Consider the following 140,147-nt stretch of genomic DNA (forward strand, 5'->3'; position numbering starts at 1 on the left):
TTGAAATGTCTTGAATTCCCTCAAGCAGAAAAAATCAGGTGAGTTTTCAGTTCTGGCAATCATTGAAGTTTTAATGCAATTATCCCAAGTTTTCACCTTTCTGTGCTACTCGCCGAGGGACCACACAATAATGCCTGCAAAACAGAAGACAACATTTGTCTCCTTTGTTCATCCTTAAGAAACTGCAGACTGAGTAACCTTTTTCACCTCTGGAGGGGAAAAGCATATTCTGTTTTATGATCTAATATTACGATGGTTACGAAAGGAGGCAGAAGCCGTGCCAATTTTTTTCCAGTCTTTCCCTAAAGGGGTTTCGAATGGGCCACTCCAGACTGACAAATCAAGTTATTTGTGCACAAAGAGGGTGCCACAACTTTCGGCCCGTAGTTAAAAATCAGTCCGTCAAACACATTATTTTGTCTGAATTCATCCTTTCACCCCAGATCATTCGGGCTCTGCATTCAGCAGGATTAGCAGAGCATGTATTCCCAAGAATTTAAATCCGTGCTTCTCAACCTTGGCAACTTGAAGAGGTGTGGACTTCAACTCCCAGAATTCCCCAGCCAACAAGGCTGGCTGCGGAATTCTGGGATTTGAGGTTCACCCATCTTCACGTTGGCAAGGTTGAGAAACACGGATTCCAAGGAGATTACCAAATAATTAGACAAATATGGTTGATCTGGTCAACCTAGAGTAGTTTGTCATCAATGTTTAGGATTGGAGTCAATCAGAATAGAGCTGGAAGGGGCCGTGGAGGTCTTCTAGTCCAACCCCCAGCTCATGAAGGAGACCGTGTACCATTTCAGACAAGTGGCTGTCCAGTCTCTTCTTAAAAACCGTCAGTGATGGAGCACCCACAACTTCTGGAGGCAAACAGTTCCACTGGTTAATTGTCCTCACTGTTAGGAAATTTCTCCTTAGTTCTAGGTTGCTTCTCTCCTTGATTAGTTTCCATCCATTCCATCCATTGTATCACGGCAGTTGTTAAGTTACATGGCTGTAAGTGAAGCTGGCTTCCATGGACTTTGCTAATCCGAAGGTCACAAAAGGGGATCACATGACACCAGGACACTGTGACCATCATAAATATGAGTCAGCTGCAAAGCATCTGAATTTTGATCATGTGACCCTGGGGATGCTGCAATGGTTGTAAGTGCGTAAAAAGGCCGTACGTCACTTTTTCCAGTGCCGTTGTAACTTTGAACGATCACTAAATGAATCATAAGTCGAGGACTACCTGCAGCCGGATTTAGCGTAATGTGCGAACCAGAAGACCAGGACTGCATTTGGAAGCTAAACGACGAATCCCAAAGTTGCCAATTCAAGAAAAGAAGATGCTGGCTGACCATTTCTGCCTTGCGGTTGTGAATAAAAATAATAATAAAAAAGAACTGTCTCCAAAGTCACCAGGAGTTGCACTCCTAGTAGGTTTTGAGTTGATCAAAAAAGGGGAAAAAAGAAAGAAAGAAAAGCTCCTATTGAAATGTAGAGCAAATTGGTTTTGTCTCATTCTTTCGCCTGGGCCGTTTCGAAGTATCTTCTGCTGCAACCGTACAGTTCCTAGCACCTTTGGATTTTACGAAGTGATTTAAAACAAAATTATACCGGCAGGGGGTGGGGAAAAAAAACCCCAAAAAAATAAAGGCAAAAAGAGGCCATGCAAAGCAGAAGCTTCCTGCAAGAGGAATTGCTCTTGCAATGTTTTCCGTAACCTTTCAGTTTAACTCAAGTGACAAAAAACATCAAAAATTCCAGAATGCCTTCAGATATCTCGGAGCAAAATGTTTTCTGCACACATGGCTGCCCCCAAAAGGCAAAGGCCAAGACTGCTGGGTGTTGGGGGGGGAGAAAAAAATTCTCATTAACCATTGGCTCGCCAGGTCGGGCAAAAGCTCTGGAATGAAATTTTAGAAGGTTTGGCCAGGAAAAAAAAAGTAGGGTGCTAATATTCCACCGGCACGAAATTAAAAGAAGCAGGAGGCTGTGATAGTTTGTGACGGTCAGAATACGACGGAGTTGGAAGGGACCCTGGAGATCTTCTAGCCCAACCCCATGTTCGATCAGGAGGCCCCACGCAGAGAGCCCGTTGACTTTGCTTGCCAGAAGGTCACAAAAGGGGATCACGTGACCCTCCCCTCCCCCGGAGGACGCTGCAACCATCATAAACGTGAGTCAGTTGCCAAGCGTCTGACTTTTGACCAGGTGGATGCTGCAACGGTCATGTGAAAAACGGTCCTAAGTCACATTTTCAGTGCTGCTGTAACTTTGAACGGTCACTAACTGAAGTAAGTTGAGGACCACCTACCGTTCCAGACAGACAGCTACCCAATCTCTTCTTCTCCAACGATGGAGCACCCACAGCTTCTGGAGGCAAGCCGTTCCACTGGTTAATTGTTCTCAGTCACAGGAAATTTCTCCTTAATTCCAGATTGGATCTCTCCTTGATTAGTTTCCATCCGTTACTTCATGTCATCCTACTTTGAAGAATAGATGTTCTTCTTTCCTGGACAATTAAGATGTTCTCTTTGGTGAGCATCTTAAAGGTTAACCCTCTTGCTTTATGGAAATGGTGGGGCTTGGTCCACCTCATGAGAAGCAATCCTCCAGATCTGGAGGACTTCAACTCCCAGCATTCTTTGAAGTGGCCACGAGTGGATTGCTGGGAAATAAAGTCCACACATCTGGAGAGCAACTAGAATTCCCCAACCGGTAGATTTATGTCTCTCAACCTTGGCAACTTTTAAGACATGTGGACTTCATCTCTCAGAATTTCCCCAGCCAGCCGGGATTTACAATACAATACAATAACAGAGTTGGAAGGGACCTTGGAGGTCATCTAGTCCAACCCCCTGCTCAGGCGGGAAATTTATAAGCTGATTTAGAAATGTGTCACCCACCTAGAGGAGACAAGTGAACACACAATTCCCACACAGACAGAAATGGCAGGACTGTTTGGCCCAAGGCGTGAACTCGGCCCATGATCTTGAAAGATTCCGTCTGTTGTTATCCTGTTTGTGAACTTTTTGGTTGCATGAGTTGGCCACAACCGGTTTGGAGAGTCACTAAATTCATACTGGTTTTCTGTACCAGCCTGCTACCGGCCCTGCAGAAAAGGCAGGGACAACCCCTCCACAAACGGCAAGAGGCTGGAATACGCCTGCCAAATTTATTGCAACAAAAACAAACAAGACACAACCAAGAAACAGAAGCTTAAAGAAACATGAACCATCCCAGCGGTTGCCTTCAGCAAACCAGCCCTCCCAGACATTCCCCTTATATAGAGTTCAGGGCGTGGCTTCTCTGTGCCTCCTTCCGAGGAGCCCCATTGCCTTCCTCTGTTTACTCCTGATTGACTGCCTCCTGCGTCGGGCGTCCTTGAACAGGGCCAGCTGTGGGTCATCTTCATCCACGCTGTCAGGCTCACACAGCTGGGTCTCCGTGGTGACCAAGTGGGAGGAGCCTGGCTGAGGGCTCTCATCAGCAAGATCTTCAACCCCCTCAGCAAGGTCTTCAACACCCCCCTCCTCCTCTGAGTCGTCCGACCCAACTGCCGAACCCACAGGCTGACCCTGAATCACAACAACTGGTTCTTCTTATGTTCTTCTGGGAGGTGGGGGGGGAAACCCAACGTGCCTCCAAACTTAAGCACTGCTGCATAATTATTCAGAAAAACACAGTTGCAGTGGCATCCACCGATTTTAATGTAAAGAGTGTTTTAAGATTAAAAATAAAACAGCATGGCATTAACACCTGGGTCTCATTAATATGTATGCCAACCTGCTTCCAAGATAAAGAAATTCAAGTAACCCTGAAAAGCATCACAGAGACACACAGGCTCGCCAGTTCACGCTGAGATTTTAATTTAACTTTAGACTGTAATTTGAGGTCCTGAAGTTCGGTGTCCCACCCACCCACCCCCAAAAAAAAATTCATGAAACCTTCACTTTGACTAATTTGAATAGCACTTTCTTAGAAGGGGGACATCCACTATGAAAGACATATTCAGGGCCTGGAATATAAAAGATGAAAGAAAGGCAACTGGAAAGATGCCAGTGAGAAGGATCTGTCATCGGTGCAACAGTGAGTGATGAGCCGAAGATCTGAGCACTTTCCTTGACTGAAGAAAATCAAGCATTGGCGTCAGAGAAGCAGTAGGAATTTAAAGTTGGCTCGTTGCAAATACTCACTGCTTTCCCCTTGCCACTACTTCCTACACTCAAAAACAGCAAACAAAGTGGTTTGCTCACCAAGAAAGCATGCCTTGGGATTCCATACCATACTTATATACCGCTTCACAGTGCTTTTGCAGCCCTCCCTAAGCGGTTTACAGAGTCAGCCTATTGCCCCCCCCCCTCCAACAGTCTGGGTCTTCATTTTATTGACCTCGGAAGGATGGTAGGCTGAGTCAACCTTGAGCCGGTCAGGATTGAACTGCTGGCAGTGGGCAGAGTCAGCCCGCAATATGGCATCCTAACCACTGCACCAGCACGGCTCTTGAATCTCAGTCCTGTTGTAAGAATAAATAACATGGCATACACAACATTTTGGAACAATTGGCTGACAGATGCCGCCACTGAACTCGCATAGAATGTTTGTTCTGCGTATTAATTAATTTCATTTTCCATGCCTTGGAGTAAAACGGGAGCGAATTAACTATTAACTATTTGCTATTTGCATTCTGCTTAATCAGAGGATGCCTCTGTCTCTCTCTCTCTCTCTTCAGCTTTCACTTCTGCCCTGCAACACTTTTTATGCTGCTTTGCTCACCTGTTGTTAGTCGAAACGACTCTGCTGCAGCCCAAATAGTGCGACTGACATTAAGGGGACCGGGTTATTTAAGCCTGATTGATAGGACATTATTTGAAGGCACGGCAATAAGTCATCATTTTTAAATGTTTTGGCCCATCTTCCTCCTTTGCTTATAGCCACTAAAGACAGGACCAAGGGGAATTTCCATGAATAGCACCACTGAATACTCAGATATCCCCATTAATGCAAAAAAAAAAAAAGCAACGGAAACTTGAAACAAACCGTCATCGGCCAACCATACCAACAAAGCATTTTTTTTAAAAAAAAATGCTATATTTTCCCCCAAGGATGGATTGCATTCCAGTGCGTTTCCCAGATTGTTAGCTTCGAAATTGCCCAGCTGTGGCGAGGCAGGCTCAGGCATCCCATTTTTATTTTGAAAGATGCAATTATAAAAGCCAACTCAGTCAAGCTGATGGGATGATGGCTTGCATTGTCTGGATTGTTCTAGGATCATCTCCCTCAAGGGGACTGTGGAAGAGATTGGGGTGAAGGTCGCAGATTGCAATTTGCACAAAGAGCTTTCCTCTCCATTTTGGGGGTTGTTGGGGGGTTTTTTTTAGTACCGGGGGGGCAGAAGAAGAGCAAATGCTGGTCTACCCATACGTTCTGACTGATCTGCAGTAGAGTTTTGACTCCCGACCAAATTTAGATGGATAAAATCCAAAGTTGGGAAAAGAACTCAGAGGATTTTTGTAGCTGAGACAAGTTCCCGAATGGAACATATGGATAAGTTTTCAACTTACATCCACTCTTTTAGTGTCCATATGAAGTTACATCAGCGCTGGGGGGGGGAAAACAAGGACTTACGAAGGATCCCCTTCACCGTCACAACTTCCCCACGATCAAACTTCCGCTGTGTATTTACAACAGTTGCAATCTTCCAGGCCTGCCATTTTGGGACCTTCCCAGCCAGCTTCTGACAAAGTCAATGGGAAAGCTGGCTTCGTTTAACGACCTCGTGATTCGCTTAACAACTGCAGCAATTCTCCACAGCCATTTGCACCACTCAGGTGACCCTGAGGACACAGACAAACCTCCAAGCAGCCTCAACAACTCTCTATAAGAAGGCAAATGACCAGCTGTCTGCAAGGAGTATAAATCCTTCCATTCCCCCACCATCCAGTCAGAGCCGAAGAAGCTTCTTGGATGAGAAGCGAAATGTCTTCAAAGGAAAAACAAGAAGGTCCAGTTGCCACCTGAAAAAGCACCTTTGGGACACCATGGCCTAGATGACTGAGAATCGCCATCGGCGTTCTTGGTGAAGGTTTTCCTGTTGAAATGCTGCAAGCCTGAAGATGCACACCTATCTCATTTACCCATTTTAAATCATTCACATTTTTGCCATCTAGATCTGCTTGTCCTCCTGTATTCAAAAAAAAATCATTAAATGGGTTAATTTAGTGAGCCAGTCACAGGCCTGACGTGAACACAGCTACAGAGGCATACAGGGACCCACACTCCCTTCTGCAAATACATGATAGCTATCAAATTCTTCTCTTTTTCTCCTCAAAGATAGCATTGAGAAATGTCCTGATCACACAATAATCCTCATTTTCTCATCGCCCTCAAAATTCTTTTATCTACCCTCCGTCTTCAAGAGCCAACCTCTTGGCAAATGCTTGCTAACAAGGGCTCTTTTGAAGTCTGCATTCAAAAGAAAAGAAAATCAAGAATATACTATTATAGACCAGAGCTGGTATCCGGCTCTTGTGCTTAATACTTTCACAATCAAGGCTATTTCTAGTAGTTACCCTAATATTACAGAACGTTCCATGTTCAGATTTTTGGACAATACCCTAAGCAACAAATTAGTTCACCTATTATATTCTTAAACTCCTTTTTTCAATCCTGTAATCCCTTAATTCGGGGTAGAGTCAGGGCAACTGAATGAATCTGAGCATTTACTGGTTGGATGCCCTTCCTGACACCTACATGGAGTTCACAGCATTTTTTTTCTTTGCACCTGAGAAACAACTGCCGCTACCTAGGATTGAACTCTCAACCTTCTGAATGGGAGGAGAGTGTCTTTACCACTAGGCCAACACACTGCTTCTATTACACTCTTAAACATAGTTTGCTAAATATGCTAGCCTGTTGAGCTCACACACTCGGCCAGGCCATAATTTGCAAACCCCTGTAATTAAGTTACCACAATAAATTTAGCTAATGACAAATAAACCACATTATGGTTTAGTGGGAGCGTACACCCTGGTCTCTCAGGTAGTTGTCTGGATCGATCTTAGGATGTTGACTGAGCCAAGCTAACCCACTGTAAATTATCCAATAAACTGAGATTAAATGAATTCTAGCACTGTCAAATGTGGTGCTCTACGTTTTTGGGGCTTCAGGAGTACCCCAGCCTCTTCTCGGCAATAAGTCATCATTGTGTGAACTCTGAACATCCCAGGCTTGTCCATCCCACGTTGGTAGGAGGCAAAACTTTAGCGTGATGAAAGCTTCAATGCTGTTTTCAGTTGCATCTCCTCAGCAGCTCCAAACGCAAATCTGTCTCTCCATTTCGGCATAAGGCTGAGCAGTTGGTTGAAAATGCGCCAGCGTTCTTCGTTCTTCTTCATTTCTGGCTTGCACTTAACTCTTCCACCTGTTGCCTTTTCGGCTTTTCGGCTGCGTTCTTTTCCCCAGAACATGGAGAATTGTTTTTTTAGGAACACTACTACAAGCCCAGAAGCACAAGAGTGATTGCTTACTGGATCTAATTTTGGTTGCATTCCCACGATACCTTTAACCAGGAGTTTTTTTAAAAAGAAAAAGAAAAAGAAAAAAAACCAAGTGATGCCTTCGCACAACACACTAAGTTGGATTTAACTTGTTTATTAGTGGCAGCTGTCTGAGTTGTGTAAAACTCAGCCCGTTTCACTCTGTCTGCAGAATGTGGTCAAACGCACTGTCTATTCAAAGATGGATAACGTTTCAATCACACCACGACAAGGCAGAACAAGAAGCAACGGATGGAAACTAACCAAGGAGAGAAGCAACCTAGAACTAAGGAGAAACTTCCTGACAGTGAGGACAATTAACCAGTGGAACAACCTGCCTCCAGAGGTGGTGAATGCTCCAACACTGGGGGCTTTTAAGAAGAGACTGGACAGCCATTTGTCTGGAATGGTGTAGGGCAGGGCTCTTCAAACTCGGCCCTTTTATGACTCATGGACTTCAACTCCCAGAATTCCTCAGCCAGCATGCCTGGCTGAGAAATTCTGGGAGTTGAAGTCCATGAGTCATAAAAGGGCCGAGTTTGAAGACCTCTGGTGTAGGGTCTCCTGCTTGAGCTCGTGGGGTGGATTAGAAGACCTCCAAAGTCCCTTCCAACTCTGTTCCTCTATGTTCTGGCCCCCACCTTTCCTTTGAAGAAGTGCCTGCCAGCCATCTTGACATGCCCAGCAAAATGTACATCCTCAGTGCCCCACGACTGCTGTTGGCGCTGATCTCACAGTGAGACATTGGGGCTCCCACATGCCGCCTCTCTGCCAGAGGTGCTCATTTGCATCAAGCTGGGAAGATTACAATCTGTCATTTCTTGTCAGTTTTTCCTTTAGCTCATGTTTAGGAAATGTCATTTTGTACCATCGACAAATGAGCCGGCTTGCAGCCTCTCACCAAGCGGAAGGTCCGTTTGCAGCCACTCCTCCTCTGAGTTGGGGGTTTCGTCGGCTGCTTCTTATTTCCCCAAAGATCTTGCATCGTATTTTATGCAGGACAAAAAAAGAGAAAGAGAGAAAGAGAGAGAGCACCTTTGGACTTTTCCTTCCTGTTGACAGCCAGTGCTGCTCATTACCAAAAGCATCCAGCCATCCTGCTTTGGGAGTCCTGCAAAAAAAAAAAAAGGGAAATAAATTGTAAAAAGACACCCAGCTCTGCCACTTCCACCTTGTGGTTCTATTCTTCCCCAAAGAGACTCCACAAAAAAACATGATTTTTTTTTCTACGTTTAAACCAACAGCCTGCGTGCCGACAGTCGGCAGGAATCAAGAGGCATTTTCCCCCCACCGCAAGAGGTGGAATTAACTGATGGGACCCATCATTGGGGCTGATCCGACAGAGGCAACTTGAAAGACACAATTTGGGACTCGGGGGGGGTGTTAATGGACTCCCCAGCTGGCCTTTCCTCTGCACAATCTGCCTTGCTTCAGCTCCACGGACAGGTGGTGAGCCAGCCCTTCTGTTGACCGGATCCTGCTTTAATGACCACGCCGTCATTTTCTCTCAATTTCTCTTCTCGCCTTCCGTTTCTTTATTTACTTGCCAAATTTATTGGCTGCCCATCTCGCAGTTCAGGTGACTCTGAGTGACTGTTAAAAGCTTCCATTACAGAGGGAAGGGAACTCCGAGAGCATCTAGCTCTACCCTGCGGGACCGAGGAGAGGTGCCTTCTCTGTCACAGAGCCTGCCCTACGAAACAGCTGGGGAATTCTGGGAGTTGAAGTCCGCAGCCATTTTGCTCTAGTGATTAAGGCACCAGAGTAGAGAGCAGGAGACGGTGAGTTCTAGTCCTGCCTTAAGCATGAAAACTGGCCGAGTGATTTTGGGCCAATTACCAGGAGACGGTGAGTTCTAGTCCTGCCTTAAGCATAAAAACTGGCTGAGTGATTTGGGGCCAATTACCAGGAGACGGTGAGTTCTAGTCCTGCCTCAAGCATGAAAACTGGCTGAGTGATTTTGGGCCAATTACCAGGAGACGGTGAGTTCTAGTCCTGCCTTAAGCATGAAAACTGGCTGAGTGATTTGGGGCCAATCACTCTCAATGTCACATTTCCCCACAGTTATTGCGGGAAAATAAAAGAAGGAAAAAGTGTGGGATATGTTTGCTCCTGAACTAAGGAGAAATTTCCTGACAAAACAATCAGTGGAACAACCTGCCTCCAGAGGTTGTGGGTGCTCCAACTCTGGAGGTCTTTAAGAAGAAATTGGACAATTACTTGTCTGAAATAGTATAGGATCTCCTGCCTGAGCAGAGGGTTGGACTACATGACCTCCAAGGTCCCTTCCAGCCCTTCTGTTATTCTGTTATATCACAAGTTCCCAGGAAAACAAACCCTACTCACCAATATCTAGATTCTTCATTCTTCTGCTCCCACCCCTGTTCCTTCTCCAGTTGGTTAACGCTGCCCAGGGAAAAATACATACATAAACATCTTCCTTGCAAGATTGACCACACACCTATGAAATGTTATTCATCGTGAATGTGTTCCCTGAACGCAAGGCTGCTTCTTCCTCCTTTGTCCCTAAATGAAGTTTTCAGAGCATCAGAGGCTGAGTTCTCCCTCAAATCTGCCTTCAGAGCAAGGCAGCAATTTCCCTCCACCTCTTAAGAAGCATGAAACAAATTCTTCTGCGCACGAAAAGCTAGTGACATCTTGTGGTGAGCTTCCTCCACCACGTTCACAAACTCACGGCACTCCTTCTAAGTAAATTTTTAATTTAGGCCGCATCCACAGGATATATTGGATGGCAGAGAAGCCAACCACATCTTTCATCATTCCAGACCTTATGAATCATTTGCACTTCCGTGCGTTGCCCAAAAGGAGAAAATTGGCCTAATTCCATGGTTCAGTCAGCCCTAGCTTTGCATGTTGCGCAAACGTTGCTTTTGAGTCATCTTCTACAGATACAGGATGCAGAATAATAAAGTTGAAAGGGACCCTGGAGGTCTTCTAGTCCAACCCCCTGCATGTTGCCCTTATCCCCCCGCCCAAGAACAGCCGTGGCCTACCAATTTACTCAACGGGACTCACAGTTCACCGTTTTTGGGGGACACCAGATCGGAGAAACCCCTTATGGTCCTCAAGCTTCAACCATCACCCCCGCCCGGACTCAGCCAGAAATGGCATGCCTTGGCTATCAAACATGTGGAGAAGTTCTTCCTGACACAGCAAAAATGCTGCGTCAACAAAGCGAGTACACCCGGGTCTGTGTATAGATGCACATCCAAACGCACGTACATATTTCTCATTAATTTTGCCCCACTGGCTCAGCTCCCTCAAGGTTTCTTCACAAAATGTCACATTGCTTAAGGAAAGAATAGCCCCCTCTCCCCCAGGGTTGCTTTTGACAACTCTTGCACAGTTAAGACTCTGAGTGGCAGAGAACTCTGTGTGTGTGTGTGTGTGTGTGTGTGTGTGTGTGTGTGTGTGTGTGTGTCTGTCTGTCTGTCTGTCTGTCTCTCTCTCTCTGTCTCTCTCTCGCTTTCTTTCTCTCTGTCTGTCTATATCACTGTCTGTCTCTGTGTGTGTGTGTGTGTGTGTGTGTGTGTGTCTGTCTCTCACTGTGTGTGTGTGTGTCCTTTCTCTGTGGGTCTGTCCTCTGTCTGTCTGTCTCTCCATCTCTCTCTCTCTCTCTCTCTCTCTCTCTCTCTGTGTGTGTGTGTGTGTGTGTGTGTGTGTGTGTGTGTGTAAAATTTGTCGCTTGATTTATTGTTCCTCTGGTTCTCTGTCAGGCCTGCAAATGACCCGATTAATCAAAAATATGCTTATTCGGTCTGACAATATTCTTTCATGGGCTGTCTCGGGAAGGAGATATTTTGTCAAGTCTCCCCCTAGAATAGATGGGTATCTGACACTGGCTTTTGGGGGGAGACCTGCAATGGGGCCACAGGAAGGGTACAGAAATGTTAGAATGGTAGGCAAGGCCACGCAATTAAGACCTGTTTCCTTTTTAGTGCCATGCAAGTAAAAAAGGGGGGCTATTTATTTATTTGTATCCCGCCTTCATTATTATTTTCCCAAATAACTCAAGTGGTGAACATATCCAACATATCTTCCTTCTCCTATTTTCTCCACAATAATCCAAGCTGGCTTTCATGGCTAAGGCAGACTAGAACTCACTGTCTCCTGGTGACTGGTCAAAAGTCACGCAGCTGGCTTTCAGGGCTAATGTGGGACTAGAACTCACCATCTCCTGGTGATTGGCCCAAAGTCACCTGACTGGGTTTCATGGCTATTGAGGGACTAGAATTCACAGTCTCCTAGTGACTGGCCCAAAATTACTCCGTTGGCTTTCATAGCTAAGGCAGGACTAGAACTCCCAGTCTCCCAGTTTCTATCCTGGTGCCTTAACCACTGGTCCAAACTCTTTTTTCTATGTCATAGCGATGGCCACCACCTATTTGACCTTCTCTTCAGATACCCCTGAGCTTAACCATTGTATATGTTTATATTTGTTCAGCTGTCTCAGGCCTAATTGAGCAATAGGGCCCTAATTACATGCACACCAAATTCATACACGCAAATGCAAGCCAAATTTCCAATTGCATTGTTTTCCGTTTACTTATTTCTTGCATTTATGTCCCATCTTTTCTGTTGAGAATTCAAGGCAGCCTTGTAAAGAGTGTGATTTGTAAGCCCTGATTGATGGCCTAATTGCAGTGGGCAGTAACAGCCATCTTGGCTAGTCAACGAAGCCCGGTTAAACAAGCCACAGCTTAAACAAAGATGTCAAGCTCCGCAATTCTATGTAACGGGAGAGGCAAACCCAACCAGTTTTCGACTATCTTTGATTCACTAGGTTTTCCAAAGATCAGATTTTTTAAAAAAAACAAAAAAACCCAAATGCTCTAATGCCAGACAATTGTTGCCAAACCAAGCAGAGATTTCACAACAGAACCAACTTTTCACTTTTTTTCCTAATAATACAAGTCACAGATTGATAACAACGCGCTTCAGTTTAGCCCTTCTGCAAACATTTTGCAGAACCGGGGGTGGGGGGGGGGGAGCTTGTCAATCTATAAGGCTAAAATTACCCCTTTTGGGCCGGGTGTAGAGAAGGAAGAAATAAATCAGAGCCGCTTAATTGCTGAATTTGACAACTTATTACGGAGGGAGGCGACACAAATTATAATGGATGCTAATAACCAACTGGCCCTGAGGATATTTGACACAGCAAGTAATTGAAAGACACAGCGTGCACATTGCATCCAAAATGACCATCAGTGAAATGGTTTTAATGCATTTAACAGAATAACAGAGTTGAAAGGGACCTTGGGGGTCTTCTAGTCCAACCCCCTGCTCAGGCATTTGTTTATTAGCATTTATATACCACATGCTAGCTACGTTGTTTTTTTATAAAATTCCTTTATTTCCATGCCATTTTTAGCAATCATGCCATTTTTAGCAATCTTTCTTCCAGGACTTATATTATTGGAGTTAAAATTTACATAAAATAACTGAGGAACACAGAGGACAGAATCAAATCTATGTTACAGGAGACAGAAGTTGCCCTTTTCATTGTGAAACAGCTGGGAAGAAAGCGTGGCCCAATCTATAAACCTTGTAACATTGTCACTTGCACAGGGAATCAAGTTTCGTGTTTTCCCAAAAACATGTGCAGGAAACTGCAGCTGAATGAACTCTGAAAGCTGCCCACTGGAAATTTTTGTGGGAGGGTGCAGCAATATAGACTTTGCATGTTCTTTAATAAATCTGCCCGTGAGACCAATTTTTTTTAAAAATAATAATAATAATAATAAGGGATGCGGTGGCTCAGTGGGTTAGGACGCTGAGCTTGTCGATCAGAAGGTCGGCAGTTTGGTGGGTCGAATCCCAAGTGCCGCGTAGCAGAGTGAGCGCCTGTTACTCGTCCCAGCTTCTGCCAACCTAGCAGTTCGAAAGCACATAAAAATGCGAGTAGAAAAACAGGGACCACTCCGGTGGGAAGGGAACAGCGTTCCGTGCGCCTTTGGCGTCTAGTCATGCCGGCCACATGACCACGGAGACGTCCTCGGACAAGCGCTGGCTCTTCGGCTTTGAAACAGAGATGAGCACCGGCCCCTAGAGTCGGAAATGACTAGCACGCGTGTGCGGGGGAACCTTTACCTTTACCTTTTAATAATAATAAAGGAACTGACACACAGAGAAGCTAAGCTACCCTTGGAGGCAAGTTGAACGCATCCACCTTCCAGATATTTTTTTGTGAAAACAGCTCTTTTTTTTCTCTTCACTGAGAAAGTTGCTTCAGAGTGTGAAGTCCATTCTTTTAAACTCAACTGTAAAAGAAAAAAAACACGAACAGTGCTAGGGGTATAGAAACAACTCTTCTATGTTAATTATTCCAGGACCTATTAAATTGCTTTTATGGAGACTATAAATTAAAACTTTCCCTTTCTAGGGTGCAATATTTAAATCTAGTTGGTTCACTAAGCTGCTAAACACCATCACTGCTCACTCGCTCGCTCTCAATTTCTTTCTCTCTCTTTCTCTCTCTTCACTCTCTCTTTCTTGTTTCTTTCTCTCTCCTCTCTGTCTCTCTGTCTGTCTGTCTCTCTGTCTCTGTCTCTGTCTCTGTCTCTGTCTCTGTCTCTGTCTCTCTCTCTCTCTCTCTCTCTCTCTCTCTCTCTCTCTCTCTCTCTCTCTCTCTCTCTTTCTCTGTGTCTCCCAGTTATCCATATTTTAAAGGATGTTTTAACAACAAACTGACTTCAACTTAACATGAGCTGTCAGCAAAGGGTTTAATTCATTGTTTTCCAGACTGGGAACCAGAGGAGTTGAGGTCTGCACATTTTAAAATTGCCAAGTTTGAAAAACACTGTTCCAGTGCTAAACTCAGGGAAATTGATTCTACTTAATTCTAATTACTAATCGAGGGGAAAAGATTCTGACAATATTGCTCCTATCAACCAGCAGAGGGAGTGAGGAATTCAGCTTTAGCAATTGTTTTCCTCCGAAAAACTACTAGACTGATCTTTGAATCCTCAAGTTCCATATCAAAACCTCCAAAGTGCTTCAGATCACATTAAATCTCTTTGCAAAGACTGGTCTAAAATGCACAATTTTTTTTCCCTAGGCAAGAGAAGAAAGCCTGTCTGATCTTAGTGGGCTTCCTCAGAATTTTTCTGAGATGCTGGAAAGAAACTTAAGCAAAAGCCTGAAATTTTGTGCCCTTTTTTTAAAAAAAACTGGCTCCCTAATGCAAAGCAGTAAGCCACTTTTGAACCACAAATAAGCCAACACACAAGAGCAGCCAAGCAATATTTGCTAGGTGTCTTGCAGTAACCTCACCTAGGTTGAGTCTGTGCTTCAGCAGCTACATTCACACAACTTGCTTACTTCAATAATGCATTTCACTGACTTCCTCGGATCCTGCAATAAAGGATTAGCGAACACACATTAGTCATGAAGATTACCCTATTCAGGTCATTAAAAGCATTAAAATGACCGCTAGGTAAGGTAAAGGTAAAGGTTCCCCCGCACATGCGTGCTAGTCATTTCTGACTCTAAGGGGCCGGTGCTCATCTCCGTTTCAAAGCCGAAGAGCCAGCGCTTGTCCGAGGACGTCTCCGTGGTCATGTGGCCGGCATGACTAGACGCCAAAGGCGCACGGAACGCTGTTACCTTCCCACCGTAGTGGTCCCTATTTTTCTACTTGCATTTTTACGTGCTTTCGAACTGCTAGGTTGGCAGAAGCTGGGACGAGTAACAGGCGCTCACTCTGTTACGCGGCACTCGGGATTCGACCCGTCAAACTGCCGACCTTCTGATCGACAAGCTCAGCATCCTAATCCACTGAGCCACCACGTCCCTAAAATGACCGCTAGAGGGCAGCAAAGAGAACTTTCTGAAACTTTGGGCAGCCGCCTAGTGGTCGTCCATATCTTTGCAGGCAACATTCAGATGCCTGCAGGCTGGCTGGGGAATTCTGCGAGTTGAAGTCCACCCTCTGAAAAATGTCCGGTTTGTAATACACTGGCAAATCTTTTCTCTAACCTGGTGTTATTATCTCTCTCTCTCTCTCTCTCTCTCTCTCTCTCTCTCTCTCTCTCTCTCTCTCTCTCTCTCTCTCTCTCTCTCTCTCTCTCTCTCTCTCTCTCCCTCTCTCTCTCTCTCTCTCTCTCTCTCACACACACACACACACACACACACACTAGCGCTGTCCTGCGAATGCAATGTGGTCAATGCTGCCCTAAGCCAGCGTTTCCCAACCTTAGGAACTTGAAGATGCGAGGACTTCAACTCCCAGAATTCCCCAGCCAGCATTCTGGGAGTTGAAGTCCACGCATCTTCAAGTTCCTAAGGTTGGGAAACGCTGCCCTAAGCAACACGCACAACCGAATGTGGTACAGTCCCAGCTGGAAAAAAAACGGAGTGAATTCATTCTGTCCACCATAACCCTGTTTTGGGGGAGGGGGGGAAACAGGAACAACACCCCCCCCCCAAAAAAAAATAATCTACTTAGTTGCAAAGGAAAACTCTTTACCTCGCTTCTCTCCCCGGAGAAAGGCTGGCAGCCCCCCTTCCGTCGAGGGGGAAGGTGGAGCTTACCACGGCGCAGGCAGGCGGTCGGAGCAACCTCCCCCCCACCCATCGCAGAGACCCGGGAGGGGTTTGTCCTCCCCCCCCCCTGCCCGACCGCCCCTGAGTTGCGAACGAGGACGCCGGCGGGGCTGATAAAACCCGGCGCGGGGCGCGGGGCGGCCAGTAGCCATGCAGAGCGCCGGTCCCGGCGGCCCCCCCGCCCTGCACCTGCTCACCACCTATTTCCTCGACAGCCTCCTTGGCGGGACCGGGGGTGGCGGTAAGTGGCAGGGTGGGGGCGCCCAGAGCCGCCCCCCCTCCGAACTTTCCACGCGAGGGTGGGACCCCCGCGTGCGGGCCGAGGGCGTCCGATGGAATGGCACCCTGGAGGGCGAGCAGGGAGCACGGGGGCGCGGGGGGGGTGCGGGGGGGGTCCCTAGCTTGAGACGGGTGGATGGACCCCGCCGGGGCTGCTTCCACGCGCGTGAAGCTGCTTCCGTGACTTCCACGCGCGTGGCTCCCGCTTCCACTTTTTCCACGCGCGTGGGTCGGTCCAAAAAAAAGCCAGCCGGGACGTCTTGTGCGGGGCAAGCCTCGGAGAAGGGGAGGGGGATTGGGTGCAGAAGGAAACCCCCGCATTGCTTCCTCTCCGCAGCCGGCCGGGACGCCGCCTTGAAGCCCCAGCCTGCCGGAGCCCTGCAGCAGGTCCCGCGCGGGGAAGAGGAAGAAGCGGAGCCGCCGCGGCCGCAGCAGCAGCAGCAGCAGAAGAAGAAGAAGAAGCCGCCGGGCAGCCGCGCGGGGCAAAAGCAGCAGCCGGGCGAGCGAGGGCTGCTTCCCGGGCCGGGAGTCCCATCCAGCGAGCCGCCGGAGCCGCAGAAGCGCAAGCAGCGCCGCTACCGCACCACCTTCAGCCACGTCCAGCTGCAGGGCCTGGAGAGCGCCTTCCGCAAGTCCCACTACCCCGACGTCTTCACCAGGTGGGGGGGGCTTTGAGGAGGACTGATGGGTCCTTGGTGGTCTGGGAGCTTGGTGGTTTTCTGGCAGACTTTTCATGACCAAATTAGGTAACATCATCAGGGGCAGGGGGAGGAGGAGGAGGAGGAGGAGGAGGAGGAGGAGGAGGAGGAGAAGAAGAAGAAGAAGAAGAAGAAGAAGAAGAAGAAGAAGAAGAAGAAGAAGAAGAAGAAGAAGAAGAGGAGGAGGAGGAGGAGGAGGAGGAGGAGGAGAAGAAGAAGAAGAAGAAGAAGAAGAAGAAGAAGAAGAAGAAGAAGAAGAAGAAGAAGAAGAAGAAGAAGAAGAAGAGGAGGAGGAGGAGATGAAGAGAGAAGAAGAAGAAGAAGAAGAAGAAGAAGAAGAAGAAGAAGAAGAAGAAGAAGAAGAAGAAGAAGAAGAAGAAGAAGAAGAAGAAGAAGAAGAAGAAGAAGAAGTTGGTTTTAACTCTGTCTCGGGGGTTTCGATTGGGCTTTTGATATAAGCTATGGTTAAACAAACCCGCTTGGTTATTATTCCAAGGGCATTGCCGGTTCATCTTCATAATGCTTAGCCAGCTTTGCGGAGGGGGGGGCAGCGGTGTTCTTTCACCTGTTGAATTCGGCACTGCAGCCTTTTGAGAAGTCTGAAAAACCCCAAATGCATCCTTGGGTGGGATTTGGTGAGTCGTACATTGTCTCAATTTTAAGATGCGTTTGACTTTGTGTTGCAGGGAAGAACTTGCGATGCAGTTAGAACTTACGGAAGCTCGAGTTCAGGTAAGTGACAGGTTCCAATTGGGTGTTTTCTTCTGGGTCCAGTGTGAACTAAGGCAATGTTACTTCTCCAGAGATCAAACCCCAAAACTTCGGCTGGAATCCAAGGAGAGTTATTTATTTATTGAACCCACTGCTATCCTGCCGCAGTTTCTTTGTCTTTTAAAGACTCTTGATGGCTTCCATAGAATAAATAATACAGTTGAAAACATCCATAGTGCAATTTTAAATAGGAACAATAATAATAAGCAACACCGTGCAAAAAAAAATACAGTAATAAGGTGGAGGATCCTAGATAGCCTCTGTTATCTGTTGTAATGTTACTCTGACATTTCAAAGGGGCTCTACTCCGAGGTTACGTCGCCCTTTCTAAATCTGTGATCTTCTGAAAGTGTGTAAGACTCACAACCAGGCTGAATAGAAAAGCTTAGCTTCATTTTTGGACACGTAGAGAGGGAGACGCGGAAACGGTAGATGTTTCCTTCCTTTCCTAGCTCTGCTTAGCTTGGCTGAAAATAGGAAAAGAAATAGGATTTCCATTTCATTCTCTCTTCCAAGCTTGGAAGAAGTAAGATACCCAGGATAAAGAAATTTCAGCTTTGAGTGAACTGCTGGCTCTTTAAAAGTCCTGGTTGAACTTGTTACCCAGACATACCCGTCATTGCCAAGCAGCGGTGACATCAAGCTAACCACATTTCATGTTTCATGCTTGCGCGGAACATGTGAAACCCATCGGTGGGGTGGAAAAGCTTTCCAAGGAGATAGCCATGGAAATGACAGCTGATGGAGTTGAGTTTGCATCCTTTCTGGGTCAATTCAGAGAGGCAGCTTCTGACACTCTGCCTTTCTCCCAAGGTCTGGTTTCAGAACCGAAGGGCGAAGTGGAGGAAACGGGAAAAAGCAGAGATTCCAGGAAACAGGGCTGGCATCTCCTGGACACCACCCCTGGGCTTGTACCTGGACATCCCACTGAGCCAAACACCCCTCGTGGACTCCACCTGGAGAGCGTTGCCCATTTCTGCCGTCGCCGTGCCTCCTATGGCCCCAGTATTCAGCCCAACAACTCTGACGCCCTTCAGCCTGGGTAGTTTTGCCTGGACGTCCCTTTTCCGAAATTCGATCTTAAGCCCTCAACTTGGAAGGTAACGGTTCCAGAAATGCACAGGTGACTTAACAAGGTGGCTGGATGCAGTGTGATTTTTCTCCTGGGTTGGCTAGCCCCGTTGATGTGAGTGGGCTTGGCTGCGTGCTTAACTTCAGGTGTTGATAATAGTGGCGAGACATAACCAAACCATCTGGACGCCAGCTAGAACAGGGGTCCCCAACCCTCGGTCCAGGGTACCGGGCCACAGCATGCCAGCAACCGGTCTGCACAAACAAGCAAAGCCCCGTCTGTGGGATGCAGGCAGCACACAAAACCACACACCCTCCCTCTGGTCCATGGAAAAATATCTCTCCCTGGTGCCCAAAAGGTCTTGGTGCTGTTTTTGACAAGCATTTATTTATTGGCAAACTGCTTTAGATTGTTTTATCTTGGGAACGTTGAAAAGTTGGGTTACACTTCTATTTTTTTAAAAAAATACCCATCCGTTACCCATTCCAACATTAAACCACATTAACTGTCTAATTTGGAGTTAACCCAGCTTTGCTGGCTGAGGAATTCTGGGAGTTGAAGTCCACAAGTCCTAAAGTTGCCAAGGTTGAGGACCCCTAGTCTAGTCCAGCCTCCAAGGTCCCTTCCAGCCTTTTCATTCCATGATTCAGAATATTATCGTTATGGAATATTAATAGATAATAATTATTACACTGGGAATTGTAACAGGTGCTAAGAAAGCTTTGGAGACATATATAATCCATATTAAAATCTAAGGAAGGCTGTGGAGTAGCTTCCAGAACAATACTGGTTATCGGAAAAAGTTGGAGAAGTAGACTTGAGACTGGTCTTGTGCTTTGGTGGCTTCTGTGTCCCCCCGAGAAATAAATCTTTCCCAAATTCCAGCTGTGGACCTCTTCTTTCTGTTCCTCCTCCTCATGAATACAGGTTTCTTAGTGCGTTAAATCCTTCGATGGCCACCACCTCAGTTCTAATGAAAGGTCCGGCCAACGCAGTGGTCACCACCTTCACCAATCCTCTCCTGGCTGAGACAAAACACTCAAATCCTGCAGACCTGAGGATGAAAGGCAAAGACTGTTCTCCACAGATGCCTCCTTTGAACCTGACACTGAATCACAGGAATACTGAGAAGGTTCTTTACTAATGGGTCTCCAACCAGGGGAGGTCTTCTGTTGGCCAAGATGCACCAAGGTCTCCCCTAACAGAGACACCCAGAAAGACCATGGCTTTACCCCTTGATCTAAGCTGTTGCCATCTACAATTCATCGCTTTTCGTGCCTGGGTGCCTTCTTGAAGAAAGACTTCTTCTTATTTCAAAGGGGGAACATTGGGGCAGGCGGGTGGATGGGCGGGTGGAGGGTGTTCATTAAGAATTAACCCTGCTGTGGAAAGTTGGAGCTTAAAACAAAACAAAATCTTGCAAACGGGATGGGCCTTGTTTGTTAAGATCTTTTGGAAAGTGGAACTTTGCTTCATTTTGGAAACCAGGAAAACCCGTGCTGAACCCATCGCGAACGGAACATGTGCTCCATCAGATTCCCATTTTGTAAGCGAGGAGCGTGGCCAATATTACTGTACCCAAGGAGAGTGCATGGCTGAAGCTGAGGAATTCTGTGAAGAGGGACCGAATTTCAACAAAGCGTGTTCATCCTAGTTGCGGTCATTTAAACCATTAGCTCAAATCATCTCAGAGTCATGTTGCCTAAATCCATTTGCTGCAGTCTTGATTTTTCTCAGTGTCAAACGCCCCCAATGATTTAGACTTGAAACAGACGTGTTGTGTTCTTCGGCATAACTAGGAAACGTCTTCAAGTTAGCAGAAAAATTGGCTTCGAGAAACGTTGCATCTGCAGCAACTGATACGCAAATGGCGTTTTAGACCTGCCTTTTTTTTAAAAAAAACACAAAACATACATTTCATGATTGTTACTTTGCCTAATACGCCCGGCATTAGGATTTCATAAGCCAGTATAGGAGTGCTAGGTTGAACTCAACACATGTCAGATGCAATGAGATGAATAAAAGGAGAAGATTTTTTTGCAAATTAATTTGGACAAATTAATTCAGTAGTGATGCCGGTCTGTACATCTTCTCTTTGAGATAAACTGCACAAGGGAGCGATCGTTAAAACAAACAAAGGAAATGTTTTGCAATATTGAAAGTTTGAATGTGCTTATTATTATTTAAAGTGATGTATATAGTAAGCTCTAATGACTCAGTTTATATTTAAAGTATCTAATTATGATAGGTAGAAATAGCTCAGAAAATTGTATTGGCCCATAATGGTATAGGTTCTCCTGCTTGAGCAGGGGGCTGGACTAGAAGACCTCCAAGGTCCCTTCCAGCTTTATTCTATTCTATTCTAGCAAGTAGCATTGCAAGGAGACAAGAACTGCCATTCAGATCAGGAGCAGAACTGACTCACTTATCCTTAGTAAAAGGAAATAAGAACTTTAAATAATTATCTGGCACCACAAATAGCAACTTTTGAGTACTAGCTGACACCAGACAATCACAATTGTTTTGGCTTACTACATTTTGTATTTACCCAACCACTGTGATCTGTAAACTGGATTATGACTTAACTTACTGTGCGAACTGGGCTGTTCTTTAATAAACCATGATAAAACAAACCAGCTCAGTGTGATTTGTGTGCCTGTTTGCGCAGCCAAACTGACTGGAGATAATTTCCTTTGGAACCAGTCCAGCCTCTCTCTTTTAATCCACAGTCCATTCTCAAACTTTTCTAGGTGTATCCACCAGGTTAAAAAAAAAAAGATGATCTGGCTTTGCTTTGTGAAGACCAGATTGTCGTGATAGATAAAGGCTGCTAGACACCAGGAAACTTGATTTATAGTTGTTTGTAGGGATGAAGCTAGCTGAGTGACCTTGGGCCAGTCACTCCCTCTCAGCCCTAGGAAAGAGGCAATGGCAAGCCCTTTCTGAAAATGCAGGGACCCGTCAGCATAATTGTCAGGAGTCAAAACTAACTCAAAGGGGTACATTATCAAATAATGTCAATCTTGCCATCATAACTTTCCTAACTTAAATGTAACCAAGTGCCCAAAACCCTTCTCACAACCAACGGCCAACTGCTGAAGATGTACTTTTCTGTTAAGCGTCTTAAGAAGTACATCAATGGAGAAAGTCAGTGGTGTGCAATCCAGAATCTTATTTAAAAAAAAAAAAGATCTTGCCTTAACACACACAAAACCTCCCATGAGTAGGTCAGGTTTCCTTTCTAAAAGGTATAGTTCTTGGAATTAATAAAATATAATGCTGCACTAAATAATGTCGTTCACGTAGAATCTTGCAAACGGGTGGTGTTTGAAGAAACGGCCATTGCAATCGCAAAAAAAAATCCATATAGACTTCACATAAAAAGCTTGGGAGAGCTAAGCCCTTTGCAAAATCAACTGATAACTCGAATGATCTTGAACAATTATAATTTAATTAAGGGGCGAGGTAATCCAGAGCATCCTGTTCTGCCAGCCTCTTGTAACATTGCAGTTGCATCTGTTTATTTTTATTTTTTTAAAAAAATAATTTTTTTGAGACTTGGGGAAAACTCAAAATTAAAGATACGTCTCATCAAGGCAATTCTGATATCGCAGATACCCTGCAAATAAAGCAGGTCAATGCACTAAGAAGAAGCAAAGTTGCTCTTTGGAAGCTCTAGCATCTTAGATTGAGTTAGGAACATCATCCTGGTAATAATACACTAATATTCCTCCTTACTGCACCCTTCATCATTCACAGTTTTCACATCTGTAGAGGCAAGATGAGGTTTTTAGCAACTACGAGTGGATTCTATTCTGAAACAAATAAATACCAGTAAATACCAAGTCCTGTGCCAACTGCCGCTCAATCCTTCCGTGTTTTTCTCCACAAAAGGCCTGTTCTGAGGACGGTTGATGGAAGAACTGTGTGGTGACAAGGGAGAAATCTGCAAATAGCAAGCCAGGTGGCTTGGAGGAAAGACAAAAGTCGCCCCCAGTCGGGTGTGCTGACTCACAAATCCGCATTCAGAAAGAAGTATTCATGAAGAAAATTAATTTAAGAAGTATGTGGTCCTGATTCCTTTCTAAGTCCTTTTAAAAAAAAAAAGATCAGAGACTTCCGCTTCTTCTCTTTTTTTATTCTGGCAATCTCTTAAGCAATTCACAGAGTAATTGGAAAAGGAGCATTAAGCTTTAGATACAGAGGGAGATAAAAGATTTTTCCCGCAAGAGTTTTCTCCCCAAGTCTTGTGAATGGCAAAGGCGCACCTGCCTCGGCTGTCCATGCAGCAAAGCCGGCAAGGATGTGGAAAAGGGGAAGAGAAGAGGTTGAGCACACACACACACACACACACACACACAGCTACAAAGCTCTGCAAAGCCCCTGAGCTGAGGGCTGAGTTCACGTGGCACGGTCACAACGGGGCGAAAGGCTCGTTCAACGCACAAATATTGCAAGTTGATTTGGAACAGAGCAACACTTTAAGTGACGGGGTCTCAGAAGTTGGAAGACTTTTGTTGGTAAGATTAATAAGTCATTGATCCGGTACAAAAAATGTGGTGTATTTTCCTTAGCACAAACTCCATACAAGGGAAGTGAATTCCAAATACGAACGAACTGCCTATCTACACCAGTGTTTCTCAACTATTCATCCATCCATCCATTTATCCATCTATCTATCTATCCATCCATTTATCTATCTACACCATTGTTTCCAAACTATTTGTCCATCCATCCATTTATCTACACCAGTGTTTCTCAACTATTCATCCATACACCCATCCATCCATCCATTTATTTACACCAGTGTTTCCCAATTATTCATCCATCCATCTACACCAATGTTTCTCAACTATTCATCCATACACCCATCCATCCATCCATCCATTTATTTACACCAGTGTTTCTCAACTATTCATCATCCATCCATCATCTATGTACATCAATGTTTTCAATTATCCATCCATCCATCTATCTATCCATCCACCCATATATCTATCTAAATCTGGGTTTCTCAACCTTCCAGCCATCACTCCATCCACCTACGCCAGCGTTTCTGGCTGGCTAGAAGGGACTGGGGCTTTGTTCTCTGTTTAGATACAAGCCCCTTCTAGCACTGATGATGTTACCTAGTTGGGTCATGAAACGCCTGCAAGAAAACAACCAAGCTCAGACAGCACCAAGGACCCCACAGTTTAGCCCTGAGCTACAAATCTTCTCTTCTATTGCTATTCAGCTTATCTCTTTGCAATCCAGTTTGCAAGATATTTCAAGGGAGAGGAAGAAATAGTTTTATCTGGTCCCTACTCCCATGCTAAGATATAGCCAAGAAACCAGTATAAAAGAAGGGAATAGAGCTAAGGGCGTATGAAATTGCAAGATTATATAGCAATGGATTAAACACTAAATTCTTAGGGGTGGAAAACATATAAAATGCCAGAAGACCCCTTAAATAAAAAGAAGAAACTGCTTTAAGCAAAGTGCTGGGACAAAACTACTTGCCGCGTTGATACAGATGGAGGAAGGTGAAGCCATCACATCTGTGCATAACTTTACAATCCTGGCAATCAACCGCCCAGATATGTTATTGTGAACTAAAGCAGAAGACTGTAAGACAGCTGGAATTACAGACTCGTCTGGCTCAACCAAAGGGCTACTGGTAAAATGAAGAAAAGGAATATATTGCATTTTGCAAGAGTCCAATTTCAGCCACAGACTTTTGACAAAAGTTGACTTTCACACCCAATTAACCCAAATAATTTCAGTTTTCTGGTTTCACAGAAGCTGATCCGGACAACCCCTTTATCTGCAGACTCATTTTAGAGCTGAGCAAAATCACAGGATTAATGTTGGGGGAGGGGGGAGAAGAAAAGGCAGCATTATTTTGACTTTGCAGAAGTCCGAATAAACTGACAAATAAACAACATATAGAAAAGGGAAACCCAGTAGGAATTGGAAGAACTGGGAATTGAAAGCTCACCCTGCTTAATTTCTCAACCGATGTATCAGTTACTAAAAGAAGGGTGTTTCTAGAGGGGAGGAAGGAAGGAAGGAAGGAAGGAAGGAAGGAAGGAAGGAAGGAAGGAAGGAAGGAAGGAAGGAAGGAAGGAAGGAAGGAAGAAAGATTAGGGGAGGGAGGGAGGGAGGGAAGGAGAGGTAAGAAGGAAGGAAGGAAGGAAGGAAGGAAGGAAGGAAGGAAGGAAGGAAGGAAGGAAGGAAGGAAGATTAGGGGAGGGAGGGAGGGAGGGAAGGAGAGGTAAGAAGGAAGGAAGGAAGGAAGGAAGGAAGGAAGGAAGGAAGGAAGGAAGGAAGGAAGGAAGGAAGGAAGGAAGGAAGGGCAGGCAAGTACAAGTTGATCTCCCAGATGAGCTAAACAAAGCCATCTGCAAGTCAGGCTGTAAATATTCATTCTTCAAAACAATCATTTTAATGCCGGAAGATCCTTCCCCAAACTGCAAATGTGCCAAAGATTGCTGGAACACAAACCATCAAACTCGAGCAAAGGGGAGGCTTTAAGTGGGGTGGAGGAGGAAAGAAACCGCAACAAGCTAAACAAATTTTAGAATAATTTCACAAACGATTTCCCTTGGGGGGAGGATAAGGGAACTCAAAAGACTACCGGTACCTTGGAAGTCACTTTCAACTCCCAGCCCCCTTATTAGACCAAAAATTAGCCTCCAATCATCCATGAAAAAGGCAAGCCATTATCCGTTAGGAGAGCTGTCAAACTGACGAGAGAACAAAACATATCCAGGACACTTAGTACATAATCAAGGTAAACTTTTCTCCCGGTTGCAGATCTAATGCATCTGTTCCTTTATCATCTTCCCCAGCTCCAACGGGCCCACCTTGTCACCTAGGCAGAGACGGGGGGGGGGCGGACTGGGGGGGAAACAAAACAAAACCCCAAATAGATTGCCGTGTTATCTTTCCGCTCCAACTCAGGTACGGGCCCGTTTAGTATTCCGTAATGGAGTTAGGAATAATTTACAGGGAGATAATTCTGTGGGGCCTGAAACGATCCGGCCTCCCATTGTGCAAGGAAATAGAAGGAGATGGCAAGGAAATGGGCCGTGATAATATTGCTCTTTAAGTAGAATCACAAAAATGGAAATTCAATAGGCAGGCCTCGCAAAATGCAAAGCTCCCCTGTTATCCAAACCTTTGATGTTTTCATAGCCGTTCACCGCACAAAAAAGATTACATTAGCTCTCCGAGCTTATTTGGAAGACAACAAAAGTTTAAAGGGTGTAGAGGGCTGGAGTAGGGGTTTTTTTTAAGAGAGAGAGAGATGGCATCTTGGCTAGAAAAATGAACTACTAAAGGATATTTTATGCTTAGCGATGACACATAACCCTGGATTTAAAAGCCATAATCATCGGTGTGGGGGACAGATCTTCGGGTCCAACGATACCAATGCATGACACCATCATTTCTTTTAGAAGAATTTGGTTGGCCTTTCCCCAGCTGAGTGTCGGATTTTTAATTCACAAAATTCCCGGACACAATTACCAAAACAGATACGTACTGTTTTTATTCAGTCTCATAGTTGCGGACCAAAATGGAGCAGTCTCCTTGATGGGCCTCATAAAACTTGTGGATGAGAGACAATAACAACGGCGGTTTGTATGCTGCCCAGACTCAGTTTTTCTGAGACGGATGGTGACATAAATCTGCTAAATAAAGACAATAAAAATGAAGAACGCTATTTGCAGTAAATGTAATATCCCAAAGGTGCTTTTTCAGGAGGCAACTGGTCTTCCTTGTTCTTCTTTGCAGATGTTTCTCTTCTCATCCAAGAAGCTTCTTCAGCTCTGACTGGATGGTGGGGAAAATCATTGTGGGAAGGAGTTTCATTCATGTCCAGTTTTGAGACTTCCAAAAGATATCGGAGATATATTAGATACATCTGGATTCTTAGTTTGAATATTTGGGGAGAACCTTGCAAAGTGCTCCTCAAATCCTCCCTGAGGGATTAAGCTCTTCTTGGCAAATGTATTTTTTTTTGTTTCCAAAAAAAAAGTGACTGGGGTCACAGAAAAAGCTAAGCAAAAAATGAAAGAAGCGATGATGCAACCCACAACTCCTATTGTGGTCAGGCTGAGTAAGTGCAGTAGCACCCAAGCATACTGTGTGTCTAGTAGCAACAGACACGCCAAGGCAAAAAATACACGTGAACATTTTGCCATCAGAATTTGGCCTCATTTGAACTGACCTGTCTTTTCAATCTGTCCTTGGACCTGCAGATTCTAAAAAAAAAAAACCTCTTCACTTTGGACACATTCGGGAGGAACTCCTCGTCTCTTCTTTGACACCCAAGCCCTCCTTCCACATCGTTAAACTTAGAACATGGAGTATCAAAGTTGGAAGGGACCTTGGAGGTCTTCTAGTCCAAACCCGACTGTGGCAGGAGATCTTATATCATGGTGGTCCAGTCTCTTCTTGAAAGCCTCCAGGGATGGAGCACCCACAACCTGGGGACACCAGAATTTCTGGAAGACTTCTTTTGAATGCCCTTCCATTACCACCCCGAGTTGCTGCGTACCACAGCAGAACTACTGTTTGAAGAATGCAAAGCGAACGCCCCCACTGGCCCCCGAAATGAGTCGCACGGTCTGTTTTAAACGCCAGCCTTTGTTTTTCCGTTGAAAAGATGAGGGACTTTCATCACAGTCATTTTAATGAAATGTAGTCCATCTCTCTCCCCCCCCACCCCCCACAAGAGACAAATTGCTAAAATTCAGGAGGGGGCGTGGGCCAGAGGATACAAAGAGCTGTTGAACCCAAATTGATAGGGCTTTGCTTTAAAGCCAGCTATTATTGATTCTAAACGGAATAAATCCGTCAATACTAATAGAGCTCAATTTAAATTACTTACAGCAAATGCAACTCTTCAGCTTTGTCCTTTCAGGCCTGTTTCGCAGGAACAAAGGCAAATAAGCATGGCTAGAAGAGCGGTAATTCAAGGATTGTGGCTTAAAATTTTGCTTTCATGCAGCATATTATGGAGCCCAAGTTCCACTTTCGCCCAAGCGAAGCCTTTCAATGCATTTCATTCCTAAATTGCACTGTGCATAAAAAGTTAATATGCTGAGAAAGGAGAGGCTAAAAATGATTTCAGGACAAGGATTTGTTGACAACCGTGTAGCGCGAACAATATATAAATAAGGACGAAATCAAATAGAGAGAAAGATGCATTGATGTTCTAAGTACTCATGCTAACTAAAGCTTTGTAGCATATTAAAGTCACTAATTTAATTGGCTGTGACTTAGGGACATTGCAGAATTCCAGAAATGCTTTGCTTGCATCTGGAATCATGGAATTGTAGAGTTGGAAGGAATCAAAAGGATTATCTACATGGCTTCTCAACCTTGACCATTTTAGGATGGGTGGACTTCAACTCCCAGGATTCCACCAACCAGTTATGACAACTGTGGAATTCTGGGAGCTGAAGTCACACATCTTAAGCTTGCCAAGCTGGAGAAACCTAATCTAGTCCAATCCTTTACAGCATGCAGAATATCCAGTTAAAACATCTGACGGGTGGTTTTCCAAGATCTCCTTATAAACGACCCCAAAATGGCAGACCCATGGTTTCCATAGATCAGAGGTCTTCAAACTTGGCCCTTTTATGACTTGTGGACTTCAACTCCCAGGATTCCTCAGCCAGCCACGCTGGCTGAGGAATTCTGAGAGCTGAAGTCCACAAGTCATAAAAGGGCCAAGTTTGAAGAACCGTCCCATTGACATTCAAAACCTGTACAACTGAGTTATATTTATGATGATTATACAGTGTCCTGGGTTCACTTAACAGCCATGTGACTAACTTAATAACTGCAGTGACTCACGTTAACAACTGTGGCAGGAAAGGTCGCAAAATGGGGCAAACCTCACTTAACAACGGTCTCACTTAGCAATCGAAATTTTGGTCTCCCCTGTGCTCGTTAACTTGAGCAGTAGCCGTAATACACGGAGTGGATTCTAGACTGTGAGCTTCCTAACTCTTAACCATGGCCTGATTTTTTTTAAAAAAAATTTGATTCCTGGTGCTTTCACAGAGACGTTCACCGAGATTTCTTGGTGTCAACGCAGAAGAGTGTTGTCATTGCATTCTTCCAGTTTCAACTTGCCAGGTTGACCCACCCCGCTGAGACAATTATACAACTTCATTAGCCTCTGCCTCCTCAAAGGAGTGAAAAATTATTCATTGCAAGGGGAAAGTCGCCACCGCAGGAAATCCGTCCGGATTAAAGAGGCTCAACCTGCGGAGGCTTCATTTCCCCAGGACCCGGGTTTCCCACAGCAGAAACAAATATTAAGCTGGCATAGATTACTTCCACTTCACTCCGTCCTTTTGAGGAAGTTTCATCATAAAGTTTCACGCCGTCATAAAATGGTTAAGTCTTTAAAATGTCACAAGACCTTTCCTCCCCCCTCCCCCCCAAAAATATTCCTCTCCAGTGGCCCATTCAGAAGTAACAAACTCCCGTCACAGGTTGGAACCCAATTTTGTTTGACCCTACTTCCATTCCAGCCACCCAGGTTACCTAAGCAATGACACCCAGAAGACCATTGGATCTAAGTTACTTTAACTAAAGGAGACAGACTGCGACTTACAACGATCTGTTTAGTGACCGTTCAGAGTGAAAAAAAGGGACTTAGGATCTGTTTTCATACAATCGTTGCGGTATCCCGATAAGTCACACAATCAAAATTCAGAAACTTGGCGACTCATATTTAGGAATGGTTGCAGTGTCCCGGGCTCCTGTGACCGCATTTTGCGACTTTCTGACAAAGTCAACGGGGAAAATCGGGGCATTGTGACCATTGCAGGGTCCTGGAGCCAATGGAGAAGCCAGATGCAGTTAACAACCGCATTACTAACTTAACAACTGCAGTGATTCACTTGTGGTGAGAAAGGTCATAAAATGGGGCAAAATACACTTAACAGCAACAGAAATTTGGGACTCAAATTCTGGCCGTTAAGCCGAGGATTACCTGTATCCTCTTCACATCATGTTTAGGAACTCTATGGAGGCCATCTAAATGTGATGAATGCTATACTTTTTATTCCAAGGAACCATGATGATGTACATCAGAACGGCCTGTTTATTAGGAATACGTCTCCCAACTTAAATAAACTACCTGGATGGATTTGTCAGTTCCCACCTCCTAGAAAACCATCCATTTAGGGGAAAGCAAACATCCAATGTTAAATGATTTTTTCTTTCGCCTCTTAGGCGAAGGTGAAGTCAAGTCAGACCAAAAAAAAAGGGGGGGAGAGGGAAGAGAGATGAAACAAACAGCATTAATATCCAATGAGTTGAAGAATATCTCAAATGGTCCTCCAAATTGCTTCAATCATATCCGCCGCATCTGTGTTGCTCCTAGCAACTGCCAAGTTGTACGTTATTTTGAATCGTTCAAGAGATGATCTTTGGGGATCAGCAGCCATCTTGACAAGGGGAGGAAAGGTGAGATGAAAGGGGAAAGAGGGGAAAATGGCTTCCGAAGGTTCTCTGTTTCTCTCGGGGGGGGGGGGGGGAAGGAGACTGATGTCCTAAAAATTAATTCTTGGGAAAACGATTAAGCAGTTGTCTTTAAGAGTGGTGGTGAAAGCGATTTAACGGGATTAAGGGCGATTTTTAAACTGTTCCCTATCGGATTATTGTAGAGAGAAGAGCTAAAATTCAAAAAAAAAAAATCTCTTGGATCCGTTTTAATAGATGCAGCCTTTGAGTTAGGAGCACGATTGAGCCCAAAATTTATGTCGCTGCGTGAAAACATTTGTTAAGTGAGTTTCGCTCCGTTTTATGAGTTTTCTTGCCACAGTTGCTAAGTTAATCTACTAAGTTAGTAACATGGTTGTTAAGCGAATCTGATCTCCCCATTGACTTTGCTCCTCAGAGAGTTGCAGAAGGGGATCCCTTGAACCCAGGACACGGCAACCGTCACAAAATGCGAACCAGTTGCCAAGTCTTTGAATGTTGATCACGTGACCACGGGGATGCAGCCATATAAATCGCATTTTTCAGGGCTGTTGTAACTTTGAACAGTCACTAAACGAACTGCTGTTAAGCCAAGGAGTAAGCTGTTCAAGTACTGGCAACTACCGATACTTCCTTCATTTGTAGACTTGAAGTAAATTTGCTATCCAACACTGGCAGGGTGATTCTTCAAACAAATGCAAAGTGACTTGATGCCTGGCTAGGCAAACACAATGTTTTCACTGCACTGTGATTACAGATGAGTCATTAAGTAAAATGATTAATCAAAAATCAATGTCGCTAAGCTCTATCAGAGACAATCCCCTTCTTCCGATATAACAGATGCACAGTTTATAGGCTAATGCATTTATTACTAACTCTTAGACAAGTTTCTGGCCATCTTAAGCATCACTGCCTGACGGAAATTTGTGTGCAATTAAGCTCAGGTGATGACCTGCTCATATATATATTTGGCACTTTGTATATCCGATGGCTTGTTCAGCAAATACAGAAACGAAATTGAGCTTCATATGAATTGCATTAATGGTAATCTGCAAGCAGATGGAGATCTCTCTGAATTTTAATACAGGCCCTTAGAACGTGTTCAGCTGGGTAATTACTTGTTTTATCAGTCTGCAAATACTTTTTATCAGTCAATAGATACATTTATTTTAAGGCAGCAGAATTGACTATTCTGCCTGCTGGCCTGTCTCTTGTTTTGGCAGCTCTACCCTGGTGACACCCAAGCGTGAAAATTGAAGAACGTGTAATAAACCACCACTTTCCTGATTCTGGCCTTTGCTTTCAATTCATCAGACAGAGATGCATTTAGCAAAAATTGAATAAGGGTACAAACTCCTATAAAGATTAAGGATACAAGACTAAAGACGAGTTTCTCCCAACTTAAAGGTATCAAGTCTTGGTGACCTGATTCCAAAGCTATCAAAAGGTCAGTTGGCACATAATGGGGAAAATCTCTACCTAGAACAGGGCTGTCAAACTCGCAACGTCACGTGACGTGTCGTGACATTATCACGCCTTTTCTGCCATTGCCGGCAATGAGGTGGGCACAGTATCACTATGATGCATCCAGCCTGCGGGCCGGCAGTTCGACACCCCTGACCTAGAACTTGAAGACCTCACAGGGAGGGACCATCCAGCACTGGCAGAGCCCATTTTACCTAAGGCAATTTCTAATTCTGCACAAAATAATTTACTTGCTTAACTGGCAAAAACGTCGTTAGGGATTCCGTAAAACAATTAGCTACTTTTTCCAGGCATCTTAAGAGCACCGCCCACGCAGAATCAAGTGATCGCATAATCGCTTCAAGGAAAGGCAAGACACAGATTGAACGCACAACGAAATAACAGAATTGGAAGGGACCTCGGAGGTCATCTAGTCCAACCCCCTGCTCAAGCAGGAGACCCGATAACATTCTGGAGAAATGGCTGTCCAATCTTTTCTTAAAACCTCCCGCCATGGAGCACCCACAGCCTCTGAAGGCAACACTGGTGGATTGTTCTCATTGTCAGGAAATTCCTCCTTAGTTCTAGATTGCTTCTCTCCTTGATTGGTTTCCATCCGTTGCTTCTCAACTGCCTTCTGGTGCTTTGGAAAATAAGTGGGACCCCCTAGGCCAGGGGTCGGCAACCTCGGCTCTTTTATGACTCGTGGACTTCAACTCCCAGAATTCCTGAGCCAGCTATGCTGGCTCAGGAATTCTGGGAGTTGAAGTCCACGAGTCATAAAAGAGCCGAGGTTGCCGACCCCTGCCCTAGGCTGACACATCAATAATGCTTTATGTTTAAGGTGTAAAAATATTGCTGGTTGAAAGAAGTTGTTTGGTGCTTTGGGGGCGGGTTTCAAAAGGCAGAAAAGTTTGAAAACGCTGCTGCTCCCTCTTGTGGGAGCGACCAAGAGCTTCAAGCAAAGTAATCCGAGAGTGATTTACCACCAGCGTAATTCTACGCAGCAACTCTTGATCGGCTGGCCCTTTTATGCTAACCAAGCAAGACACCATTTTCCCTACTGAAAAGGGTTGCTTAGTCCACGATGCCAAGGGAATAAGTGGCAAAAACAGCCATTTGTCTTTGAAGAACGTAGCGACACGCAAGAAGAGGCTTGGTACGGGTGGTCAAGGAGCTATGACCTACCACCTCTTTTAAGCCTGGGATCGGAAAGGCCAGATGTTACCGCTGCATCCTTGACGCAGTTCAGAGCAAGCCCTCGGGTTTGAGATGTACGTTGACTCATTAATTCAAAGCCTAACCCTTCCAAATCGTTAATACAATGGCTTCCGCCAGGTAAAAGACCACTTCCCTTAAAGAGAAGTAATTTCCCAGGCTTGTTCTTAGACACAGAACGGCTTTTCTGAATGTGAACCCGGGACTACTGTCCCCTAGGGCAGGGGTAGGCAACCTTGGCTCTTTTAGGACTCGGGGACTGCAACTCCCAGAATTCCTGAGCCAGCCATGCTGAGGAGAAATGGAGAGGTTTCCATGCTGAGCCACGCTGGCTCAGGAATTCTGGGAGTTGAAGTCCACCAGTCATAAAAGAGCCAAGGTTGCCTACCCCTGCCCCAGGGGATAAAGTTCCCAAACCCTACATTTTTGCAGCTACAAACACATCTGCCTTTAGTAGAACGTGCCCATCATGGCCGTGTTTTCCTGCACCACAGCCTCTGTTTTAGACTTCAAAGTCTGCAAGGTTCTACCTTACATCAGGGAGGTATATTGGGGTTGCCCTTGACTTACAGCTGTTCCATTTAGGGGCCGTTCGAAGCTGCAATGGAAAGTGACGACCGTTTTTCACACTTGGGACCTTTGCAGCATCCCCCACCCTCGTGGGATCAAATTTCAATGCTCAGCAACTGGTTCACACTTAATGACCGTTGCTGGGCCCCAAGGTCGCCTGATCCTCTTTCGCAGCCTTTGGGCAGGCAAAATCCAAGGGGGATTCCAGATTCACTTAACAACCGGGTTACTAACTGATGAACGGCAGTGACTCACTTGAACAACCGGGGTTAAGAAAAGCCGCAAAATGGGGCAAAACTCACTTAACAAATGTCTCACTTAGCAACGGAAATTTTGGGTTCACTTGCAGCCGTAAGTCGAGGGCCACATGTACATCCCTATTTTTGACAGCCTCTGGAATTCCTCTAGGATAAAATAATGAAAAGCAATTGGTGTCAACGCTGCTAACATCGGATGTTCTTGCTTTGACTATATGAAAATGCAGCCATTTCCCCCTTAACTTGTGTGTTACTTTTAGAGTTAGAATTACATGATGTGGGGGAGGAGGAGGAAGAATGTGTATGGGAATTAGTTAAGACATAACATCATCGTAGTAGAGTGTTTTTCAAGGTTGTTTGAAATAAAAGAGATGATAAGAAATGGCGGGTTGGAGAACTGGAGGGGAAGCCTGCACTTCAAACTAATTGGAGAATGTGAATCATGACTGTGAATTGGGGGAGGGAATTGTGCTTTGATACTGTCTGATCAGGGGAGGGGAATTCAGATTTTGGCTTTGACCGTGTACGTGCCGATGCTGTGCTACTCGAATAAAGATTCTTTAAGGTAAACGATGCCTCGAAGTTTTTTTGAAGAGTTTCATTTTTCGGAACCAGGACAATTTGCTTTCTTACACCTTCTGATGAGGAACGACACGCAAGCTATTGGAGAAAACCTAGAACAGATTTAACTTAAAGAGAACATGACCCCGATGTTCTACATCTCCCAAATATTAGATAAAATTCCCAATTAAAGCTCTCCAGATACGACATGGCACATGTTACGTTTGCATCAGTATATCTTGTCTTTAATGCCAACCCAGACTATTATGTTTATGTGACCATTTTTAAATACAATTCAGAGCTAAAGAAGGGGGGGAGAAACAAATCACGATGTCCAATATTTATACTTAGCAGTTAAATTCTTTGCAACATCAAGGACAAAAAAAGGAGTGGATTCTACAAACGCTACAGTAAGTAGATACAGAATGTACAATGAAAAATTGTATATACAAGTCCGTTTCAATATACATTGTGGCAGAAAAATTAGGAAACAGTTCAGATATAGATAGATAGATAGATAGATAGATAGATAGATAGATAGATAGATAGATAGATCTCCGTTTGAAGCGTCCTCGCCAAAGTTAAAAAGTCACTCTTTGCTTTGGTTATGAAGCTCACATTTCTTTTCATCCATATGACACACTATTATCTCTCAACCAGATTACAAAAAGCACATTTGAGGCCACATGCACTCTGCCTTTAAACATGCCCACATTTAAGTAAGAAGCTCGTGAGCTCGACCTGATTTAATCATGATCACTTTTGAATTGATTGGACAAGCTGCCGTATATATTACCTAAAATTTCCCACAAGACCTCAAGAGTGTACAGAAACATTTGATCCCAGAGGGAAGAAGAGCAACCTTCTCAATCTGATTCCCTCCAGCAGCTGCATCCTAAACCAACATACCAAATGAACGGAGAATGCCAGGCTAAACCATGATCTGATGGACCCACCGACAAAGTGTTGTTAACCTTCCAAAAGGATCGATGAGTTAACTATTGCTGAAGTGAACCAGAGGGATAAGGTGGGAATAAGTCAAGAAGAGATGGATCACAAACCTATTAGGGTTTTCTTTTAGAATTAAGACATTTGGCTAAAGTTCTATAAGATTCTCTACAGCTATGATACAGCAGCCTTGAAAAGGACTTTACAATCGTATATATACACAATTTGATGTAGATAATTTCTCTCTAGAAACTCTTTTATTTCAATGCCACGTAGAAAAATAAAACAAACAAAATGGAAAGGAATAAAGTCTTTACTCTAGATCAAGAAAATATCTCAGTGGTTAGAACTACCAAAGCATTCTCTAGGCAATCTTTTTTTTTTTTACACGAGCTTTTCTCCTTTGTTTAAAGTCAAATACTTGGCTTATTGGAACATCTGTAGTGGGTGAGGAAACGAACACACAGACACAAAATGTAAACAGATTTTCATAGTTACATTCAAGCTAACAGAACAATTTTTAAAAAAAATATCAGGTTTTCAGTGCTTCTTCTAAGCTTTGCAAGAGAAGCGGATTACTTGTTCTCTCAATTACTTAAGTTATTTTATTAAATATTTATGCAGCTTGTAAACAGCTTACAATAAATAGAACACAGGCAACAGGCTACAAAATAGCTTCTTTCTATATTCTAACATTGCTTTTAAATTTGAAAAAAAAGAAGCCATTAAAAAAACCTCAAAAACACGTGGTTTTAGACCACAGCTTAGTCAAAAGCATTTTGAATTTTTAAAACTATCTTAGCAGTTGCTAACCAGGAATCAACACAGGAGGCACTGTAAACAATCATTATTTTAACACACATACACACAGGTGAAAAAATAGCTGGGGGGGCAGGATTAAAGCAACTGGAAACTTTTGGGTAATTACAGAAATTAAGGACTAGAATTTGAAGAGGGATCACACTTCTTCAAAGTTTGTTGCAACACCGAGTATTGGGCTACATTTTAATCTGCCTTAGTACTCACAGAGTATGATTTGGCTACAGTACTTTAGAATAATTTTCCTGTTCTTGAGCAGAGTTGATGATCATAATAAATGTAACTATGTGCCAAAACTACAATCCAGGATTATAAATTGAAACAAAGAAGAATTTGGCTTGTAGAAATAATCTAGTGAACGTTAAACATCTATAAATATTAGACATCTATCAAGTACTGTGTACACTACCCTAATATGGATCAGCTAGGATGTTGAAATACAATTTAAATACTTCCCCTGTGTAAACTATGGGGGGAGGAAGGGGACTGAAAAGCTTCACATTCTGTTTTAGTCATCAAAGATTACTGCTTCATGCAAACCTTTATCTGAAAAGGGTGGAAAGAGTAAACTACAGGCAAGCTACAGTTTTGTTCTACTCACGTTCAGATTTTAAATCAGATGAAAGCACAAAATGCTTAGTATTAAAACAGAAAAAGGTGTTTCTGTCCAAAAGTAAGCAATGCACGGCTCGACTCTGAAGCTTCTGCATCTACAAAGTATTAGGAACAGAGAAGGAAATCTCATCTCAGTCCTTCTGCACAAATTATGGAAGCTTAAATTACTTGGAGGCAACACCATAGAATATTGCAATACTCTTTTCAAACACCTTGGCCTAAACCAGGGGTAGGCAACTTCGGCTCTTTTATGACTCATGGACTTCAACTCCCAGAATTCCTGAGTCAGCTGACTCAGGAATTCTGGGAGTTGAAGTCCATGAGTCATAAAAGAGCCGAGATTGCCTACCCCTGGCCTAAACAGTTTCTTCATCCCATGGCACTTCTTCAATATTAGCTATCAATATTAACTAAAGAGCAATGCAGCCCTCCGGCTGAATCTGTAACATCTGGTTTTTCAATATAAAAAAAAAATCTCTTTTATGTACAGGAGCGAGTTCGCTTGGGGTTCTTCAAGAAAAAAAAAGCAGGATGAGCTAATTATGCTTTGAAGAACTTTGGGGTGCTTTGATCTTCTTCATTCTTCCCCTAAACTTCCATATTGAGCAACAGAAAAAAAGCAAATTAATTTTAAGGCACGACACTATGGGGATTTGGAACAGAAGAAGAAATACATGCATGGGGGGGGGGGAAGAAACATGTGTTTGTCAGTAAGCATTTCTTATTTCTTGTCCACTGCTTGATACCAAACTCCAGACCACCTGTAAAATGCCTGCCTTACCAAGATCTACAAGTAAAGCATTATTATGATGGATCCAAAACATACTCTCTTGCTTTGTGGAAAATGGAGAGAAAAACACAGATTTAAAGCCACCAACTGGATCACCAGAACAGCCACACGGTTCTGAAAGCCCACATTAAGTGAAATTACAGTAGCAATTTCAGGAAACCTAAGGTATAAAGTTTAGGCTTTGATACAACTGCAGTGGCAAAGGAGAAAAAGTCCTGGCAAAGCATATTCTTGTTTTCACAGACTATATTCCTTTCCCTTAACTGTTAAGACTTACATAGCAGGAAGGCAGAAGAAAATCCTTTGAAATTTGAATCCAACGGTTTTCTTTCATAATTTGAATGGAATTAAAGACAGAAATGCAGTTTTCTTCTGGGTTTTTTTTTTAACCAGCGGGTTGCTCTGAAAACAAAATATTCCATCCTACGTATTTTTTAAAGAACATCTTCCTGATTTCCTACAATTTTGCAAAAAAAGAAAAGCCAAATAACCAAAACTAGTCAATCTCAGCTAAGTGATATAAGGAGGAGGAGGAGGAGGAGGAGGACAGATAATCCTGACTCAATCCACGTTTTGGTACAAGTGTATGTAAACAATAGCGCGAAGCTTAAGGCTTAGAAAGAACACTGATCATTACATTCCTCTCTCACATCAAAACATCCACGTCTCCCTCGTGGTCCTCCTCGGTCTCTTTTAGCGACAAGACCTCTTCGTTCAGGAACAAGCCGCTGAGCCTTTCCTTCCGCGCCTGGCGCTGCTCTTTCAGCTGCCTCTTCCGCAAAGCCTTTTGCTGAAGTTTCCGCTGCTTGGAGCGTTTCTGTCAAAACAAGGGGGGGGGGGAGCCAAACTCAGCTTTTCACTTTAAGGCAGATAATCTTTTGTGTGTGTGTGTGTGTGTGTGTGTGTGTGTGTGTGTGTGTGTGAACACACTGACATACATTACAAAAATGAAATTCTGATGCACCGGGGTGTGTGTGTGTGTGTGTGTGTGTGTGTGTGTGTGTAGGTCTTGGCGTATTCAGGTCTTTTCCCGTGTAAGATTGAGTGTGTCTTGGCGACGTTTCGACGAGATCCCACTCGTCATCTTCAGCCCGGTGTCTTCGGCTTCGTGCTTGTGCGAGCAAAGCGTGATCGGAGCTGCCGTCTCTTTATAAATATTGGTGGGGTTGTGTGTGGTGCTGGCTTTGTTGCTGTAAGCGGGTTGGTTGGCTGTGTTGTTATATCCTGATTGGATGATGGAGTTATTGTTTGCAGCTGAGTTGGTTGTTTTGTAACATCCTGTGTGGCTGAGGTGTTGGCTGTGTGCCTGTTAGTCTTTTGTGTTGTAACGACTTGGGTGATGGGCTGTGTAGTGACATCCTGAGCTCCAGTGTAGTGATATCCTGAGTTCTGGGTTGCAACATCCTGGGTGGTTGGTTGTGTTGTGACATCTCGAGTCTTAGTATTGTAACCTCCTGAGTTTTGTGATGTAACGTCCATCATCCAATCAGGATATAACAACACAGCCAAATAACCCGCTTACAGCAACAAAGCCAGCACCACACACAACCCCACCAATATTTATAGAGAGATGGAAGCTCCGATCATGCTTTGCTCGCACAAGCACGAAGCCGAAGACACCAGCCTGAAGATGACGAGTGGGACCTCGTCGAAATGTCGGCAAGACACACAGCAAGACCCGAATACGTCAAGACCTACATATATATATGTACACATACACATACATACACATATATACATATATATCACATATATACACATGTACAAATACGTATACAAATACATACACACACACACACACACACACACACACACACACACACACAGGTAGTCCTTGACTTACGACCACAACTGAGCCCAAAATTTCGGTTATTGAGACATTTGTTAAGTGAGTTTTGAACTGTTCTACGACCTTCCTTGCCACAGCTGTTAAGTGAATTAGTGCAGTTGATAAGCTAGTAACCAGCCTGTCAAGTGAATCTGCCTTCCCCACTGTCACATCTTTCACTGCCTTTGTAACTTTGAACGGTTACTAAATGAAGTGTTGTAAGTCGAGAACTACCTGTACGGACACACACATCCATCCATCCATACACACACATATACATGCTTTACTTTTGAATCCCGGATACGTTCTGCAGCACTCGTCGACAAATTATTCTCACTGTGTGCCCGACTGAGGTTGGCGCTGGAATTCGAACCCGAGTTCCCGATGCTCGAACTACTGCTGCTGGCCGAGCTGACCATGCTGGCGCTGCTGCTGCTGGCGCTGACGCCGCTCACACCGCTGGCGCTGCCCCCGCTGTAGCTGCTCCTCTTCCAAGTCTCCCTGGCAGACCGCTGCCGAGGGCCGTGCTCCCTGATGTAATTTCGGACCTAGAGGTGGGGAGAGGAAAGGGGCAGGGAAATGGCAGGGGGTTAGGAACTGGGACAGACTCCCCCCCCCAAAAAAAAAGACAGCACAGCCATGAATCCCATGCAGAGCTCTCTCCTGAGGCAGGGGTCTCCAACCTTGGCAACCTCACAGCTTTCCGGACTTCAACTCTCCAGATTCAGCCATGGCTGGCTGAGGAATTCTGGGATCTGAAGTCCACAAGTCGTGAAGTAGCCAAGCTTGGAGATGTGACTTTTGACAGAGATGAGTACAAAAAAAAGGCATAGAGCAACCTCAAGACAGACCAAGAGAAGAGGGGGAGGGGGCAGAGGGTTGGGTTCACGAGACACACACACACCCAGGCTACTTTCACATACCTGCTTCAGCTTTTCATCCGTGAGGCAGTTCAGTTCGATAATAAACTCATTGTCCGTGGGCGAAATCTGAGCCGTCGGATCAATAATTTTAATAATGTCGAGCTGCTCTCGAAGACCCATTTCCATGCTAACTTTCCGACTCAGATATTCAATATATTCCACCTGGAAACAAAACCCACAAATATGAACAGGACTAATGTTGCTGAAAGCAATCGCTTACAGAAGCCGGAAGAGCGCTTGGCAACTGGCATGCATTTACGATGGTTGCAGCGTCTCAAGAGCCATGAGAATGCTATTCCCTCTTGGCTTCCGACAAGCAAAGTCAATGGGAGAAGACAAATCCGTTTAATGACTGTCTGATTCAGTTAACAACGGCAGTGATTCGTCGAACAGCGGCAGCAAGAAAGGATATCATATCAGGTGTGGCTTTATAACTGCCCTGCTTTGTAACAAAAATTCTGGTTCCAAACTGTGCTCGTCAGTCAAGGACTTACCTGCGTTTCTTCAGATTTGGGTCTCATTTACTAACTAGCTACTTTTAATTAACTCTCACTGTTAGCGTAACTTACTATAAGAAACACTCTTCTTTATTATTTGATCTGGCTCCTTTGTATACCCCATGCTCCCAGGCCCAAGTCCAGGACCGTGTTTTGGAACAGACTCGCCGGTCCTCCAAACTGCCAAGGATTTACCTGCTCATCATTGGTCATCGCACTCCAGGGAAGTTCATCGAGATTCCGGTGTTTGTTCTTCTTTTTCGGAAGCAGGCAAGGGGAGCTGGGAATGCTGGGAATGATGTCAGACAGCACATCACTCCCACTTGCAATGTCACTGCCAGGCAGCTGGCAACAAAACAGAATCAGAACACCGCGCTTGATAACGCATACAAATTATTAGCATTTGCCACCTAAATTAAATCTACCCTCAAGCCTAAATAGAGCAGTGTGAAAGACATTCTGCTGTTTATTTTTTAACAGCTACGTCCAAGACGGTGGTGCTCAAGCTCAGCAACTTTAAAACAGGTGGACTTCAACTCCCAGGATTCCCCAGCCCGCACAGCTGGAAACTGAAGTCCACACACCTTAGAAGTGGCTGAGGTTGAGAAACCTGATCCCGCCATATATTTTTTTCCAAAGGACTTTCACAATCCTTCGTAACGAGACACACGGACATATGAAGAACAGTGACAGGAATCGGGTATGAGAAAAAGAAGACCTAGGAGAGACACGATAGCAGCCTTCCAATATCTGAGGGGCTGCCACAAAGAAGAGGAGGGGGGTGTTTCAAGCTATTTTCCAAAGGATCTGAAGGCAAGACAAGAAACAACGGACGGGAACTAAGGAACGCTGGTCTGACATTTTGAGGGCTGCTCTAAGAATTCCTGCAGGCTCTGAATGCACGGGCAGCAGAGTTTGTCCCCTTCACCCAACCGCTGCAAACTTTCTTTCTTTTTTTTTGTTACCTGCCATTCAAATTCACTATCTGACCAGTCCCAGTACGTGCTAATGGAGGAAGAGACGTCGCTGCAGACACTCCCCTCAGGGAACAGGTCGAAAGAGGTCAACTCCTGCTCATCCAAGAGAGAGAAATTGTCATCCTGGTCGCCGACGGAAACCGAAGAGAAGAGCTCCTCGCTACATTCGGAGCTGGCTACGCTTGTGCCACAAGACGTCAAATGCCACCTGAAAAAAGAGGAAAGCACCATAAACGTTGGGTTTTGCGGTTACAAAAATAACTGCCGAGGTAATGATTCAGAGGATTCCCAAAGATAAAAATCAGTAAAAAAAAAACCTACAATTTTTCTGCATTGGCCTTTCATGGACGTGTGAAGGGGCAGAAGGCTTTCCCTGACTATCTCTGACGCTAGGAAGCAACAATCCAGTTATACATACAAAACATGAAGGAGTCTGCAAATAGCCCCAAAGGCAAGAGAGAAGGGGGTCCCTGCAATGCCCAGAGTTGTCTGGGAGTTCTTTAGATGGATGGAAATCAATCCACCAATCAACCCATCAGTATCTCTTGGAATCCCACCATCCTTTCAAAGGAACCTCACAAGCCTTTTTAACAAGAGACAAGGACAAATGAACGGTTGCAGGAATTGGGTATGTCTACTTTAATGAAGAAAAGGACGAGGGGGGGGCGTAATAGCAGTCTTCCAATCTCTCAGGGGCTGCCCCGAAGAAGAGGGAGTCAAGCTACTCTCCAAAGCACCCGAAGGCCGGACAAGAAGGGATGAAAACTAACCAAGGAGAGAAGCAACCTAGAACTAAGGACAAACTTCCTGACAGTGAGAACAATTAACCAGTGGAACTGAAGTCGCCTCCAAAAGCAGTGAATGGTCCAACACTGGAAGTTTTTAAGAAGAGACTGGACAGCCATTTGTCTGAAATAGGGTAGTAGGGCTTCCTGCTTGAGCAGGGAGGTGGACTAGAAGACCTCCAAGATCCCTTCCAGCTCTGATTAACTGATTGATTGAAATTGGTATCGGGCAGGGCTCTTCAAACGGGGCCCTTGGATGACTGGCGGACTTCAACTCCCAGAATTCCTGCGCCAGCTGTGGCTGGCTGAGGAATTCTGGGAGTTGAAGTCCGCCAGTCATCCAAGGGCCCCGTTTTGAAGAGCCCTGATATCGGTTCTCCTGCTTGGGGGGGGGGGGGGGGGGGTTGGACTAGACCAGCGTTTCCCAACCTTAGGAACTTGAAGATGTGTGGACTTCAACTCCCAGAATTCTGGGAGTTGAAGTCCACGCATCTTCAAGTTCCTAAGGTTGGGAAACGCTGGACTAGACGACCTCCCAGGTCCCTTCCAACTGGCTTCTTCGCCCATCTGCCCAACCTTTCTCCCTGCAGAACGCCCAGCGCGCTCAGCCCTTCATCTCCCTGAGGCTCCCCGGGATGGAGGGAAGAGGCTCAGGGAGCCTTGGTGGAGCAGTGGGCTGACGCCTCCTTAAGTAACACCAGCTGCCTGCAATTAGCGCAGGTTCGAGTCCCACCAGGCTCAAGGTTGACTCAGCCTTCCATCCTTCCGAGGTAGGTAAAATGAGGACCCAGATTGTTGGGGGCAATTAAGCTGACTTTGTAATAATGCCGCTTGGGGGTGTGTGTGAAAGCCCTAATAAGCAGGCATATACATAGAATGAAGGCTACTGCTAAGCTTGTAAGCCACCCTGAGTCTTCGGAGAAGGGCGGGATATAAATGGAATTAAAATAAAATTAAAATAAATAAATAAAATAAATAAAAGACGCCCTCCTTCTGCGGGGCTCCTTCCTTCCTCCCTGGAAAGCTTTGAGCCGGACCTGGGAAGCGCTCAGCCGGGGAGCCACCCGGGCCCTCCAAGCTGCTCTTCCTCCTCCTCCTCCTCCTCCTCTTCCTCCCCGGGGCCCGAGGCTGCCTCCTCCCAACAACCCCGCCAGGTAGGCCGGCCGGAGGGCCCATCTCCCCCTCCCCCAGCCCGGGCCTCGCCTGTGGGCGTGCAGGCGGCGCAGCGGGTCGGTGCGGTGGCAGGAGGAGAGGTGGCAGCCGAAGTCGCTGACGTCCAGGCAGGCCGGGCCCTCGTCGCCCAGGCCGGGCGGGTGGCGGGGCAGCGGCGAGAGGATGGCGCCGGGCTCGTCGGGCGCCAGGAACTTCTGCGGCTCCTCGCCGGCCATGGCGAGCCGAGGGAAGGCCGAGCCGGGCCAGAGCGCCCTCAGCCGGCCGCCATGAGGAAGAGGCGCCTGCGGGCATGCGGGCTCCCTCACAGGCCGGCTGCCGGAAGTGGACGTGGCTGACTTCCGCTGGCCGGGCGGGCGAGGAGAGCGCGCGGGCGCAAGGAGCGCCTCTTTCCGCTCTGCAGCGGCCCCTGCAGGGCAAGGGCGGGAAGGCGCCTTGGGAGCCGCAAGGCCAGCGATGGGCTCTTTCCTCTGCCTAGGAGGTTTCTGTTTATTGCTCTCCAGCGCTGGACTGCAAGGCGATCAAACCGGTCACTCCTAGAGGAGATCCACCCTGACTGCTCTTTAGAAGGCCAGATCCTGAAATTGAAACTCAAAAACTTTGGCCACCTAATGAGAAGGAAGGACTCCCTGGAGAAGAGTCTAATGCTGGGAAAGGTTGAGGGCAAGAGAACAAGGGGACGACAGAGAATGAGGTGGCTGGATGGAGTCACTGAAGCAGTAGGCGTGAGCCTAAATGGACTCCAGAAGATGGTAGAGGACAGGAAAGCCTGGAGGAACATTGTCCATAGGGTCGCAATGGGTCGGACACGACTTCGCAACTAACAACAACAACAACAAGCGCTGATAGGGCAGCCACGGATAGGTAAAAAATCAGAACGGACACACACACCGCTTTTAGCGCTGATGAGGTTACCCAGTCGGGTCACGAAAGGTCTGCAAGAGAACAAGCCAGCTCAGAGAGCAGCCAGGAGACCACGATCTTCTTCTCCTTCTCTTACACTCCAGAAACCCTCCTGCCTTTGGTACCACTGATGAGGTTATCCAGTTGGGTCATAAAATGTCTGCATTTTTTTAAAAAAAATCAATAAAGGACAGTTTGATGATATAAAGAACTGCCCTTGACAATAAAAGGAGGTGCGGCCCCTGTAAAGAGAATCCGTCAGCTTCTTGGCGGATGCAAAAGCAGGCAGAAAGAGGCTGCCACCGCCGGAGAGGAAAGCTGCCCATCCAGATGCGGAGAACTACAACTCCCAGAAGCCCCGGCCAATCGCCAAGCCAGCCCTCCTCTCGGCGGAATGTGTTGGGGCAGTTACGCCTTTCCCTCGCTAGGGGGAGCCCGCGAGGAATGGAACGTTCCCCGGGAATGGGGAGGGGGTCACGTGAGCGATCCGCCTTGGTTCGCCTTTCATCGCTTTTGCAGCGTTTTGCAAAGAAAACAACAACAACAACCACCCTGCCTCGCCTGCTTTGCCCTTAATTTGCGGGACTCGGAGCTGCCATGACAGCGGCGGGGAAGGGGGTGTCGCCCCCTTACCTGGCCCCGGGGCTTGCCGGCGAAAGCAGCGTGAACAGGGCCAGTTTTCTGGGGCCTCGCATCCCCCCCCAGGTGGAAGCCATGGCGAAGAGTCTGCAAGAACTAGAAAAGGAGATTTTCCGGAAACTCCTAAAAGGTAAAAAAAAAAAAACCTTCCTTGGGGAAGGAACCAGCTGCAGTGATTCGCTTAGCAACTGTGAGAAAGGTGGTCAAATGAGAGAGAGTTCACTTAACAACAGCCATTTGGGACTCAATTGTGGCTGCACGTTGGGGACTTCCAGCAGACACTCGGTCAGGAAAGCAATTTTTGCAAATGCTTCTGTGGGGTTTGTTTGGAGACAGGCTCGAAATAAGATTTTGTTTTTCAGACTGAGGCTTGGAGGGGGAGGGTGTTAAACCAGTTTCTTGTGTTTAAATTTCGTGCCTTTGAGCATTTGTGTCTGCAGAGACATCATCAGGTCCCTGATGCCACTTCGGGGACAGCCTTCTGGGAATTGTTGGCGTCTTCATTTGCTTTCTCGATTTCAATAGCCACCGTCAGCGCCTTGGAAGGAAAGGAGTGCCAGGCCTCAGTAAAGATGGTTGCCGAAAGTGCCAACCTGTCCGATGAGCAGCTGGCGGTCCTCCTATCTGGCATGTACGCTCTGCTCCGCGAAGCTTTGAGGCTCCCTCCATCTTCTCTGAAACAAGAAGTGAGTATTCCTGTTTAAATCTGAATTGCGCCAATGCAAAAGAAGAGAACAGATGGGTAAATGCGGAGATTCCAGCCAATTTTATAATGCCTTACTTGGTAAAAACACCAAGGAAATTCTGCCGATGAATTAGCCCTGATGATGTTCCCTCGTTTGGTGAGGAAACGTCTGCAAGAAAACAACCAAATTCAAAGATCATCAGGGACCGTTGCCTCTTGTCCTACCTTCAGGTGCTTTGGAGACTAGCTTGACTCTCTCTTCTTTGTGGCAACCTCTGAGAAAAAAGTGATCAAGCTCTTCTCCAAAGCACCTGAAAGCAGGACAAGAAGCAACGGATGGAAACTAATCAAGGAGAGAAGCAACTTAGAACTAAGGAGGAATTTCCTAACAGTGAGAACAATTAACCAGTGGAACAACCCGCCTCCAGAAGTTGTGCGTGCTCCAACATTGGAGGTTTTTAAGAGGAGATTGGACAACCATTTGTCTGAAATGGTATAAGGTTTCCTGCCTGAGCAGAGGGTTGGACTAGAAGACCTCCAAGGTCCCTTCCAACTCTGTTAATTCTGTTCTGAACCTACAAATTCTACTCCCTTCTAGCACTAATGATGTTACCTTGTCGTGTAATAAAAAGTCTGCAAGAAAACCACCAAGCTCAGAGAGCCCCAAGGACCCCACAATTCAACCCTGAGCTACAAATAATCACTTCTTTCAAAGTTCGGATTGTTTTTTTTAACTGTGCAATTGCGATGCAATCAGTATGACTTTGCTTGCTTAAATATAGCCACATTCTGTTAGGGTAAAATTAGCATACCTTGATTTCCCTTGACTGATCACGGTATCATTTTTATCCCATTATGTTGTTCTTTTATTTTTAATACATTTTGTTTTCAACTCTGCTCCGGCACCGTAACAAACTCCTCTTACCATCTCTGCAGTGTGAAATCCTTAACATCAAGGTAGCATCGTTATAAAATAACCCAGGTTGTAGCATTGTTTTCTTATTCCCCAATTTCTCAGGCCTTTGGTCTCCCAGTTTTTTGCAGGAGATACAAATAGGGACTGTCTGATGCCCTTCTCCCTCTTTCCTTGGACAGGTATTTAAAGACGATTTGAAATTGCTCAGGTAGGTCTCCGTTTGTGGGCAGAGATCGTAGCAGAGCTGACAGCCATTTGGTCTAGCCTGGTTTCGTTTCGTAAGAGGCTTCGAGTGATCGTCTGCCAGACATCCTTTAAGATATGTGGACCTCAGCGACCAGAATTCCCCTAGCCGGCTATGCCTTCTGGCTCTTAACTGCTTTTCCAGATTTCCTGATCTCTTTTTAAAATAAAACCTCCTTTCGTCTCTGTGTCCCCTTTCTCCTTTTCTCTCCCACACCAAACTGCTGTGTGTGAACCACCGTTTCTTTTTTCTTTGACTAACCTGACCGTAAAAATTAGATGTTGCAAGGGATTTGGCCAATCCTGACAGTGATGTTTGTAAATTGTGGGGGTCTTTATTAAATCTTCCAGGACAGATAGAAAAACCATTTTCAGGATCCTGCCTTCCCTCCCTCCCCCCCCTTTCCTTCCTTTGTCCTTCCCTTCTTCCCTCCTTCTCCTCCATCCCTTCTTTCTTTCCTCCATTTTCCCTCCTTCCTTTCTTCCCTTCCCTCCTTTCATTCTCCTCCCTCCCTTCCTTCCTTTCTTCCTTCTCCCTCCTTTCCTTCCTTCCCTTTCTTCTCTCACTTTTCCTTCCTCTCCATCCTTTTTTCTTTCTTCCTCCCTTTTCCTCCTTCCCTCCCTCCCTCCCCCTCCCTCTCTTCCTTCTCCTCCCTCTTTCCCTTCCTTCCCCTCTCTCCCTCCCTCTTTTCATCTTCCAAAGATAAACGTCTGGTAATTTGAGAAGGAAAGAATTTCCTGGGGCCCATTTGCCTTTCTCTGAATCGGCCCTCCCCTCTTTTCCAGGATACCGGAGGAGTTCATAGCTGATTTTGCAACGGTGGTCTTTGGGAACAGGTTAGTCAGTTTTTCCCCATCTTTAAGGCTTGCCTTGTTTCCTGCAATAACACCTCTCGACGGAGAAGAACTTGCAATGAGCCAACTCAACTAGTTGTGCGTAAACATAACTTCCTAAACAAAACAACGATGCCCCTTCCTCTTGCCTGGAGAAAAAGCCAGTTTTTCCAACTGGTTGCCTTTTAAGAGTCCTTCGTGTCTGCCTGCTAGGCAATGTTGCCCCTTCCTCTTTCCGACAGACGCCCCCTACTTGAAGCTGCTCTCCAGAAACAGGGAAACGGGCTGCCCAGAATCGAAGGCTTCAAGTGGAGAGTTGATGTCGCCATTTCAACCAGGTAGAGAACCGCAGGTTGGGAATTCTAGCACGTCTCCTGGTGGGGAGGAGGCTTGGGTTTGCTTTCGCTTCTAGACCAGGCTTGCAGGCTTCCATCTCCCAGAATTCCCTCCGTTCTAGATGATGGGTGCTTGACAGAAGATCAGGAACGGCAGGTAGGTCGCTGCATGATTTACAGATGATCATCCAAGAAACTTTCTTTTTTTTTATTTTCTACATGAGATGCTTGGTACCCCTGGCCTACTATAATCCAGGTATTGAGTTTCCTATGCAGGTTGTCCCCATTTATGATTCCGATGGAGGACGTAAGCTATTCCATTCTGCTCCGTTTAGTTCTTCCTGCCGTTTTGTTGTTTGGCTGTGGGGTCCTTGGTGCTCTCTGAGCTTGGTTGTTTTCTTGTAGACGTTTCATTACCAAACTAGGCAACAGCATCAGTGCTGATGATGTTACCTAGTTTGGTAATGAAACGTCCGCAGGAAAACAACCAAGCTCAGAGAGCACCAAGGACCCCACAGTTCAGTCCTGTTAGGACTTCTCTCAGTGTGTGTTAATATATTAATTTCAGCTCTCTGGCCCGTGCTTTGCAGCCCTCCATCCTAATGCAGCTGAAGCTCTCTGATGGATCCGCTCATCGCTTTGAAGTAAGTCCTGCTAGCAAGATAGTTAAACTTGCTTTGGATGGTGTTCCTTTGAATTTTCCCGTAGATTTTTCAGCTCAAAACGCTCCCCAGAATCTGTATTTTACCCATGTGATTCTAACTTTATCTCAGAATCCGATTCATAGACTAATCTGTAGTTTTGGGGAAATGATTTTTTTTTTAAATGATGTGTAGTTTCACGAGGTATTTTTAAAAACGTTTTTAAACGTAGAAAAGTTCGACTTCGGAAAGAGAAAAGCTATTGTTTAATAAGAGAATTTTAGGGAACGTTTGTCGTTGTCGTTCTAATGTGTTTTATTTTTATTTTTTACCATGGACCCTTTAACTGGATATCTCTGTATTTGTGAAGTGCTTTGAGTTGTTAAAAGCTGGCCCTTTTATGACTTGTGGACTTCAACTCCCAGAATTCCTCAGCCAGTGCGCCACACTGGCTGAGGAATTCTGGGAGTTGAAGTCCACAAGTCATAAAAGGGCCAAGTTTGAAGACCCCTGTAAGTCAAAGACTACCTATATATTGCTCAATGAACGTGCGTTAGAAAGAGACCAATTCCACTTTTTTAAAGAATTGTATTTTCTTTCCCTTCGTTTTATATGTCAGGTCCCAGTGGCCAAATTCCAAGAATTAAGGTACAACATCGCTCTCATCTTAAAGGAGATGAATGACTTGGAGAAAAGAAGCATTTTGAAGATACAGGACTGAGCTTTTTTAAAAAAAAATGGTTTTCAACATAGGAAGAGTTGCACTCAGTGGCACAAAAAACACAAGGACACCTTTTTGTGATTATATGTGCTGTTATACAACCTTACAGAAGCTGACTGTACATATTTTTTTTCTTTTTTGGTTATTTTCTGGGTCAAAAACTGCTTGTTGGAAGCTTGTTTGCAAAACTTTTTTAAAAACTTTGAATTCTCCACATAAGTGTTAACAGCATAATTCCAATTTAGCTCCTTTTATGTATGTATGATTCACCCAAATGTTTTAAAAATAATTATCCTAATGGACAAAGAACCTTTTCAGATGCACCATGATTCATTTTCCTGGTGTATTTCGGGCCACGAAACAGGTTTTTGTCGTCTTGGAGGGGGAAAAAATAAAAAGATAATCCCAGCAAAATCCATGACGGAATTCAGTTCAGAAGCCCCCCACCCTGCAAAATTGCGAGGAGCCAGTTTGGTCTAGTGGTTAAGGCATCGGGCTAGAAACCCAGAAACCATGGGTTCAAATCCCGCCTTAAAGTAATTTGGGGCCAGTCGATCTCTCTTTCTGAGCCCAACCTACCTCACAGGGTTGTTATGAGGAAAATAGAAGGGAGGATTACAGATGGTAGCAATAAAGGAGAATATTTGTAGCCCAGGGTTGAAATGAGGGGTCCTTCCTAGTCACTGATGACGTTACCTAGTTTGGGTAATGAAAACATCTGCAAGAAAACAAGCTCAGAGCACCCCAAAGACTCCTTGCCTTTCGGCCACAATTGACCCCCAAATTTCTGTTGTTAAGGGAGACATTTGTTATGTGAGTTTTGACCCGTTTTACGAGCTTTCTTGCCACAGCTAGCAACCCAGAACTAAAAAGAAATTTCCTGACTTTGAGAACGATTAACGACAGTGGAACAACCTGCCACCAGAAGCTGTGGGTGCTCCAACACTGGAGGTTTTTGAGAAGAGACTGGACAGCCATTTGTCTGAAATGGTATAGGGTTTCCTACCCGAGCAGGGGGTTGGACTAGATGACCTCCCATGTCCCTTCCAATTCTATTAGTATTATTGCCTGTTAAGCGAATCCATGCAATTGATAAATTAGCAAACCGGTTGTTCAGTGAATCTGCCTTCCCGCATAGACTTTGCTTGTCAGAAGGCCGCAAAAGGGGATCACGTGATCTTAGGACAAAATTCAGGCGCTTGGGCAACTGACTTATATTTATGACGGTCACAGTGTCCCGGGGTCAAGTGATCCCCTTTTGCGACCTTCTGACAAGCAAATTTAATGGGGAAGTCAGATCCACTTAACAAGCAAGTTGTAACTTAACAACTGCTGTGATTCACTTAGTAACTGGCAAGAAAGGTCGTTAAGCAAGGCAGAATTAACTGTCTCGCTTAACAGCGAAAATGTGAGGCTCGGTGGTCCTAAGTTGAGGACTACTGTAATAGGGCACAGGCTGAATGTTTTCCCTACAGCCCGTGAATAAATGGCACCATCCTGCTAATCTAAAACCCTTCTGCCTTGAAGCTACTGATAGATTTAAACTCCTAGTAATCCTCTTTCCAAACCTTCAGATTATTGGTTATTGCCACATCCTGAGGCCCTGAGTTCCGCAGGATAGATGCTGCAGGACGCCAGGCAAGGCAGTCCAATTGAGGAGGCAACAGTGCAGAATTGATGCTTGTACAACGACGCATCGGGCAGACGTTCCCCTTAAAGACGCAGGCCCCTGAATCGCTTACATAAGGAAGGATAGCGGGTTGGAACAGAGCGACTGCACAGATTCCCTTAACAATTCTGGTGAGATGGTCGTAAAATGGGACAAAACTCACCAAACAAATGTTTTACTTAGCAACAGAAACCTTGGGCTCAGTCGCGGTAAATTGAGGACCCACCTGTATAGTGATGGGAAATGTTGCGCTACTCGCCTGTGTTTGCTACCTGCGTGTGCAAGGAAACAGGATCTGCAAGCCCCCCACCAAGGCTCAAAAGCGATCCAGAAGCTCATCCTGTGGTCCCCAATTCTTTTTTGCTTGGCCTAAGTCCTCTTAATGCAGCATTTCTCCCCACCTTGGCCATTTTAAGAGGTGTGGACTTCAACTCCCAGAATACCCCAGCCAACATTGCCACTGGAAGAATCCAATGTTGTGATGACCCACAACATCCCTGCCTTCAGCGTACGCACCCCAAAGCCTCCTTTGGCTATCACAACCATGACTCTTTGGAACAAAGTCCCAGAATTAGAACTAGAAGATGCCCCAGAGGTCATCTAGTCCAAAGCAAAGCAGATGTTCCAAGATTTTCATTATTTCCCTTCCTTCTCCCTTCTCAATTTCTAGCAGTTTGGGATTTATTTTTTTACATCATAAACTTCAGGACAGAGACGATCAATCTGTTCTTGGCACACCACTTATTAAATTATTTTTATTTGGCTAAAGAGCTCTTTGTTTGTTCCAAAGTATTTCCTTTCTTGCTATAGGCAGTGGACAGGGACCCACATCTGCGCAGAAATACACAGTGCCAAAGTGCATGTAGACAAAACAAGATTATTTAGCTACCGCTCTAATTGATTGACGAAGGGGGGGCGGGGACCGAAGAAGGGAATTGCAGCTCACGTAGCCTTTTTAAAAACCATATATTAGTTGTGAGAAAGGATGACAAGATCCTCCCAATTTTCGGCTGTCTTGACTCTGCTACAAGGGCTCAAAAATAAAACCTACTTTATTTACAGCGGTGTTTTCCAACTTAGCAGGAGATTGTGAGTTCAAGTCCTGCCGTATCCATGAAAGGCAGCTAGCTGGGTGACTTTGAGCCAGTCCCTCCCTCTCTCTTTCAGGCCAGCCCACCTCACAGGTTTGTTGTGGGGGAAATGAGAGGAGGCAGGTGTGTTGGATATGTTCACCACCTTGAGTTATTCGTAAGCCCAGCAAAAGGCGGGATTCAAATAAAGGTGGACTTCAACTCCCAGAATTCCCCAGACATGATGGCAGGAACAGGTGCTCCCTCTGCTGGCTGGGGAATTCTGGATGTCGAAGTCCCTGCATCTTCCAAGTTGCCAAATTGGAAACAAACAAAGAATTCTTCCAATTTTAACAGGCTATTTTTCCTGTTTTGTCATGTCAGCACCTGCCCGGCCAGCAAAACCAAGCTAGCACAGGTAATCCTCAACCGCCGCAATCAAACCCAAAATTTCTGTTGCTAAGTGAAACATTTGTTAAGCGAGCTCGGCCCCATTTTATGACTTTTTTCGCCACTGTTAAGGGAACCACAGCAGTCGTTAAAGTTAGCAAGGCGGTCGTTAAAGCAAATCCGGCTTCCCCGTCTTGACTTTCCTCGTCAGAAGGTCGCCAAAGAAGACCCGCGACCCCCCGGGACACTGCGATCGTCATAATTGTGAGACAGCGGCCAAGCTGCAACGGGAGCAAAGGTGGGGAAACGGGCGCAGGTCCATTTTTTCCCAGGGCCGTTGTAAGTTTGAACAGCCACTAAGCGAACAGTTGCAAGTCGAGGACCACCTCCCACCCCGAAACTCCAGCCAGGTCTGGGGTTTAAAAAAAAAAAAGAGAGATGAACGGGGCAGGGAGACCCCCAGGCCCGGGGGGGGGGCTCACCAAGACCCCACCCACACTCCAGATTGGGGGGGCAGGGAAGGGGTCCCCTCCCTTCCTCTTGCCCAGCACCATCAACACACACCCCCAGAAAAAAAATATATACTCCCAGCCGCCGCCCCGTTTGCAACAAAGCGCCTGTTACAAAACGCCAGCCGAGTGTCCGGTTTTGTAACCAGCTCGCCGGCGCCGTCCAATCAGCGGCGCCGTCCAGGCCGGGCGAGCCAATCAGCGAGCGGCCTGCTTTATATAACCCGGGTCCAGGCGGGGCGGGCGTCGAGGGGGGCGTGAGAGCGGCCGGAGGATCCGGCACGATGGGACGCGGCTCGGCTGCGACGGCGGGGACGACGACGGCGGCGGCGGCCCCGACACCACCCGTGGCGACGGCCGCGACCCTCCGCCGCAGGAGGAACCCCGACGGGCGCCGCCCGCAGCTCCGCACTCGCCGGGTCCAGCCGCCCCGCCAGAGCTGCCGGGCCGGGCGAGGCGGAGGCGGCGGCGCGGCGGAGCCGGCCCCTCCCGGCCCGTCCTCGGCGGCGATGCTGCAGCGCTTGCCGGCGCTGCGCGAGCTGGTGGAGCGGCTGAAGCGGCGGCTCGGGGCCGGGGCGGCGGGCTCGGGGCGCGGCCCGTGGGGCGGCCTGGGCTGCGGCCAGTGCGGGGGCTTCCTCTGCGAGCCCGTCTCGCTGCTGTGCGGCCACACCTTCTGCAAGGAGTGCGTGGAGCGGCGGCGGAACTCGGCGCGGCAGCTGCTGCTGCTGCCTCGGCGGCGGCGGCGGCGACGACGGGGCGGGGGAGAAGCCGGGGCGGCGTCCGGCGGCGTCTGCAGCCTCTGCCCGGGCGCCGAGAGCGCGCAGTCCCGGCTGCGGGTCAACGTCATCCTGAGCCACCTGTTGGCCAAGGGCTTCCCCGAGCAGGTGCAGGCGGCGCGGCTCCGCCACGAAGGGAACCTGCTTTGCAAGGAGGGGCAGCTCCGGGCGGCGCTGGAGAAGTACGACCGAGCCCTCCGCTTGGGTGAGGAGTCGCGCCGGACGGGACGGGGCGCGGGCAGAGGGGCGTTCATACGGGACGCTTGGGAGGGGAGGGTTTGGAGACTGGGGGGGACCAGCCGAGGGGGTTGGTAGGGGGGGTCTTCAATACACCCGGGTAAACTTGTCCCCTGTTCTTGAGGCGGAGCGCGCGGGGAGAAGGCCGTTCACACGTGCCGCGGGTCGCCCTCCAGGCGCCTGGGAGGGGAGGAGTGGGGACGTTTGGAGCGAGTGGGAAATGCTCTCCTATGTGGTTGAGTAGCCGAGGGGCTGTGTGTGGGTGGGTGGGTGGGGGAGCCTTCGGTACACGAGGGTCAACCTGTCCCCTGTTCTTTACTCGCCACGCGGGACGTGGAGAGAGGGGCTTTCACACGTGAAGCGTCTCGCCCTCGAGGCGCCTGGTAAGCGGCAGTGGAGGGGAGCGCGCTGACTCGAAAGCGGAGAGAGGGAGAGAGTTCGGAGCGGGTGGAAACGCGTTCCTAGGTGGGTGAATGAATGAGTGGGTGGGAGGAGGGGAAGCCTTCAATACACCCGGGTAAACTTCTTCCCCGTTCTTTACCCGGCGACTTTCCTCCTTCTTTGAAGACGGGGAGTTGGAGGGACCTTGGAGGTCTTCTAGTCCAACCCCGCTGTTCAGGCAAGAAACCCTACCTGTCATTTCAGACAAAGGGTTGTTCAATCTCCCATTAAAAACTTCCAGTGTTGGAGCATTCACAGCTTCTGGATGCAAGTTGTTTGGTCTCGCCTGGGGAGAAAAGGGGCTACGGCAATTTTTAAAGCTGCCCCTGGGTTGTTTGCCTTTTTTTTGCCCTTTGCCGGCAGGCAGAAATTCAACAGGTGAAGGGGGGGGGGCTTCCGACATCAACAGCTGTAGGTCTTTGAACCGTTTTTTTGTTTGGGGTTTTTACATCGTGGGATCCGCCTGCTTTGTTCGAGCAGTTTTTCGGAGCTGTGATAGGTTGCTGCTTCCTCTTTTGGTAACTTTTGTAAACTTTCATTTTTCTAAGAATCAGGGGAGGGAAATGTTCTTTAAGAAAACAGACAGGAAGGCAACGTTGTGTCTCTTGATTGGCGCCACTCTGACCCATAACTAAGGCATCCCTGCCCTAATTTCTGGAGAAAAAAAAAGGAAAAAAGTTGGCAAGCTTCCACGTAATTATTAAGCTACTCCAATCTTTCCTTTCTCCCCTTTCTTCCTTTTCTCCTCTTTCCTTGCCTTTCTTTTTTCCTTCCTTTCTTCCAGATTCAGTTTGGTGTGTGTTCTTTTGTGTGTCTTATCTTGCTCTGTGACTTGCTTTTCTTTTCTTTTTTTAAAATTGCCAGGACCTTATACTGCCTGCATTCTGTAGGGAAGTGGCTTTACCTTCCAACAACCGCTCTACTCCATATCAACTCTTGCCTGCATTGGCACCCATGATTGTGGCTTACTCTGTTAGCCCAACATTTTGAGTCTGCATGACTCGGGAAGTAACATAGTTAAGCTGGGTCACACGACAGGCCTGGTTGAAACAGAGTGAGTAGCTCGGTAAAAGCGTGAAGGTATTAACTTCTGGAGAAGTTTTCTCCTAACCTTAAGCGGGTAATTTCTGCTACTCCTAGCAAGCGTAAAGGCTAAAAGTTATTTATTGTGCATGGATGGCAGTGTTCGTTCCCAAGAAAACAGGCCAACAAACCCAACTAGTATCTACCCAGAAGTTTGATTAGCTATCAAGACCTCAGGGTCTTACTTGGTCCTTCCAGAAACCCACTTACCCAAATCCTTCCTCCTGTTTACCCAGCTTTGATCTATGGCTATTTATTGAGGTTAACAAGCATCCCTCAAATATCTCTTGACTTATATCTTCCTGGTACGTATTTCTGCCTTGGACCCAGTACTGCAAGGTATTAACCAAAAGGATGTTACTAACAGAATAACAGAGTTGGAAGGGACCTCGGAGGTCTTCTAGCAGTACAACCGGACGATTCTTTGCGTAAAGTAAACCATAGCTCAAATTAGCCAGTTGTTTCTAGGAAGCCTCTGTTCGAGGCTTAAGATTTGAACAAATGCAGTATTTTTTATTATTATTATTATTTTAATTCCATTTATATCCCGCCCTTCTCCGAAGACTCAGGGTGGCTTATAAGCTTAGCAGTAGCCTTCATTCTATGTATATGCCTGCTTATTAGGGCTTTCACACACACCCCAAGCGGCATTATTACAAAGTCAGCTTAATTGCCCCCAACAATCTGGGTCCTATATGCCATCCAAAACTTCCTTCAGTGCCAGAAAAACAGTTAACCGGATCACGGTCCACTTCGAATACCCGAATGCAGACAGGGCTATGCTTCCAAATGTGGGGAAAAGAGATGCCTTTCCAAGTTTTTGTTGAGATTTCCGGGGCTGGATTTTTGTAGGAAAGCCTCTTCTGAAGAACGGAGATTGTAGCTCGTTTCTCAGGCTTGCGCTGACCTTTGGAATGGAGCACCAGAGAAACGCCAGCCATTCTGAGCTCAAATGGAATGACCTTCTCTCTTCCTGATAAGCCGAGATTCCGGAGTAACGTAGGCGTGAGCAATGAATGCATCATTTGGTAGCGTCAGGCACCAGCAGGAGGAGGATGTTGCTAATTGCCCACATCTGTGAAATGGGTTTCTTTGCAGAGATGGGTGGCAATCCGCTCTCTTTTAATCAGAACCCAAAATAGGTCAGGAGAACAGTTGGTTGCATAAGCTAGCTTGGACCGAGTGTCCTCTTCTCCCCCCCCCCACCTTTAACAGTTGTATAACTAGGGATGGGGGAAGAAGAGAAAGCCGCGGTGAGACCTCAAAAATCATCAGCGGGTCACTCTGCCCCATGTCCTACAAGCTATTGTTGACTTATTCCCCCAAGGTCTTTGGCTGTTTCTTCTCAAATTGGGCAAATTTTCAGGAGCAGAGAATTCTTTAACCTGCCCCCACTCATGCTTTCGATTGCCTGCAATCTGGGTTTATTATTGGGGGGGGTCCTTGGTGTTCTCTGAGCTTGCTGGTGTTCTTACAGATGTTTTATTATACCAATCTCTTACCCCTCACCCCCCCCCCAAAGAAAACTACTCCAAACAGATTTGGGTAGACCCAAGCATCTACCCAAAAGAAAATAAACCAAGCTCAAAAAAAAAGCACCCAGGACTGCCCGATTTCAACCCTGCCCTGCAAATACTCTCCTTTCCTGAGTTTTATTATCTCTTGACGAATGGAATAAAATGAAGGCTTTTAAGTTGGGTGATGCCCGATTGTGGCGTTTCAATGCTGTTTCTGCCTCCAGGCATTTGGAAATTCTTCCTATAAACCATCACCGGGACCATTTCTCCTTGCAAAACGGCCACCCAGGCGTCCCATATAGACTTTAGCGAGTGAGCTATTTCATACAACCCAGAATTGTAGCTAGTGGGAACGTCCTCCTGCAGGGAAAAAAAAACGAAACCAAACCCAGGGACAAATCTTACAGTACCCTTAAAAGAGAGTGAGTGGAGCTGTCAAAAACTGCATTGCTGTCTTTTTAGTCCACCTTCTCCAGCCAGGAATTGACCCGCAATGGAAACCACAGGGGCAATTGACTTTGAGGTGGGGGAGGGTGTGTCTCAGCGCAGCTTTTAAAACTGCCCTTTCCATCCTGGGATTCCTCGCTTGTGACCAAAGCTTTCTGGCTTTGAGCATCCACCATCAACTCGGCTTTCCTGCGGCAATCTAAAATGGCTACCCTTGCAGAAACGGTCAGAAATGACCTTCGCCGCCGCTTGGGTTTTCAACCTCAGCCAGGACCCCCCTCCAGCCGAGTTGGGTTTTAGTGGTAGCAGGAAAGTTGTAAAAAAAAACTTCCTTGGGGAAGCCTGGTTTTTAAAACAGGGCACTTTCCAGGGGCACCAACCTGAATTCCCCTGGCACTTTGTAAGCGACCAAAAATTCAGGCAGTGTGAAAATTCGGACAGTGTCTTCTTCTTGGGGTTTTGCAGTGTGAAACTTCTCTTAGGTGTTACACACAAAGAGTTTTACGATGTTTTCTCTCCCTCTTTCTCTGGCGTAGCAGTTGCAATATTGCTTTCTTCTTCTGTCTTGTCTCTCTGTCTCTTCCCCCACCCCCCACCCCTGCGCCCTTTCTGGCTTCCGGAATTGTTATGGCGCTGTTTTACTTTGGCATTTCACACATTTATGCAACCCTCAAAGTGCTTATATAAGAGAAATGGGATGGCTGAGGACAGCAGTCCCTAAGAGAAACACAGGGTGGAGTGGAGAGAGAGAGAGAGAGAATAAAGCCAGCAAGCACTCCGCGGTTAATTTTAAACTTTTTTAAATCTTAAATCTGAAAAGGAAATATTCCCTAGAAGCAAACAAAACGTAGAAACAGCTCTGAGCCGGAGCAAATAAGAGCCGTAGGGTTATCAAGCTATTAAGTTGATGTTTCCTCTGTTTACAGCTCCTACTGATCATTTGCTGTATCGCAACCGGTCGCAAATCAATTCCACTTTGAAATGTTACGAGGAGGCCTTACGAGATGCCAAAATGGCCTGCGAGCTCCAGCCTTATTGGGTGAAAGTGAGTTTAAACTCCACAAAGTTATCTCGTATTGTTGTCTCTCAATATATCTCTCTTTCTCTCTCTCTTTCTTTTTCTCTTTCTCTCTTTCTCTAGTGCATGTAAACCCTACAAGCTCTGTTTGTTCTTTGGCAATTGCTTAAATGAAATGCCAGGATGTTTCAAAGGCTGGTAGGTGGTGAATGTCACCGCTGGAAACAAACAGTGGGTATACTTGGCTTCCAGCGGTGAATTTAACTGTAAAGTTAGGGGATAGTTGTATATGTATTTTTCCACCAGCTTATGTGATAGTCCTGCCTTGCAAAGCAAAAGACTGGAAATCTGCTAATTGCTGCAGTTGTAAACCAACTCTGGCTTCCCCCATTGACTGTCGGAAGCTGGCCCGAAAGTTTGCAAATGATATCCACATGATTCCGGGATGTTGCAACTGTCCTAAATGCTTGCTAGTTGCCATGCATCCTAATTTTGACCACCTGACTCTGGGGACGCTCAAACAGTCGTTCAGTGTAAGAATCGGCCATAAGTCACTTTTTTTTCAGGGCTGTTTGAATGGTCACTAAACAAATCGTCGTAAGGTGAGGACTACCTGTAATGCCGGCCTAATGAGCACACAACGCGGGGGGGAGGGGGCAAGGGGGCTGCAGCAGTGTGACCCGTTTGCTTGGGGAGCTGCAACAAGAGCCAGCAAACTTTTTAGCCTGATGCTTCGAATCAATTCTGCCTTTTACAAAATTGCTTTTCCAGCCGGCTGCCTTGAAGGCCTGATAAAGTAGAAGCAGCATACTGAAATAACAGAGAACGAAGCAATGCCGACGCCCAGCGGTATACAGAGGGCCCAAAGCTGAGCCCCAAATTTCTGTCGCTAAGTGAGATGGTTGTTAAACAGGTTTTGCCTCATTTTACGACCTTTCTCACCCTGGCAGTTAAGAGAATCCCTGCAGCTGTTCAGTTAGTAAACTGGTTGTGAAGGGAATCCGCCTTCCCTGTTGACTTCGCTCGTCAGAAGTTCTCGAAAGGGGATCACCTGACCCCCCCCCCAGGACGTTGCGACCGTCATAAACACGAGTCAGTTGCCAAGCGTCTGAATTTTGGGGATGCTGCAACGGTCGTAAGCGTGGGGGGGGGGAACCGTCCTAAGTTGCTTTTTTTTTCCCCCCAATGCTGTTGTAACTTTGAACGGTCACTAAGTGGGCTGTTGTAAGCCGAGGACTTTCGGGACCTCCTCGAAACGCTTTTCACGGCCAGCGATGCCCGTTTTGCTTTCGCCACCGATGGCCAAGGTGGGGGCGTCGCTCCCTTTGCTCCGTCTTTCAGGGCCACGTGCGAAAGGGACACGCTCTGAGTCTGCTGGGGAAGACGGACGAAGCTTTCCGCGAGTTTCTGTTGTGCCTCGTTTTGGAGGGCAAGAACGAGAAGGCCAAATCCGAGGCCCCGAAGGTAAGAGGCCGTGACGTCGTCTTTTTTAGCTCGCATGCAATCCAGCTTGATCTCCTGGTTAAAAAAAACAAGGAAGAAAAAAAGAAGCAGAAGGCCTCTCTATCAGTTTATGAAATTGCACTGGGGGGAGAAAAAAACCTGATTGGCACCTGCTTAATACTTTTTGTAAGGTTTTTGGAGACCGGGAACTGGTGTATAAACGGTCCTGCATAACGAGAACAGAATGATACGATACAGGTAGTCCTCGACGTCAGACTCGTTCGTTTAGAGACCGTTCAAAGTTAGGACAGCACTGGAAAAACCTGGCTTATTGCCGTTTTGCACTGGGAACGACCTTCGCAAGCATCCCCAGGGTCACATGATCAAAATTCTGACGCTTGGCAACTGGCATGTACTTTGAACAGTTGCAGAGTCCCGGAGATTCAGCTGATCCCCTTTTGCGACCCTCAAGCAAAGTCCACGGGGAAGCCAGATTCACTCAGCGGCCGTGTGACTAACTTCATCACTGCAGTGTTTCACTTAACGGTGGCAAGAAAGGTCATAAAATGGGGCAGAACTCACTTAACCCTGTCTCTCTCTGTGTCTCTCTCTTTCCCTGCCTCTCCCTTTCTCCTTCCCTCCCTCCCTCCCTCTCTCCCTCCCCCCCTTCTCTCACCACCTTGACTGACTTATAAAAATAACAAAGGTGAGAAACAAATCTGGACCTCTTTCCAACAATCTCCAGGTTTTGTAACGAGATTCCGCTGAAACTAAAGGTCCTTTTGAGGGGGCTGAAGGAAAAAGGGGGAGATATGTTATCAGCAAGAGAGCATTAGGTGTGCCAAGTGTGAAGCCGCAACTGCGCAAAGCCACAACAGCGCAGTGACTTGGAGACAGACAGTAACGCGTCTCCTTGGACTGATCAGATACGATGCCGCAGAATTCGGGTTTTGCTCTCTCGCCCTGAGATAACGGATAAGGATTGAAAATGAAGTTAGGCTTTTTTTAAAAAAAAAAAAAGGACAGGGAATTAGGGTGCGCTCTTCAGCTGCTGAGCATGGACAGGGATCTTCTTTGGTTTACAGGCTTTCCAGACCGTATAACTGGGAGACCCCAGACCCTATTTAAGGCATTGTGCCGAGCTATTGCGATGCCAGCCTCTTTGAGGTTCCTCTTCTTTTCCACTAAAAAAAAACCTAACCTATTTTGTACAGTAATGACAATTTGCTGGACTGGCAAAAAAAACAACACCCATTTTAGGAGCGCTTTTCTGAGGTCAGTGTTTTCCAGCTTCTGTGTTACGAAGAAGCTTGGAATTTGGATTTTATAAAAGCAGGAGGCAAAGAACCTATGATTTTCATACCTTTGTAATCATCTGTTACCTCTGCCTGTCAGGCACTGATGTATTGGAAGGCCAAAACATACAATCACGCTTGATACCAGAGCATTAAATTTGGGGCTGGTTTGGTGTGTCGGTTGGCCAAGAAAACATTTGGTTTGGAGGTCCCGTCCTGACCTTGAAAACAACCCCTGGCATTGAGTCACAAGCTGTGGCTTGGCTTAACCTACGCTGCAGGATGCTGTGAGATCAAAGCACGCTGACCTCACAAACACTGGCCTGCATGTGCAAATAGATGGTATTTTAAAAAGAGTCAACGTCTGATCAGATTGCAGCTAGTCCTTGTTAACGACTGCTTGCTTAGTGGCCGTTCTAAATTGCACCAGTCCCCCGTAAGGGAACTTGTAACCTGGTTTTGAAGTTCCAGCACCAGTGCTTTTAACAGAGTCAACATCTAATTAAATTACAGATAGTCCTCAATGCACCACCGCTTGCTTAGGGACCATTCTAAATTAACGACAGATCCCCGAAATTGGACTTGCAACCTGGTTTTGAAGTTCTAATATTGGTGCAACACACACACACACACGCCCCATGTGGTCACATGACTGCATTTTGGTGCTTGGCAACCAGCCAGCATTTATGGCTGTTTGCAGCACCCCACAGTTACATGACCGTGGTTTAGGACGGCTTCGCCAGAAACTAGTGTTTAGCTCTGATTTCCGGCAAAAAAACAAAACAACGAAACAAAACAGTCCACAGCGAACTATGAGTTTGCTTAATGACCGCTGCAAAATTGGCCAAAGGAAAACAGCTCCCTTTGTCCAACACTGAAACGCAGCTAGTTTTGGTTCAGTAAACTCAGATAAACTCAGGTTGGCCAGGTGGGACGAGAGGCCATCGTGGTCTCTGCTGGTGGCACCTGGAGCACAGAGGTTGCCCAGAGAAAGTCTCAAAAGAGACCACGGATGACGCCTTGTCTTCGGTGCAGGTGAATAAGGACCAGGAAAAGCACTGCGAAGACCCGAACATAACCACCTGTGACAACTCAGGAAACCCCCTCCCCAGCCAGGAAGGAAGCCTAGAGGAGACCGGAGAAATGGTCTCACCCACGGAGACCGACGCTGGGAAGAAGAGACCCCAGAAGCAAAAGCGCCAGGCTGAAGTGGCTGCGGGTTCGGATCTGCCTGCCAAAATGGCCAAAATGGGTAAGCTGTGTTAACAAGCAACCACACTCGGCAGTGGTCAGATCCACCAGGTAAAACCAGACTCTGGAAACTCTCACCGTCATCCAGAGCCTGCTTGTTGTTTTCCAAAAAGCAGCTGGACTTTTCTTGGGTTCTTGTTTTTGTTTTTCCTGGAAAAGTTTTCGCTTCTCATCCAGGGTGATGAACAGAAGTTTAATGAATTTAATGTTAAATTTGCGAGATTACAGCTGTTGCCCTGAAGTACCAAATGTGTGGTTAGAATGGCTGCATGTCTGCAGTTTGGATGCCTCAAGAGAAAAGGAAATTTGCACAATTTTGTTTCCTAATGATCAGACCGTGGTGTCCCTCTCTCTCTCTCTCTCTGTGTGTGTGTGTGTGTGTGTGTGTGTGTGTCTGTCTGTCTCCTTTGCTTCTTTCTGGTAGATCAAAGTGATGAGCAAGAATCCAGTTCTGAAAATTGCATTGCCTTTGATTATGTGGATCCAGCTGATATGGAATGTTCCCTGTGCATGAGGTATTTGATGGGGGGGAGGGTGTTCCCCACCCCCCTATGGACAGCCCAGCTCAGAAGCAGTAGTCCAATTCTAAGAGATACTACACCCAAGAGTTGTAGTTGCATAGTCTGTTTTGTGCAATGAATAACAGGGTTGGAGGGAACCTTGGAGGTCTTCTAGTCCATGGAAGCCACTGTGACATCTTCCGATTTCTTCTCTCCCAGGCTCTTCTATGAACCTGTCACCACCCCCTGTGGGCACACCTTTTGCCTAAGATGCCTTGAGCGATGCCTGGATCATAACCCTGAGTGCCCCTTGTGCAAAGAAGACCTCTTGGAGGTAAATTAACAGGGCTTAGGCCTTAGGGTGACAAGCGTTAGCCTGGCCAAATGAAGAAAGATGGAACCACAAAAAAAGGGGGGGGTCTTCTCAGTGGTGGCTCCCGCTTTATCGGCCCTCCCGAGGAACGGTTGACCCCCGTTGTTTTTCTGAAAGGTTTCTTTTCTCGCCCAGTGCCTGGCCATGAAGAAACTTTGCAAGACGGTGTTGATGGAGGAATTAATCGCCAAGTATCTTCCGGCAGAACTTGCCGAAAGAAAAAAGCTTTATGAGGAAGAGATGGCTGAATTTTCCAAGTAGGTCACCCCCGTCTTCCACATCCTGTAATCATTCGAGAAATTATTTTGCAGCCCAGCTTGAGTTGACATCGTTTTGACTGCAGGACTAGGTTAAAAATAGTTTGGGTAATAAAAGGTGTTTTGAATTATTCCTACTTTCGATAGTCCGCTTTGCGCTAGGGAGTTGCCTGTTGAGGGTATGTTCTGATATCTGAAGTTCTTAAAATGGTGTTTCTATTAGTGACTTTCAGAAGTGTGAACTTCAGCTGCCAAAACTGATTCAAGTTATTTTCCAAGGAATAGGTTGGGTGTTGTTGTTTACATAGAGTAGGGTCCATGGACCCCTTGAGACTCGATGGGCAAAATTTAGAGAATCTGTAATTTCGGGTGGAAAAAAACAGTACAACTTTACTTTCACCATTTTATGTTATGCATTTAGTTCGGGGTTGTTGTTGTTTTTTTGTGTGTTTTTTTTTTTGAAAAGAGGTTTGGGGACTTCACCAGATTCTCCACGATAACAAAAATTTAATTTAATTTTAATTTTATATTGTATTGTTTTTAAATTTTGCCTTGTAAACCGCCCTGAGTCCTTTGGGAGTAGGGCGGTATATAAACCAAATAAATAAATAAATAAATAAATAAATAAATAAATAAATAAATAAATAATCTAGAGCAGTATTTCCCAACCTTGGCAGTTTTAAGATGTCAGGAATTCAATTCCCAGCTGGCTGGGGAATTCTGGGAGTTGAAATCCAGACATCTTAAAATTGCCAAGGTTGGGATACACTGAGCTAGAAGGAAACATATTACTTATGCAAACCCTACTTATGCAAGAGTTTTACAAAACTACAAATGCACAAGTATTTTATCATTTACGAGTTACCTTCTGGTTGTTTTTTTTAAAAAAAAATAAGTGTACTTGTTTAATATAAAATTTGTCACTGCAGTTTGAATAAGAACGTCCCCATATTTGTCTGCACGATGGCCTACCCCACCGTTCCTTGCCCTCTGCATATTTTTGAGCCCTGTTACCGACTGATGGTTCGGAGATGTATGGAGACGGGCACCCGTCAGTTTGGCATGTGCATTAGAGACACCGTCAAAGGGTAAGTAGCATACGATGAACATCAGAAGTCACACCGCGTGTTTCATGTTTAAGGGCCAGTTGCAGGCAGCCAGAGCCACTTAGGAATAACAAAAATCAGCAAGTTTGTCTGCAAACTGTGTCACAAAAATCTCCCTAGAGGACTTGCCTTCCTCGCTTGACTCCTCCTTCCAACCTAGCTTTCCCGACATCAAGCTTCAAAGAGAAGGAAATTGCATCCATACTTCCTGTAAACTAAGTGATACAGCCTTCAAAGTAAATTCAAATAGGGGGAAGGACTGGAAAACTACGGGCGAAATTACTGATGCCCCTCTCAAAAAAAAATTATTGGCATTTCTGGCAGATTTTATTGATTTATAACCCGCCTTTATTATTTTTACAAATAACTCAAGGTGGCAAACATATCCAACAGGATTTCCTCCTGCTATTTCTCTCTACGGCAGGGGTGTCAAAAGTCAATTTCATTGAGGGCCACATCAGCATTGCGGTTGCCCTCAAGGGGCTGGGTGGGCGTGGCCTACTGGGTGGGCGTGGCCAGCTCTACATCGTTGGCATCAAGGGTGCCTATGGGGGCCTGGGCAGGAGTGGGACAGATCTGAGGGTCTCTGGCAGAAGGAGGGTCTCTGGGCCAGGGCCAAGGCAGTGGGGGCCGTTCCCTCACTGTTTTTCCAGGATGGCTTTGGGGGCCACATGAAACCACTTCGCGGGCCGGATCCGGCCCCCGGGCCTTGTGTTTGACATGTCTGCTCTACGGCAACAACTCTTGAGGTGGTTTGGGGTGAGTGAAAATCACTGGCCCCAAGTCGCCCATCTGGCTTCATCGCTAATGTGCGACTAGAACTCACCGTCTCCTGGTGATTGGCCCAAATTCACCCAGCTGCGTCTCATGGCTAAGGAGGGACTAGAATTCATGGTCTCCTGGTGATTGGCCCTAAGTTGTCCAGCTGAGGAGAGACTAGAATTCACGGTCTCCTGGTGATTGGTCCAAAGTCACCCAGCTGCCTTTCATGGCTAAGGAGGGACTAGAACTCACCGTCTCCTGGTGATTGGCCCAAAGTCACCCAGCCGCCTTTCATGGCTAAGGCAGAACTGGAACTCACCATCTCTTGGTTTCTCCAGGTAGAGATTTCATTATTTAATCTTTCTTCCTCCTCCTCCTCCTCCTTGCATATGGTCATCCATCTCCTAGCCATAGATGATTGAAGAGCTCACACCTAACTTAGCCACGTGTCACCTTTGTTTAGACAGCCCTTGAAGCCCAGAACAAGATGCCTGGCTTAACACGAGCTACAGATCCTGGATTCATCCTGTTTTCTTTGCTTCCGTCATTCTGGGAAACAGGTTTGCAGATTACGGCTGCATCCTAGAGATAAGGAACGTGGAGGTCTTCAAGGATGGGCGGTCCGTGGTGGACAGCATAGGCAAGAGGCGGTTTAAGGTGATACAGCACAGCAAGTGTGATGGCTACAACACGGCGGACATTGAATACATTGAGGACAGGAAGGTGGGTCCCAGCTGCAAAGGCGAAAGGGGGTTGGCTCACCTGGGTAACGTAGCTTTAAGAGGCACTCAAAGGTGTACACTCCCCCACACACACACACGCACACACTCCCCGAAGGCTTTTCTAGGGTTTTGCCAAAACAGGTAGTCCTCGTCTTACAGCCACAATTGAGCGACCAAAATTTCTGTGGTGAAGTGAGACGTTGGCTAAGCACGTTTTGCTCCATTTTGCGGCCTTTCTTGCCACTGTTAAGTGAATTACGGCAGTGGGTAAGTCAGGAACCTGGTTGTTAAGTGAATCTGGCTTCCCCCCTTTGACTTTGCTCCTCAGAAAGTCGTAAAAGGGGGGAACACACGATGTTGGGAAACAACAGCGGTTACAAATGTGAACCAGTTTGCCAAGCATCTGAATTTTGATCATGCGACCGTGGGGATGCAGCAAAGGCCGTAACTGTGGGAAAAACGGTCATGCCACATTTTCAACACCGTTGTAATTTTGAACGGTCACTAAATGAACTGTTGTAAGTCGAGGACTATGTATTTTTGAGGGGAGATTGGATGTTTTGTATGTTTGAGCCTTCAGTCCCCTAATCATCTTTGTTGCTCTTCCCTGCACCTCCCTGAAAAAAGTTTCTCTCTTCCTTTTCCTGTGTGTCCAGGTTCAGCCTAAACTCTTGCTGTGTTCTGTGCCCATATTAGGTCCACGGAGAGGCCTCTGAACACCTGGCTGTCCTCCACAGCGCCGTGTATGATCAGGCCCGCACCTGGTTCAACACTCTGAAATCTTCACTCAAGATTCGTATCATCCATCATTTCGGCCCAATGCCTGTTAAAGAACCAGACCCACAGGTACCAGCAAGCACGGGAAGGCATGACCCTTAACTCTGCACACCTCCATCCTAAACTGAGAAGAGGACTCAGTTTAAGTTGCAAAGCCACCTTCCTCCAGATATCCTTGTTTGCTTGTTTTTCTTAAATCATGGTTTAGTTTCATTTACTGATTACGCCAGTGGCCACAGCAAATAGAAGAAGAAAGAACAATATAGTGTTTTGGGATATAAAAAATACTCAATGAAATAATCAGCTAAGTCCATCCCCTTGGCAGTTGACCCAAATTTGATCTCATTCGTATTTTTTTTAATCAGTTTATCAAAATATAAAATACAGAAAGGCATTCAAGGTGGGCTAGATTTCAATCTCTTGTGGGCACACAGGGACGCATGACTGATGACGCATTTGACCCCTCCCTCCAGCTCAGCCTGGCCATCTCCCACAGATTTGTTGCAGATGTGCCTTTTCATTGCAGGTGAACCCCGATGGCCCAGCTTGGTGCTGGTGGATACTGGCCGTCCTTCCTCTGGAGAACAAAGCTCAACTTCCTTTCCTAGCGATGACATCCTTGAAAGCTCGTCTAAAAGGCATCAGGAGCATTTTAACCTTCCTCTTCCTCACTCAGTCAAAGTGACTGGGGTGAATTCCCTTGCATCCGAGGCCTTCTCTCTCTCTCACACGCACACACACAAACAAACACGTGCTACTTCCAATTGTTGGCTAATTGTTGTGCCGAAGGCAAACAAACTTTACTACGGAGGGCCTTAAATTCTCAGGACTTGAAGTTTTCCCCCACCTCTTGAATGAAAAAAAAAGGAAGGTCCTCTCTCTAAGCTGCAATAATCATTCAGCTGGTCCCAGCTTGGCTCTGCAAAGCAGAAACCGTGCTATAAATGTTCCATAGGAGACCTCAGAAGGGCAATTCCAAGCAAGGTTTACGTGGAAATCCCAGGGTGTGCTATGGGTCTCCTCTTCCAGCAAACAATTTTTTATTTTTATCTTTGGAGTTCCTTTCTCAGCGGCTGCCTTTAAATCAAAGTTCCTATGTTCATATAGGCGCCTGTCTATATATTATATTAGAATTGGACAAGCAGACGTGAGTTCATTTGTCCCAGCGTCCCTTAAGTCAAGGATTATTATTTAATTTAATCTTTATTTAGAACTGTTGCATTAAAATAAATCCAGTTAATGTGAAGCTAAACTATTCACAAATCAGGAAAAATCTAGTAGCCCCTTCTCCAGCTTAATACAGCGAATTAAAAAGGGACGAGCTTTTCCAAAGCAGATATATTTTAATAAAAAGTGCTGGTCTTGAGGGGAAAAAAGTGGTGGGGGGGGGCACCAGATTCTTCTTGACTTTATTTTGTTACCATATAGACTAAGCTGGCTGTCTTCTACAATGTCTGAATTATTTAACAGCAGCAGTGGCTTGCTGAAACCTTCTGAAAGGATTCGGGAATAACTATATAATTTTGGTCACAGATCTTTCTGCCTGGATTTTGGTTTTGCAGGGGTATTTTTTCCAGTTGTAAGTGCAAGAGGCTATGTGTGTTTACTCCAAAGTAAATCCCATTGCATTTAATGCTTATTCCTGAGTGCTTTTAGAATTGTGAACTGTGTGTGTGTGTGTGTGTGTGTGTGAGAGAGAGAGAGAGAGAGAGAGAGAGAGTTTGAAGACACGTTGGACCATCAAAAGCTACTTATGGCCCAGTTTTGAAGTTAGGACCACCGCAATACCCCCACACGTATTCGCCTTTATAAACGACCACAGGGATACTAAAGTGCCTCTCTCGCATTCCCACCAGGCCCTTGCCAGCTTTGGTTTAATTCAGCTTGCCAATGTTGCCTTCTTCATATAAAACCAACATGAGCCTTATTTTGGTCCAAGGGCAACTTCCACTGAGATTCTTCCCTCTCCCTTTGGGAAAATAAACAACAAAACCCAAAGCAGATTATAAATATTAACAGGATGTCTTTTTTGCAATTGAGCACCAGTTATTAGCAAACGAGATTGTGCCTGAGCTTATTTTATTTTTTGCTGGAGTTGTAGATGTGTTAAAGGAGGGGCATGAGGTCGGGGTGTTTGTGTGTGTGTGTGTGTGTGTGTGTGTGTGTGTGTGTGTATTTCTGAGGGCAGTTTGTGGAGTCCTTGATGCATCCTCGTGTCCTTTTTAATCTCTTTATCAAAATATGGGGAGATCCATTTGAGGGCACTTTTGAAAACTCAAAGTAAGGAGTCCCAGCACTTTGCAAGCTTTCAACTGCCCCTCCCCATCATACATAGATAGATAGATAGATAGATAGATAGATAGATAGATAGATAGATAGATAGATAGATAGATAGTTTGGTGGGTGAGGAAATGCGGTGAGCCCTCTCCTGGGGCCTGTCACACTTCCTCAACTAGCTTTTAAATAGATTTAAGTATTTAATCTATTTAAATATATTAAAAACATTCAAGGCTATATTGATGCTGTATTGCCACAAAAAAAACCATTTTTGGTGACGAATGGGAATCTCCCCACACTCTGGTCAACCAAGTCGATTGTTTGGGTTTGATTCTCCGAAAATTAAAATACAAACTTAAGGATGGGCAAAAATAGCAATAAAAACTGCAATAAAAAATCAATTTGAAGAGAACTGTTTCCAAGAGGAAAAAAACTTCACTAGAGTACGCTAAGTCGCAAGGCCGCCTCAGAAAACACAAAGTAGGATTTCTGCTTTAATTCAGTGGTTTGGATTAGGGCCACAAGATACATTTGGCACCCATCCGGCAGGATTTCACTTGCACCGAATGGGAGATTGGGAAAGCCCTTTAAATCCTCTTCTGGCAGTTCTCTTTATGAAGTTTTCTCTGCCCTCTGCTGGTGAACCAAAAAAGAGGGAATAGAATAGAATAGAATAGAATAGAATAGAATAGAATAGAATAGAATAGAATAGAATAGAATAGAATAGAATAGAAAATATGGAATGGAATTGAATTGAATACAATAAAAAATATGAAATGGGACAGGACGGAATAGAATAGAATAGAATAGAAAATATGGAATAGAATTGAATAAAAAATATGAAATGGGACGGGACGGAATAGAATAGAATAGAATAGAATAGAATAGAGCTGGAAGGGACATTGGAGGTCTTCTAGTCCAGCCCCCTGCTCAAGCAGGAGAATCTATACCATCACAGACAGGTGACTGTCTAGCCTCTTCTTAAAAATCTCCAGTGATGGAGCGTCCATGATTTCTGGTGGCAAGCTGTTCCACTGGCTGATTGTCCTCACTGTCAGGAAGTTTCTCCTGAATTCCAGGTTGCTTCTGTCTCTGATCAGTTTCCAATCATTGTTTCTCGTCCTTCCTCTGGTGCTCTGGTGAACAACCTGGCCCCCTCTGCCTTGGGGCAGCCCCTCAAATACTGGATTACTGCTATCATGTCTCCCCTGTTTCTTCTTTTCTTTAGACTAGCCAAACCCAACTCTTGCAGCTGTTCTTCGTATGTTTTAGCCTCCAGGCCCCTGATCATCTAAGTTGCTCTTCTCTGAATTTTTTCCAAACTCTCAACAGCTTTTTTGTAATTATTCAAAGTTTATAATCAAGGATTATCAAGGTCTATGTCTTATTAGTCTAGTGAAAAGGACTAGGGGTGACATAGCATTGTTCCAATATTTGGGGGCTGCCATAAAGAAGACAGGGTCAACCTACCGAGGGCGGGGGGGGGTGGAAGAGATCCAGAAAAACAATTATGAAAACATCTACTTACCTTATATTTAAAAGCTATTTATTGACATAAAAGAAACCACAAGTAACAAGACGAAAATAAAAGGATGTATTGCTTTTTCCGATCTCTTTTACAGAGCAAAAAGAGATTTCACTCAGGAGTTGAGAAGTTAGGACAAGGTATCGGAGTAGGATTCAAACAGGTTAATTCCAAGAGGGAAGAGTTAATTCCAGAATCGACTTCTCAATTGGTAGCTTCAAAAAATCCACCTAGAATAAGAGAATTACTGAGGGAGGGGGCAGAAACAGAGGTAAATATCTTCACCGTTGGAGAACTACAAGCCAGGATCTACATTTGTCAGGGTTTGTCAAACTTGGCAGCCTGATGGGGGGGGGGGACTTCAAGCCAACATCTTCAAGTAGCCAAGTCCGAAGAACGTTGGCCTAGATCTACATCCCAACAGGCTGCAAGGAGGGCAGAAATTCCAGCAGAAGCTACTTTATTTACTTCGGGCAAACCCCGATCATCTCAGCAGAAGTTTTGGTCCTCAAGGAGTTAAGTAGGCTAGGCTCACCAACCTGGATTGTAGCCCAGCAGACAGCAAGCATGGAAATGACCTTGGACGGTTGTGCCAAGCCACCCATTTCGGCAGAAACGCCAATCTTGTTTCCTCCTGGACCATCTCTTCAATTTCTCAGACGTGTAGAAATACGGTCACGGTCAACTTCCGGCGGCTAACATAATACTGGCAGCAGAGTGTGAGAAGAATTTTCATTTTTTCATTTGCTATTGAACCACTTGAGGCATTTCGCTCCATGCTTTGGCTTTTTTCTTCGCCAGGGACAGCCAGGGAGGTTTGGTGGAGCTACAGGAGGCCACAGGAAGGATGGGTGGCAAACTGGTGTCCTTTTCCAGCTGAGGACCTTCCTGGGTGAGGATCCTGGCAAATCCTTCTGAAAAACAACGCAGGACATTTAAGAAGGTCTGGAGTCGCTCTGGATGCTTAAAAGAGAAGCATATCATTTTTTAGCTTTCCCAAAGGTGCTTTGTTCCAAAAGGCAACTTGCCTTTTTTTTTTTCCTTTTAGCTTTTTTTCCTTTGAAAACGTTTCACTTCTCATCCAAGAAGCTTCTTCAGCTCAAGTTCTTCAATGCTTCAGAAGTTTCTCGGACGAGAAGCGAAACGTTTTCAAAGGGAAAAAAAAAACACCCAAGAACGTCCAATTGCCCAAAGTACTTTTGGGACAGCCATGACCTGGATGCTTGGGATACGGGCATTTTGGTTTTCCTTAAAAGAATACAGAATAATTTTTATTTTTATTTATTTTATTAATATTTCTATACCGCCCTTCTCCCGAAGGACTCAGGGCGGTGCACAGGGCAAGAATAAAATACAAAATTACAAATATTAAAAGAAGATTAAATAAATGCCCATTAAAACAATTAATACACTGCATTTATAAAAACCCCAAAAATACAACAATAAAATACAAAAATAAAAACCCCACCAATCCCCCATCAGGCCAGGCCGGCTTGTTCGAACAAAAACGTCTTCAGATCGCGGCGAAAGGAGCGCAGATCGGGCGCCATCCGGAGCTCTACCGGTAACTGATTCCATAGTTCCGGAGCGCCCACAGAGAAGGATCTCCCCCTGGGGGCCATCAATCGACATTCTCTGAATAAAAGAATAAGAGTCAAAAGGGACCTTTGAGGTCTTCTAGTCCAGCCCCCTGGCTCAAGCAGGAGATCCTATATACCATTCCAGTATACTACTACAAAGGAAGGGAGAAGTGAAGACAACTTAACTAAATGGGCAAGGGGCTTTGCGGTGTTCCCAACCTATATACCAGATCAGGGGTCTCCAAACTTGGCAACTCAAGACCCTTCCTTATACTAGCTGGGGGATTCTGGGAGCTGAAGCCTAGACAAGTTGCCAGTTGAGAAACGCTGATCTAGAGCATTTCAGCTCTTCCAAAGAAATTGTATTTTGGGGAAAGTGATGTCACACTGAAAGGATTGAGATGTTTTTGGTACTATCTCTTCAGCCGCCAACAGAAGGGAAATGAATCCTGTTTCTAACCCAGTTCTTAGCATCACAGTGAGCGAAGACAGCTGTGCTAAGATCTTGCAAGGGGACGAGATGGGCCTGTTTATCTGGTCTAGGACAGCTGTTTTTGCGGGGGGGGGGGAGGAAATACAAGGAAAGTAAAGGCTGGCTTTGGAACAGGAAATGGGCTTGAGCCTGCAATAGGATCTTCCAAATTCTGAATTAGATCAACAATCAGCTACTTACTTTGTCCAAGAAGGACTAGATCAAAGCTTACTTCTAACAAAATGAAATTCAATGTTGGGGGGGGCGGAAAGGTAAGGTTCTACATTTAGGCAAGAAAAACCAAATGCACAGGTATAGTATGTGGTACCTTGCTCAACAGTAGTAACCGTGAGAGGGATCTCGGAGTCCTAGTGGACGATCCCTTAAAGAGGAGCCAGCCGTGTGCTGCAGCTGCCAAAAAAGCTAACACAGTGCTAAGCTGCATCAACAGAGGGATAGAATCAAGATCACGCGAAGTGCTAATACCACTTCATAAGGCCTTTGTAAGGCCACACTTGGAATACGGCATCCAGTTTTGGTCACCACGATGTAAAAAAAATGTTGAGACTCTGGAAAGACTGCAGAGAAGAGCAACAAAGATGATGAGGAGACTGGAGGCTAAAACATATAAAGAACGGTTGCAGGAAATGGTTATGTCTAGTATAGTGAAAAGTAGGACTAGGGGTGACATGATAGCAATCTTCCAATATCTCAGGTGTTGCCACAAAGAAGAGAGGGGCTTAACCAATTCACCAAAGCACCTGAAGGCAGAACAAGATGCCAAGGATGGAAACTAACCAAGGAGAGAAGCAACCTGGAACTAAGGAGAAATTTCCTAAGAGTGAGAACAATCAACCAGTGGAACAGCTTTCCTTCAGAAGTTGTGGGTGCTCCATCACTGGAGGTTTTGTAAGAAGAGACAGGACAATCATTTGTCTGGAATGGTGCAAGGTCTCCTGCTTGAGCAGGGGGTTGGACTAGAAGACCTCCAAGGTCCCTTCCAACTCTTGTTATTCTGTTATTACCTTTGGCAGCCACTGGCGCTGACTTCAACCCTACTTTATTCTCCAGTAGACACACATTTTGGTAAGGGATACTTTTCTTGGGTGAACCGTCGCCACTGAGGCTTACTTGCTGTGAAGTAAAAAAAAAGGGAAAAAAAGAAAAATGCAATTCAATTTTGTTTTTTAAAAAAAATTCAAAAAAAGTTTAAAAAGTTAAAAAAAGCACTACATTTAAAATTAAAGAGATTGTTCGAGAGGACGTGGGAGTTGTTTTTCTGAACGCTCACGCCGACGGGCTAGGTCTGCCCTTCAGCTGAGGCAGCTGGCAATATAGACGGTCCTTGACGTACGGCCAGAACTGTGGCTAGGCGAGACGGTTGTTAAATGGGTTTGGCCCCATTTTATGACCTTTCTTGTCCCAGGGGTTAAGTGAATCACGGCAGCTCTTAAGATAGCTATAAGGTGGTGAAGCGAATTTGGTTTCCCCCCCACCCCCCCGCTTGACTTTGCTAGTCAGAGGTCGCAAAAGGGGATCGACCGTCATAAATACGAGCCGGTTGCCAAGCATCCAAATTTTGATCCTGGGACCGTGGGGATGCTGCAGCTGTTGTAAATGTGAAAAAGGGTCAAGTCCCTCTCTTCTGTACCACTGTAACTTTGAAGGGTCACTAAACAAACTATTGTAAGTTGAGGACTCCATTATTCCCCTGACATTTCACACTGACAGATTACTCCAATATTCCTGTGGTTCTACCTTTTGTAGGTGAGATGTGCTTGTAGGTTTTGGCCCCTCTTTTTCCATTTTGGCTATCCCTTCCTCTCTCTCTTTCTGCCCCTTGGCCACAGCATCCTCCTGGAATCCTTGCCGTTTCTGTTTTGCCACGGAGATCCACGCCGGCTGGACGGAGGGGCTTGCCAAAAACACTGTGGGAATTTGTTCTAGAAGAGAAAGGGGTAGAAATATACCACAGCTCCACCTTTCAGGTTTGTCTTCTCAGCTGTGACCCACCTACCTGTCCTCTGCCTCCTCACCTGGCTAGTGGAGCAGGCTCTCCTGTTAGGCACAGCAAAGCAGGAGCTTTTGGTGCAAGCAATTTTTAAGTCAAAATATCCTCAGTTATTTCCTTGGCTTTGAAGGAAACACCGCGGGAACCTATTTTCCAAAGCACCAGAAGGCAAGGCAAGAAGGAGCAACGGATGGAAACTAACCAAGGAGAGAATCAACCTGTAACTATGGGGAAAATTTCCTAACAATTAACCAGCTTGCCTCCAGAAGTTCTGGGTGCTCCAACACTAGGGACTTTTAAGAAGAGCCTGGACAGCCACTTGAGCAGAGGGTTGGAGTAGAAGACCTCCAAGGTCCCTTCCAACTCTTGTTATTCTGTTATTCTGTTAAAACTGCGGAGAGGTTGAGTTTTAGCACAATAAGCAGCCTGACGTAGGAGAAGGGGAGGCAGAGCCTGGGAGCGGAGTCAAGAGAGGAAGTAGCTTGGAGTCATTACACTCCCACAATCGGTCCAAGTTCAACCCCTCTTGAATTCTGTTGACTCTTATCCAGCACCAGCTCAGTGCTAACCATTAGCTGGCTAGATACTTGTGTAGAGGCGTGAGCAATAAATCACCCCAACTGGAAACTAATGTGTGTTGCTGATTCTTCACGCCTGAGGCCTCCTGCAGAATGGAGACCTCCTGCTAAGCTCCACTACAACACCCATCCATTTCCCACTGTATAGCAACTCACAGCGTCAGTGGAGAAAATTCCCCTTCGCCCAAAGAAAAAGGGAAGGGAAGGAAGAACACATTCAGATTTGCACAGTTCTGTTACTGCAGCTCTTAACAATGAAAGCGGTGGTGACCTCTCCAGTATGGGTTGCTTAGGTTTGGTCCACCTTGTTGGTTGACCACCTCCGATCTCAATAAGAGAGATACCTGAAGGCTTGCTTGCTTGCAGCTTGGTGCCTCCTTCTCCAGGCTTGGTCCAAAGCAGATTTTTGCCTTGCTTGCCAGAGTCGGCAAGTAAATCCTTCGTGCCGTCAGTACGATTTTGAAGGGAGGTTCCAGAACTTGGCACCTTGGCTTCGATTTTTATAGAGGATGGTGAAGAAACTGCCAATGGAGCCAACTTGTGGGGGTCCCAGTGATGTTCTGTTTGGTACTTTAGCAAAGACGAGGTTCTCCTGAGTTTCACTCCAAACGGGCTTTGGGAGTTCTGCACTTCCTCAGGGGAAGAATTCAGGTGGACCCCCGTGTTTCTATTAGCCCTGTCAGGTCTTTCAGGGGTGCTTATTAGTTGGGACCCTGCATCTAGTGGAGAAGTTCCTTCAAACGATTCCGGTCTTACGGGAGATGTTGGAGAAGTTTGAGGGCAGGAATTGTTTACCGAGCTTGACCCTCCTGAGAGAGATCTCTGCCAGGCTGGAGCGATGGTGAATCTGACTGGCTTTGCAGAGGACTTTGTCTGGATCTTGCTCATCTGGGTAGCTTTGCTTTCTTCCTTGGTTATGACGTTTCCCAACTGAACTCCAGGAGTGCTGAGAGGAGGGCAAGTTTTGGAAGCAACCTCAGTAGATCCCACAGTGGACGGTCTTCCAGAAGAAAGACTCCCCAATTCTCGAACAGTGCTGTCCTCAGGTAGGAGATATGGTTTCTTGCCTGCTGCATTCAGAAGCACAGGTCTATCAGGATCAACCTCCGGAGCAGACAACGTGCCCTGTAAAGAATCTATGGGCTTCCCAGGGCCTTGAGAAGGCTGAAGTTCCATATCTGAAGGCCCACTTCCATCTTCATTGACAGCGTGCCTGTTCTTGTGCATGAAGTCCTTCGGGGCATCTGAGGAAGCCTTCAGAGCAGATGAAAAAAGCTGTGGAACATGCAGCATGGGATTGGCCTCCAGAGAAGTAGAACTGTCTCCACAGACAGATCTCTCACATGCTCTGTGTCGGTTTCTGGCAGGTTTAGAAACATTTGCTCGGACATCTGTTCGCTGTGAGCAAGCGATCTGGATATCTTCTGCTACAGGTTCTTTCCCTACCTTACCCTTTGGCAAAGCAGAAGGTGGTGTGCTATGGAACCCAGTGGCTTTGGTCTTCAAGTGGAAAGATTTGGAGTTCTCTGTGACTTCTGGACCACTCTGTGCTTTTGGATCATCTGTGGGAAGACAAGTTTCTTTCTTCTCCTCATGGTCCATCTTCTCTATTTCTCTGCCTTTGATGAAAGAAGCTGGTACATTTGGACAGGGCACGGTGGAGCTCAACTGGAGCTGAGCCTCTGGCACGTTCTGGGCCTCTGATATCAAGACACACATTTCATCGCCCTGCAGGCCAGTGCTGTGAGAAGAAGGCAAAGCTTCAGAGGCTCCGGTCCCAGATGATGCATTGTCAGTCCCATCTTCATTTCCCTTCACCACATGGTGGCTCAACATGCCTAGATAAGAAAAAGGAAGATAAGAGAAGGGGATGGTTTCCAAAAATTACAAAACTGTGTCTCATTTATTTTGGCCATGTCATGAGGGGAAAAACAATTATGTTGGGAAGAGTTTGTGGTTAAAGGAACCCAGAAGACTGTGGCTGGACACCATCAAAACTGACACCGGTCAGAGCATAGAACAACTCAAAGAAATAGTGCCAGATCAGAAGATGTGCAGAGACCTGGCCCAGAGAATCACCAAGAGTCAGATATGACTGAATGGATAGCACCATCACCATCATTATCTCCATCATCATAATCACCATCATTATCACCATCACCATCATCTCCATTACCGTCATCACCATCATCATCTCCATCATCTCCATCGTCATCACCATCATTATCACCATCATATCCATTATCTCCATCACTATTATCATCACCATCATTATCACCATCATCATCTCCATCATCTCCATCACCATCATCATTATCACCATCATCTCCATCACCATTATCATCACCATCATCTCCATCTCCATCACCATTATCATCACCATCATCACCATCATCATCTCCATCACCATCATCATTATCACCATCATCTCCATTGTCTCCATCATCACCATCATCATTATCACCATCATCTCCATCATCATCATCATCTCCATCATCATCATCAGTTTCCAGCCTTCAAACCTCAACACAGAAAGCTCTCTGTTGCCTCCAGAAATATGTACCACTTATTGGTTGGAGGAGATGACCAAGCTGAGCATGAGGGCGGGGTCAAGCGCATCATCAGTCTGGAGTCCCTACAGCCGCAAAAGAGGTCTATGTCCAGCCCCTCCCTCCCCTTGGAGTCCATTGACTCTTTTCTGGGGCCAATTTGCATTGAACGCCACCCTGCCTCCTGATTCCCTGCACCGGTGGCTTTACCTTCCCAAGCTTCCCCCTGACCAGCAGCTTCTTCCAGGAGTTTGGAAGGCCTTCTCTCATCTCCCTCTGGCTCCAGAGGTTCCTGTTCCTCCAACATCGGCTCCACCTGCTGTGACAAGAGGTGACCTGCTTAGTGACCGGTACAACTTACCAACCCATAATTCCAGGCTCAATTATGCTCATAAAACTACCTTGCAGCGAGATGGGCAGCAAATAAATTGAATGCATAAACAAATACAATTGAGTCCCCAAATTTCTGTCGCTAAGCGAGACATGGTTTAAGAGAATTTTGCCCCATTTTGCGACTTTTCTTGCCACCCTTGTTAAGTGAATCGCTGCAGTTGTTAAATTAGTGACACGGTTGTTAAGGGAAGCTGGCTTCCCCATTGACTCTGCTTGTCAGAACTTCACAAAAGGGGACACACACACCCCCGGGACGCTGCAACTGTCATAAATCCGAGTGAGCTGACAAGCGTCTGAATTTGATCACATGACGACGGGGATGCTACAATGGTTGTAAGTGTGAAAAGGAGCTGCCCCCAAAAAGGAGTCAAGCTATTCTCCAAAGCGCCCGAAGGCAGGACAAGGAGCAACGGATGGAAACTCACCAAGGAGAGAAGCAACCTGGAACTAAGGAGAAACTTCCTGATAGTTAGAACAATTAACCAGTGGAACAACCTGCCTCCAGAAGTTGTGGCTGCTTCATCACTGGGGGGTGGGGTGGGAGGTGCTTAAGAAGAGATTGGACAACCATTTGTCTGAGATGGTATAGGGTTTCCTGCCTGAGCAGGGGGTTGATGACCTCCAAGTGTTGGAACACTCAAAACTTCTGGAGGGAAGCTGTTCCACTGATTAATTGTCTTCCTTAGTTCTACCTTGCTTCTCTCTCTGGTCAGTTTCCCTCCGTTGCTTCTTGTCCTGCCTTCAGGGCACTTTGGAGAATAGCTTGACTCCCTCTTCTTTGGGGCAGCCCCTCAAATACTGGAAGACTGCTATCATGTCACACCGACTCCTTCTTTTCATTAAACTAGACAGACCCAATTCCAGCAACTTGTAACTGCATCTCTCCCTCCCTCCCTCCTTCCTTCCCCCTCCCTCCCTCCCTCCCTCTCTCTCTCTCCCTCCCTCCGGCTCCCTCCCTGTCTTTCTCTGTGTGTGTGTCTCTCCCTTCCTCCCTCCCTCCCTCTCTCCCTCCCTCTCTCTTTCTCCCTCCCTCCCTTCCTCTCTCTCTCTCTCCCTCCCTCTCTCCCTCCCTCCCTCTCTCTCTCTTTCCCCAAAAGACCTTCTCGAATAGCAGCTACTCACAGGAAAATGGCGACTCTTCTTCACAACCCCCTTCTGCTTTCGGGGGTTCATGGCAATCCTGTGCCTGGCTGCCGAGGTGTCCAGGCAGCCCAGGGGAGAAGCCGGGGTGTTGAAATCAACCGGAAGCGCCTGGCCGTGGGGCGAGGCAGGACTCTCCAGAGGAAGTGAGCTGCTGCGATGCTTAGGAGGAGACCCCAAAGCAGCCTACACGAGGAGACACAACAAGGTGCTTCGTCACCTGTCTGCCTTCCAAATACCCTCCTTTTAAACTTTTATATATATAATTTATATATATTCTTTTTTGCTAGCTTGTTTCTTCTTGCTAACACAGGTGTTACCACCTCAAGTTACCACTGCCATCGAGCCCTGAGCTTAGGTTGCTAAGTGAAACCTTTGCTTACGCCTTTTCTTGCCACTTGTCTTGAAGTGAATCACTGTGGCCGATAAATTAGCCCGCTCCGTTGCTAAGTGAATCTGGCCTCCCCATTGGCTTTGCTCGTCAGAAAAAAGAGGATCACGTGACCACAGGAGATGGTGAACGTCATAAATATGAGTCACTTGCCCAGCCTCTGAAGTTTGGATCATCCGAACCACAGGGAAAAATACTGACGTAATCCATTTCTCACTTGGCCGCGTAAATTCTGGAACTCAGTTCTGATCCTAAGCCGAGACTACTTGGATTGACCTGATTAGATATTTACCTGACTGTCTTCGCCGTCTGTCTCATCTAAACTCAAATTGCTGCAGAGCTGGAGAGGGTGGGAAGCCTGCAGATAGACAGCGTGAGAGAGGGGGGAATTTAAGACAAATAAGAAACGCAGGATTTTTAGGGAATCCATCAAAACAGCGTATATTCTGTTCAGCTTCAGGGAAAGAGATTGCGTAAATCCCTTCCAATAACTGTGCCGAGTCCCAGAATCTGAACAGCTTTTAAAACTATAAGATCAATTATCAATAGAGGGCTGAATCCTGCGGAATAGTATTCTCAACCTTGGCAACTTGAAGATGGTGGACTTCGACTCCCAGAAATTCTGGGAGTCAAAGTCCACCATCTTCAAGTTGCCAAGGTTGAGAATTACTGGTGTAAGGTAAGATCTGGTTATGTCCATCTGATGCTTCCCATGGAGGATGGCGCTAGCAACCTACAGCCTCTTAGTGGTTGGTATAACTAAAGACACTGCGTAGGTAGGATATATAAACTGAAAACAAAATAAAGATTCTTCCAGAAGGGTGTGAAGCAGTAGTCCAATTCTAAGATACACTACACTCAAGAGTTGTAATTGCACAGTCTTTTTTGTGCAATGAATAACAGAATAATAGAGTTGAAAGGGACCGTGGAGGTCTTCCAGTCCAACCCCCTGCTCAGGCAGGAAACCTTAAACCGTTTCAGAGAAATACCACTCTGCTAGGAAATTTCACCAGGCACATACCTGAGTTGTAGAAGATATCAGAACATCATGGACGGTGGAAATTTCCAGAAGGCCTCTGGGCAAACTACCATCTTCTGAAACGATGCCCACACCATCCATCCTTTTGCCGGTGGTAATTACAAGCGGAGACTCAATGCAGAGACTTTGCTGCAACAAAAAGCGTAGAAGATGGAGATAATTTTAAAAATGACAACAAAAGAAATTTTGGATTGGTTTTTTTTAAAAAAAAGCCAATAAACTTCTTTCTATTGTTTATGGATACGTTGGGCCGAACAGGTCAAAAGTCAAGATATTTGAAGACTGTCAGTTTTGGAAGAAAATTATTCCTGGAAATACAGATCCCTTAGTCAGAAGAGTTTGGCCTCTTATTACAATCACCTTGTTGTCGGAAACTGCACTTCAAAAATGGAAACGTTTAACTTGGGCTTGTCCTACTGCCACACCTAGGGCTGAAATTCAAGAACTGTCTACGTTTAGGACAGTCACTGCTTTTTATGAATGCAAACGTTCATCAGCGTTTCTGATGCTTACATTTTCAATGCCCAAACTGCTTCATGCACAAGTGGAATTAAGATTCCCAAGAAGTCCTTCTCACCTCGATTTTTTTCACCTTCCCAGGGAAATTCTCCTGCAAGGATATTTCCCCAACCACATCACACAACGCTTGGGAAAGACACTCGCTGTCGTGCATTAAGGCTTGGTCTCCCATGCCACCATTGGACCTGAAAGTTGAAATAAATAAACTTTTCAAAGGTTGCCACTTGAAAGGAGAAAGCAAATGTGAAGACTCTTTTCTTCTTTCTTTTTTTTTTTTTTTTGCTGGTCTTAAAGTGAACGACACAGTTGTTAAGCGAATCTGGCTTTCAATACACACACACACACACACACAACCATTTAAGCCAACCCCACACCACTAATTAGCCCCGTCTGGATGGGTTTCCAGGAAAGGAACAGTCCGACTTCCTCTCTTTTGCATTTCTGCAAATGAAGCCATCCCGAGGGGAAAAAAGGTTTCACCACTCAAACCGTCGGAGGCAAGGCTGCAAATGAGAAAGGAAATTCCTGGAATTCCAGCCCAGCGCTGAGATTTGCTTGTGCGCCAACTTGAGCGACAAAAGAGTGTTTCCTTGTTGTGGGACAAGCGGGCCAGCTTGTCGACAGGAGAGCTTACTCGGTTTCCACGGGCGAATGCAGCAAAATGGAGTCCAGTTGAGGAGAGCCGCCATCGCTGTTGGCCTGGCTTGGCTGTAGTTTGGCCTCCTCCGTGGGGGTCAGGAGATCTTTGCTCTTCTTCTTCTTGGCAAAGAAGTTCTTAAAGGTCTGAAATTTGGATCTTTTCTTCCCTGTGCAAAATAAATCAAGAAATAAAAACCCAGCTTAGACTGGTCTTTTTAAACAACAGCAGCAAATCTCACCTTCTCGGTGGGCCAAGCCTGTGATTTTATTTCCCCCCCCCGCCTTTTATTATATTTTGGATTGATGAATCGCATTTCAGAGCACCATTCCGCCTGTGCCTTGGAAGGGGTGGGTTTCCTTCCTAGGGGGCTTTCGCTTCCAATCTTAGGATTGATGGCGGGTGGCTACCTTTACGAAGCCACAGCGGACCAATTTGGGGGGGTTTTTTGGTTTTAGCTGAGCTGCAGTTAAGCAGGAAGGAGTGTTTGATTTCTGGAGAAACCCACAGCTCCGTGGAAAATAAACCTCGAAGGGGCCCTTGGTGCTCTTGGAGCTTGGTGGCTTTCTTGCAGATTTTTTCTTACCGAACTAGGGAATATCAACAGCACTAGAAGAGAGTGGGGTTTGTGGGGGTTGGAGGAGGAGGAGGAGGAGATGGGAGGAGGAGGAAGACTGTGGGGTCCTTGATGCTCTCTGAGTTTGATAGTTTTCTTGCGGACATTTCATTACCGAACTAGGGGACATCATCAGCACTAGAAGGGAGTGGGGTTGGAGGAGGAGGAGGAGGAGGAGGAGGAGGAGGAGGAGGAGGAGGAGGTGGAGGAGGACCGTGGGGTCTTTGGTGCTCTCTGAGCTTAGTTGTTTTCTTGCAGACGTTTCATGACCCAGCTAGGTAACATCATCAATGCTAGTAGAGGAACGGGATTTGCTCTCCCTTTATACTAAGCTACAAATATTCTCCTTGATGAAGAATGTCCTCCGTTAACCTTGCATTTCTGGGCTGTGGGGAGAGCTGCATGTCTGCAGCACGGAGAAAGCTTGCCACCCTTTGACCTCATGTGCCAAAGGCAAGCCAGCTCCATGCGTGGGGCCGCAGATGCCCCTGGCTAGCGGAGACATCATGAGATGAGCAGAGGCTAGCTCTGAGCAGACTGTAGTCCATTCTTCGGCTCAGAAACAAGGCCACCAGTTCTCCCAGCTGGAGGACGGCTTTGAAACAAAGACAAACAAAGCATCCTTTAAGTGGGTCTTTCTCTCCTCCTTTCTGCAGATTAGGTTTTTTTTCTTTTTTTTTATCCTCCTCCCCTGCCCAAACTCTGCGGTGCCAGGGAGCAGGGTGCCAACAAGACTGTGACTCCCCCATCCACTGCAGACAGTGACCACTTTGAGACGCTAACAACGGGGGAACGGCTACCTGTTTTCCCTCTGCTTTTGTTGGGTGCCACAAGAGGCAATTAACACACTGCGATGGGCACAGCCGGAGCGCCCTGAAGCAGGTTGATTCTTCTCTGCGATTTGCAAAATGAAGTCGGGCCTCACCTCGCTACGCCCGTCGCTCTGTACAGAACGTTAAACTGGGAATGCAGCCAGTCCCCCACTTACGACCACCGTCGTACTGTTATTGATCATTGCACAGCTAGAGGTTCAGACTGGATTTGGCATTTTTGTCTACCTATCGAGTCCTTCCCAAGGACCTGGGACAGGCAGATGTGGATTTTTGATGGTATTACAGATATCGTCACAGGATGGAAGCTGTTCCCAGTAAGGCCGCCTTTTGCAATTGACTAATGGCGAATTTGTCAATGCCAGTGGTGTTCAAGTGGTGCTCCAGTTGTTTTGGGATTTCACCCAAGGCGCCTATTACTATTGGTACTACCCTTGCTTGCCTTTGCCACAGTCTTTCTATTTCTATTTGTAGGTCTTTGTATTTTGTTATCTTCTCCAGTTCTTTCTCTTCTATTCTGCGGTCTCCAGGCACTGCCATGTCTATTATTATTATTATTATTATTATTATTATTATTATTATTATTATTATTATTCATTAAACATGAAACTCAGTCAACTGAACACTCAAATTGACTGGCACTAATGGTTGACATGGTTGTTGTTGTTGTTGTTGTTGTTGTTGTTGTTGTTGTTGTTGTTGTTATTATTATTATTATTATTATTATTATTATTATTATTATTAAGAACTCACCTGCAAATTCCTCTCCTTCCAGCACCTCTGGTTCCTCCTCTGATGTGGTCATTGTGATGCAGTTTCTAGATCTGCAAGCAGAGAAGGAAGCAGGGAAGAAATTTATCCAGGTGGCTGGTTGCCTTCCATCCGAGACGCCGCCAAATTCATCTCGCAGCGGCACAACACAGAGCAACAAGGATCTGCGGCACTTCTCAAAGCAGCCCCTTCTCCAGCCCAAACTGAAAACTATTATCCTGGCATGGCGGAAAGGCTCGCCCTCCCTTCCAGGAAGTCGGGATCATGGTTTGCAGGAGAGGGGGGGGGAAGCATTAAAAAGCTGCACGCTTTATTTTTATTTTAATTTTCACACCGCTGGAGGAAAGAAACTCAGAGGACCAGCCCTAAATATGTTTTTTCCGGCTCAAAGACAACTTCTGACAGGCATCCAGGAAGCTGTAGCCTGAAGCTGACTCAGTCCAAACGCTTGTGGTTTGGGGATATTTTTAAAGAAAGGCTCTAGTCCTTAATGTTCTTGATAAGAAAACAAAGAGGCATTCCTAACCAAACATAATTTAAAAATTGGAGGTTTCAAGCAATCCTTGATGGGATGGCTAAGCCAACTGACATTTTGCCTCTGCAATGAGGCGGGTATTTGGCCCAAACCTTGAAAAATCCCAAATCTTTTTCCATTTATTCTGGCTTTGTTCATTTTTCCCCCGTCTCCTGGGAGTTGTGGAACGAACATACACACATCCAGCCCAGATCATGGCTGAGTTTGCAATAACCTTAGAACAGTGGTTCTCAACCTGTGGTCTGCGGACTCCTGGGGGGGGCTTGATGTCATCACAGGGGGTCCACAAAGGCTTGAAGAAATGTTATGATTTAAATCTTAAGTCTTGGGGCTCCATGGCCACAAAAGGTATTTGAAGGGGGTCCGTGGTTGAGAACCACTGCCCTAAGCCAAAATGTGGTTTGTTGGTTTTTGACTTGGCATTTGCAAGGGTCCAATCTGTCGTGGGTTTGCCAATCGCGGTTTATGGTTCGGCATGGAACACAAACCCCATCAACGCATTCCATCAATCGCAATTAATCAGTTGATAATACAATGGATAATTTGTAACTGACTCTCTGTGCTAGAACAAAAAAAATATTTTAAGAACCACAAAGATATTAAACCAAGGAAGCAAATCCAGGTAGTTCTCAATTTAACACTGGTCACGTAGTTGCATTTGGGGAATTCAGCAATCGGCCCACATTTACAGCCGTTTGCAGAGTGGCCACAATTTACAGTATTTTATTTTATTTTTTTGCCGGAAAAAGGCATTTTCTTCCCATAAAAAACACCTATTGTGATCACTGTGTTTGCTTAATGATTGGGTGGTTCGCTTAACAAGTAATGCAAAAACGGTCATCAAGTCAGGTTGATCTGCTTAATGACCTGCTTACAGGTTGACCCGCTTAACGATCAGCAAGACTTACGACTATAATTCCAGGCTATATTATAGTCATAAGTTGAGGGACGGCCTGTATTGAAAAGTCACAAATCCACCTTAGCATCCAAGTGATTTTTGGTTTGTTTGCAGATAATTTCCCAAGCCAAAAGAGGCTTGTGGCGAGGGGAGGGGGAGAACGTTAGGGACGGGGGGGGGTGGGTAACCCTTAATTGTAAGCTTGAAGCACAAGGAAGAGCAGGCCTTTTATTAGCATTTGAGCAACCTGTAAAGGGAAGAGGATGTTCCTAGCAGTGTCAGTAAAACAAATCCTAACAGGAAACAGCTGCTCCGTGGGTCGTCTTATGTGCCTCTGAAAGCAAAGGGAATTCTTTTGGCATATTTACCCAAGCACAAAAGACAAAGAGAATGGAGGGCAAGCTAGGTTGCTGCAGCAAAACGAACAGAAAGGAAAAGAAATGGGGGGGGAAACAGGTCACAATATGTGACACCCAGCAATGGGGGGGGGAAAAACCCCTGCCTGAGTCACACAACTTGTATCTTTCACGCTGGGCCAAATTTTGTACAATCTGCAATGCCGGCGAATATCTGTCGCTCGGGTGTAGGATGAGGGTAAAGATTCGTCCTCCGAGCTTGTGCAATCTGCTACTCCACCACCCCCAGTGAGCACCCCCTTTTTTCATTCCAAATGGTGAGTCGAGTGTGCCTCCCCCCCCCACACACACACTTCTGTCCCTTCGTAACAGAATAATAGAGTTGGAAGGGACCTTGGAGGTCTTCTAGTCCAACCTCCTGCTGAGCACAGCTAGCAGGGTGGGACAAATGCCCTTTTTGTGCTGAGCAGGTCACACACAGCACACGTCAAATGCCCCACGCTATGATTTGAGGCCACCCAACCCGCTAAATCATAATGCAGCTGAGTTTAGGCTGGGTGTGTCACGCACACGCACGCAGACATTGTGATTTCTGAAGCAGGATTTATTAGCCAAGCATGAGGGATGAAGGCGTCCCTCTCAACTTTATTTCAGGAAGTGTGCGGTCAAACAACTCTTGCTTTCGTGCGACGTGTGGGTTTACCTCTACTCAAAAGTTCTGAACTGCAGTTGTGACACAGGTCAGATTGTGGAGGAAGTGTCTGGTGTGGCATAGTGTTATTTCTTGCCTGTCCTATAAGACAGCAAGAAACACCAACTCACCAACTCCTGTTCAGGGCTTCGCAACCTCGCAAACATTGACCCAATGTGTTTCCAATTCACCCCCAGGCTGTCCCACCCCAACCCCCCTTGTTTCTTAAAAAAATGCAAAAGGCAAGAATGATCTCGCTTCTCCTGCCCACCCCTCTCATTTCCTCTCCACCTCCCACCCCCAGCCCCGTTAAACGCAGGATATGGTATCATACTCCTGGAACACGATCACAGCAACACTGAAGAATGCTTGGCGTTTTTCAAATAGCTAGCAAAGACTCAGCAGTGCTTGAAGAAAGAGTCAATTACATTTCAATTGGTTTGGAAGAGGGGGAGGGGGGCTTAAAGGGGGAGTGGGAGGCAATGTGTAGAGATTAAATTTCCCCCCTGGTTTATTTGAGTCCAACTGGATTCAATACAGATGTTCTGTGGTCAAGGAATTCAACCAGCAAGGCGCCCTTGAGGTGGGTTGCCAGAAACAACTCTGCCATAGTAACATCAAACATCCATATGTACCCAGTTCTCCAAACTTAACAACTTTAAAATGTGTGAATCCCCAGCCAGCATAGGGGATTTCATGTCATTTGATGTTCCAGTCCCGTCCAGTTGTGAATTCTGGGCGTTGAAGTTCACACATTTTGCCAAGTTGCCAAGTTTGAAAAACCCACTGATCAACAATATTTGGTGGACCAGGACATCTCCATTCTGGGCCACCTGAATCCCAGTCTCGATCCCATTCTTGTGTACAGTTTTAGATTTTCTGAAAGTCCCCCATCCAAATACGAATCGGGTTCCAGCCCTCAATAAAATTTCCAGTTACCGGGACCCCAGAGAAGGTGGTTGTGAAAATATTGTTATCAAACCAAACCATTTTTGATAAAGACTGGTCTAGACAGCATTATTGATATCAACATCTCTTTTACAGAATATATCGAATGAGGTGGAACTCAAGAAAAGCTCCAGAGATCTGGTGCAGAAGACGGGGAGAACAATTAAACAGTGGAACGGCTGGCCTCCTGAAGTTGTGGGTGCTCCATTTTAAAGAAGAGAATGGACAACCTAGGACAACAAACCCATCAGGACAAGATTCAGCAGACCCATCTGGATTTAAAAGACAAAGGCCACTCTTTCGAAGACAGCAAAGTCCACATTTTGGACAGAGAGGACGGCTGGTTTGAAAGAGGGGTCAAAGAGGCCATCTAGGTCAAAAGTGAACAGCCCTCTCTCAACAGAGGGGGAGGGATACGACCTCATCTATCTCCAGTCTACAACACGGTCCTTTCAGCAGCTCCAAGAAGACTCCACACCCATCTGCACTACTGGGGTGGCCCTGAGGACACAGATAAACCTCCAGGTGGCTTCAACGACTCTCTAAAAAGATGCAAATGACCAGCGGTGTACAAGGAGTATAAATCCTCCCATTCCTCACCATCCAGTCAGAGCTGAGGAAGCTTCTTAGATGAGAAGCAAAATGTCTTCAAAGAAAAACAAGAAAGTCTAGTTGCTTTGTGGGGGGGGAAGCATCTTTGGGGCAACCATGACCTGGATGACTGAGAATCTCCATAGACGTCAAGAGATTGGACAGCCGCTTGTCTCCTATTTGAGCAGGAGGTTGGACTAGAAGACCTCCAAGGTCCCCTCCAACTCTGTTTTTCTGTTACAAGCCCCTCCTTTACACCCAGCCTACAGTCATAAACTGGTTTTGATAGCCACATTTTGTTCTCCAAAGTCATATAACCAACCACCATGCGGCCTGGCTAACCCAACGGGTTAAATCTCTAATAAAGCAGAGCTGGGCAGCGTGCGGATCAGTGTATTGATGAAAAGTCACCCACGGAACCTGGTTTGCTTGGGTAGGCAAAGCACATCCCGAGGACACGGCCCTGGGGTTTTGTTCATCCAGGTTTAGGTTTTAACATACTGTGTGGATCTAACCAATGGTCTGTCTAAGCCAGTCTTTCTCAACTTTGGCAGCTTTGAGATACTGTAGGTGGATTTCAATTTCCAGAACTCTCCAGCCATCAGAGGGAATTTTAAGTTATTTTATGTTCCAATCCTGCCCAGTGATGGACCCTCCTCTTCCATTTCATTCAACCTTCCTGATGCAAGGAAATCCCATCCTAATCAATTTACTAATCAATTACAATCACTAACCAGTTTAGTATGGGGACAAAATGATTGGTCCCAGAGCTATGAAGTTCTCTCTCTCTCTCTCTCTCTCTCTCTCTCTCTCTCTCTCTCTCTCTCTCTCTCTCTCTCTCTCTCTCTCTCTCTCTCTCTCTCTCATAAACCTGCACAGAATTGTGGTGTTCCTGATCAATATCCCCCCCACCTTTTTTATTATTTAATAGCACTTCAGGAAAAGCCAGAAGTTTTACTAGCAAACTGCTCTGCCAAATATAAGCAAGCTTTCCTTCCAAAGGCATCTTCAAACCTGCAGACTTTGCTTGTAGGTTTACAGCCTCAAACTATTTATGACAGAAGCACAGAGGTTGCAACCAGGAACAAGCTGGAAGCGCCAGGAGTAAGGAGTTGTGTTTTGCTTTCCAGCATCTGCTGACTTGGGCTCCCTTCGGAAGGAAGAGGAGGGAAGGAAAGCAAGAAAGGGTAAATTAAAACCACTTACTTGTTAGTCTTCAGACAGTTGTAAAAACCTGCCATGATCCTTTAATTTACAGCCCGTCAATCCACAAATATTTGAGCCTTCATCTTGCAGGCAGAACAGCGTTTCCCGCCCCCATCAAGCTGCTGAACTGAACACTTAAATCCACACTTGCCAATTTCCCAACGCAACCCACAAAGATACAACAGCCGGTTTGCTGATACGATGTAAAGTTACAGTAGGTTTTGCAGAATTGTTCCCAACCCTGGTAAGAGCTGTTCACTCCCGTCTTTTTGCTGTCTGTCTCTCTCTCCTCTCTCACTCTTTCTCTCTCCCTTCTTTCTCTCTCCTCTCTCTCTCCCTCCCTTCTCTCTCTCCCCTCTCTCTCCTCTCTCTTTTCCCCTTTCTCTCTCTTTTCTCTCTCTCTCTCTCTCTCTCTCTCTCTCTCTCTCTCTCTCTCTCTCTCTCTCTGTTCTTTCTCTCTTTCCAGCTCAAGCAAACCGCAGCATCTGAGCCCAAAATCGTAACCATTTGTCTCTTTTTGGCAGAGATAACAAGAGCCTTGGGACGAGCGAGAAAGGAATCGTCCCATCTCCATGGGAAATTATTTTTTTTTAGAAAAAGGATAGTTTTTAATCATTCCAGATAAACATTTGGAAGGAGAGAGGGAACTAAAGCATCAGAGTAAACAGTTTATCAAGAAGAATATAAAATTGTTCCTTTTGGCAAAGGGGAATGACAGAATGCAACAAAACTGTTGCAACATGTTTTTTTTTTTCTGACTAGACTTCCCATCAGATCACCCAATCCCTTCTCTTTCAGTGGCCAGCAACATTCAGTAGCCAGTCATTCTTGCGCTTCTTATTTTGCTTCCCCTTTTAAAAAAAAAAACTTTTGCAGAAGTTGGAGAGATCTGTCTAATTTTGCAGGCATCCTGCTGGTTTGACTCAGAGAGTGGAAGCATTCATATCAGAAATACGTGGGAAACGTGGTTAATCTAATCTAGCACCCGTCTTATCCATTTTATTAAGCAGGATTTGCAATTAATTCACGCCATTTCAGAGCCTTCTCCGTGAGATAAGCCTGCAAGTTATTCTAAAGAAGCCAACGAGGCTGGATGTGTTTTTAAAAAAAGAAAGAAATCTTATATCGTAGTTTCTCAACCTTAGACACTTGAAGAATGTGTGGACTTCACCTCCCAGAATTCCCCAGCCAGCCATAGGAAATCCCCAAACTATTTCATGAAATTATGGTTTGCGCACCAAAGGCTAAGTTCTCATACCACAATAAGCTATGAACCCTGGCTTGCAAAAGCCCATACACACAAGATTAAAAGGCCCAACTCTGCAAGCCATGTTGTGGCTTAGCACAATGTGTGAACCCTGTCTTTTTTTTTTTGCTCTGTCCAGGAAAGGCTGCAAAAAAAAAACACCATCCTGAAGAAAATCGGACACATAACATAGAAAGAAGTAAAAATAGAAAGAAAGAAAAAAAAATAAATAAGAAAAAAACTCAAGATGATTATAAATACAGTAGCTGGACCAAATTGTCAATTGTTTCCTTGGCTGAGCCAAAGATAGAATAAAAACTGAGGAACTTGATCAGACTAAGAACCAATTCTCCTGTCAGAATTTTAAGCTAGCTTTGCAAACTGGTTGCAAGGATACCTGCTTAATGTGACATCCATATTAAAGGTAAAGGTTCCCCCGCACATGTGTGCTAGTCGTTTCCGACTCTAGGGGCCGGTGTTCATCTCCGTTTCAAAGCCGAAGAGCCAGCGCTTGTCCGAGGACGTCTCCGTGGTCATGTGGCCGGCATGACTAGATGCCAAAGGCGCACGGAACGCTGTTACCTTCCCACCGTAGTGGTCCCTATTTTTCTACTTGCATTTTTACATGCTTTCAAACTGCTAGGATGGCAGAAGCTGGGACGAGTAACAGGCGCTCACTCTGCTACGCGGCACTCGGGATTCGACCCGCCAAACTGCCGACCTTCTGATCGACAAGCTCAGCGTCCTAACCCACTGAGCCACCGCGTCCCTGACATCCATATTACTCACTACCTAAATATCTGTTTGCCACACACTCTTTAAACTCTCCTCAAGCGGTTCAAACTGTATTTGCAGCTCATCACAAAATCATCCTCCCCATTTGCCTGACCGATAAAATAAAAATTAACTCTCTCTGATTCCTTGCAAAAAGAAAGAAAGAAAGAAAGAAAGAAAGAATACTGTGTTTGGGTAATTCTTTGCCAATATAGGTAACCTCATCTAACAATACTTCATTTAGTGACCATGGAAGTTACAACGGCACTGGAAAAAGTGACCATTTTTCACACTTACGACCACTGCAGTAAAAGGGGACAAAAATTCACTTAAAAATATCTTGCTTAGCAACAGACAATTGAGGTCGTAAGACCGTATTTTTTCTGTCTGTATTTTTTTTCCTCAAAGAGATCCAATGCTTACAGTTTTGCAAAGTCAAATTTTTTGGTCTCATTTAAATAACGCCTAGTGCCGAAACATAGGTTGGTTTGGATTGGGTATAGTGTACGTGATGAAGCCAGCCACAGCGGCTTGTTTAAGCCATGATTTATGGTCTAATCTCAGCCCTTGGATTAGCTTTGTTTTGAGAGAGAGGCCAAGGTCAGACAATACAATTCTGTGGGTGATCTAAGCTGGACTCAGCCAAAACCTGAACTGTAATTCTTTTGTGTAATCAATTTGTAAAGCCACCCATCTCAGCAAGCACCTCTGGAGGTAAACATCAAAAACCAGAATAAAAATCACTGCATGCAAGATTTAAATACAAACATTAAAACCTAAAGGGAAAAAAAAGATGAACATGAAAATTAGGATTGCAATAACTCACGTAAACACATGAAGTCTTTTGTTCTGAAGAACAGCTGCAGATTCATTGGCTAACCTACTTGATTCATTTCCAATTAAGCAAGTTCCAACAAACCAACATTCCTGTTTGCTTGAAGCTGATGGGCCAATATCCCGCAACGCATTCTTGATAACTGTAAGTCATTACATTTTAGGTCTGATTACTTTGTGGATGTAACAAGTTTAGATGCTTTTACTTTATGGCAATCTGAGAGGTCATTCTGTTTAACGTAATTTTAGCGTTGACATTGTAATTTAATATAGGCTTCCATCCTGGATCTCACTTAATGCTAGATGGTTTTACAAATATATTTTAACTCTGAATGACATTTTGTTGCCTTTCCTCTGTGCTGGTCCACGACCACAATAAATCTAGACTGAGCTTAAGGTCGCAGTTTAATAATAATAAAAAAAACCTTCTGCCTTCGAAATGCACAAAAGTGGATCTTGTGACCCCGGGATACTGCAACAGTCATCAATATGAGTTAGTTGCCAAGTGTCTGAATTTTAATCACGTGACCGTTGGAATACCGCAGTGGTCGTAAGTGTGAAAAGTCATTTTTTTTCACTGTCATTGTAAGTTCTAGACAGAAACCAAATGAGCTGTTGTATTTCAAGGATTACCTGTATAAACCAAGGAATATCAGGCATATTATCCCTGCAAGGAGAAAAACTATTTTAACATTAGCAGCCTATCCCGGACAAATTAAATCCCTTTAAGTTGGGGTATGTTCCTTCCAAACATATACTGTCAAACCTTAGTTTGCCAAACTTACATGTGCAAAGGACAGGCGCCAACATCTTCTATGGAATTTCTTTTCATCCATAAGGAGACAGACAGGCAAGTTCAGACAAAGCTTAAATCTTCAACTCGCTCAGCCGTCAGGGAAGTAGTATAAAACTCTGCCTGTGAGCTACACACACATAAATTTTCCCATTGCCATTTTGTTTCCCCAGGTTGAAACAAGCCACTCTTCTCTCCACCATGATTTGTAGAGGGAGCCCCAAAAGGCTGGGTTCACCCCTACCTCGAGCTCCGAGCCATGCTTTATTTATTATACGCCAACCATATGTACAAAACCCCCTAAGGCTGAGTTTACACATTATGCAAACAAATTCCTTTCTGGCTTTATGCAATGTTTGAATCCGGTCGAGCTGATCTAACAGGACTGGATTGTTTTGGAGTTAGGAGGGCTGCAAGGTAGAAATGGAGTAGCAGAGAGAGAGACAAAGCGCTCCTCTAAGGATGGGCCTAAGGTGAACCAAAATGGGGGACAGAAAGACCATCGTTTTTGCCTTATGCCCTGGTTCACCTTTCCACGTCTGGATGATCAAACGATCTAACTAGTGATCTGGAGGTTGACCACACGGCTGGCCCAGCCGATGGCACTCAAGAGAAGAAGGTGAGCAACCTCAGCTAGAACGCAAAAAAGAAAGCTTCCACCTAATGGAGGGACTTCTCCCGCCTTCCACGAAACACGGATGTTCAATTGTAAGACGCGTGTGAATGGATACTTCCTCAAAACGGAAGACTGAGCCACGGAATAAGATCTTGCAACACAAGGCTTCGACTGTTAGGAGTCTGGAAAATATCCAGAAGTTCCTCACGTGTCAAGAAGCAAATTTGTATCACAGATAATAATGTTGACAGAGATGCTTTCATCAACCTTCTCCTCTAGATCAGAGGTCCCCAACCTTTGGGGTACCAGGGACCCCCGGTTCCGTGGAGAGAGGTTTTTCCGCAGACCGGAGAGTGCGTGGTTTTGTGTGCTGCCTGCATCCTGCGGATGGGGCTTTGCTTGTTTGTGCGAACCGGTTGCTGGCATACCACGGACTGGTACCAGTCCACGGACAGGGGGTTGGGGACCCCTGCTCTAGATGGCGTGGCCTTCAAACTCACACAATTCATCCCTGGTTCGGCCACCATCTTCCTCAGACTGAGGAAGGTGAATTTAAAGTGTTAATTCAGCAAGATTATAACTCCCGGCTACTTCTAGAGAGACAAGTGATTGCTGGTTACAGGGAGACCTCAAGTTACCCCTGTCTGTTTAGTGACCGTCGGAAGTTACAACAGCACTGAAAAAAAAGGGACTCAGGACCGTTTTTCACACTTACGGCCGTTGCAGCATCCCTCCCGTGGTGACGTGATCAAAATTCAGATGCTTGGCAACTGGCGTGTACTCAAGACGGTTTCAGTGCCCGGGAGTCATGTGATCCTCTTGTTGAAGGAAAAGTCTTCATCATTCTTTTGTGACTTTCTGACAAGCAAAGTCAATGGGGAAGCCAGATTCGCTTAACAACTGTGTTACTACCTTAACAACTGCAGGGATTCATACAACAGGGCAAAATTCACTTAACTATCCTACTTAGCAACAAATTTTGGGCTCAGTTTTGGTTATAAGTTGAGGACTATGAATATGGGGGGGTCCTTGGTGCTGTCTGAGCTGGGTTGATTATTTAGCAATGTTTCTAACATTAAGTGGTGCAGTGTACAACTTCTGCTGACTACATTATCACATCAATGTCATTCAATTATTTGCTTTGCCTTGAATGAGATTTTTTTTCCAACCAAGCCTGCATCTCCTGGTGGTCTTCCATTACTAATCAGGTGATTGAATGCTGTGGATTTTTTCTGTGTCCCCTAGGACAGGGGTCCCCAACCCCTGGTCCATGGACCAGTATCGGGCTGTGGCATGCCAGCAACTGGTCCACACAAAGAAGCAAAGTCCCATCCGTGGGGTGCAGGCAGCACCCAAAACCTCCGATCCACGGAAAAACCTCTCTCCACGGAACTGGTCCCTGATGCCCAAAAGGCTGGGGACCTCTTCCCTAGGACCTCTGCTACCTAAAATACTTTATTTAAATGCAGAAGAATACACAGTCCCAATCAAAGACAAAATATGAGCAGAAGCTCTGCTCTACTCAGCTTTATTCAGACGTTTGCCCACCACGTAATCTACGGTTTTGCAAGAAAGCTACGCTAAAACTGAGCAAGCACCCAACAAACATTAAACTCAACCGGATTTGCACAAAGACAGGGAGTAAAACACCCTGACTAAACCGCAGAGCTGAGATGTAGTTTAAGCTTAAGATTGGCTTGAGTTCACATAATATATGCAGTTTTAACGACATTTGCTTGTTTGTGGTTTATCACCGGTTTGGTAATTTGCTAAGTAAAAGTGGATCCTGAGGAAGTTCTGTCAACTTAGCCAGTTAAGGTTGTTTTGCTACAGTTAATCCAAATACTTCTCCAGCCAGTGCTTTTTTTGTAAAGGAAAAAGGTGCCGGAACTCACACATGTCATATAACCCGCCTTGCCTACCCTACAAGGTTCCATCCAAAAAAGGTGCCGGAACTCCATTTTGAGCGTTCTATGAGAAAAAAAGCCCTATCTCCAGCTAAGAACATGGTCTTGCAAGAACGAGACGTAGGACGAGGCTGTATAACTGGTGTTTTGAAAAAGTTAGCTGGAAACAAAACTGTGGCAAGTGAGCTTTTGTTAAAAAAAGAAAAAAGAAAAAGAAAAAAGAAAAAGTTAGCAGGGAAAGAAAAGTATGGAAAATGAACTTTTGTAAAGAAGACCAAACTGTAACAATTGTCATGTTACTGGTCTGGGAATAAAAGCTCTTTAAAGCTGCATTTTAAAGAGGAAGGAACATTTGTCCAGTCACGTCAACAACAGAGCCATTCTCTGCTACAATACAACATTTCCATTACACACTTCCAAAAGGCACACAAAGGATGTGCTTTTAGAAATCCACTCTCCGAGCACCGTAATCAGTTTAGAACAAAACTTTTCAAACTGGGCAACTTTAAGACGTGTCCAGCTCAACTCAAAATTCTTCAGTCAACATCGGAGTTGAAGTCTATATGTGATGGCTGGGGAATTCTGGGAGTTGAAGTTCATACGTGATGGCTAGGGAATTCTGGGAATTGAAGGCCATACGTGATGGCTGGGAATTCTGGGAGTTGAAGGCCATATGTGATGGCTGAGAATTCTGGGAGTTGAAGTTCATACGTGATGGCTAGGGAATTCTGGGAGTTGAAGGCCGTACGTGATGGCTAGGGAATTCTGGGAGTTGAAGGCCATACGTGATGGCTGGGAAATTCTGGGAGCTGAAGGCCATATGTGATGGCTAGGGAATTCTGGGGGTTCAGCACCAAACCATTTAAGTTGCCAAGTTCAAAAAACACTGATTTAGGACAACCCGCCAGGAAGCACAACCAAATCTGGGCACTTAGAAGACAGGAAGTCTGGAGGAAGAAGGATAAGGTAGAATCACAGTTTGGATCCCCTGTTAACTACTCACCCTTCTTATTCTACCACCATTTTCAACTTAGATTGGGGGATGAGCTGGCCGGCCTTCGGGATTAAGGTCAGGAGGAGGGTCCCATCTTTCCCCCACCCAACCCCCACCACTTTCAAGGAAGAGATTTCCAGCCTGCTCTTCACTGCACTGTCCCACCATGAGGGTCCTGTTCTAAACACAGCTTCCCGAGAAATAAATCGGGTTAGGTTAGGGCAGGGGTAGGCAAGCTCGGCTCTTTTATGACTCATGGACTTCAACTCCCAGAATTCCTGAGTCAGCAGAGCTGACTCAGGAATTCTGGGAGTTGAAGTCCATGAGTCATAAAAGAGCCGAGCTTGCCTACCCCTGGGTTAAGGAGTCAAGTTCCACCACCCCCCATCCGCTCTCTAGGAACGGGAAAAGGGATGAAGGTCCCTTTACAGCAAACTCTGTTCGGGCCAGCCGGTTCTTCGCCTGTCACTAAGGGAGGGGGCAGCTGTCCCCCCCCCCATTCTCAATGGACTGGATTTCGGATTTCCCACGCCAGGGGGGGGGGGGAAACCGGCGTTGTTTCAGAAGAGCCGCGCGTGGTTTTGATCAGGGCGGCTTCTCTTCCGACAGCTCCGGGCCACTCCATGCCCCGACCCGTCCCGGGAGCGCCCGAACCGCCACCCTCCTTTCACAAGCATCGCGCAACTCCCGAGCCAAGCCAGCTGCGGGCGGACGGCCGCCCGAAGCGAGCCCCCGGCAGGGCAGCTAAAGCAAGGGGAGAGAGCGCCTCCGAGCATGGGCAGAGTGCGTTTCCCCCAGTTTCCCCCAACGGGTCCCCAAAGACCCCCGACGGAGAGGGGGCGGGGAGGGAAAGAGGGCAGAGGTTTCTCCATCCAGGACACACACACACACACACACACACACACACACACACACACACACACCTTGCAAAGAAGGTGCCGTTCAGCCCAGCGCCCCTCTGGGGGGGCAATGCAAGCGAGGGGTGAGGGGTGGGTGGGAGAAAGAGCTGGACCCCCCACCCCCATATTGCTTTCCTCCCGATGCATCTTGCAAAGGGTTGCACGCACACAGAGCCGGTACCTGCCGCCCAGGTTACCCGCCAGGCCTCTGCCCTGCCCGCCGGCTCCCTCTGTCCCGAGGGCGCCGCTCGCCGTCCCGCGGGCCTCCTGCCTCCGCCAGCCGCCCACGGGCTGCAGCTCCCTCCGCGGCCCGCCGAGCAGCAGTCGCCGCCCACGGGCGTTCCCGGCCGGGGAGAGGACCAGGCTGCCTGCCTGCCTGCCTGCCTGCCTGCCGGGCGCCCGGAGCCAGCGCCGGGCGCCTTCCTGCTCTCGGCACCCTGGCTCTGCCCAGCCCTCCCCGTGGCTGCGTTCCCACGACACGCGCGATGCGCCCGTCTTCCGGCTCGACGCTCCACCACGGGGTCCGTCCCTGCAACGCGCGCTAGCCCCGAACACGCGTCGCCCGCCTGCAGCCGCTGGCTTTTGCCCCGCGTGGGTCAAGCGGGCAGCGCCTGCTGCGGGAAATCCAGAGCATCGTGGAGCACGGGCAGAGCGCCCCGGTTCTATCTTGGGGAGGCTCTGATCCTCCTCTGGGGTGCTATCCACCGCTTTAGCCCGCCGCTGGGAGGCGAGGCAGAGGAGTTGAGAAAGACTACTGCCGGGCGCTGTCCCTGGGGCTGCCCTTGAAGAGGGTTTGGAAGCTTCTACTGGGTCCGCGTCCAGACCTAGGCTCTCCCAAGGGCAGGGGTCGGCAACCTCGGCTCTTTTATGACTCGTGGACTTCAACTCCCAGAATTCCTGAGCCAGCTATGCTGGCTCAGGAATTCTGGGAGTTGAAGTCCACGAGTCATAAAAGAGCCGAGGTTGCCGACCCCTGCCCAAGGGTGTGAAGGGCACCCCCTCCTGGCTGGGCTTGCAACTGCCGTCTGTGATCTCTGCTGTGTATTCCATTTTTTATGTCTGAGATGGGAGGAGGAGGAGGAGGAAATTGTTCTTAATTTACTTTAAGATGGTTTCCCTGTTCAGATTCACTTGTTCAGATGGGCAGCCAGTTGTTGTTGTTAGCTGCAAAGTCGTGTCCGACTCATCGCGACCCTATGGACAACGTTCCTCCAGGCCTTCCTGTCCTCTACCATCTTCTGGAGTCCATTTAAGCTCACGCCTCCTGCTTCAGTGACTCCATCCAGCCACCTCATTCTCTGTCGTCCCCTTCTTCTCTTGCCCTCCATCTTTCCCAGCATGAGGCTCTTCTCCAGTGAGTCCTTCCTTCTCATTAGGTGGCCAAAGTATTTGAGTTTTAGCTTCATGGGCAGCCAGATAAACTTAATAAAGTTCTATTCAAAGATACGTTGAGCTTCATTTGAAGCTCAGGAGGGCATTTCAGAGCCTACCAATTCAAACCATGGTTCTATAGACCCACTTGGAGACCCATTTGGGGACCCCAGGTGATGCAAAAACACCAACTCCTGACTGTATTGGCGCTGTTGACTTTGTTCTTTGTAACTGCTGTGGCTTTGAATTTTGATAACTATATTTTATTCTGTTTGTTGTTGTTCGCTGCCCAGAATCACTTGTTGAGATGAGCAGCTGTACAAGTTGATTAAACAAACGCATAAATAAGCTAAGCTTGCAACCATACGGTGTCACAACTAAGACACGTGAAGACACTGTCCAATGTGTGAACCCAGCGTTTGGATTGGAAACTGCACTGTTTAGGACTGAAATCCTCCAGTAGTGGTTAAGTTGTTTTTTTTTTTAAAAAAAATAAGAAATAAAATCTGTGGGTCCCTCTCTTTCTACCCCTTCAACTGCAGAATTCCACAAATAAAGCAAGGCAATTGCGTTTTATAGGGTTTTTTTTTACCCTATTCAATTCAAAAATCTTGAATCCTCCTTCATTAGTGCCAACACTCCCTCATGTGGGGAAAAACAGAACTAAAATTCCAGTTATAAAATCTGTTGTTTTCCCAAATATCAATACCCCAAAATTCTAACCTCTGCAAAAATCCAAATACACTAATCTGTGTTTTATTTTATTATTATTATTTTGCAAAAAAAAAAAGGTTGTGGACACACAACATAGTGACTGCGTGCCGATCAGAGAGGGAATCAACGTCCAGGTGCAACCAGCCACCATTGTATTCAATAGTGTCACTCGTCTCAAAGTGACATCAGGGCTAAAGTGATCATCAGCAATGCAGATTATGCTCGAAGTTGGCCTTTTTCTATATGCTAGTTTTCTGTTCATTTTTTAAAAAAATTAAAATATTTTTTTTAGGAAACAGGACAGGAAATATGCTAACAGGGTCATTTGCCACGAGACAGGTAGCAAATAAATTCATATTTATTTGCATTATGTTTATTTGAATTTATCTAAATAAATAAATCTGGTGCATGCCAATGAGCATTTAAGTACGGTATACAATTTATTTATTAAACACATTTCTACGCTGCCAGAATCAAAGCAACTCTTGGCAGCTGACCATTTGCAGCTTTCTACTGAAATCCATTTCATGTTGGGCCCAGAGTATCCGCTTATACATTCTGGTTTGGTTTGGTTTTTGTTTTTAATGTCCATGATTGCAACTCCTGGACAAACAGGTAAACAGGGGGAAAAAGAAACTAGAAAAAGGAGATAGGTGTGTGAAAATTGGAGGGGGAGATAACTCAGGGCACAACATCAATGGAGCAGGTTAATAGTGTTAGTGCCCTAAATTCTCATTTAAAGCCATTTTGTTTTTCTCATTATTGAGGTCACTTAAAAAGAGCAGTGAGGTTACAGGATCGATATTGCAAGCATCTTGAAGAGAATTGCACATACAGGGCGTGTAGATGTTCATCCAGATAGTTCTGAGGTTGCCAATCAGGGTTGATTGCCACAGGCCGTAATCAACCAGATGATGTGGGAACTTTGGATTAAAGGATTTATTTGTTTGTTTGTTTACATCACGGATACGGCCACCGGACTCACAAGCGTAACTCTGAGCAACATAATGGTTGCAGATTAAATGTTTTACCCTGGTTTATTTATAATTTTAATCTGAGGGGAGGGAATTGACTATCTCCAATGGCAATAGGAAGATTTGGTGCCTTGCTAGCACTGATGATGTTACCTAGTTGGGTCATGAGACGTCCGCAAGAAAAGCCACCAAGTTCACGGAGCCCCAAGGACCCCTCATTTCAACCCTGAGCTACAAATATTCTCCTTTATTGTCCCATTATTGATATTACTGCTTGACAAGCAAACCCCCCAGGTGTCTCAACACAACCAGGGTATTAATCTTTAACCTGGAAAATATGAACCCCATGTTCTGCAGGAGTTGTCAGGAAGACATAGCATCACATTATGAAGGCTTAGGAAACTACTTCTCTAGAAGTTTCCCAGCAACTTTTAAGATGGGTGGGGGATTCTGAGAATAATTAGCTTGCTGGGGAATTCTGGGAGTCTTAAAAGTTGTTGAGGTTGAGAAACGTGGGGGCTCCAGCCTAGACTTCTTAATGGCCACTGTCGGTTGTGTTCCTTGAAACTCTCCGTGCTAAGCCCAGAAAACTTCGTCTTAAGATTTCTCCTCTAGTGGAAAGTCTTTCCTGAGAGTTTAGCAGAGCGTTTAACAAAACGCCAGATTTGGAAGGGACCTTAGAGGTCATCTAGTCCAACCCTCTACTTAAGCAGGAAACCCTATATACCATTTCAGACAAATGTTTGTCCAATTTCTTCTTAAAAGCCTCCAGTACAGGTAGTTTTCGGTTTAGGAACACAACTGAGCCCAGATTTTTTGTTGCTAAGTGACACGTTTGCTGACTTGAGTTTTGCCCTTTTATGACCTTCCTTGCCACGGCTGTTAAGAGAATCACTGCACCTGTGAAGTTAGTAACACGGTCGTTAAGTGAATCTGGACCTCCCATTGACTTTACTTCTAAGAAGGTTGCAAAAAAAAAAAGGTCCTCCCATGAGCCAGACAGAGACTTATGCAGCCGTCACAAATACAAGTCAGTTGCCAAGCGGCTGAGTTTTGATCATGTGACCATGGCGGCCGTCTGTGCCATTGGGCACGAAACGTGTTGTGGTAAGTCGAGGGCTACCTGTGACAGCCAGAAGGGACCTTGGAGGTCTTCCAGTCCAACCCCCTGCTCCGTCGGGAGACCCTACTACCCCATTCCAGGCAACTGGCTGTCCAGAATAGAGAATAGAATAGAATAGAATAGAATAGAATAGAATAGAATAGAATAGAATAGAATAGAATAGAATAGAATAGAATAGAATAGAATAGAATAGAATAGAATAGATATTGGAATATAGAATAAAATAGAATTGGAAAATAATAGAATAGAATAGAATAGAATAGAATAGAATAGAATAGAATAGAATAGAATAGAATAGAATAGAATAGAATAGATATTGGAATATAGAATAAAAAAGAATTGGAAAATAGAATAGAATAGAATAGAATAGAATAGAATAGAATAGAATAGAATAGAATAGAATAGAATAGAATAGAATAGAATAGAATAGAATAAAGAAATAATAGAATAGAATAGAATAAAATAAAATAAAATAAAGAAATAAGAATAGAATAGAATAGAATAAAGAAATAAGAATAGAATAGAATAGACAATAGAATAGAATTACAGAGCAGAATAGAATAGAATAGAATAGAATAGAATAGAATAGAATAGAAAAGAATAGAATAGAATAGAATAGAATAGAATAGAATAGAATAGAATAGAATAGAATAGAATAGAATAGAATAGAATAGAATAGAATAGAATAGAATAGAATAGAATAGAATAGAATAGAGAAAGACTAGAAGAGGAAATGGAACGAAATAGAAGAAATGAAGAAGAGAAGAAAGAAATGAAGAACAGAAGAAATGAGGCCAGGCGTTGCCGCTGGCTCATGGCCAGCCTAAGAAGCAGCTCCGAGCTGGGCACATTGCAAGGGCGGCTTCGGCCGGCAGCCAAGGCAAGGCAAGGCAAGGCAAGGCAGGGGTGGCTTGGCTGCCGTCCGGGCGGGATCGCCGCTTGCGCAACCTGCCCGGGGAGGCAGCCTGGCGAGCCGCGTCTTCTCCGCCCAGCCGAGCCGCCTTCCCTGCGCGCGCCGCCTCCTCCTCCTCCATCCCGCGCCTTCCCTCCGCCGGCCAGCAGCAGCAGCAGCAGCAGCGACCACCGCGATCCGAGCAGGCATGGCGGGGCAGGAGGAGGCGGCGGCGGCGGCGGCGGAGGGCGCGGAGGCCGGCGGCCCGGGCTTGCTGCTGGAGATCGTCAGCTCCCCGCTGAACCTGAGCCTGCTGGGCCTCTGCCTCTTCCTGCTCTACCAGATCGTGCGCGGGGACCGGCCGCGCGCCCAGCCCGACGGCGAGGAGGAGCCGCCGCCGCTGCCCAAGCTCCAGCGCCGCGACTTCACCCTGGCCCAGCTGCGCCCCTTCGACGGGCTGGCCAACCCGCGCATCCTCCTGGGCCTCAACGGCAAGGTCTTCGACGTCAGCCGCGGCCGGAAATTCTACGGCCCCGGTGAGCCCAGAGCCCGCCGAGGCTTCAACCGCCCCCCACCCCGCTCCCCGGGGACCCCCCCGGGCGCCCCTGAGAGTCCCCGGGGGGTGGGGGAGGGGGTGTCTGAGATCCCTGGACCCCAGAAAGGCCCAGAGGGGAACCCCCCCCAGTTGCAATCAATCAGCCAGAGAGGATCCCCAAGTTGCAATCAGCCAGAAAGGCCCAGAGGGGACCCCCCAAGTTGCAGTCGATCAGCCAGAGAGGATCCCCAAGTTGCAATCAGCCAGAAAGGCCCAGAGGGGACCCCCCAAGTTGCAGTCGATCAGCCAGAGAGGATCCCCAAGTTGCAATCAGCCAGAAAGGCCCAGAGGGGACCCCCCCAAGTTGCAGTCGATCAGCCAGAGAGGATCCCCAAGTTGCAATCAGCCAGAAAGGCCCAGAGGGGACCCCCCCAAGTTGCAGTCGATCAGCCAGAGAGGACCCCCAAGTTGCAATCAGCCAGAAAGGCCCAGAGGGGACCCCCCAAGTTGCAGTCGATCAGCCAGAGAGGATCCCCAAGTTGCAATCAGCCAGAAAGGCCCAGAGGGGACCCCCCAAGTTGCAGTCGATCAGCCAGAGAGGACCCCCAAGTTGCAATCAGCCAGAAAGGCCCAGAGGGGACCCCCCCAAGTTGCAATCAATCAGCCAGAGAGGATCCCCAAGTTGCAATCAGCCAGAAAGGCCCAGAGGGGACCCCCCCAAGTTGCAGTCGATCAGCCAGAGAGGACCCCCAAGTTGCAATCAGCCAGAAAGGCCCAGAGGGGACCCCCCAAGTTGCAGTCGATCAGCCAGAGAGGATCCCCAAGTTGCAATCAGCCAGAAAGGCCCAGAGGGGACCCCCCAAGTTGCAGTCGATCAGCCAGAGAGGACCCCCAAGTTGCAATCAGCCAGAAAGGCCCAGAGGGGACCCCCCCAAGTTGCAGTCGATCAGCCAGAGAGGACCCCTAAGTTGCAATCAGCCAGAAAGGCCCAGAGGGGACCCCCAAGTTGCAGTCAATCAGCCAGAGAGGACCCCCCAAGTTGCAATCAGCCAGAAAGGCCCAGGGAAGACCCCCAAGTTGCAATCAATCAGCCAGAGAGGATCCCCAAGTTGCAATCAGCCAGAAAGGCCCAGAGGGGACCCCCCAAGTTGCAGTCAATCAGCCAGAGAGGATCCCCAAGTTGCAATCAGCCAGAAAGGCCCAGGGAAGACCCCCAAGTTGCAGTCGATCAGCCAGAGAGGACCCCCAAGTTGCAATCAGCCAGAAAGGCCCAGAGGGGACCCCCCCAAGTTGCAGTCGATCAGCCAGAGAGGATCCCCAAGTTGCAATCAGCCAGAAAGGCCCAGAGGGGACCCCCCAAGTTGCAGTCGATCAGCCAGAGAGGACCCCCAAGTTGCAATCAGCCAGAAAGGCCCAGAGGGGACCCCCCCAAGTTGCAGTCGATCAGCCAGAGAGGACCCCTAAGTTGCAATCAGCCAGAAAGGCCCAGAGGGGACCCCCAAGTTGCAGTCGATCAGCCAGAGAGGACCCCCCAAGTTGCAATCAGCCAGAAAGGCCCAGGGAAGACCCCCAAGTTGCAATCAATCAGCCAGAGAGGATCCCCAAGTTGCAATCAGCCAGAAAGGCCCAGAGGGGACCCCCCAAGTTGCAGTCAATCAGCCAGAGAGGATCCCCAAGTTGCAATCAGCCAGAAAGGCCCAGGGAAGTCCCCCAAGTTGCAGTCGATCAGCCAGAGAGGATCCCCAAGTTGCAATCAGCCAGAAAGGCCCAGGGAAGACCCCCAAGTTGCAGTCGATCAGCCAGAGAGGACCCCCAAGTTGCAATCAGCCAGAAAGGCCCAGAGGGGACCCCCCAAGTTGCAGTCGATCAGCCAGAGAGGACCCCCCCCAAGTTGCAATCAGCCAGAAAGGCCCAGAGGGGACCCCCCAAGTTGCAGTCGATCAGCCAGAGAGGACCCCCAAGTTGCAATCAGCCAGAAAGGCCCAGAGGGGACCCCCAAGTTGCAGTCAATCAGCCAGAGAGGACCCCCCAAGTTGCAATCAGCCAGAAAGGCCCAGGGAAGACCCCCAAGTTGCAATCAATCAGCCAGAGAGGATCCCCAAGTTGCAATCAGCCAGAAAGGCCCAGGGAGGACCCCCAAGTTGCAGTCAATCAGCCAGAGAGGACCCCCCAAGTTGCAATCAGCCAGAAAGGCCCAGGGAGGACCCCCAAGTTGCAGTCAATCAGCCAGAGAGGACCCCCAAGTTGCAAGGCCCAGGTAGGACCCCCAACTTGCAGTCAAATCCCCGGGGTGGGGGTTATGCAAGGCAGAATTGCAGACTCTCTAAAGTAGATTCCTTTGGATTTGATGTCTGCTGTGTTACGTTAGAAGCATTTAGTGCAAGGATCGAGTCTCTTGTTTCGCTTATTTATCAGATTTCTACACGCCCTTTGCAGCTAAGTATGGATTAGCAGTAAAAACCATACTGCTAAAAAGAGAGTTAAAATAGAATTAAAAACAGAATTTAAGACAGTTGGAAGAGGCGGAGGGAGCAGCTTCAAGCCACCTCACCACCTCCAGGGTTGCCTAGCACTCTTAGACCCCCACCCACCCCCGGCCAATTGGCAGAACCAGATCTGGACGGTGTTCTGGAAGGCCAGAAGAGAGAGGGCAAGCCTGGGGGGGGGGTGCAACAGCTCCCTTCCTAGATCCTGCTGGTCAAAATTCTTTTAGACAGGATCTGCAACATGCTTTCCCTGCCGGATCAGTTGGGATTGGCACAAGATGGTTTTCAGATTAGACGATGTAGATTAGACTTTGGCACACACGCTCCTCTTTCTGCTGCTCTCTGCTATCTTTCGAGGCCGTTTTTTGTATTCTGAGTTTTTCACCGGCCGGGTTTCTTGATGTCACACGCACGCACAGACCTCTCTCTCCGCCCATCCGGCCTTGCAGAATTTATTAGCCAAGTCCTGCAGACCCTGATAGCAAAGAATCTGTTCTGTGAAGGTGCCACTTTGTGTGGAAATGACGAGTAAAACAATCCAGGCCTGGTTTTTTGCAGAACCTCTTTGCAAATGTCACTGATTGCAAATGGACTCTGGTCCTGCAAAAGGTTTCCCAATTTGTGGTGCAACAGGGCAAAGGTAACACCTGCGAAAGTCCAGCAAGCTCTTTTGCGGTCTGAAATGTCCACAGAATTTAAAATCCCTTTTCAGTCAATAATCAGGAGGAGTCTGATCGCGTAGTAGGCCTTTTAATACAATATGTCCGTTGAAAAGTTGGAGAGCCGGTTTGGTCTGGTGGTGAAGGCTTCAGGCTTCCAACTGGGAGACTGGGAGTTCTAGCTCTGCCTTAGGCTTGAAAACCAGCTGGGTGACTTGGGGCCAGCCCCTTTTTCTTCGTCCAGCCCACCCCACAGCATTGTTGTTAGAATAGAAAAAAAATAGAAAAAGAAAACAAAATTAGGTATGTTCACTGCCTTGAGTTATTTATAAAAAAATAATAAAGGCAGGATACAAATAGATAAATAATAAACTAAAAACATGACAGGTTGAATTTTGGCTACCGTAGACTAACATAGCTTCCTCTTACAATGTTCAAAACAGTTCGTAGCCATTTTTTCCAAATTAACCAAGTGTTACAATCGGGAACCTACAGTAAGTCGATTCCAGAGAGAGATTTATTGGAGCCGGTTCTGTTCGTTTCTGATTAACAGGCCCAGAGCTTTACCATACAGCTGTCAACTGAATATTCTTCTTTCAGATTAAGCCTTGATGAAATCCAGATTTAGTTGAACCTAGGGTTTAATTTTGCAACAAGTCTGAATTCAAAAGCTTCAGCAGTCTTGAAAGCCAAAGTGCCAAAGACTTTGGGCTGCGGTCCTGCATTTGAGCCCCAGTTGTGACATTTAGGCAGCCAGGAACGCAACCTAAGGGAAGAAGGCCTTTTGTGTGTGTGTGTGTGTGTGTGTGTGTGTGTGTGAAAGAGAGAGAGAGAGAGAGATCCAAACCAGTTACTCTAGTGTTCCCCATAAAATATTTATGGCTGCCACCTGATCTGCCGTTGGCTCGGAACAGAGCTGGGATATTGAAAAACCACGTGAAATCAGTCAGGCCAGGCAGCGTCTTTTCTTAAGGCATGACAACCATGTGTGTTCCCTTGAGCCTTTGCGGTTGTGTGAATCAGCACAACGGGTTCCGGGGTGGAACATGCAACCACGGAAGGTGGAAACCCAGAGAGGAGCGTGGGCTGTTGCGTGGGACTCCGATTAAAAGCATTTAATATAATTAAATATGGAATTTAGGAAGGGTACACGTAGGAAAAAGACTGCTCTGTGCCAGGCACTGGTGCCAAGCCCGCCCCCCCCTCCTCTTTCCATCTCAATTCCACGTCTAACCCGGTTTTGTTCTCCAAGCCGATAATCCCCCAGAAGGAGCTCAAAAGGGTGCGCAAAGTTGCCCTTTGTTTTGTGCCCAGCCTCCCGTTCACCACTCCGTCTTCAGCTGGCCTGGCCTGTGGGAAGAAGCAGGCTGTGTCTTTCACAAGGCCAGGAGCTTGGCCTCAAAGAGGCACCCAACCACCCACCCCTCCGGTTCTTCCTTCAGAGATTAAGTAAGGAGCAACAAAACCAGAAAGGCTTGAGAGCTCTTGGCAATCCTTCCGCAGAATTGGCCAAACAGGTTTTTCGTTGTTTTTTTTCTTCTTCTTCTTCTTCTTGCACGGAGATGTTTGCCGACTGCAAGCTAGTTTGAAGTCTCTTTCTATCACACCTAGTTGGCAGTGCTTGGGGAAACTTGATAATAATCACGAAGGGCTCGATAGCGGGATTAAAAATGCCAGATCCAGCCTAAACATCTGCCTGATTGCGCTGTGCGGCGAGCCATATCGAGGGGCAGTTACCAAGGACGTCATTGCTATCCTAATCTTCCCAAAGCTAAACTTTCTATTCCAAATTTCAGAAATACGTCCTCGGTTCTCTTTCTTGCAACAATACCATCGCTTTTGAAGTTCTTTCCCCCCCCCAGTGTTGCTAAAGCCCTGAGAACACCAAGGGTAATAAAATCCAATTCCACTGTATCTCATCCTTCTTTTTTCAACATCACCCAAGGTTGCCTAGGTAGGTGCTCCCACTTTGGAACAGGAGCAGCTGAAAAAGCAACCAGCAACGAAAGAGTTAAGCATTCTTTTCTGGCTCTAGAGCTAATTCTTGACTTACAACCACAATTGGGAAATTTATTTGTAAAAGGAAAGGAAAAAAAGCAGTTGTCCCAGGGGAAAAGGTTAGCTAAATAAAATGTCAGAGTAAAGCAGTTAAGAAACGACCACAGTCAGTTTACTAAATGTACCTGCCATTGCCTGGATGTGTCTAGGGTGCTGCTGAACCTTAAACACAGGTCCATGGTTTGCAGTTGTGCTTCTGACTCATCTCCAGCCTGGACACCTGCTTCGCAGCAGTGTCTTTCCGCACATTTATGTTCTGTACCAGCCTGCTACCGGCTCTGCAGAAAAGGCAGGGACAACCCCTTTACAACCGGCAAGAGGCTGGAACTACGCCTGCCAAATTTATAGCTACAAAAACAAACAAGACACGAACCAAGAAACAGGAGCTTTAAGAAACATGAACCATCCGATTCAGCAAACCAGCCCTCCCACACATTCCCCTTATATAGAGTTCAGGGCGTGGCTTCTCTCTGCCTCCTTCCGAGAAGCCCCATTGCCTTCCTCTGTTTACTCCTAATTGACTGCCTCCTGCGTCGGGCGTCCTTGAACAGGGCCAGCTGTGGGTCATCTTCATCCACACTGTCAGGCTCACACAGCTGGGTCTCCGTGGTGACCAAGTGGGAGGGGCCTGGCTGAGGGCTCTCATCAGCAAGGTCTTCAACACCCCCCTCCTCCTCTGAGTCGTCCGACCCAACTGCCGAACCCACAGGCTGACCCTGAATCACAACAATTTATTTAGAGATCTACCCGCTTAGGTTGACTTAATTTTACTTTGGTCAAAAGCCAGACACGTAAGATTGACCAATGGGAAGAACGGGCTAGCTAGGACGTGCTTCATATAAGTTTCCCTTTAGAAATCTGAATTTTTTGAGGCCCCTTTCTTGAACTACGTCCCAAGAATGCTTGCTAGCTTTTTCTTGGCTTTCTAATATAACGGATGTACCTCTTTTTCTCACTGTTTCCGACTGTAAGAAAAGTCATCTGTCAGTTCTGCCTGTCTTTCATTCTGGATAGGTATCTCAGCTGGATAGGTATCTCAGCACTGAGCTTGTCGATCAGAAGGTCGGCAGTTTGGCGGGTCGAATCCCGAGTGCCGCGTAGCAGAGTGAGTGCCTGTTACTCGTCCCAGCTTCTGCCAACCTAGCAGTTCGAAAGCACGTAAAAATGCAAGTAGAAAAATAGGGACCACTACGGTGGGAAGGTAATAGCGTTCCGTGCGCCTTTGGCGTCTAGTCATGCCGGCCACATGACCACGGAGACGTCCTTGGACAAGCGCTGGCTCTTCGGCTTTGAAACGGAGATGAGCAACGGCCCCTACAGTTGGAAACGACTAGCACGCATGTGCGGGGGAACCTTTACCTTTACCTTTATCTCAGCTCAGTTGTGTAATCTTGAGCGGACAGCAGGCAGATGAAGTTTGCAGGTTGGAATAAAGTGTTCTGAACATCTGACCTTGCATATTTGCCCCCTTCCTGCTTTAAAAATATAAAAGGGTCTAGTCCTCAAGAGGGAAGTAGCGAAATATAACACAGTGAAATTTCTGTTCCTTTTTTTTTGGGGGGGAGGTCAGTAGCTAGAGAACGATTAAACATTTTGACACTTCTGAAACGCAGCAACAATTTATAAGAACCAGCAAAGTTACTGATTTACTTTTACTGTCTAAAGTCCTTGATGGATCAAGCTAAAATTGCAGCCTTTAGAAAAATATGGCAACTAATATTTTTTTTAAGTTGGCATTTGCTTTTAAAATGCTACAGAAAGGTTAGGTCTGTTTACCCAAATACTGGAGAATCCCAATTTAACAAGTTTTTGAAAGATGAAATGGGTTAGGGTTTCCTGCCTAAGTAGAGGATGGACTAGAAGACCTCCAGTATCCCTTTCAACTGATTCTATTCTGTTCTTTTCAATTCTATTCTATTCTTCATTTCTTTCTTCATTTCTTCTATTCTTCATTTCTTTATTCTTCATTTCTTCCATTTCATTCCATTTCCTATTCTATTCTATTCTGCTCTGTAATTCTATTCTATTCTATTCTCTATTCTATTCTATTCTTATTTCTTTATTCTATTCTGCTCTGTAATTCTATTCTATTCTTTATTCTATTCTATTTTATTCTGCTCTGTAATTCTATTCTATTCTCTATTCTTATTTCTTTATTCTATTCTGCTCTGTAATTCTGTTCTGTTCTGTTCTGTTCTGTTCTATTCTATTCTGTAGGGACCTAAATTCCACTGTTCTAAACCTTGGCTTTTCTCTGCAGAGGGGCCCTATGGCATCTTCGCTGGAAGAGATGCGTCCCGCGGTCTTGCTACTTTCTGCCTCGATAAAGAAGCTCTGAAAGATGAATACGACGATCTCTCTGACCTGGATGCTACGCAGAAAGAAACACTGGCTGATTGGGAACAGCAGTTTACGTGTAAGTATTTCAAATTTCGTCTGGCCCTAAACTGATTCCACGCATCCTTAAGCGCCACTTCCCACAAAGCATTTGTTTTAAGGTTCTACGCTGAATGGGAATTGGCTATGGTATGTGGAAATGACCTTGGGAGATGGAAACGATGTTCCCTAGGGAATGATCAGATAAGAGACGGAATAGACCACAGTTGCATAATGGACAGGGAAAGAGACTGGGAGAGAAATCTCCCTTCACTTAGCAGGCTGCAAAAAGAGACAGTGAGCGGATTTGTACTTTCAGCCTTGCCAGATTCTGTTAATGTAGCCTTACAATAAAACGGAAATAGCTCCTCCGATCATGTTCTCTGCCTGGTCTGATTGGACTGGTTGACAAAATTACTATTTTAACTTTTCCAAACCTGATTCCCCACAAACCATCCGGGGTTAGGCGATTGTGGGCACTGAAGTCCAATCAGATTGAGGGGAGCTTTTTCTGTAAATCTGTTTAGCATTGTAGCCAAAAGAGCTTGCCTAGTAACACAAGAATTCTTTGCAGGCCATCTTAACTTTCCTTGTGGAATCTAAACTAAATCGCTCGCTTTGGAATTTGGCAATACTGTGTCCCTTGGGAAGGGTAGAACTTGATCTGAAGTTGGTCCGTATTGACTGAAATAGTAATTCTTACTTCATGGGTCTTTATTCAGTTAAATATCACTACGTCGGCAAACTGCTGAAGGATGGGGAAGAACCGACGGTATATTCCGACGAAGAAGAAACGAAAGATGCTAAAGACCGCAAGAACGATTAGCAAACGTGACGAGGAGCCACCGGAAGCTACCAGCTGCTTTCTTTGCTTTTAATTTTTAAGGAACATTTTTATCATTCCTCCCCCCCCCCCACTTCTATTTTACCCGTTTCTATATCAGCCGTTTTTAGAAATACTAGGACTTGGCAGTGCCGTGGGCTGTAAGTAATGCTGCACATTTTAATATCAACATTCCTAAGTAACTCAGTGCTAGCTTTTTCCAAATCCAAGCCGAGGGCTTCCGTGGGCAGTAGAGCAATGAGCAAACCAGTTGGTGGTACGTAAAGGATCCTCACCACCCAAGCAGTTGCTGTAGGCAGGATTTCCCTTCCATTTAATGGTGCTCTGCAGGAGGTCACGGTGAGGACCTGTTGAACAGGTATTGCAATGCTCTGAAGGTTGCCCCTTGCAGGAGACACTGCTCTGTCCCTCCTCTTCCTTCGAATTGATGTTATTCAGAAAAGGTTCCTGTATCTTCCCCAGCCCGTCTTTATCATTCCTTTTATAAAAAGCTGTCTTCCACCAATTGCCCATCTCTGTGTATCCTTTGAGTGAGCTTGGTCCACTGCAGTTTCCTTCACAGGTGCAATTTGGGGGGTGGGGTGGGGGGTGTTGTATCATTTCAGATACTTAGGAGAGTGAAGTCTGGTGAGGCTGTGTTGTCACAGCTAAGGTAGGATTGGAAGTGGTTGAAAAGTGCTTTTATATAGATACTTACACTGGCCTGATCGGGCCCTAGCCTTGAAGCAAAGTAACTTTCTTTTTAAAAGGATTGTTTTTCCTCTTTGTGCTAGGCTAATTCACCGTGGTGCAAATCTAGCAAGCAAGTTTGGTTTAGCTGCAATGCGATCTTCGGGGGCCCATTTATAATGGGTGGTTAATTGTAAGCTTTATCCTACTAGCATGTAGGTGTAAGTCGTCGACTTTACTGACTTTTGAAATTACAACAGCACTGACCTAGGACCGGTCCTCACACTTGTGTCTCTCGCAGTACCCCTTTGGTCAAAATTGAGGGGGGGGGGGCTTGACAAGCATCAAGTATTTAAAATGGTTGCAGCAACCCAGGTTATTCATTCCCGATTTGTGACCTTCCCAGCTAGCTTGACAAGCAAAGTCAAGAGGGGGTGGGGAGCTTAATGAGCATGTGATTCAGTGACTCACTTAACTCACTCACTTCACTTAACGACCACTTTGCTTAGCAATGGAAATTCTGCTTGTACATTGAAGACTGCCTGCAAACGGAAGTCCCAGTGGCTCTAGGTTTCCAGCCAGCATTAATCCCTTGAAATGTTTTTGTGTCTATAAGCCATTTACTCCTCCTGGAGGTGGCGAACAAGTTAAAATCTATTCTAAACCACCTTGGTCACCTAAGATCTGAGAAGCAGGGAAAATCACATTTAAGAGGAAACATAGCAATAACTTGGAGAGCCCTGGAATTCTTGTACAATGTTACATGAGGATTATTCAGCTCTGCGAAAATCGTCAACAGCTTTTAACAACTGCAAAAAGTAAAGCGACGCTGATTGAGCGCAGAGAATGCACAAAATACCAGAGTAAATTGTGGAACTTTTAGTTATTTATAAGGTTTTAAATTGGGAGACTAGGGGCCTGGCTGATCTTTGTGAGCTTCCTTAAAAAGGCCACCAACTTTCCTTGATTGCAGGTAACGATAATAAAATCCAAAATTTCACTATAGGATAATTGATCCACTCCAAGTATTCTATTAATTCTCAGATACATTTTTTTCTTTTTTTTCTTTTTTGGTGTAGTTGAGATTCAGTTCGTTTTGTGCGGTCACTCAATGAATCAGCTGGGTTTAGGAAAGTAAGCAAGGGCTATGGAACCAAGGAATGCATTTCCAATTTTGAGGGACTCAAACTGTAAGAGATCTGTTCTTGTAAAAAATACACTACTTTTCCACAGCAAGCAATAAATATTGTAACTTTGAAATTCTACCTTTGTAAATGCAAAGTACAGAATTTAAGATTTTTTTTGTGTGTGCTGCCTATGCCCATTTCCCCAAATGTACAACATTCTTACAAGATCTTTGCCTGTTCTTCCTTATTGCCCTAAAGACATTTAACTGGTTGAAATGTTGGGACCTACCTCTGGGCCTTGTAGGGTAATTAATGAAATGCTAATTTTTTTTAGGGTTTTCTGCTTCTTTCTAAAGTCACAATTCTTGCAGATTTGATGCTGAACGATGTTTCAAATTCCAGGCGAGATGGTTGTGCTTGCTTTGTTTTTAAAGGAGAGGAAATAAAATAAATAACATCCTACAAATGTCCTTTTCTTTGACTTAATGGCAGAATTTAGTGTTCCAAAATCACCTGGGAAAGAAAGATGATTATGATGGAATCTCTCCTCCAGTGCTTAGAACTGCTGGTGATGTAATGCTGATTAGGAAGCTGGTGCCCATTTCAAATCTATGGAAGACACATCACAGCACATTGCTCAGGGGCACATGCAGCCTTAAAAGGCTGTTTATTTCTTTGGTTTTTAGATTAATAGCCTGCCTTTCATTCAGAAACTTGCTTAGCAGGCTCCGAACTGACTTGTCAAAGGTTCAAACAGATGGATTTCTGTATTTAATGCAATTAAATTCGCTTGGTTTTGCTCCTTAAATCTCATTTTAGATCGTTGCAATTATCGAAGTAAAGCAAGGGATACAAACAGGCTAAAAGTTTCCGTTTTCTTGCAGAACTTTCCCATGTTTGAAGCCGTGTTCTTTAACCTCTGTGTAAACCAGGATTGAAAAAAGGGAAGTGCTCTCTATCTAATGTTTTCATCTCTTTTACAACATGCTCAGGAAATCTGATAAATCTCCGGGAGATGCCATTGTTTTATTAGCTGCCTCCAGCTGAGCATTAGAGAAGAGGATTGGGGATTCTGATGTGTTTTACGTAGGTGACACCCCAAAAATCTCCATTTCAAGATAACTGGCAGCAAGGAGGAGAGATTGTGTGAGGGAAGAAAGGCAGTTAGGAAAACCACTGGCCAATTTTGCAAACTAAAGAGATGGGAAAACTTGGTGGAGAACCGAAGAAACAAAGCTTAGTTGTTTTCTTGCAAACGTTTCATTACCCAAACTTGGTAATAGCATCAGCACTAGATTGGGGTAACGTCTGGAAGAAAACCACCAAGCTGTTCTGTACCAGCCTGCTACCGGCCTTGCAGAAAAAGCAACCCCTTTATAAACGGCAAGAGGCTGGAATACGTCTGCCAAATTTATTACAAAAACAAACAAAACACATACCAAGATACAGGAGCTTTGAAACACTATTGGAGCGGTTGCTTTCAGCAAACCAGCCCTCCCCAAACATTCCCTTTATAAAGAGTTCAGGGCGTGGCCTCTCTTTGCCTCCTTCCGAGAAGCCCCACAGCCTTCCTCTGCTTGCTCCTACTTGACTGCCTCCTGCGTCGAGTGTCCTTGAACAGGGCCAGCTGTGGGTCATCTTCATCCACACTGTCAGGCTCACACAGCTGGGTCTCCACCAGGTAGGAGGGGCCTGGCTGGGGGCTCTGTGGAGCCTCAAAGCCATCATCAGCAAGTTCTTCAACACCCCCCTCCTCCCCCTCATCTGAGTCATCCGACCCAACTGCCGAACCCACAGGCTGACCCTGAATCACAACACAAGCTTGGAGAGCACCAAGGACCCCACAGTCATCTTTCTCCTCTTCTCCACACACCCCTTTCTTCTAGCATTGATGATGTTACCTAGTTGGGTCATGAAACGTTTGCAAAAAAGCCACCCAGCTCAGAGAGCACGAAGGACCCTCCTTTCAACCCTGAGCTATAAATATTCTTTATTGGAACCAGGAAAGCCTTTATTTATCCTTTGGCCTTCTGTGCTGCTTCAGTTTTCAATATTCTGAATGGTTTACACACACACACAATCTGAACCGCAAGTCAGCTCTGATGCGATGCCATGGAGACAGCAAGGTCTTCAAGCTTCTTCAAAGCCCTTTTGGGCCTGGTGGTGTTTCAAGCCTGACGGAGTAGCCGCCACATGGATCGCTGTCATTTGTATTCCCCATGAAAATGGGAAGTGTTCTTCGCCATCCACCAAATGTGGATCAGCCCAACTTACCTTTGGCTTGTAAACAGTTGAACACACTTCTAAATATAGACCTGGACTCAAGCTACTGGCCATTTTCTCATAGGTTCAGAGGCATTCTCGAAAATAAAGGTGCTACGATATAAGCCAAGCCAGCTGGATTTCCAACTCCCATCATTCCCAGCCAGCAGAGGTGGTGTTTCTCCAATGCAAAAAGCTCTTCCAGCTTTCCCCAACCTAGGAGCCCCACAAAATGGGTCGATCTTAATTCCCAGAATCCTTCACGATGGCCATGTTGGCTGGAGAATTCTGGAAACTCAAGGGTGGCTAAGTGGAGGAAAACTGCCAAGAATTTTTAGTGGATCCTCCTGCCTTTTTGGGGTGAAAGAAAGGGAACAGCTTATCTAAAATATCAAGTGAAAAATCAGACACTTTATTCCTCCGCAGGTAGCTTGGACTGCCTTTTGGTTAGGATGCCTGGTCCAATAAACCAGGATCTCCTTTTCCAGAATTTGGAGATCACAGGCATGTTATAAAGCTGCATCCCCCCCCCCAGGTCTCCTCTCAGGCTTTAGGGTTACAAAACGGTTCGGTGATTTTCCAGTGAAGGAACCAAGCATTTTTAAAAGGGAGCGCAAAGATTTTATTCAAAAGGGAGTATGCACATCTGCAAATCAGTACCAAGCCAAGACGAAAAAGAGAAAAGACTCCAATTGGAAAATGGAAATGGGCATCCGAAACGAAAACAAACATCACCGTAGTCCCGGAAGGATGTTCCTATAAAACAATTTTATTCACAGCTAACTTTTCAACTGGATCCAGAGGGTTAAGAAACAATGCAAGTACAAAAGGTTGTTTAATAGAGAAAAATACTTTTCACTCACCCGCTCAGGAAATGCATTTCTGTCCCTAACCAAAGCGAAGAAGAAAGACTATAGCTTCAGAGTTTAAAGTTTGGACTTTCAAAAAGCCGAAAGAAACCAGCACCTTTGACCAGCGTGACACAAAAACAGCCTTAAGCACAGAAAGAAAAAAATATTCCTGCGTACTTTGGTTCGTCACTACTTTTATTGGAGCCAAGTTTAACAAACGTGGACGGTATGCTAACTAAGTCATATCACGTAGAAGTACCATGACATGTAATAAATAAATCGCGCTCAAGTGAAGCGGGGAACTGGAACCCAAAATGTCTTGTTCTCCCCTCTGCATAGAATTCTTCTCTAGGAAATTATGGTCCAGGGCGAGGCCACTTCACCGACACCCTCAGAACTGCCAAATCACTAAATTTGGTGACGGGCAATTCAAAAGGGGGTCCCTTTAAGCTGGTATTTTTCACCAGTTCTGTGTTTTATTTCAAGCAACTAACGCCGCCCTGGAGGCTTTTGTCTTGCTAATGGGGTTCCCAAACATCAACAAAGAAGCTTTCATAACCTCCGTTTTATTGTTCAAACCAACTTTTGTTCAACTCAAGGTCTCCGTGAAAGGGGCCTTCCACATCTCCAAAGGACAGACACACACACACAGACCCCAGAAACCTGCAAAGTCACTAAATCAACGACGCACCGACAAAGCAAGGGAAGGCCCACCCTGGAGTCCTCAGGAAGAAATTCCCTGGAGCTGAAAGCGATGGTCAGCTCTACCTACGGTCAGGTGTAAACCCGACTTTCTGGGCACAGTATGTTAAATCAGGATTAAAGCGGATGCAAGGAAGAAGAAGATCTGCAAGAAGATCTCTTTGATGTGTTTTTTTCAAAACAGGAACGTGCTCGGAGGGAGGGGATTAAATGGATGGAAGCTGCAAGGCGGGGGGGACACTAGGTAGATGTAATGCTTTTCCAGGCTCTGCCAATTTAAGCCCCTCCCTCCAAAGATGCTGCTATAGTCCAGTACATTAAGGGGGGGGTTCATTCATTCTATCAGCATTTCTTTTGCCATCCAGGATCTCATGGCAATTTCAGGGGATTATTTAGATCAGTAACGCAAGGGAGAGCAGGTGGAGCCTTGCCACTTCCACAGGTGATCCATCTCCCTGGGATTAAGCGCATTCTCACCCCGGAAACACAAGGCTTTGTTTTCGGCCGAGTAACGTGAGACGGCAGCAGGCTGGAAAACTGGGTTATCGGTTGCTTACCCAGTTCCCCCCCCCAAAAAAAAGGGATCAGGAAGTGGCAGAGATCAGACATAATTTACCCTGTGCAATCCTGGATAGAGAAAGCTGTGGTTTTTCTATCGTCCCAATTTTTTTTTATTTTTGTCGTAAATTATATAAACGTCTTCCTTCTCTGCCTTACTGCAAATATTGCATTTGCTCTCTCCTGCCCGAGTTCCCTTCCTGACAATAACAGAGAGACACTCAAGCTTTTGAATTTTAGGACTTGGAAAGATTTCTTGAGCTGCTGGGCGATTTCTCTAATTGTGCGGTCGTTCAGAAGCGGCCCCTCTTTTATACAGACACCCGAGTCCAGGAACTGACATTTGCCACCTATTTTTGTGAAGCCTAAAGAGTGTTTCACCACGCTGCTCTTTGTTTTCCAGCATGCAGAAGAGACCCGGCAGCCCCAAAACTAAACCATAAACATACACGCGCACAAACACGCACACACACCAACCAGCCCAAGTCAATATTATCAAAGTTTGGGCTCTACAGTCAAGCCCTTGAGAGGGGTTGTATAAAATGACCTAATATGAACTTCTACCGGAATCGTTTCGAGGTCCGTGACCCCCCCCCCACACACACACGCACACATCCATCGGAATCAACCAAAGTGGCATCCTCCCTCAAAGTCTGCTCCACAGACTTGAGTCCAAGCATGAGCTGAGCTGGATTATTTCGACAGGAAACCAAAAGGGCCTCCTCCAGAAACCATCCCCAGCTTCTTCTCAAAAGGGAGGACCGTGCAAAGCAAGGGGAGAAAGGCAAGGAACTCAAAAAAAAAAAAAAGAGTTGAGGAGACTCTGTTGCGGGAGCTGCTAGCCCCTTCTAGAGGCGCCATCAAAAGTTGACCGCTTTATCCACCAAGTTCTTTGGAGGCCACGCTCCCCCATCTACACATCCCACCGTTTCTGCTCCATCCCTGAGCTGGCCTCTCGTATCACCTTTCCACCAGGCGCCTGGAAATTCTCTGCCGGTCTTCTGCTCTGTGCCTCCTCTCACACATGTCCACCTTCCCCGTCACCTGGTGAGTTTCTTCCCCTAGCTGAGAGGCACTCAGATGGATAAGGTCTTTGATTTCCACGGCTCCTTCCAAGGCCCGGAGGGTCTTACATTGCATTTTATGATGGATGAGCTTGCTACATTTCCTCTGGATTCTGCGGAAGGCGTCCAACTTTCCGCAGTGGTTGGTTTTGAGGAGCTGAGCTTCCTCATCCAGGAAGGAGCTATCGGAGAACGTTTCCCTCTTCTTCTTCTTCTTCTTCTTCCTGCCGAGGTCTCTCTCCTCTTCGCTAGACGACCACTGGACCTTCGGCTCTTCGTACCAGAGTTTGCTGCTGGATCTCTTGAAGCTGGTCTTGGCCCTCGGTCCGGAATCGCAGCGTTCTGTGCTGGAGCAGAAGCTGCGTCCGTCACGTTTCCCCTCTTGGTCTTCCCCGCCGACGTTCTGGATGCGTATCAAGAGCTCTTTGGCCTTCTGCTGGTGGAGAGGCCACGTCTTGCAGCTGCCTGGGTAGCTGCCGTTTCTTTGCTCCGATGGGTTCCAGGGCTCGTTAAGCGCCTCGCTAAAATATTCCGAATCGCTGCTGATCTCTTCCAGCAGGTCTTTCAGTTTATACATGCTGGCTGACGACCTCACGGCTGTCTCAGGAGCCTCTTCTTGAGAGGTGTTTTTGTGAGCAATGTTGTTGCTTCCTGGGAGGGGACTACACAACCTGTCCGGCGGGGAGCCGTCGCTCTCCTCCTCCTCCTCCTCCTCCTCCTCCAGGGAATCCTCCCATTCTCCCTGGCAACTTTCGCTGAACTCTTGAGGACACGCCTGGTCCTCAGGCATGATGAGGCCTGCAGGCTCAGGCCTTGCGTCAATTACTTCCCAGGGGTCACCTTCATCGTTGTCCGCCAGCTGAGGGTCGTATTCCGGGAGATCTGATCCTAAACTCTCTTCCGTCCAACAGTCTTCATCTCTGCTCTGCAATTTGACCCGGAAGCCATCTCCGGAGCAGGACACCACCCTGTGCCACCAAGATGCATCTGACGGGCTTTGTGCGCTGGGACAGATGCGTGCGTATCGGGGGGTTTGGTAGTAGTTCAGTAAATAATGGATGAATTCCTCTGTTTCATAAACCTTTTGCTTTTTAGCATTGGCCGCGTCAGGAGCGTCTGCAAAGGGTCGCAGGTCGGCTCTCAGGTAGTCCCAGCTGTAGGGGGACGACTTGTTCGCTTGGCAGTCCTGAGTGACCGTCACCTGCAGCAAGCCCATGGCGCGAAAGGGGTCAGTGCTGTGCTCCGTTAAGTGGCTGGTGACCGCCCTAGCAGCGGGTCTGTTCAAAACAGCTCTGCCGAAGGCAGGAGGGGATGGAGGCAAGTCTCCAGCCAGGAATTGTTCTTCGTTCTCTTTTTTGATCGCGACATTTTCCAGCAGGGCAGAGGGACAGGCAGGCTGGCTCTCATCCTCCACTTCTTGATGCTCAAGGTGAGGCACGTCTGTCTCCTCCTTCTGCGCATCCTCTTCAGGAGGGGCGGCGGAAGTCTTCTCCTCTTCGGGATGAGGCTCCAGCAGATGGGCCTCCGTTTGCCCAGAGGACAGGACAAAATTCTTTCAACAGAAACAGAAAGACAAACAGGATTACTGCACCACAAAGCAGAGACAATTCAGCACGGTCTAACAATGAAGATCTCTCACATGTAATTTGAGTTTTGTCCACCTTGGTTACAAGAAGGACGTCTACGTCTTCTCAGCTGCAACCGTCATTGGGCACTATGAGGAATTGGGTCAATTTTAGTGGTGCTCAACCCAATGAAATGGTGGGAGGGGTGGTGGTGCTGGGGGAAATGGTTTTATTTGGAACTAGACAACAACTAGACTCGTTGGGTCATTGTTGCAGAGAGAACCCCTTATGCCTTCAACAATGGCAGAGCTTCTAATGTACTTGGTAAGTTCTTTTAAAAAAAAAAGCCAGGAGATGCTCAGAGGTGTATCTGCCTTGAAAGTAGGCCCTGTGGAATGGTAGAGCACAATTACACACCACAGGAAATGCTTTATGACATTCTCATGGTGGTCATAAAACGCATCGCAATAATGTGTGTTTCCTAAAATGTTTTGTAAAATCTGCCACATTTCGGTTCCACAGGATTCAGGCTTCTGCCTCCCTTTCGCCCAGCTAAAGGTTACAGACATGAGAGCTTTAATAGTATATAGATAGATAATGTCCTAATACAGCTCTTATTCCATCACCCGCTTCTGAGTGGGAAAGATACAGTGCGATGTCTGTCTCTCTCTCTCTCTCCAATACTTTTAGCAAAATCCAAATTACCATGTTTGAGGGAACACATTCTTTCGATTGATCGACTTGACTTGATTTCTAGAGCCAGCCAAACTCAACCCTGGGCGGCTTGCAACTCGTTAAGATTATGAAACAATTAAAGCAGCGGAACGAACGGTTGGAGCACATTTAACTGACGTGTACATCCCACGACGTTTTGTGGCTAAGCTGCTTAAAAATTAAGGAAGCGTGTATAATTTCTCCTCTTCCCCCCCAGCGAAGAACTGGAAAGATAAATAACAAAAAAAAACCCTTTGGAATATGCGCTCCCCAATATTCTTACTTTTATTTGGCTGAGCAGCACTGTCAGGAGTCTGATTGATTCCACCCTCCTGTGAGCTAAGAGGTATTTTCTCTCCTCCCATTCAGGCAGGTCTGCGGCGTTCGCTTCTTCTTCTGCGTCTGTTGCTTTAAGGTGTTTCCTAGGATGCCTCTCCTCTCGACCGATCCGCCTTTTTCCCCGTCTCTTGATCTTAGCCCTCCTCCGACCTTCTCCACCTTTTCTGTCGTCCTCGTCCCGTCTTTTTCTAGGCAGTTAGCAATAACGGAAGCGTTTAGAGGAACATGCGTTATCTCTCCTGTGCGTAAAATAAGCTGGAGAAAATTGAGCTGCTCTGCTAAGAAAGATCTGACACTCCTACAATGCTCAGATATTAGCAGTTATGTATCAAGGCCCGGCTGACACTCCCAGTTAAAGCTTTAATCTTTTCCAAGGGCATTTGAATTTACATTCTGTGTGGGATCCTTATATATACATACATATATGTATACATATATACATATATACATACATACATACATACATACATACATACATATATATATATACCACACACTTCTCCCAGAAGAACGAAGCTGAAGCCACCAGCCTGAGGATGACGGATGAGATTTCGTCAAAACGTTGCTCTTATACCTTCAATTCTACGTGGGAAAAAACCCGAATGACCAAAACCCGAATGACCAAAACCCGAATTATATATAAAAGTATATATAATTTGTATATATATATATATATATATATATATATATATATATATATATATATATATATATATATATATATATATATATATATATATATATATATATATACAAATTATTCAAATTGCTAATAAAGAATTTGGGAGGCTAAGATGATCATTTCGAACTCTTTTATGTTCTCATCAGTTAGTCGGGGTGAGCTGGGCCAAAACAGGAATGAAAGAGTTAATTAGCAAGGTCCATTCAAAAAGCCTTGACAAATACTTAAACATATATATATATATATATATATATATATATATATATATATATATATATATATATATATATATATATATATATATATATATATACATATAAGTCCTATCTCCCCCCACTCAGAGGTCACACTGCTCCTTTTTTTGTTACCTTAACTATCTCTACTCTGACTCCCTGTCTCCAGGATGACTGCCGCCATTTTAAGGGCCACTGGCCTTGTAAACAGCTGAACTTTTTAAAGCAGAGATTGCCAACACAACTCTTTCCCTCTCCGCTTTGTGTTTCAGCTCCCATGAACCCTGGCTGGCGTGAACAGTCGTCAAAGAATCTAAGGGACGCCCTTGGGAACATCTATAGTAGATGTTCCCAAGGTTGCTTATCAGGTTTTTAGGAGAACAGCGGGGCAAAAACAAAGCTCACAAGGCAGTAAGTCTTATCAGCTTGCCGAAGAGTAAGTCATCTGTCATCACAAATGTGGCAGCAATTTTCCAAAAGAAATCTGTGTGTTTAAAAGAGGTTACTGGCTGCGTCTGTGTGCGATTCACAGGTCTGTTGTCTCTTTTAAGTGGTGGCTACAGATGTTCCTTCTACATCTGTGGCCTGAAGGAGGATCAGGTTATTCTGAGGGTCTGTGGTTTCCACTGCTGTTCTCCCTCACTTCCTTGCAATCAAGAGACTGCACCAGGCTAACACCATTAGTCCTTGACTTATGGCCACACTTGCAGAACAACAGAGTAACGGAGTTGGAAGGGACCTGGGAGGTCATCTAGTCCAACCCCCTGCTCAGGCAGGAAAACCCTATACCATTTCAGACAAATGGCTGTCCAGTCTCTTCTTTAAAAACTTCCAGAGTTGGAGCCTTCACAGCTTCTGGAGGCAGGTTGTTCCACTGGTTAATTGTTCTAAATGTCAGGAAATTTCTCCTCAGTTCTAGGTTGCTTGATTGGGAGAAGCCAGAATGTCCACAGCTAAACAAGGTGACCGTTGAATCATGGCCAATGTTACAACTTTTTGCCACAGTGGTTAAGCAAATACATCATATTGATATACATACATACATATACATATACATATACATATACATATATATATATATATATGTTGTTTATTTTCACACTCCTTAACCAACCATCTCCCACATATTCTCCTTGTGCTCCTTTTTCATATTTCTTCTATTATTTTACTTCTTTTTACACTCCTTTCAATTTCTTCCTTAGCGGCTCCTTAAGAGGAACCGCAAGGTGAGACAAGCGGCAAATAAATTTAACAAATAATCTTTCCCACCCCAAGCTTGGGAGACACTATTTAAATCTGTTGTAATTTGGTACAAAGCTAGAACGCTAAGCAATCCCACAGCCTCCTTCAGCCACTAGGAATGAAAGGCCTGCATTTTATACACAATTGCTAAACGGTTTGAAGGATGGGAATATAAATGTAAGCACTGCATTTGTCGAGAGATTCACAAAGCTATTTTGGTCTGTAACATAACAACTTTTGTTCCAAACCCAATGGAGTGGGTGGAACCCTCCCTGCAGAATTTAAAAAAAAAACACCTAACAGTGCTCAGGTGTACTTATGTCTACAGAACCCCCTGGGAGACGCAAAGCAGACTGAGAAAACAAGCAGTACTATAAACTTACAAGTAGATGTAACAGTCAACTCTGGATCTTGAAACTGCAGTGTGATCTTTCCCAATAGTAATAATAATAATTTTATTTCAGGCTAGATATACTTCTGCCTTATGGGCAGCAACTGAGAAAGTGAACTGCAAGCGAAGCCACTGGCGATTATACCTATCATGTTTGATTGCAACCTATTTGCAAACCAGCTCTCAATTATTACAGACTTGGGAATCTACTATTCAGGCATAAACCGCTGGACTATGTGTTCAACGCAGCCAAGTTGAATAGGAGTAGTTGACCAGCTGAATTTACCTTTGTTCTTACTAAGGTATGTTTGCTTGCAACCTCTGCCAGACTTCCTATGAAGTTCAAAGTAGAAACGTTAATGCAAGCGTGCACAAGGTAGCACCTTCACTCAGCTTTCATATATCAAGAAGCGAGGGTACAAACTCTCATGATAAATCATGGGTGTGGGATCGCGTGGAAAACATTTGCTGAAATCTCAGGAGACAAGTAGGCATCGCAGTAAGATTTCCAGGAATCAGGGACCTGTTTTTATTGAATTCATCAACTGTCTCTTTGCTAGCCAACCCAAAATAAATTATGGGAAAGTTGGACAACGTAGGTGTATGGGTAGCCCTCAACTTAGGATCATAAAGGGGCCCAGAATTTCTGCCGCTAAGCAAGGGGCTTGTTAAGCGAGTCACATCTAACTTTACTACCTGTTTTTAACCTAATCACACGGGCGTTAAGCAAAGCTGGCTATCCCCCATTGACTTTGCTGGACAGAAAATAGCTGGGAAGGTGCCAAAAGGGAATCACGTGATCCTGGGATATGCTGCAACCATCACCGTAAATGGATGCTGGTTGCCCAGCACCCAAGTTGCCATCATGTGCCCATGGGGATGCAGCAACGGCGGTTGAGCGTGAGGACTGCACCCAAGTCACATTTTCCGGTGTCACTGCAACTTCAAATCGTCACTAAACGAATAGTTGTAAGTCCAGGACCAGCTGTACATTCTCAGTCTAAAAATACCAGGAGAGGTCAACCCCCCCCCCCAAAAAAAAACCCCCAACAAAGTTCAGTGTTCTTGGTCCACAGTTTCAAAGGCACGGATGCAAAAATGTTATCTGGTCTTTTTTTAACCTGTTACTCGGAGCCCACACGGCAGCACACACGGAAACACACGCACGCGCGCACACACATACATCTTTGCCCTCCCGATAAAGAATGATTAGCGTTAATGATTTCCGGTAATAATGAAAGCGAAGGATTTAAGTTCCTCACCTTTCAGACCCGTTCCTCCCTCTGTTCTCCTCTCTCTTTCTCTCACGTTCTAGACCTTGCAGAGTTAATCTCTCTAGCGTTCTCTGCTTTATAGCGTTCTCACTGAAATGACTAGTGGTGTCAGAGGTCACCTGTGTCAAAACAGCAACAACAAAGTGCACGGCTCATTCAAATGCACCGCTGTGGTTTCTTTGATTTATACGCGGCTTTTCCATCCCAGGTCTTTTATTTTATTTTATTTTATTTTTAAAAAATGGCTTATTATTCATGGGCAAAGGAGTTACGCTCCAGAATGAAAGTATGGAAAACGCAGGGCGTTATTGGACCTTTTAAAGCAGAGGGAGTCCTCGAGTTATGACTGCCGTGGAACCTGCCCTTCACAGTTGTAACTTGGGGACGGTCTTAAAATTAGGTCACCCACTGACCGAATGACCGTTTTTGCAGCCGTCGTGGACACACTGCAGTGTGTGAAGCGAACCCATGCTTTGCGATGGGTGCAGTTTGGATGAAAATTGGAAGGAAATCCCCGATTTGGCAAAACGGTCGCAAAATGCAGTTGTGCGACTAGACACCACAACGTAACTGCAGCACAGTTGGATGAACACTTGAAATGTGGTCACATGAACATTGGGGGGGGGGAGTGGCTCCCAACCATCGGAACTTCAAATCCAACTCACAGGTCCCTCCAGGGAGGTTGGTCGTGACTTCGGTCACTAAGTGACCCGTTGTAACTTGAGGACTACCTGTAAATTCAAGGAAGCAGCAGAATGGATTTCAGAAGCACATTCTGGATGGCTGTTGAGGCTCCTCCCAAGAAAATTGCAGCCAAAGAACAGGTAGTCCTCGACTTACGACATGGAGCCCCAAATTTCTGTTGTTAAGCGAGACATTTGTTAAATGAGGTTCCCCCCCCCCATTTTACGAACTTTCTTGCCACAGTTGTTAAAAGAATCACCGCGTTTAAATTAGTAACACGGCTGTTCTGCGAATCTGGCTTCCCCATGGACTTGTGCTTGTCAGAAGGCCGGTGGCCCGGGAGACACGGCGACCGTCATAAATTTGAGTCGGTCGCCAAGCGTCTGAATTTGGATCACGTGACCTTGGGGAGGCCGCAACAGTTGTTAAGTGTGGGAAAATGGTCGTATGTCACTTTTTGTCAATGACGTAACTTTGAATGGTCACTAAATGAACTACCTGTGTGTGTAGAAGCGCGAGAGGAAGGTGGTGCCCTTGCAAAGACTGACTTATCGGGGCATGGGGTTTTATGAAAAAGAGCCCCACATCTGATAGGAAATAGAGCTGATAAGCGTGCTCTGGTCTACCAATCCATCCATCCATCCATCTTTCTGGCCCGTGAGGTTTGGGTCTCTTTTTGCAATCCTGGCTTAAGAGAGCGTTCCCACAAGCGCAAGACGCCTTACCTTGATGTTACACGCCAGAGCTTTGCCGTCCTCCCCCTTGAACATCAGCTTCATGCCCTTGAGGCTCTCCATGGCCCTTGCGAACGACTGGGGCTCTTGATACTGGACGAAGGCTTCGAAGGAGCGCAGGCCCCGGAAAATGAAATTATTCCGGCTTCTTCCCACTGTTTCCTCCCGGTAAGGATCGAGCATGGGGATGTCCACGTTCTTGATCTTCCCGAAAGTCCCAAAGACCGTCCTCAAGACGTCCTCGCTGGGGGCTTCGCTCTCCGAGCCTTTCAGGGCAAACCATTTGCACGGCAAGCCTTCCAGATGGAGGCAGTCCAGAAGCGCCTGGCTCTGCTCCTCCTGCTCCTGTTCCTCCGGCGGTTTCTGGCTCTTTGCGTTGGGCTCCGATTCCTGAGAAGGTGGGACGTCCGGAGGGGCTTCCGTCGCGACCACCTGCAAGTCTTCCTTGAAGCCGTTCAGCTTGATCAGTTTGCCGTGGAGCTTCTCCTTCAGGCTGGTGAGCAAACGCTTGGTTTCCGCCTCTCCTTCGAAGCGGATGAAGCCCTTGGTGCTCTTCGACACCTTCACGCTGGTAAACTGGTCCGGGCAGATCATGTTCTTCAGCTTGTCCATCACCTCCCACTTGGAGAAAGCCCGGGTAGATCCAGTGTGTTCCGGAAGCACCACGCTGATGGTCAGCTTCGCAACGGGCTTCAGGTAAAGCTGCTGAGATGCACACAGCTCCATGGCTTCTGAGGGATCGCAGACAAGGGTGACTGTCATGGTGTCCGAATATCCTTCGGAAAAACAGTTCAAAGGCAAGTTACGCGCACCAAACGACACTCTGACTTCTGGCAAAAGTGACTTTGGGCCTGCCGACAATCTCCCAGCGGGTTGGACCTACTTTATTTAAGGAATTAGAAACAGTCTTATATCTGAGTTTGTTCAGATGTAGGAGGACGTTTGTAGCTGAGAGTTGAAAGGGGAGGTCCTTGGGGCTCTCTGAGTGTGATTGCTTTCTTGCAGACGTTTCATCACCAAGCTAGGTAACCTCATCAGTGCTGGTGTCTTAGTCTACCACTGATGACGTTACCTAGTTTGGCAACGAAACGTCTGCAAGACACAAGCAAGCTCACAGAACACCAAGCACCTCGCTGAGTTTGTTGTGGTAGCCTAACTGGTTTTTAATAAATTGTTATTCAGGTGACCTCATTAAATTTAAATGTGCACCCGTTCGTTGCACTATCACAGTACCTACTTATTTAAAACTAAATGCAGTCATATTGCTTTTACTGTATTAGAACAAGCAAAACTAATACGATCGTTAACTGAATTGGATAAGGACTTTAAATTATAAATCTAAATCTTCAGCAAAAGGTGTCTATGAAAATTAAAAACAAGATTCATCTGAATTGTTGTTCAAGAACAGACAGATCATTAAAAATATCAAGAAAGAAATGCCAACCAGGAAGTGATCTGACAAGACTCTAAGCAGTAGAATAAAAGAAGACATACATCTTTAGACAGAATTCTGTTTACTTAAAAGTTCCACTTGTTTCAAATGATTTCACTCTTATTAAGGAAAAATTGGAATTGTTTAATGCTGTTATTATTGAGATTTTTTTTTAAAAAAATATCTGTAATTCCAACAAGAGCACATATGGAAGAAAAGTTTCTGTAAACTGCATACTAGATCAAAGGATCAACTACACTGCATACATCAAACATTAAAAATTTTAACAAACAGATTGCTACTGATTAAAAATGCTTATCATTAATATCAAAAAACCTATTTTAACTAATCTGCAAATAGCACAAAACCCACTTTTTCTGGATAAGCTCAATTAGCACAGAAATGCTTTTGTGATCTTTCCACAATAGTCTTATATTTTGAAACATGCAAATATAGTTTCAGCTTTTGACTAGTTCAAATACTAAATATATATATATCTGCTTTCAGAATGCCTGTTAGTCTTTCATTTAACCAGCCTAGCACAATCTATTCTGCGAATCCCGTACAATAATTAAACCATTACAAACCTTGAGTATCCTTTGAGAAGCGATTAATAGGTGGTGGAAATTCCAGTTGCTTTTTTCATCTTGACAATTGTTGGCTCTTTGGAACATATATTTCTGTTCTCTGCCAGTCTTCTAATTTTGCTTTCAGGCTCTGTGTGATAAATGGGAGTTATTTTGGTTTGTATACTTAGAACTGTCTATTGAATGTTAAATTTATTTAGAAGCTTCTTTGTTCTCCTCACAAAATAGTGCTCAACACAATCTTTCCACTGCGCGAATGTGCAGAGGAAGGTTACTAGCGAATTCTACAAAGATCTCTTCTGAGATTTTAGACCCAAATTGCAGAACTCAAGGGAGGCTGAATAATCAAATACACCCAGAGGCAAAGCATCACCTGTGCCCATCCTTTACAAAACATCTCCATCACAGATGTACATCCATAAAATGTGCTGCTGATGGAGAACAACACACCATCTTTCGTTCTGATAAACATCCTCTTGAAATAAACACAGCCACAAACACAGTCAGCGATATAGATTTTCCCGCAATGTGAAGGATGGTGCTTAAAAGTCTTAAATAAGTAAAACCACCCCATTTTGAAAATTACAGCCAAACATGTCTGCAACTTGTACACAGCCAACTTCTGGGAAAATGGGTCTCTAGTAGAACATTTAAAAATACTTAACTTCATCTGATTTTATCTCTGGGTTAGTTCCGGTGGGTAAACAGGCTTATGACTGAAACTATATTCTTCATATATTTCTGAAACTATGTATTCTTCGTAACAATAGAAATTTTCGGAAGCAAACCAAATGGAAAATTTCCTTCGACTTAAGGGGCCTTTGCTACTCCTAGCTGAAACCCCACTTGCCTTATTATTCTCTCTCTCTCTTTCTCTCTCTCTCTCTCTCTCTCTCTGCAAAATGGCTAAAATTACTCTGCCTTGTTTTCCCTTACTTGGTAAAGTTGTTCTAGATCATAGTTCCTTGTTTGTGTGAAATTTGTATCTTGCCGAGCCCAAAAGTAAACTCACATAATGACCTCATAATCATCCAGGTCTCCGTTCCTTAAATGTGTATATTATTTCTATTCTTAATTTTAAGGAGATGAGTAGAGCAGCCTTTCTAGGGTCCGAGTTCTGTTTCAAAGCTGTGTTGCTGCTTTATGGATCAGTCAATTAATCAAGTGATCTGGCTCCACATAATAGCCTGAATCCCAAATTAACCCAGCAGATGTTCATCTGAACCCAGATAAAAAATTAAGGGGGGGGGGAGGAACCGGGAAGGGAAACTAACCTCAACTTATTTTTATTTGCTTTAATTTCTGGTCATTTCCTCCACAGGTCATGTGAAATGGGGGCCCATAACATTGTCATTGCTGACTTTTTGTTCTTGACTGGCTAGAAATGCAGAAAACTCATTAAGAGAGACCAATTTTAGAGGGTTAAATTGTTTTGTCCTCACACCCCAACTCACTCTTAACAGAGAATCCTCGACGTATAACCATAATAGGGAACAGAATTTCCGTTGCTAAGCAAAGCAGTCGATATATGAGTTGCCCCCAATTCTGCAATCTTTTTGCCAAGGGTTGTTATGGAATCACTGCAGTTGTTAAGTGGATCATGATGTTGGTAAGTGAATCCTGCTTTCTCCAGTGGGAAGATCACAAATGGTGATCCCCCGTGACCCAAGGACGCTGCAACCGTCGTAAATATGTGCTGATCATCAAACACCCGGATTCTGATCACATGACCGTGGGGATACTATGATGGTCGTAAGTGCGAGGATTGGTCCCAAGTCATTTTTTTGTCAGTGCTGTTGCAACTTTGAATGGTCGGTAAGTGAACAATTGTAAATCAAGGACTATCTGTGCGATATGAACCCTTCCCACAGGGGCCATGTCTCACGTTCCCCCCTCCCCAAATCACATCAATCTTTATTAGGGTCACACGGCAGCATGCCAAAGCAATGCTACAAATGCCCCCATAGCCCATCTTCCCCTGCCACAGGGCACAATTCTGCTTTTTGCAAAGAGCCCCCAATTTCCTTCTATAAGGCCTCCCCTGTAGATACGTGGGACTACAACATCCATCCTCATGCGAGGGATTAACTCCATTTCCTCTCTTCTATTCCTGTCCCGTCCAGGCATTTGGGACCCAATGCTCAGGCAAATGGGAGTTGTAGTTCCAGACGCTTCTAGAAGCACCGGGCCGGTGGAAGAAAGGAGGATGGGAATAGTCACAGCAACTCTGGAAGATGGAAGATGGTGTTACAGAGAATCCCAGATATCCTGGACCCGCCCCAGCTCCTGCAGGAGGCAGGCAGATGGGAGCTGGAGTCCTCCCAGAAGCTGGGCAGTGGAGTCTCAGACATGCTCAGATGTCTTGGATTCACTCCAGGAGACAGGCAAGTAGGAGAAGTCCGACACAAGCAAGGCAGATGGGAGCTGGAGTCCCAGATAAACCCAAATCTACTGCACTCACCTCATGCCTGCAGGAGGCAGAGAGATGGGAACTGGAGTACTTTCAGATGTTTTGACACCTACAGGAATTTGGCAGATGGGAGCCGGAATCACAGACAAGCATGGAGGATGGGAGCCGGAGTCCCAGGCAAGCAAGGCGGATGGGAGCCGGAGTCCCAGGCAAGCCGGGAGGATGGGGGCCGGAATCCCAGGCAAGCAAGGCGGATGGGAGCCGGAGTCCCAGGCAAGCCGGGCGGATGGGGGCCGGAATCCCAGGCAAGCAAGGTGGATGGGAGCCGGAATCCCAGGCAAGCATGGAGGATGGGAGCCGGAGTCCCAGGCAAGCCGGGCAGATGGGAACCGGAGTCCCAGGCAAGCAGGGCGGATGGGAGCCGGAGTCCCAGGCAAGCCGGGAGGATGGGAGCCGAGTCCCAGGCAAGCCGGGAGGATGGGAACCGGAGTCCCAGGCAAGCAGGGCGGATGGGAGCCGGAGTCCCAGGCAAGCAGGGCGGATGGGAGCCGGAGTCCCAGGCAAGCAGGGCGGATGGGAGCCGGAGTCCCAGGCAAGCCGGGAGGATGGGAGCCGAGTCCCAGGCAAGCCGGGAGGATGGGGGCCGGAATCCCAGGCAAGGCGGATGGGAGCTGGAGTCCCAGGCAAGCCGGGCGGATGGGAGCTGGAGTCCCTCCCCTCAGAGCCCGGGCGCGGCCAGACGCAGGGGGCCTTCCGCACCCCCAAACCTCCCTCCCAGGCGCCGCCGCCGCCGCCGCCCCCCTCGGCCTCTCCTCCGCGCGCGGCCTACCGGGCCTGCCTCGCCGCTCCGCCGCCGCCGCTTCCTGGCCCGGCCTCCCCGGGGCGGAGCCGCCGCGCCCCCTCGCCCCCCCTCCGGCAATGGCGGCCTTGCCGCGCTCGACCGGACGGACCTCGGCCTGTGCCCCGCCGGGGTTTCCGGAGGGCCGCTCGGCGCCGGTCCTGCCCCGCGACCGAGGCCGCCGCTCGGCCAACGGGCCCCGGGGGAGTCCGCACCGGAGGACCGCGTCGGTCCACGCCCTCCTGGAGGGCTATAGGGGAGATCCCCCGCCTCGGGTCCCCCCCCCAGTCCCGGCCAGGGCTGCTGGGAAGACACACACACACCCCGCCTCGTCCTGGCCGGCTGGACTCGAACCCAGGGCCGAGGCAGGCGGGACAGGTCTCGTCCGGAGCTCTGCCCCCTTTTTGACCCATGGCGAGGGGTCCAAGGCAGCCCCAGGACTGACCTGGGGAAGCAAGAAGACCCTCCAGGACACCAGTGACCCCCCCCACCCCCACCCCAGCAACTCCTCTAGGGCCAGTTTCAGCCCTTCCTGCACAGATGTGGGGCGATTTGGCAACCCCCATGGCAATGATATCCCCCCCTCAACAAGCCTTATTTCCACCCCCAAACAACCCCACCCTTACAGGGTGACTTCTGAACCTGACCCCCTCCCCAATTCTTGCAAAAAGCCACTTGCCACGCAGAGGTCGGGGTTCGGCTCCCCCCACCCACGGGTGCAAGGCTAGAGGGAGCCTGAATCCCACACATCTGGAGCAGGGCTCAGCTGGAAGGGGCTGGGGGGAGCCTCAGGTCTTCACCTCCCCCTTCCCCCAGGGAAGAGGGGCTCCTTAGGGGCCAAATCCCCGGGACCCTAAGCAATCCTTTTTGGAAACAGCTGCCTCTTTGCATGCAAGCTTTTTTTAAAAAAAATAATCCCATTTTCTCTGCAAACAGGGAGATTTCTCAGGGTGCAGAGAACCATGAGAGAAGATTCTGGAGAAGGAATCTATTTAGCAAACCTCAGTGGACTTTGCTTTATCTTTCCTTTGAAAAAGGAGAGGCAGGCAGCGGGGAGGACAATCCGGGAACAGGTTTTTGCTAAGCATCCTCCAGGAACAGGGTTCAAGAAGGGGGAAGCCTAATCCATCAAACCCACCAACCAGACCGTGTAACTCCAGGACTCCTAACCCATTTCCGGCCACTGTAAACGCGCCGCCTGACAGGCACGGTAGCAACAAGTGTGCCAAGACCCGGTTTAGCCTTTCCGTCCCCATTGCCTCTTCCAGCAAAACCATCCCTAATGTTCTGCCTGGAACAATGACCGTGGCAGATAGGCTAGGGCCGAGAAGGACAAACAGTGCCCCAAACCGGGTACAGGCTGGCATCTCCAGCACCCAAGCCCGGCGCTCTCCCCATTGAGGGCTCCTTGGTGCTTTTTGAGCTAGGTCGCTTTCTTGCAGAGGTTTCATTACTCAAAGTAGGCAACATCATCAGTGTGATGACGGGGAGCTAGTCCTGACTAGCACTGATGATGTTACCTAGTTTGGCTCATGAAACGTCTGCAAGAAAACCACCAAGCTCAGAGAGCACCAAGGACCCCACAATCCTCCTCCTCTCCACACACCCCGCTTTTTCACAGCACTGACGATGTCACCTAGGTGGGTCATGAAACGTCTGCAATAAAACCACCAAGCTCAGAGAGCAGCAAGGACCCCCAGTCGTCTCCTCCTCCTCCTCTTCTCTTTTTTTCCTCCTCTCCACACAGCCACTTCCTTCTAGCACCGATGATGTTCCCAAGGACCCCACAATCCTCCTCCTCCTCCTCTCCATTCTAGTGTTACCTAGTTGGGTAATGAAAGGTCTGCAAGAAAACCACCCAGCTCAGAGAGCACCAAGGAACCCACAGTTCCAGTCGTCCTCCTCCTCCTCCTCCTCCTCTCCACACAGCCCGCTTTCTCCCAGCACTGACGATGTCACCTAGGTGGGTCATGAAACGTCTGCAATAAAACCACCAAGCTCAGAGAGCACCAAGGACCCCACAGTCCACCTCCTCCTCCTCCTCTTCTTCTTTCTTTTCTTCCTCTCCACACAGCCACTTCCTCCTAGCACCGATGATGTTCCCAAGGACCCCACAATCCTCCTCCTCCTCCTCTCCATTCTAGTGTTACCTAGTTGGGTAATGAAAGGTCTGCAAGAAAACCACCCAGCTCAGAGAGCACCAAGGAACCCACAGTTCCAGTCGTCCTCCTCCTCCTCCTCCTCCTCCTCCTCTCCACACAGCCCGCTTTCTCCCAGCACTGACGATGTCACCTAGGTGGGTCATGAAACGTCTGCAATAAAACCACCAAGCTCAGAGAGCACCAAGGACCCCACAGTCCACCTCCTCCTCCTCCTCTTCTTCTTTCTTTTCTTCCTCTCCACACAGCCACTTCCTCCTAGCACCGATGATGTTCCCAAGGACCCCACAATCCTCTTCCTCCTCCTCCTCTCCACACAGCCCGCTTTCTCCCAGCACTGACGGTGTCACCTAGATGGGTCATGAAACGTCTGCAACAGACCCACCAAGCTCCCAGCCCGCAGCTCCCCAGACTCCGCTTTCCCGGCTCTCTCTCCCCTTTACCCGCCTCGCCGCCGCCGGCGCCGTCCCCCGGGAGCCGAAAGGCGGGCCGGCCTAGAGATCGGCCGCCTCCCCTGGCCAACGGCTGCCCAGGCGGGCGGGCATCCCGGCCGCGAAACGCTCCAGCCGCGCCGCCGTCGGGTCCCCGCGCTGCAGCCTCCCCTGCGCTCCGCTCGCCGCGCGCCCTGCGCCCCAGAGCCGGGAGGGCGGCCCGCTTGGCGCGCCCTTCCCCTTCCTGTCTCCGGCCCGCCCGCCCGCTCGGCTGGCTGGCTGGCTGGCGCCGCCCCCGGCCGCCCTGTCGGGGGAATCGCGGAGAGCTCGGCGGCGCCTCCACCGCGGCCCGGAGCCGCCGGGCATGGTGCGCCATGGCCACCTGGAAGCGCGACGGGCGGCTGACGGCGCTGCAGCGGCTGGGCTGCGCCGGGCTGGCCGGAGCGGCGAGCCACAGCCTGACGGCCCCGCTGGAAGTGCTCACCGTGCTGGGCCAGGTCGGGGCGCTGGCCGGGCGGCCGGGCGAGGGCCTCTGGCAGGCGGGGAGCCGGCTGTGCCGGGCCGAGGGGCCGGGCGCTCTCTGGAAGGGCAACCTGAGCGCCTGCCTGCGCCTCCTGCCTTACAGCGCCGTGCAGCTCGCCTCCTACCGCCGGTAAGCCTCGGCAGGGAGAGGGAGGGCGAGGGGGGACCGGGGGAGGGAGCAAGCGGCGATCCGGCTTCGTTTTCCGGCGCCCGACCGGGTCGTGAAAGCGGAGCAGCTGCCCCGGCCCGGCGCGCTCCGCTGGGTGAGTCCGAACCTGGCGTGGGAGGTTGCACCGTCTTGTGTCGTTTGGGGAGCAGAAGGGAAGAATCAGAATCGTTTGACTCGGAATAGAGCTGGAAGGGACCTTAGAGGTCTTCTAGTCCAGCCCCCTGCTCAAGCAGGAGACCGGCCTAGGCCAGGGGTAGGCAACCTCGGCTCTTTTATGACTCGTGGACTTCAACTCCCAGAAATCCTGAGCCAGCTGGCTCAGGAATTCTGGGAGTTGAAGTCCACGAGTCATAAAAGAGCCGAAGTTGCCTAACCCTACCCCGGGGGTAGGCAAGCTCGGCTCTTTTATGACTCATGGACTTCAACTCCCAGAATTCCTGAGTCAGCGTAGCTGACTCAGGAATTCTGGGAGTTGAAGTCCATGAGTCATAAAAGAGCCGAGGTTGCCTACCCCTGCCCTACCCTATACCATTTCTGCCAAATGGCTTGTCCAATCTCTTCTTAAGAGCATCGTCCATTGATGAAGCACCCACAACTTCTGGAGGCAAACCGTTCCACTGGTTAATTGTCCTCCCTGTTAGGAAGTTTCTCCTTAATTCCGGGTTGCTTCTCTCCGTGATTAGTTTCCATCCGTTGTTTCTGGCTAAATCGGTGGCTTCAAATATCTAGACCACCAAGATTTCTCCTGTTGCCTTCAAGAAAGATGATGGGAAGCTACCAGCTAGCTGGAAGGAGGGGTCAAGCAAAGGCCTAGCTTGGAGTCCTTCCATAGCTTCCCATCGCCTGGTGCGCTCACACAGAGAGGGCCTCCTCAGGGTGCCGTCCACCAGACAATGTCGGCTGGCGACCCCCAGGGGAAGGGCCTTCTCTGGGGGGGCACCTGCCTTGTGGTATCAGCTCCCCGGGAGCTCCGGATGACCCCAGACCTCCGGTCCTTTCGTCGTGACCTCAAGACATACCTTTTCCAACAGGCCGACCTGGACTGATGATAAGGGTTTTTAATTATGTTTTTATTGGTTTTAGTGGGGCTTTGTGATAGTTTAATTTTTTTTAAATATCTGTATTCTGTATTTTATTGTTAGCCGCCCTGAGTCCTTCAGGAGATAGGGCGGCATATAAGTCCCATAATAAATTAAATAAATAAATAAATAGCTGAAGCATTTGTTGAAGGAAAAGTTCCGGGTGGGGGGAAAAAATGACTTTTTCCTCTGTTGAACTCGCCTTAGATGTGTGATGCTACTGATGGATGATCTGGGTCATATTTCCCAGTGGAACGCCATCGTGGCCGGCAGTCTGTCTGGAATGATGGCGGCCGTCGCAACCTACCCGACGGAGGTGGTCAAGACCCGGCTGATTGTGCAGAATCGACGGGACCCTCCCTACAAAGGGATTCTTCATGCTTTATACATGATTTACCATCAGGAAGGAGCCTCTGCACTTTATCGGGGTGTTTCCTTGTCAGTATTAGGTATTTTAAGTTTCCTCTCCTCAAATATGGCTGATGTTCTATTATCTTTCAAGCTTGGCACTTTTTTAAGATGTCTGGACTTCAACCCCCAGAATTCTGTAAGAGGTGTACGCACGCTGCTTGTCCTTTTCTCATCCCTTCCCCCTTTCCCACCCTTAGAGTCTTCTCCAGAGGGGATCTGCCTTCGCAGATACTGTCCTAGCAGATCAATATTGATACCTATGTCCCTGCCTCTGGATATTCATTACCAAATCTACCATGTCTGTCTTCCCTAACAGGTGCAATCCCTTTTTCCATTGCTTCCTTCCTTGTTTACACTCACCTGGATGAACTCTGGGGTCAACCCAACCTCTCTTTCACACCAATGCAAAACTTCTTCAATGGCTGTCTGACTGCTGCAGTGGCCCAAACCTTCTCCTTCCCTTTTGAAACAGTCAAGAGGAAAATGCAGGTAAATTCTACTTCGGGGACCTTTTCACACCTGCCAAGGTGTGCAGCTTGACATCTGGTTGGGAATGGCGAGACCGTTGCCTCTCTTTGCCCCTGTAGGGACCCAACGCGATGTGCATCCCAGTCTTATAGAGTTGTCTAAATACAGGTAGAAGCTCTGTTTCTCCCCCCCCCCCCTCTTTACAACCCGGTGAGGTAGGCTGGGCTGAAAAAGGGACTGCCCCAAAAGCAGTATAACTTGTCATTTGCCAAGTTTGAAAAACACTACAGCATCTGCAAATGGAATTGACTTTTTTAATTATTATTATTACAAAAAGTCAACCATTAATAGCACAAGTCCCCCCCCCTTAATAAAAGGATAAGGAAATTAGCCGTCTTAAACTGCCGGTAGGTTTATCACGCATGTTATTCTCCCAACAAAAAAGTCTGCAAAATATTAGAAAGTTCTTTCTTGTCTCTTTTATTTATTCCATTACAGAAATGAGGGGGTAGGGATGAAATGATCACAGCCCCCAACCTCATTGCCTGCCCCCCCTTTTTTCAGATTCAGTATAGCAGGGGTCTTCAAACTTGGCCCTTTTATGACTTGTGGACTTCAGCTCCCAGAATTCCTCAGCCAGGCATGCCTGGCTGAGGAATTCTGGGAGCTGAAGTCCACAAGTCATAAAAGGGCCAAGTTTGAAGACCCCTGCAGTATAGGGCTGTGGGGGAAGAAACATTTGCCTCTTTTGAACCGCTAGGGGGCACCCTACTGCTACTGAAATATTCACTTGGTTAGAATTTCCTTTCTATTGCAGAATTTCCTTAAAGGAAAATTATTAAATACAGATAGTCCTTGATTTACGACCCTCATTGGGAGCAAAACTTCCATCGCTAAGCAGTGCAGTTTTAAAGTGAGCCATCACGTGACCGCTGCACCCAATTTTATTATCTTTGGGGCTGCAAATCTGCTTTCCCCCATGGACTCTGATTGTGGAAGGGAACTTGAGAAAGTCACAAAGGATGATCACGTGACACACACACACACACACACCCCAGGACAGTGCAGTTGTCAAAAATACCACGCAGGTTGACAGGTGACCAAAATTATGATCACGTGACTGCGGGAACATTGCAATTGAGGTGAGAACCTGTCGTAGATCGCTTTTTCCAGTGCTGTTGTAACTTCAAATAGTCACCAAGCCAATTACAGTCATAAGTCGAGGACTGCCTGTTTGGTCTTGAAAAGAAATTGTTTAGGAGACAGTCCATTCACTGGGTCGTTGGTGGTATTCATCCCAATTTTATTCCTGGTTTGTTTCTTCCCTTCGTTGCCGATTGGCACGTGAGAGAAATAAAAGGTACAAAATTGGCTCCGTTTTATGTACACTTATTGTATTTCAAGCCTACTCTTGTCTCTGAGAGCTCAAAGGCAGCTAGTCCTCAATATGTACCCTTAATGGAGCCGTCCATTACGGTCGTATGCCCTGGTGATCACATGAGTGACCTGCTTTTATGAACTTTTTGTGACGGTCATTCAACAAACCCAGGAGCTTCCGGTTTTCAGGAAAACCATTGTAAAATGCTGTCACAGGACCACAAAGGAAAAGTATTGACAAGCGCCCAAACTGTGGTTGCGTAACTGCAAGGCAGCCCAACCATCCGAGTTTCAGAATCCGGCTATAACTCCCTTTTGTCAAGTAGGTTATATCTTCGAACCGCCGCTAAGCGAAGATGGAGACTGATTAATATTTATATGTTACCTTTATATATAAGGGTGTAGATCTATGCCTATGTTGTAAATAGTATGTTTGAAATGTGGTTTATGTATATGTACACTTTGAGAGCAAGCAACTAAATTTCATTTTTAATGTGTGCCTTTGTGCCTACAGGAAAAAATGAAAATAAAGGTTATCTAATCTAATCTAATCTAATCTAATCTAATCTAATCCTTATAGTTCTCAATTTACCACCACGATTGAGCCCAAAATTTTCTGTTATTGAGACATTTGTTAAGTGAGTTTTATGACTGTTCTTGGCATAGTTGTTAGGCGAGTCACTGCAGTTGATAAATTAGTAACCCAGTCGTTAAGCGAAACTGGCTTCTCCCCCCCTCCCCGATTCTGCTTGTCGGAAGGTCACAAAAGGGGATTGTGTGACCTTGGGACACAACCACGGTCATAAGTATGAACCAGTTGCAAGCCTCTGACTTTTGATCACAGGATCGTGGGGATACGAAAGTGTGAAAAATGGTCACACGTCCCTTTTTTCAATGCCGCCGTCCCTTTGAACGGTCACTAAATGAAGTGGGGTAAGTTGAGGACTGACCTGTAATAGTTGAAAGGGCAGACTGCATCTCTTATAAACAGGCATGTCGCCCACTTGGCTGGCACCATCAGCTGAAGCTCTGCCCAGCAGATCATCTTTCCCTAACCGAAATATGAACACTTGCCAAGAGTGCAAATCAGAGTTGATCCTGCCAGAGCAAAGGGGATCATTTAGGCTTATCACCTCTGG

The 140,147-nt window shown here is 46.5% G+C and overlaps 7 protein-coding genes across 14 annotated transcripts in view; 4 read left to right on the forward strand and 3 right to left on the reverse strand.

Annotated features, from left to right (window-relative positions):
• Positions 1-37,171: 37,171 nt before the first annotated feature.
• Positions 37,172-44,215, reverse strand: FAM199X (family with sequence similarity 199, X-linked). The gene is made up of 6 exons (XM_083371935.1): positions 43,860-44,215; positions 41,860-42,079; positions 41,090-41,239; positions 40,398-40,559; positions 39,762-40,022; positions 37,172-38,463 (listed from the first exon to the last, which is right to left on the reverse strand). Exons 1-6 carry the CDS (start codon positions 44,042-44,044, stop codon positions 38,293-38,295), a joined length of 1,149 nt encoding a protein of 382 aa, XP_083228061.1. The 5' UTR covers positions 44,045-44,215; the 3' UTR covers positions 37,172-38,292.
• A 951-nt stretch (positions 44,216-45,166) lies between these two features.
• On the forward strand, positions 45,167-49,962 carry COMMD5 (COMM domain containing 5). The gene is made up of 7 exons (XM_083371944.1): positions 45,167-45,498; positions 45,894-46,054; positions 47,149-47,177; positions 47,999-48,049; positions 48,289-48,384; positions 48,950-49,025; positions 49,642-49,962. Exons 1-7 carry the CDS (start codon positions 45,327-45,329, stop codon positions 49,741-49,743), a joined length of 687 nt encoding a protein of 228 aa, XP_083228070.1. The 5' UTR covers positions 45,167-45,326; the 3' UTR covers positions 49,744-49,962.
• Positions 49,963-53,644: 3,682 nt separating this feature from the next.
• Positions 53,645-79,969, forward strand: LONRF3 (LON peptidase N-terminal domain and ring finger 3). Of its 3 annotated transcripts, XM_083371927.1 has the most exons (12): positions 53,645-54,362; positions 58,809-58,927; positions 60,242-60,364; positions 62,674-62,890; positions 63,314-63,404; positions 63,609-63,723; positions 63,898-64,019; positions 64,949-65,107; positions 66,448-66,610; positions 67,306-67,455; positions 67,913-68,024; positions 79,869-79,969. In XM_083371927.1, exons 1-12 carry the CDS (start codon positions 53,666-53,668, stop codon positions 79,880-79,882), a joined length of 2,082 nt encoding a protein of 693 aa, XP_083228053.1. In that variant the 5' UTR covers positions 53,645-53,665; the 3' UTR covers positions 79,883-79,969. The 3 variants fall into 3 exon arrangements, with proteins under 3 accessions (XP_083228053.1, XP_083228052.1, XP_083228054.1); XM_083371926.1 differs by lacking the exon at positions 79,869-79,969 and having other exon boundaries at positions 67,913-69,017; XM_083371928.1 differs by lacking the exons at positions 60,242-60,364; positions 79,869-79,969 and having other exon boundaries at positions 67,913-69,017.
• KIAA1210 lies at positions 71,213-84,893 on the reverse strand. Of its 4 annotated transcripts, none has more exons than XM_083371923.1 (11): positions 84,697-84,893; positions 82,495-82,666; positions 81,919-82,045; positions 81,324-81,470; positions 80,595-80,660; positions 79,894-80,097; positions 78,589-78,697; positions 76,174-77,667; positions 74,999-75,183; positions 74,266-74,374; positions 71,213-72,099 (listed from the first exon to the last, which is right to left on the reverse strand). In XM_083371923.1, exons 1-11 carry the CDS (start codon positions 84,746-84,748, stop codon positions 71,936-71,938), a joined length of 2,829 nt encoding a protein of 942 aa, XP_083228049.1. In that variant the 5' UTR covers positions 84,749-84,893; the 3' UTR covers positions 71,213-71,935. The 4 variants fall into 4 exon arrangements, with proteins under 4 accessions (XP_083228049.1, XP_083228048.1, XP_083228050.1 ...); XM_083371922.1 differs by having other exon boundaries at positions 71,213-72,102; XM_083371924.1 differs by lacking the exon at positions 74,266-74,374.
• Positions 84,894-103,195: 18,302 nt separating this feature from the next.
• Positions 103,196-113,968, forward strand: PGRMC1 (progesterone receptor membrane component 1). Its single transcript, XM_083371948.1, has 3 exons — positions 103,196-103,612; positions 111,075-111,230; positions 111,913-113,968. The coding sequence occupies exons 1-3, from the start codon at positions 103,285-103,287 to the stop codon at positions 112,014-112,016; spliced, it is 588 nt and encodes a 195-aa protein (XP_083228074.1). The 5' UTR covers positions 103,196-103,284; the 3' UTR covers positions 112,017-113,968.
• A 2,728-nt stretch (positions 113,969-116,696) lies between these two features.
• On the reverse strand, positions 116,697-131,873 carry LOC310645883 (A-kinase anchor protein 17B-like). The gene is made up of 8 exons (XM_083371920.1): positions 131,606-131,873; positions 130,419-130,522; positions 129,145-129,274; positions 127,117-127,901; positions 125,696-125,826; positions 121,830-122,073; positions 119,168-120,819; positions 116,697-116,848 (listed from the first exon to the last, which is right to left on the reverse strand). Exons 4-8 carry the CDS (start codon positions 127,885-127,887, stop codon positions 116,824-116,826), a joined length of 2,823 nt encoding a protein of 940 aa, XP_083228046.1. The 5' UTR covers positions 127,888-127,901; positions 129,145-129,274; positions 130,419-130,522; positions 131,606-131,873; the 3' UTR covers positions 116,697-116,823.
• Positions 131,874-135,298: 3,425 nt separating this feature from the next.
• Positions 135,299-140,147, forward strand: part of SLC25A43 (solute carrier family 25 member 43) — a 10,749-nt gene continuing 5,900 nt past the window's right edge. For all 3 annotated transcript variants that reach the window (XR_014493607.1, XR_014493608.1, XM_083371937.1), the window contains exons 1-3: positions 135,299-135,634; positions 136,960-137,201; positions 137,480-137,652. Coding sequence is in view for 1 of the 3 variants with exons in the window: in XM_083371937.1 (XP_083228063.1) it covers positions 135,357-135,634; positions 136,960-137,201; positions 137,480-137,652 (693 nt within the window). In the remaining 2 variants the exon portion in view is untranslated. The remainder of the gene's footprint in view (positions 135,635-136,959; positions 137,202-137,479; positions 137,653-140,147) is intronic.

Source organism: Vipera ursinii, assembly GCF_947247035.1.
Source record: "Vipera ursinii genome assembly, chromosome: 12".
NCBI classification, from domain to species: Eukaryota; Metazoa; Chordata; class Lepidosauria; order Squamata; family Viperidae; genus Vipera; species Vipera ursinii.

Excerpts from the sequence above, each read along its gene's own strand:
- FAM199X (XM_083371935.1), bottom strand. The coding sequence starts at position 44,044 with ATGGCCGGCGAGGAGCCGCAGAAGTTCCTGGCGCCCGACGAGCCCGGC. Across the intron at positions 42,080-43,859 it reads CGCCGCCTGCACGCCCACAG|GTGGCATTTGACGTCTTGTG; the intron begins GCGAGGCCCGGG and ends CTCTTTTTTCAG. Across the intron at positions 40,560-41,089 it reads CGATGACCAATGATGAGCAG|GTGGAATATATTGAATATCT; the intron begins GTAAATCCTTGG and ends TTTTGTTTCCAG.
- COMMD5 (XM_083371944.1), top strand. The coding sequence starts at position 45,327 with ATGACAGCGGCGGGGAAGGGGGTGTCGCCCCCTTACCTGGCCCCGGGG. Across the intron at positions 48,050-48,288 it reads ACGGTGGTCTTTGGGAACAG|ACGCCCCCTACTTGAAGCTG; the intron begins GTTAGTCAGTTT and ends TCTTTCCGACAG. Across the intron at positions 49,026-49,641 it reads GATCCGCTCATCGCTTTGAA|GTCCCAGTGGCCAAATTCCA; the intron begins GTAAGTCCTGCT and ends TTTATATGTCAG.
- LONRF3 (XM_083371926.1), top strand. The coding sequence starts at position 53,666 with ATGGGACGCGGCTCGGCTGCGACGGCGGGGACGACGACGGCGGCGGCG. Across the intron at positions 58,928-60,241 it reads TCCAGCCTTATTGGGTGAAA|GGCCACGTGCGAAAGGGACA; the intron begins GTGAGTTTAAAC and ends TCCGTCTTTCAG. Across the intron at positions 65,108-66,447 it reads ATTAGAGACACCGTCAAAGG|GTTTGCAGATTACGGCTGCA; the intron begins GTAAGTAGCATA and ends TCTGGGAAACAG.
- KIAA1210 (XM_083371921.1), bottom strand. The coding sequence starts at position 84,748 with ATGACCACATCAGAGGAGGAACCAGAGGTGCTGGAAGGAGAGGAATTT. Across the intron at positions 82,667-84,696 it reads GGAAGGAGAGGAATTTGCAG|GGAAGAAAAGATCCAAATTT; the intron begins GTGAGTTCTTAA and ends TATTTTGCACAG. Across the intron at positions 77,668-78,588 it reads TCAGGGGGAAGCTTGGGAAG|GCATGTTGAGCCACCATGTG; the intron begins GTAAAGCCACCG and ends TTTCTTATCTAG.
- PGRMC1 (XM_083371948.1), top strand. The coding sequence starts at position 103,285 with ATGGCGGGGCAGGAGGAGGCGGCGGCGGCGGCGGCGGAGGGCGCGGAG. Across the intron at positions 103,613-111,074 it reads CCGGAAATTCTACGGCCCCG|AGGGGCCCTATGGCATCTTC; the intron begins GTGAGCCCAGAG and ends TTTTCTCTGCAG. Across the intron at positions 111,231-111,912 it reads TTGGGAACAGCAGTTTACGT|TTAAATATCACTACGTCGGC; the intron begins GTAAGTATTTCA and ends GTCTTTATTCAG.
- LOC310645883 (XM_083371920.1), bottom strand. The coding sequence starts at position 127,887 with ATGACAGTCACCCTTGTCTGCGATCCCTCAGAAGCCATGGAGCTGTGT. Across the intron at positions 122,074-125,695 it reads GGGAGGAACGGGTCTGAAAG|AAAAAGACGGGACGAGGACG; the intron begins GTGAGGAACTTA and ends CTAACTGCCTAG. Across the intron at positions 116,849-119,167 it reads TCCAGGCGCCTGGTGGAAAG|GAACATCCTTCCGGGACTAC; the intron begins GTGATACGAGAG and ends ATTGTTTTATAG.